General features: G+C 43.7%; 1 protein-coding gene across 1 annotated transcript; it reads right to left on the minus strand.

Annotated features, from left to right (window-relative positions):
- Nucleotides 1–53,987: 53,987 nt before the first annotated feature.
- PTCH1 (patched 1) lies at nt 53,988–117,141 on the minus strand. The gene is given in 33 exon segments (XM_030293404.1): nt 53,988–56,922; nt 57,454–58,009; nt 59,600–59,854; nt 60,406–60,505; nt 63,847–63,989; nt 67,735–67,872; nt 69,633–69,913; nt 71,326–71,534; nt 73,555–73,666; nt 73,669–73,687; nt 78,292–78,590; nt 78,593–78,605; nt 79,021–79,073; nt 79,076–79,133; nt 79,135–79,161; nt 79,163–79,251; nt 79,254–79,277; nt 79,280–79,373; nt 79,375–79,423; nt 80,098–80,194; nt 80,197–80,215; nt 86,473–86,598; nt 87,348–87,446; nt 88,098–88,253; nt 88,662–88,793; nt 89,622–89,769; nt 90,545–90,666; nt 90,958–91,156; nt 92,569–92,660; nt 92,759–92,828; nt 95,913–96,102; nt 115,105–115,297; nt 116,944–117,141. Coding segments are annotated over 32 exon segments (4,359 nt in total). The 3' UTR covers nt 53,988–56,922; nt 57,454.
- Nucleotides 117,142–144,179: the final 27,038 nt, after the last annotated feature.

Consider the following 144,179-nt stretch of genomic DNA (forward strand, 5'->3'; position numbering starts at 1 on the left):
TATAAAAGCTTTGATCAACCCAAAGTTTGAAAGATTTTATTCTAGAACGTTTATAGTTTTAGGATTTAAATTTCAGTGTGTGATCCATTTTGAGTTTATTTTTATATATTGTGTAAGATATAGATTGAATTTCCTTCTTTAACATATCCATAGCCAACTGTTACAGCACCATTTATTGACAAGACAATCCTTATCCATGGAATCACCTTTGTACTTTTGTTGAAAGTCATCTGATTATATCTATCTATCTATCTATCTATCTATCTATGTCTGGACTCTATTTTCTTCCATTAATATATTTGTCTATCTTAATGTTAATAAGACATTGTGTAAATTACTGTAGCTTTATGAAGTTAGGTAATATAAGTTCTCTATTTTGTTCTTTTTTACTGTTGTTTTGGCTATTCTAGGTCCTTAGCATTTCCATATGAATTTTATAATTCCCTTATCAATCTGAACAACAAAATTATGTTCTGGGATTTTGATTTGTATTGTATTGACTCTACAGATCAATTTGGGAATAACTGTCATTTTAACCATCTTCTGTCTTCCAATCTATGAACATAGTATATCTCTGTATTTTTTAAAGTTTTTCTTTAATTCTCTTAACCATGTTTCATAGTTCTCAGTGTATAAGTCTTGCACAATTTTGCTAAATGATATACCTATATTTTCAATATGCTTAGATGGTAAAAATATGATGATGAAAAAGAGACAAGGAGATACATGTGTGATGTTATGCCAGCCAATGAAGACCTTAGACCTAGCAGAGTGAGTCTTTTTTAACATTGAGGTTATAGAGAGCATCTGCCACCTTTTTCATTAATTGCTCTGCATCTTTTCTTTTTGGGGGAACCAGGCCAGAACCAGAACTGACCAGAGTTAGCTCCTGCCACACTGCTGGTAGATCCCTCATGCTCAATACATGCACTACAGATGGAATTTCCTGTGTGTACACCTCACCTCCACCCCATCATGGTGATTTGATTCATAGTTGCTTATTGGATCCAAGCCAGGCCAATGAGTCCCATCTTTGAAAGCCTGGCTAGAACGATTAGGAACCAATATTTTGCTTTTAGAGGATTACCAGCCATGAGAAAGATGTCATAATCTCAGATCTGTAGAAGGCCACTTTTGTCACCTGCCATCGAACCTACCTGTCTGAGAAATCTAGAGAACATCAGATTAGGTGTAGAGTGTAATTTGTGATAACCAGCCTCCAATCCAGCCTCCAAGAAAGTCTCTTAGATAGTCCCTGGATGATTATTCACCCTTGTGGAGGCTCTACTTTGAATAGAGCTGATCTGTGTAATGAATAAGATATTACAGAAATAATGGGAATTCGAATTCCAAAACTCAGTCATCAAAGATAATGCAGCTTCCACTTTGCCCTCTTGCTTGGGATACTTGCTTGGGGAGAAGCCAGCTTCATGCCCTAAGGACATCAGTAGCTTTGTGGAGACTCCCCTGAAGGGCGAAACTGAAGACTCCCACAAATACATGGCAGATTACTCTCTGGTCTCAGTAGAGCCTTCAGATGACATCAGCCCCAGCCAACACCTTCACTGCGACCTCATGGGAGACTTTGGGCCAGAACCACCAACTAAACTTCTTGATGAACAGAAGCTGTGTGAGGTAGTAAATGTTTATTTCTGTTTAAATCCACTAACTTTTGAGTTAATTTGTTATGCAGCAGCAGATAACTAATACACAGTCTAAGAAAGCACGCTCAGGTTTGCCTTGGCTTAAAGACAATCAATTTTCTCCTGACTCTTCTTATTTTTATTTTCCTATGGGTCAGCTCCTTCTGGACCATGATTGTTAGGTTTTGCCTTTTCTTAATTATGTACTTCTATTCCTTTTCAGAGTCCTGTTGCCTGAAAGCTCTTTTGACTAGTGATATACAATCGTTAAGTTCATTTCTCACAACAACCAGACCTCTGGTTCTGTAGTACCTGAACTATTCCCATGCTCTCATTTAAAAAATTTCTTTTCTCCCTGTCCAATTCCTCTCTTTCCAAGAAGCTCTGCTCTTTGCATTATGCTTTTCTTGTATCCTCCATTATTTTTGTTCTAACCACCTGTCTTCTTTCTCTCTTCTGTGATTATATAATTTTCCAAATATACCATTCCCTAAATATGCTGACTTTTTTACAATACTGGTGACTTTGTCTATGCTATTTGTTACATTCATCAATTCATTCATTCACTCATGCGTTCTTTCGATAAATACTTCTTGTGTTCCTACCATGTGCCTGGTCCTAAGCTAGTTACTGAAGGTACTTCTGCCTGAAACCTTCTCCACTTGCCTCCAAATGCCTGTTCTCCACTTGAACTTCCACTTAATCAAACTATCTTTGCTTATAAGCTCATTCAAAGTCAGACACTGTGTATGTGCTTTAAGTCTCAATTCAAATCACCATCTTTTATAAAACTTCCCTTTTCCTCCAGCCAGTTAATTGCTTCTACCACATTCTGTGTTGGTAACATGAATAATGTTTTGCTTGTTCATTTGTTTATTCATTCATTATTTCATCAGGTACTTCTGAGAGCCTATGTGGCTGACACTGTTAGAAGCTGGAGAAGCCATGGTGTGAGGTAAGTGCCAACAGACGTTTGTGCCTAGTGCAGTGGAAACTAGAAGGTGGAGCAACTAATTGTGTGTTCTAATTGTTTCCGTTAGTCACTGTGTTCTTCGTAGAACTTGAGCCACCTGACGGCATGGATTACATCTTCTTGTTGTCCCCAGTACCTAGCAGAGCCTCCAGAACAGGGCAGATGCCTATTAAAGACTTCTTGTGCGTTGGAAGAACACCACCACGCTGTTTGACAATTGGGAATCAGCCACATTGGATCATATAGCCACCAAATCAATGATCTCTCCAGGCCCCACACATGTTGCTTTGTGCCTTTTCTCAAAGCTGATTTAAAACAAAAGCTCACTGGGGTGCCTGGGTGGCTCAATCAGTTAAGTGTCCTGACTCTTGATCTCAGCGCAGGTCTTGTTCTCAGGGTCTTGAGTTCAGAGGTTAGGGGGCGTGAAGCCTACTTGAAGTAAATAAATACGTAAAAAATAAGAATAAAACAAAAGGCCATCTACAACTCAACTGTATTGCAGATGCTCTGCCTTGGTCAGGCTGGTGACACTCCAAATCCATATTTCCAGGAGATCTCTAGGAGAAGGCAGGTGGATTGGGAGGGGTGTCCCAGAGCGTGGGGAGTTTAAAGAAAGGTGAAGGGAAAAAAATAACCAGTTGGAAGAGGGGATGGAGGCCAAACACGAGGCTTGTGTCTCTCTCTCCATTTTCCTAGGGCCGGTCAGCCCTGATAAACCTCAACAAGTTAGTTTCAGTCTGGGGTCTGATAATAAATGAAGCATTCTAGATGACCGAAAACCAAAAAAATAACTGAATAACATTTAAAAGGTGCCCCCAGCCCTGGGTAAAGTATTGCAGTTGCCGGTCTGCTGAGGTCTGCATCCTTGCCAGGTTCGGATTGCTGGCATTGCTTTGCTCATGGATGTATTAAGAGCTGATGAAATAACTTGCAGATTTTCCACCTAACAATGCAAATATTTCCTTTATTCGTAGATAATCGGATATGCTCAGAGGAGTCTCATGAACTAGTTTTGGAGTGTCATCAGATTTTGTGGTTTAAAATCTATCTCCAGTTACGTGGTAGTCAGGGAGGCTCTTCTCTAGGCCGATTAATTCATGAGATGATGAGATCACAGTAAGCAGAGAAATATTCCACTGTTTGGAAGACTTGCATTCCAAAGTGGATATTAAGGTAATTTGTCTATCTTAATCCCATCTTTGTATTAACCTGTGTTTCAAAATGATGATGTGTTTTGGAATCTCAGACCTCCCTATGGAGAGTTCAGGCAGAACAGAGGGGCAAGACGCCCTCAAAGGCATTGCTACTTTGCTAAAAATAAATAAAATACCCCTATAATAAATACATTATTATAGAAATCTCTTGTGTCACAGAGTCTCAAATGAAAGCATTGACCCATTTATTTCTCCTAATTATATTTGAGGAAAAATGATTTCGGGGTGCCTGGGTGGCTCAGTCAGTTAAGCGTCTGGCTCTTGGTTTCGGTTCAGGTCATGATCTCACAGTTTTGAGTTGGAGCCCTGCATTGGGCTCTGCTCTGACAGTGTACAGCGTGCTTGGGATTCTGTCTTTCTCCCTTTTTCTCTGCCCCTCCCCTGCTTGTGCAAGCTTGTGTACTCATTCTCTCTCTCTCTTTCAAAATAAATAAACTTAAAAAAATAATTCAATCAACACAATAATTACATTGATCATAACTCAGAAGTTACCTCCAAATTTCGAATTCTTTATCAGCAAGTTAATTTATTTTACTAAAATGGATTAGAAGAGACACAGTTTCATTTAAGCTAAATTGACCTGATTACTTCTGTTCTTGGATGATTTCTTTTGGAGGATTTTATGCATCCCTGGAAATACCAATTAAAAAAATAATACAAAGGTACCTGGGTGGCTCAGTTGGTTAAGCATCCTACTCTTGACTTCAGCTCAGGTCATGATCTCAGTTTTGTGAGTTTGAGATCCACAGTGAGCTCTGTGCTAACAGTGTGGAGCCTGCTTAGAATTCTCTCTCTCCATTCTCTGCCTCTTTCTCAAAATAAATAAATAAACTAAAAAAAAAGGGGGGGGGAATACATCATGAAATATTTTTTCCCCCACAGTGGACAAATTTGTCTACCCATCTGGGAGGAATACTTCCTCTGATTCAATGCTCTTTCTCTCTTTCTTTGTCCATCTGGAGAACATTCACTCACCTTGCCAGAATCAGGCCAAAGGCCATATTATCCATGAAAACTTTCCTAATTCCCTGCTTAACACTGGAAGAATTACATTCCTTCCTCTATGTACATTTCTGTCTCCTATTACCATGTGTGCACAAATATTTTTAAATTTAATTAAGCTTTTAAATTTTGAGATAATTATAGATTTGCATATACTTATAAGAAATAATACAGGGAGATCTGTATAGTGTTTATCCAGTTTCCCTCAATGGTAACATCTTTAGAAACTATGTACAGTGTCACAACCAAGATACTGATGTTGATACAGTCAAGATACAGAACAGTTCTACCACCACAAGGACCTCCTCTGTTGCCTTTTCGTAGCACACCACGTGACCTCTCCACCCTCCTTGACCATTGGGGATTGTTGTAGGGTTTTTTTTTCACTCAGCATAATTCCCTGGGCATTCATCCAACTTGTTGCATGTTGCCTGTATCAATAGTTCCTTCCTGTTGCTGAGCAGTTTTTCATGATATAGATGCAGCAAAGTTTGTTTAACCATCCACACCCTGGCTCTTACAAATATAGGGGCTACGTACGTTTATGTATAAGTTGTGTGTAAATATAAGTTTTCATTTCTCTGTGATAAATGTCCAACAGTGCAATTGTTGGGTCATACAGTGATAGCATGTTCAATTTTGTAAGAAACTACCAATTTGTTTTCTAAAGCAGCTGTAAAATTTTACCTTCCTACCGGAAATGTATGGGTGATTCCGTTTCTCCACATCCTTACTAGTATTTGGTATTCTCATTATTTTTTATTTTAGCCAATCTCATAGGTGTATAATAATATTTCATTGTATTTAAAATGTTTGCATTTCCTTGATGACTAAAGATGTTGAGCATCTTTTCATATGCTTATTTCATGTGCTACCTGTATATCCTTTTTGGGCAAAATATCTGCATCTTTTGCTTATTTTCAATTGGATTTATTTATTTGTTTATTTTTTCATTTATTTATTTTATTGTTGAGTTTTGAGACTTCTATATACTCTAGGTACTTGTCCTTTGTCAGATAGGTGATTTGCAAATATTTTCGCCCAGTCTGTAACTTGTCTTTTCATGTTCTTCACAAGGACTTTCACAGAAAAAAAGGTTTTGATTTTGATAATGTCCAAATGATCAAATTGTCCTTTAGTGTACTGTGCTTTTACAATCAAATCTAAGAGTTCTATGTCTACCTCTAGATCCTAAAGATTTTCTATATTTTTCCCCAAAGTTTTATTGTTTTACATTTTTCATTTAATTCCATGATCCATTTTGGGTTGGCTTTCGCATCAGTTATAAAGTTTATGTCTATGCACAAGGGCTTCAGCACCTTGTTGAAAAAGCTATCCTCCCTCCATTGAATTGCTTCTGTACCTTTGTCAAAAATCAATTGAGCATATTTGTGTGGGTCTAGCTCTCTATTCTGTTCTATTCATCTCTGTGTTTATGCCTCTGCCAATATCACATGGTCTTACCATAGTTACTATGGTAAGCCTCAAATAGAGTAAATCTACCCACTTTATTCTTTTGTCAAGACTGTTTTAGTTATTCTAGGGCTTGTGCCTTTCCATATAATTTTTATGACAAACTTGTCTGTGTCTACAAAAAGTCTCATGAAGATTTTAATAGTATTTCATTAAGCCTATAGATTAATTCAAGGAGAAATGACATCTTTACTATATTTTTCAATTGGGAACAATTCATGAATATAGTATGTATCTACATATATTTAGGTTTGTTTTGATTTCTTTCATCAGCATTTTGTAATTTCCAACATACAAATTCTGCACATGCTTTATGAAGCATATACCTAAGTATTTTGTTTTATTTTCAATGATTATAAATGATACTGTGCTTTATTTGCAGTGATTATAATTGATACTGCATAATATCATTTTTCATAGGTTCATTGTTAACCTATGATTGATATTTATATATTGCTCTTGCATTTTACAACTTTGCTGAACTCACTTATCGGTTTTAGGAAATTTGTATAGATACCTTGGGATACATAGCCAGTTATATCATCTGCAAACAGAAACAGTTTATTTCTTCCTTTCCATTCTGTACACCTTTTATTTCATTTTCTTGTCTTATTGCAGTGGCTAGCACTTATGGTACTATGCTGAATAAGATGGGTATGAACTGTCATCTTTGTCTTGTTTGTGACCTTAGAGGGAAACTGTTATGAACTTCACTATAGAATATGATGTTATTTGTTGCTTTTTTTGTAGATATTTTTACCAAATCATTGAAGTTCCCTGTATTCCTAACATGCTGCAGGTTTGTTATTACTGTTTTTTTTCCCTTTAAACTCCATGCCCAATGTGGGGCTTAAACTCACAACCCTGAGACCAAGAGTTACATGATCTACTGACTGAGCCAGCCAAGCATTCCTAAGTTGCTGAGAGTTAAACCTGAAGCCAAGAATTTCGTTCAAAGTGAACCAAATGCACAGATGCATGGCAGATGCAAACTAAAATTCTCTCTGGAAGAATGTACCTTAAATTCAGTCCTCAAATAATTTTTTAGATAAAATTATAGAGAATGTGAATCAATTTCTTTTCAGATTTTTATATTAATTCCAGTTAGTTAACATAGAGTACAGTATTAGTTTCAGGAGCAGAATATAGTGATTCATCCCTTACATATAACACCCAGTTCTCATCATAAAATGTACCCATTTTAATACCCATCACCCATCTAGCTCATCCTCCACCTCCCTCCCTCCATCAATGCTGTTTGTTCTCTATTGTTGAGTCTCTTATGTTTGTTTTCTTCTCTCTCTCTTTCTCTTTTTTTCCCCTTCCCATATGTTCATTTGTTTTGTTTCTTAAATTCCACATATGGGTGAAATCATATGGTATTTGTCTTTCTCTGACTGACTTATTTCACTTAGCATAATACACTCTAGCTCCATCCACATTGTTGCAAATGGCAAGATTTCAGTCTTTCTGATGGCTAAGTAATATTCCAGTGTGTGTGTGTGTGTGTATGTGTATCACATCTTCTTTACCCACTCATCAGTCAATGGACATTTGGGCTCTTTCCATAGTTTGGTTATTATTGATAATGCTTCGTTTTTTTTTTAAATCAGAAAACATGTAAGTAAACAAGGTACCATGAATGAGAGTCTGCAAAACAGCAAACAGTAGAACCAGACCAGAGAAGACATCAAACATTAGAATGATCACACACAGAATATACAATAACTATGTTGGATTATATTTGAAGAAATAAAAAGGGCTATTAAAAGTATGAGTAAGGAACAAAAGGCTTAAAAATGACCAGACAGGCTTAGAAAGGAAGTGATGGGAGGTGAGCCTGTGATGCACATACTGGCATATGTGGGAGCCTCAAATGCCAGGTGAAGAATATGGTCCTTTGTATAGAGACCCAATTGAATCGCTGAAATCTGCAGAAGTGAGACTGATGTATGCTGAGTGGGGTTTAACTAGGACTAATCTGATAGCTATGTGCAGAAGAGACTAGAGGGAGAAGGTGGCACAAAAATCAATCAGCAAGTCCATGGCAGGAATGCCAGTGTGTGATCCTAAGAAAGATGAAAATGGAAAGAATGTGTGGAAGGGAGAGAGGCATTTTGATGGAGAAACCAACAGTATTTGGTGCCTGGATGTTGAAGGAGTGGAGAGGATTCTAGTCTAAACTTCAGAGTCTCTAATTAACATCTTGTATTTCCTTTTTCTAGAACTTCCTCCAAACTCAGCTTCCACTCAGTCCCTAAGAGTGCCCATCACTGGGCATGAGCAATGTGTGAGCAGAGGAGAGCTGAGGGACCATGACCCTTCTGGAGGCAGTAAGCCTCCTACTAACCAAACACATATGGACTTCAGACAACTCTGCTGACACTGGGGTAACAATAATCGTGCGTTAAATATTACAAAGCCCTTGTATACACCTTGTCTCATTTGATCCTTGAAGCAATCCTTGACATGGACTGACAAGACCTTTTATTACTTACCTCTGTTTTATGAATGGTGAAACTGAGGCCCAGTACTATGAAGGAACATCCCCCAAGACCCACAAGTGGCTTCGTAGTAAAGCCAGGACTAGATTCTGCCAGGCTAGAACTCTTTTAATTCTTCCGTATCTTGGAAGGAGAGATCTCAAGATGGACCGTTGGTTTTCGTTATGTTCCATTGTATTTGAGTCTTTGCATGGATACCAGGCATACAAAGAAGAGAAGTTGCTGGAAACTTTAGTTCTAGCTGGTTCACAGCTATAAAGAGGGAATTGTGTAATGCAATGCATTTTGCAATTTCTCTGACGCTTTTGATCATAAGCAAGTAGGATATGGGGGAGGGGTTCTGTTGTTGGGGGAGGGTTGAAAGAGAGGAATGGAGTTGCTTAGAGAGATACAGTTGTAAAGGGGGATAGCAGCTGAGTTTCTGACACTAAATTTTTTGGTGCCCTATGGTGTTAATTAGACATTTCTTTTCAACCTGATTGACAGTGCATTTTAATGAAGAAATAACAGAGCCCAGCAGAGCCTGGCAATATATTCTTTTCTTACAATTTACAAGCTGAACTTCCCTTGGCAACCTACATCTGGTTTGCTCTGCTAGTAAGTCTGTCAGTAGAACAATGTATAGGCTCTTTCATTTCAATAGGTTTGCTGTTATTAAAGCCTTCTGCATTTTCCTCAGCTTAATTCATTAGGGCTGTTAAATTTCATCAAATTACTTTCTTTAAATTATAAAAAAAAAGCAGCACAGTTTTGACTGTGCTGAATAAAAATAGGATAGTATGGAAATGTGCAAGTTTTTAAAGGAAGAGGCTGTATGTTAAGGCTTGTATAATGGAGGCTTCATGGGATTATTTTTTTAGTATTTTTTTCTCCCTTTAAGTGGGATATTTCCTGGAAAATTAGAATAAATCCTAAAGGATCCCCTAATCCTCCTGTGACCAATTGGAAGCAGAAGGTCCCCATGCACTAAACGCCTTGACCACCTAGGAGGGCTGATACTTGCCAATTGTTTGGGAGTACTTATTTTTCTAAGATTTCACCTTTGTTTTAGATTTACAAACAGACATTTAAAAATAAATACATCTTTTGTTTTTCATTCCTAGCCAGGAGTAAATGCCCGTCTCTGCCAGAGACTAACAGGGATCCTTGCTCTTCATAGATGAGCTGGTGACCAGTAAAAACAGGCAGGAGAGGCTGGGTGGACATACCTTCCCTCCGCCTGAGGACAGGGTTGGGAGCAGGGCTGAATCTACAAATTGGGGGTTAAGTGACTCCAGTAGAGGGCTGTTAAAGGCAGAGAGCCAAGCAGATCATTACAAGCTACTCCTCCAGGAAAATGGAAGCCATTTAAAAAATTCCAGGAATTGCTTGGAACACACAGTGTTCTGAAACAAAGGACCTTTGTGACATTCAGAATTACCAAATTTAGGAGAGGAAAAGACTCACACCTCACCTGCCTCCTTTACCTTGGTTTCTACCACCGCTTTGTCTAGATCAATTGAAAAGACCCCCAAAATGGTGGAGTCTAACCGCAGTTCTACATTTTTGCAATGAAGGCAAAGGGGGGTTGTACCTTATTAAGGATTCTGTCCAATATGCTATTTCCAGGTGTTTGCCCACCTGGCTTTCACGATCTTTAGTTCTGTCTTAGTTTTCTTAGGTAGGAAAAATGCATGAATTCATATTTCATACAAACTCTTCCTATTGCTACAGGCGAATAAAGTTAAAACCCACCCAGTGACTTCTGCTCACATCTTATCTATTAGAAGTGGGTTGTGTGACCAGCCCAGGATGCAAAGGAAAGTGAGTGATTTCTGGGCCCAGTGCTGACCCATGTAAAGTCTCAGGCTGATGGTAAGGGACAAGGAGAGAATGGATATTGGATGGACACTCGTAGGCTCTGTCAACTCGCCATCTTTTGGAAATTGGGGCATTTCTAGTTTCTGTGAATCAGTATAGCCAAGACCGTCATGAAAGTCTTACTTGTCTTTATTATTCAGTAAGACAAATTCGTTGTAAAAAAAAATAAAAATTGGAAAGTGCAGTTGAGATCAAACAGAAAAAATACTTTTAATCTATTAAGTAGAGAGAACCAATATTAACCCTAAAATATTTTTCCTTTCAAACATGAACACACACACTCACATACACAATACTTTTTAAAAATTTTTTTTTCAACGTTTTTTATTTATTTTTGGGACAGAGAGAGACAGAGCATGAATGGGGGAGGGGCAGAGAGAGAGGGAGACACAAAATCGGAAACAGGCTCCAGGCTCTGAGCCATCAGCCTAGAGCCTGACGCGGGGCTCGAACTCACGGACCGCGAGATCGTGACCTGGCTGAAGTCGGACGCTTAACCGACTGCGCCACCCAGGCGCCCCCACAATACTTTTTTAAAAAACAGTTGGTTAACTCTCAATGCCTCTATTTTTATTCCTGGCATTGCCATACTGTTTGCTTGATTTTATTTTATTTTTTTAAGTTTATTTATTTATTTTGAGAGAGAGAGAGAGAGAGAGCAAGCAGGGGAGGAGCAAAGAGAAAGAGAGAGAGAGAGAGAGGGAGAGAGAGAGAATCCTAAGCAGGCTTCACACTGTCAGTGTGAGCCTGACTCAGGGCTAGAACTCACAAACCGTGAGATCATGACCTGAGCCAAAATCAAGAGTCGGACGTTTAACCAACTGAGCCACCCCAGTGCTCCTATTTGTTCTATTTTAAGGCAGAGTGTTGATATGACCTCGGTCAACCTAAAAGGATGCTGGTATAATTTGAACTGATACATCAGTTCATCTCTCTCTTTCTCTTTCTGTCATATGTGCACGGGTGCACACACACATACACACACATATCACTTTAAGAAGTTGCCTTTTCTTGCTGGCTAGACCTCTCCCTCTCTCTCTCTCTATTTTTTGTGGTAAGAATATTTAAGATGAGATGGACCCTCTTAACCTGTTTTTTTTAAGTGTACCATACAGCATTGTTACCTATAGGCACAATTATTGTATGGTACATCTCTAGAACTCATTCATCTTACATAACTGAAATTTTATACCTATTTTTGGCAACTCCATTTTCACCCCCCTCTCAGCACCTGGCAACCACAGTTCTATTCTTTGCTTCCATGAGTTTGATTAATTTAGGTAATCATGCATATTTGTCTGTGACTGGCTTATTTCTCTTAGCATTATGTTCTAGGTTCATCCAATGTTGTCACATATTACAGGATTTCCTTAAATTTTAAGGCTGAATAATATTCCACTGTACGTATATACCACATTTGTTTTGTCCACTCATCCATCAGTGGACATTTAGGACCAGGTTGACTAGAGGCTCTGTGATCACAGTGACTCTCCATCTGGGGCTGTCCACAGCCCCTCCTCAGACTTACGGTGGCTTCACTTTGTCAGCTGCTGGTGCCGGCTGTGAGGACTTTAAGGCAGCGGCATAGGAGATTGGTGCTTGGCAGCTGAGCATAAAAGAAAGGATCCTTGGGGCCAAGGAGGTTCTCTACTTCTGAAAATGAGAACAGCAGTGCCCAACTCATATTACATGTGTATGTTAGAAAACATGATAATACAAAGTCAATTTATGTGTTACATATAAATTGTTACACAACTAGAAAGTAATAGCATAATGATGATTTTTGTTGTCAGTGTTAACCATAATACTAATACTTATTGAGCACATGTTATATGCCAGGCACCGGGCATCAGGTATACATGAATGATCTTATTCCTGGGTATTATTATACCCATTTTTATAGATGATAATACAGAGGCAAGGTTAAGTGAGTTGTCCAAGGTCACAACTAGTAATTTATAGAGCTGGTCCTGTAACCCAATTCTGTTTAACTCTGAACCTTGTTCTCCTAGCTAATCTAGGAATGATTATTTTGTATGGTTTCTAGATCTTTCATTTTTCAGGCTGTCCTCTTTGGCTGCTTTCTGGTTTATTGATATCTATTTTAAAATTCATCACCTATAACTGAAAAAATACCCCAAATATGGCCTGACCATTAAAGAGTACAATGGGATCATCACCTCTGTTGTTTGAGACATTCGTTATGCTTTTATTAATGCATCCCAACATCTTATTGGCTGTTTGAATAACTAGGTTGCCCTAATGGCTCAGCTGGATTTGAAGTCTCCTAAATTCCCTAAGTCCTTTTCTCTTGAATTGTTGGTAAACCTGGTCTCCTCTTCTCCAAATTTTTACAAATGAAAATTAATGTCAGGCTTTAATACGCTGCCTTGATTGAAGCTCCAGGGAGTGTGTGAACTCTTAAGAAATCATAAACTATTCTTCTTCTGAGTGTTCTAAACAAGATTCTCCAATGCTAATTATTATTGTTAAATGGGTGAGTCATCTGAAAGGGTTTCCTTTTCAAGTTGCATTGCATCATATGGGAACTGTTTTAAATAGACCACCCTGTACACAAACATTTTCATCTTAAAGCATTCAGGCACCACTTCCATGTAGGAAGAGATTAATTGTCCTCTCCACCCAACAGAGGGGACGACTTCCCAGACAGCACAACGTGAGGGCTGCAGTGAGGCCAGGAGCCCCTGCTTCTCCTCCTGCTTCATTTCCAGAGGGTTAGATTGTATCTTTCATAAAAGGGAACATCTAACAGGAGAGAGAAAAGGGACTGTGCAATGCAACCAGTTTTCCACCGAATTAAAAGCAGGCTGTTCGTAGAGTAAAGGGGATTCTTTAAAATGGGGTTAAAAAAGGAAGACAGATGGGATAAGAAATCAAATTAAAATATTTTAAATGTTACTTTTAACACGGCAGGGCAAAACCAGAATGAATTCCAAACAGTCCTGGAGGGGAGAAAGACGGTGATCCTAGAATAAGTGTGACTAGGAGGTGGAGAGAAAAAAGGGCCTTGGCTTGCAAAAATGAGTGAATGTAGGGATTCTAGTTAACTGGTTAATTTGCAGACAAATAAGAACAATATGAATTTCACTGTTTGGATGAGGGGGAAGTCTCTTCTTAGGAAAACAAAACAAGACAAAACAAAAGCAAATCTTCACCTCCCCGTGCATATTTTCCTTCTCTGCAGTGATGAAAGTGTTTGCACTAATTTTCCAGGGAGACCAGAAAATATGTATGGTCTGTTTTGTCTCCGGTGGCATCCTGGGTCACTGAGCACCGTCATTCAATGCGATTTGTTGATGGATAGATGGAAGAATCAAACCTTTCAGCATTTGGGGAAAAAAAAATAACCAGAAGCTAGCATCTATAGGAGCCCCCATTAAAAATAATTTGAAATGTTAAATCTAAAAGTTACAGAAAATGCCATGCCATGGGAGGAAACACACTGTCACTGGGAGAAGACAAGCCAGTTCCATTTTGCCTGGGTTGGATAAGATCACGTTTCTAGAAGCTCAGTGACAAAAACGGAGTGTTCTATGTGATGTTTGAATGGACCAGATTCGGGAGCTCCATGTCAATTGTGTGCAGGAAGAAAGGCCCAAACTGCTAACTGGGGTTGCCCAGAGAACCAGTGAGCTACGAGTGGATGGGGCAGGAGGTGGGGGAGGGGTGGGGGAGGAACAGATAATTCTCTGCTTGGAGGGGAAAATACTCCACCAGCTCATTCCCAGCTGAATGCAGAAAGGGGACACATCCGGACACCCCCTCCAGTTCCCAAGGGAACCAGAGGCAGCCTAAGCTCTCTCCTCAATGCCTCTTGGGTCATTGAATGCAGTGGCCTTTTCCCTGGGGCTGGGGTGAGACCCCAGGCAGCACCCTCCGTGGCCTGCTGCACCTTGGAAGGCTTGTCCAGTTGATTCTATCCCTAACTGAAGGCCCCAAGTGGCATCCTCTCTGAGCCAGGCTGAGCCCATTTCCCTGACCTTATGTAGGATGTTGAGAGCAAATTGCCCTCATGGGTGAGGGCGGATGACTGGGAATGGGAAAGAATGCTCTGTGAGCCCTTGCCACACACTAGGCCTGTGCTAAATGCTTTCCAGCAATTCTTTCTTTTACCCTCAGTTTACACAAAAGGACATGAAGGCTCAGGGACAGTAATTTTCAGAAGTCAGATTCTGTCACTTCAGTGGTACAGCAGGATGGTAGCCTGCCTCTGAGTCACATCTTCAGGAACTTAAGAGAATGGCTTTGGCCCAGAAAAGCACCAGCCCTGGGCCTTAGGAAGTAAATCAAGGCTTCAGGTATGATGCTTTCATTTTCACACTGAGACGGATGATGTCCTCAGGCGTAAAAACCTTACATGCCAAGAGAATCTTACCTTCGGCATGAAAGGAGGCCAAAATCTGAAATTAGACTTCGACTTTGTTCCAGGTTGGCTTCCCAGGAAGCTGTTTCTGAGGGATTTGCATACTGGTGCTCTGTTGGGGAGTGTTCTCGGGATTTACATGCATGGAGGGGATCCTCCAGGCAGGATTGGGCAGAGGGAGAAGCTGAGGTGCCCGGCAGTCTCAACAAAGGCCTCAGCCAACTCCCAGGCAGCTCTGGGGCTCAAAGGCCTTTCACACCCCTCCCCCACCATTCTGTGATGCAAGCTGTTCTGGGGAGGGGGCATGAACTTGGGGAAAATGTCTCTTCTGAGCCAAAGGCAAATCATAGGAAAGGACTCTGTCAAGAGCTGTTGGCAGCTGACAGTACAGCTGAGGGAGCAAGGTCCTCAGTTAGACCCTGGAGACTGCTTCCAGTAAAACAGCTGTATAAAAATACTGAAACCAGGGGCGCCTGGCTGGCTCAGTTGGTTGAACGTCTGACTTTTGATTTTGGCTCAGGTCATGATCCCAGGGTCGTGGGATGGAACCTTGCATTCGGCTCCATGCTGAGCATGGTGCCTGCTTGGGACTCTCTCTCTCCCCCTGCCCCTCTTCCCTGCTCATACATGCTCTCTCTCTCTCGCTCTCTCTCTCTCAAATAAAATTTGAAAAATATGTACATATTGAAACCAATAGGCCCCAGATGGGACATGTGGAAAATCAAGAAACAAGGTATTTAAAGTTTCCCTCAGTTGAAAGATGCACAGTCTTCATATATTAATATTTCTGAACCTGGCATGCATCTTGCAGTTCATGCCAAAGTAGGCTTGCCAGTCACCCCTCCTCTGCCTGACTCAAAGTTGTTATTAAATTAATATTGGGTATCAGAATGGATGATCTTAGAATTGAGGAAGTACCCTATTTAATTGACTGGTTGATGGTGGTAAAGGGATTTTCCAGTCTGCAAATTGCCTAAGGAGAGAGCGTCCTTACTCCCACTCACAGCAGGGAGGTTAAGTGTTCCCATTTCTTCCTTCCTGCTGAGCTGCTTTCAATGTTTTTGTTTGTTTGTTTGTGTATATGGTTTCAGTTTGAATCTCTGAAACAAGTAAACAAATAAATGAGTGAAGATAAATTGCAGTGTCTGTTGTGTGTGTCTCCAGAGCCTCTTGAATTAATAAACTACCTTACTTAATAAATGGCTTCAGATTTGTTTTCAAGTTGCTCTAGAAACATCCCTAGAAGGTTGAACTCTATAGTTGGAAAAGGCTAATGTTACCTTGTAAATACAATTTAAAGTCCACAACAGTTTTTAGGTAATTATTATTTTATCAATGTGGCATGTGTATAATATTCATAAAGAGAAATAATAGTCAATAGTTTGTGCCAAAGCACGGTGTTTCCTGCTTTCTTCATGCTCCATTCCTTTCCTCTGAGCAACTACTTTCAACTTTTTAAGCTATTTTTTCCTGGCATTTACATGTATGTAATTCTAATGTGTGTACCCTACTTTTCATTCATCCATTTTATCTACTCACCTCATATTACTGTAGCGGATCCATCCCTTCAACCTTCCCTCCTCTGCCCCCCAATATAATTATGTTACAAATTTTAGGATTGGTTAATATGTTGTATTTACATTATTATGATTATGTAAATATTATCCTCAGCTGAGTATTTTTAAAAAATTTTTTTAATGTTTATTTTTTGAGAGACAGAGACAGAGCATTAGCAGGGGAGGGGCAGAGAGAGAGGGAGTCACAGATTCCAAAGCGGGCTCCAGGCTCCAAGCTGTCAGCACAGAGCCCAATGCGGGGCTTGAACTCACAAACCGCAAGATCATGACCTGAGCCAAAGTCGGACGCTTAACCGAGTCACCCAGGTGCCCCATACCCTCAGCTGAGTATTATAGAGTACTCTGATCATGGTAGTTTCCTTACTTTTCCTTTTTGAAGTTAATGATTGCCTTTCATTTTCTTTTCCTTAGTTTTCTTTCCCACACCTGCCTCTCAGTACAACTTTCCACAAGAAGTCCTAAGGCTTCTTTGTGAAGGGATCTATCTGTTCCATTATTTAGCGAATTCCCTCCTGCAGACCTCTATTCTCCATCTGGGCCTTGGAATTTCCTTTCTCTGGGATTGTATTATCTAGATCCTAGATCTTATATCTTCTCAAAGGAGGAATGGAAAGGAGTGGGACAAAGAACAGATATACGTATACACATACACACATATATTTGTATACATACACATACATATATCATGTGTTAAGTTTATTGAGATGTCACTTACATCCAGTAAAAAGCACAGATCTTAACTTTATTTCTCCACAGGACTTAACAAATTAATATCTCTGAGTAAGATATAGAAAGTATTCCCGGGGCGCCTGGGTGGCTCAGTCAGTTAAGTGTCTAAATTCGGCTCAGGTCATGATCTCACATTTGTGAGTTCGAGCCCCACATCAGGATCCACACTGACAATGGGGGGCCTGCTTGGGATTCTCTCTCCCTCTCTCTCTTCCCCTGCCTCACTTGTGCTTTCTCTCTCTCAAAATAAATAAACTTAAAATAAATATAAATAGGGGCACCTGGGTGGCGCAGTCGGTTAAGCGTCCGACTTCAGCCAGGTCACGATCTCGCGTTCCCTGAGTTCGAGCCCCGCGTCGGGCTCTGGGCTGATGGCTCAGAGCCTGGAGCCTGTTTCCGATTCTGTGTCTCCCTCTCTCTCTGCCCCTCCCCTGTTCATGCTCTGTCTCTCTCTGTCCCAAAAATAAATAAACGTTGAAAATAAATATAAATAAATAAATAAATAAATTTCTATCCACCAGAAAGCTCCCTTGTTCTGCTACCTAGTTTATCCCACCCCACACTCTCAAAGTAACCACTGATTTAATTTCAATCACAATAAATTGAGTATGTTTTGCCAGTTCTAGAATTTTATATAAAAAGTGTTTTTGGAAATCTGGCTTCTTTCACTGAGCATAATATTTTTAAGATTCATCCATGTTGCATTCCTTTTGATTTCCAGAAAATGTAACTACTAATAGCCTGCTGATGACTAGAAGCCTTCCCAATAACAAACAGTCAATTATGCCTGGGAGGACAAGCCAGCCTGACCCATGGCAAGTTGGTTACAGAGAAGGGGGCATGATCATGAAGTAGATACCTTTTTTTTTTTTTTAAATAGACTTTATTTTTTAGCTCAGTTTCAGGATCACAGCAAAATTGAGCAGAAGATACAGCTATTTCTCAGGTATTCCTTGCCTCCACAGAAGCATAGCTCCCCCATAAATAGCATTCCCCATCACAGGAGTACATTTGTTACAATTGATGAGTCTAAATAGATACATACTTTGGGTTTGGATTTGCTTCCCAACTACCATGTTTCTTCTAGCAATTGCATTCATGGTCTTACTGAATTCCTTATGATCTTTGTGCTTTTGACAAAGAAGCTCACTCCATAAAGAAGTAAGGCAATGGAAAAATGAAATAGGTTTCACTTCCCACATATTCAAAAGCATTTCACTTTACAACAAAATAGCCAATTAAAGATTGAGTGTGTGGCCAACATCTTATGAGGTTGACATGTTATCTTAAGGGATACATTATATACTCGGAATCAATGACCAATAGTGTGGTTTCTCCCATTGCCAGAATTAATGAGTTGAAGAAGGCATGACACCTCTCACTATTATATTTATCACCCACTTCAATTTTTTTCCCTTATTGTCACTTGCAAAGTTTGTTTTTTGGCTCTGCTACTTTAGGGCCTCTTGATTTAGAATCTTAATATTGAAGAAAGGAATGCTTCCAATGGGTACACAACCACTTAATTGTTAGCTACGACTTTCATCTTGATCATTTAAGGTTTCTATAACCACTAAGTAATCAAGAAAAAGATTAAGCATTGGATGGGTTGATTTATTCTGATTTTCCAGGGGAATAGGGTTTATGTCACACAACAGGAATAGGGAAGAGTGTGAGTGAAAGTCAGAAGACCCATCTACTGGTTTGACCATGTTCAATGGTAAAAAAATTAGCGGAAGACCACAGAAACCCTGTGCAGTGAGACAAAAGGCTTACATTTCTGTTAATAAAGATTTGGGTCAGTCCATTGGATAAATAACCCTGGAAAGTAAGCTCTCCATTAAAAGGAAACATAGACTGAATAGTGGAATTGGTGTGGGGAGAGGACCATCAGTACCAGTTAAAATCTTACAACCTATTATGAAAATGAGGATCATAACATCAATCTCCACTTTTAGTCTGAGCTGGCATCACTTTAACCAATATGAATTTAAAAGCACTATAGATTTCTATGTATTTCATTCCACTCCGTGGCAAAAGTCACAACACAGTTCTTTTTGAGGTACATCTTTCTCTCTGGAGTTATTGTTAATTAGGCGCATCAAACTGTTGTGGAACCATGCACCCTTTGGGCTCCTAGGAACTCTGTTATCTAGCTTAAAGGGTCTTCTAGATGCCAACTTATTTGTCTGCATGGAACAGGAAGTTATAAAACATGGGAAACATGTTACACATACAAAAATGAGTTGGGGCACCTGGGTAGCTCTATTGGTTAAACTGCCCAACTTTGACTCAGGTCATGATCTCATGGTTGGTGAGTTCAAGCCACAGATCAGGCTCTCTGCTGTCAGCATGGAGCCTGCTTCAAATCCTCTGTCTCCCTCTCTCTCTGCCCCTCCTTCCCTCTCTCTCTCTGTCAAAAATAAATATTGAGGTAAAAAATGAGTCTAACAAAACTCGTTGAAGTAAAAAATGCTTTAATAAAATCAGTAAATAAAATACTAGCTTTAGAAGACAGAATCCATGAACTGCAGTACAGAACAGAACAAATTATCCAAAATGTAGCATAAAGAGGGGCGCCTGGGTGGCTCAGTTGGTTGAGCGGCCGACTTCGGCTCAGGTCATGATCTCGCGGTCTGTGAGTTCGAGCCCCGCGTCAGTCTCTGTGCTGACAGCTCGGAGCCTGGAGCCTGTTTTGGATTCTGTGTCTCCCTCTCTCTGACCTTCCCCCATTCGTGCTCTGTCTCTCTCTGTCTCAAAAATAAATAAACGTTAAAAAAATTAAAAAACAAAAACAAAATGTAGCATAAAGAAAAAATATGAAAATGGAAAATACAGAAAAGAAGGTAAGAGCTTAATGTACTGAGAAAAATCTGACATATATTTAATTTCCAAAAGAGGAAGAAAGAAATAGCAAAGGCAATATTTGAAAAGATAACGGATAAGAATTTTCTAGAACTGACTAAAGACATGTATTCACATATTTAAGAGGCACACTGAACCTCAAACATGCTGTATTCATTTTCTGTGGCTGCTGTAAGAAATTATCACTAATATAGTGGCTTAAAACAATAACAAAGGAGGGAGATCCAACATGGCAGAGTAGTAGGGGGACCCAAAGTTCCCTTTCTCTCAAACATAGCAGTGTTGAGGCCAAAGGACTTTGAATTCCAAGAGTGACAGAGATGCCTCCAGGGACTCACCGGGACAAGCTGGCAGGCCTTGGGTGAGTGCGAACTGGGAGAGATAAAATGGGCCAGGTAAGAATGGAGGGGAGGGATCCCCTTCTGCGGAGAGACAAAGGGAAGAGAAAGAGAGGCTGGGGAAGTTTAGGACTGTATTTGGACAAGAGAAAAGCCACGGACCAGGATGGAGTAAGATCCAGTCTCTGTGGGGTTTCCTCTGGACTGGGGCCAGCTGCCCAGTTTGCACACCTGGGGAGTAGGGGATCCAGCCCTGGGCTCAGTAGTTCAGAGACACAGTCCACAGTGGGAGAAAGCGATCCCCTCACTGGAGTGCTGTGGGAAGAGGTATGTAACTGTTCAAAAGACAAAGACTGCTGTGCCCACCAGCTGGAGACCATTTATGGACGAGGAGTGGCACTTCCCCCAACCAGGGCACATGGAGCAGGACCCTTAAAGACATCGGGGTTTAAATCCCAGCCAAACACTAAGGAGGTGTGGGAGTCAGTGGAGCGGGGAAAAACTCATTTGAGCCTGCGGCACAGTGAGGACAGCCTGAACAGAGTGGTTTGGGACACCTGGTTAGTGGAGGAGAGACTGGGATGTCGCCAGGTGGGGCCTCAGGGGATGGACAGCAGGCCCACAGGGAAGGCAGGACCTGCCTACACCAAACCATGCCCCTCTGTGCCTGGTATCTACTGGAGAGGAATTGATGCTAATGAACCAGACAGCCTCTCCTCCCAAACAGCTTTGTCACTAGTTCCAAGGCACCCAGTGGTTTTGCATTTTCTGGATTTAATTCCTGGACAATTCTTATTATATTATGTATATACATATATATGTGTGTATATATGTATATATATATATATTTTTTTTTCCCCTTCCTTTTCTCTTTCATATTTCTTTCCTCCTCTAGTCTGGTTATTCTGGTTGTTGGTTTGTTTAAGCAGACATATTTAATCTATTCCCTTTATACCTGTTCTATATCTCCTTCTTTATTTTCCTCTCTCTCTTTCTCTGGATTAAGCCATTAACTCTCTGGATAGAGTTTCTTTGCCTGCTCAATTTTCTTTTCTTTTCTTTTTCCCTGCCCCTGTCATTTCTCTTTTTGTATCATATAAGGCCTCTTCCATCAACAACACCTCCACCCTGTTGTTTTGCTACAGCTGGTGTTTCTGGTTTTTTGTTTTTGGGTTTTTTTGTTTGTGTGTTTGCTTTTGTTTTTGTTTGCTTGTTTGTTTTCCTTTCCAGGGTTACTTCAATGAACAAATCAAAGCACATCTGGTGGAGGGTCCAAAACATCACTACAAGTAGGGAGATAAAGCAACCAACCAAAGACACAACAACAGAGAGCAAGTAACACACTGCAAAAAACACATCCTGAAGGGCCAGGCCCTGGACAGTGTATGACCCCCCTTTATATGGTAGTGCTCACAGTTGCAGGACACATAACAAGCTTTTAAAACACTAAGGGACAGAAAACTAGCCAAAGTGATGAAATAGAAGAATTCTCCTTAAAAGAAATTCCAGGAATAAATGACAGCTAGAGAATTGATCAAAACAGATAAAAAATATATAACTGAACAAGAATTTAGAATAATAGTCATAAGATTAATCGCTGGGCTTGAAAAAAGCATAGAAGACAGAAAAGAATCAATTGCTGCAGAGATCAAGGAACTAAAAAATAGTCATATGAATTTTAAAATGTTGTAAATAAGGTTCAAAATAAACTAGAGGCAGTGACAGTGAGGATTGAAGAGGCAGAGAGGAGAATAAGTGAAATAGAAGATAAAATTATGGAAAAAGATAACGCTGAGAAAAAGAGAGATAAAAAAATTCTGGACCACAAGGGGAGAATTAGAGAACTGACTCAATGAAATGAAATAATATCTGTATCATAGGAGTTCCAGAAGAAGAAGAGAGAGGGAAAGAGGCTGAAGGTGTACTTGAACAAATCATAGCTGAGAACTTCCCCAATCTGGGCAAGGAAACAGACATTGAAATCTAGGAAGCACAGAGAACTCCCTTCAGACATAACTTGAATTGATCTACATGACATATCATAGTGAAACTGGCAGAATGAGTGTATTATGAAAGCAGCTAGGGGCAAACGGGGCCTTAACCTACAAGTGTAGACACATAAGGGTAGTAGCAGACCTATCTACTGACTCTCTTGGCAGGCCAGAAAGGAGTGGCAGGAAAGTTTCAGTGTGCTGAATAAGAAAAACATGCAGCCAAGAATCCTTTATCCAGCAAGCCTATCATTCAGAATAGAAGAGATAAAGGTTTTCCCAAACAAAATCTGAAGAAGTTCATCACCACTAAAGCAGACCTACAAGAGATCCTAAAGGAGACTCTGTGAGTGGAATGTTGCAAAGAGACCACAAAGGACCAGAGACATCACTACAAGCATGAAGCCTACAGATAACACAATGACTCTAAATCCATATCTTTCAATAATAACACTGAATATAAATAGACTAAATGCTCCAATCAAAAGACATAGGGTATCAAAATGGATATATATATAAAAAAAAAGACCCATCTATTTGCTCTCTACAAGAGACCCATTTTAGACCTGAGGACACCTTCAGATTGAAATTGAGGGGATGGAGAACTATCATGCTACTGGAAGTCAAAAGAAAGCTGGAGTAGCCATACTTACATCAGACAAACTAGATTTTAAACTAAAGGCTGTAGCAAGAGATGAAGAAGGGCATTATATCATAATTATTGGGTCTATCCATCAAGAAGAGCTAACGATTATAATGTTTATGCACCAAATTCAGGAGTACCTAAATATATAAAGCAAGGAATCATAAACATAAGCAATTTATTGGTAAGAATGTGGTAACTGCAGGGGACTTTAATACTCCACTTACAACAATCGACAGATCATCTAGACAGAGAATCAATAAAGAACAATGGCCCTGAATGATATACTGGACCAGATGGACTTGACAGATGTATTTAGAACTTTTCATCCTAAAGCAGCAGAATACACATTCTTCTCAAGAGCACATGGAACATTCTACAAGGTAGATCACATACTGGGTCACAAAACATCCCTCAATAAATATAAAAGAATTGAGAGCATACCATGCACACTTTCAGATCACAATGCCATGAAACTTAAAATCAACCACAATAAAAAGTTTGGAAAACCTCCAAATTCATGGAGGTTTAAAGAACATCTTACTAAAGAACGAATGGGTCAACCAGGCAATTAAAGAAATTAAAAATATATGGAAACAAATGAAAATGAAAACACAACAGTCTAAACCTTTGGGATGCAGCAAATGCAGTCCTAAGAGGAAAATACGTTGCAATTCAGGTTTATTTCAAAGAACAAGAAAAATCCCAAATATAAAATCTAACAGCACACCTAAAGCAACTAGAAGCAGAACAGCAAAGAAACTCCAAACCCAGCAGAAGGAATAATAAAGAGAAATAATAAAGATCAGAGCAGAAATAAACAATATAGAATCCAAAAAAAAAAAAAAAAGAAAAAGAAAACAAAACAGTAGAGCAGATCAATGAAATTCAGAGTTGGTTTTTTGAAAAAATAAAATTGATAAACCTCTAGCCAGGCTTCTCAAAAAGAAAGAGAGGACCCAAATAGATAAAATCATGAATGAAACTGTATTTAATACAACCAAGCCCTCAGAAATACAAGCAATTATCAGGGAATACTATGAAAAATTATATGCCAACAAACTGGACAACCTGGAAGAAATGGACAAATTCCTAAACATCCACACACTACCAAAACTCAGACGAGAAGGAATGGAAAATTTGAACATACCCATAATTAGTAAAGAAATTGAATCAGTTATCAAAAATCTCCCAACAAATAAGAGTCCTGGACCAGATGGCTTCCTTGGGGAATTCTATCAGACATTTAAAGCAGAGTTCAGGGGCGCCTGGGTGGCACAGTCGGTTAAGCGTCCGACTTCAGCCAGGTCACGATCTCGCGGTCCGTGAGTTCGAGCCCCGCGTCAGGCTCTGGGCTGATGGCTCGGAGCCTGGAGCCTGTTTCCGATTCTGTGTCTCCCTCTCTCTCTGCCCCTCCCCCGTTCATGCTCTGTCTCTCTCTGTCCCAAAAATAAATAAACATTGAAAAAAAAATTTAAAAAAAATAAAGCAGAGTTCATACCTATCCTTCTCAAGCTGTCCCCAAAAAATAGAAATGGAAGGGAAACTTCTGGACTCATTCTATGAATCCAGCATTACCTTGATTCCCAAACCAGACAGAGACCCACAAAAAAGGAGAACTACAGGCCAAAAACTCTGATGAACATGGATGCAAATATTCTGAACAAGATACTAGCAAATCAAATTCAACAGCATATAAAAAGAATTATTCCCCATGATCAAGCAGGATTCATTCCTGGGCTGCAAGGCTGGTTCAATATTCACAAATCAATCAATGTGATACAACACATTAGTAAAAGAAAGGATAAGAACTGTATGATTCTGTCAATAGATGCAGAAAAATCATTTGACAAAGTACAACATCCTTTCTTAATAAAAACCCTCAAGAAAGCTGGGGTAGAAGGAACATACTTAAACATCATAAAAGCCATATATAAAGAGCCCACAGCTAATATTATCCTCAATGGGGAAAAACAGAGCTTTCCCCCTGAGATCACGAACATGACAGGGATGTCCAGTCTCACCACTGTTGTTTAACATAGTGTTGGAAGTCCTAGAATCAGCAATCAGACAACAAAATGAAGTAAAAGACATAAAAAATGTCAAAGAAGAAGTCAAACTTTCATTTTTGGCAGATGACATGATACTCTACATGGAAAACCCAAAAAGACTCCACTGAAGGGCTGCTAGAACTGATACATGAATTCAGCAAAGTCACAGGGTACAAAATCAATGTTCAGAAATTGGTTGCATTTTTATATACCAATAATGAAACAACAGAAAGAAAATAAACAGATCCCACTTACAATTGCACCAAGAACCATAAAATACCTAGGAATAGATATAAAATATCTGTATGCTAAAAACTATAGAAAACTTATGAAGGAAATTGAAGAAGTCACAAAGAAATGGAAAAACATCCCATGCTCATGGATTGGGAGAATAAATATTGTTAAAATGTCAATACTACCCAAAGCAATCTACATATTCAATGCAATCCCAATCAAAATTGCACTGGCATTCTTCTCAAAGCTAGAACAAACAATCCTAAAATTTGTATGGAACCACAAAAGACCTTAAATAACCAAAGTAATATTGAAGAAGAAAATCGCAGTGGGAGGCATCACAATCCCAGACTTTAGCCTCTACTACAAAGCTGTAATCATCAAGACAGCATGGTATTGGCACAAAAAACAGACACATAGACCAATGGAATAGAATAGAAACCCCAGAATTAAACCCACAAAAGTATGGCCAACTAATCTTTTACAAAGCAGAAAAGAGTGTTCAATGGAAGAAGACAGCTTCTTTAGCAAATGGTTCTGGGAGAACTGGACAGCAACATGCAGAAGAATGAAACTAGACCACTTTCTTACACCATTCACAAAAATAAACTCAAAATGGATAAAGGACCTGAATGTGAGACAGGAAACCATCAAAACCCTAGAGGAGAAAGCAGGAAAAGACCTCTCTGACCTCAGCCGTAGCAATCTCTTACTCGACACATCCCCAAAGGCAAGGGAATTAAAAGCAAAAGTGAACTATTGGGACCTATCAAGATAAAAAGCTTCTTCACTGCAAAGGAAACAATCAACAAAACTAAAAGGCAACTGACGGGTTGGGAAGAGATATTTGCAAATGACATATTGGATAAAGGGTTAGTATCCAAAATCCCTAAAGAACTTACCGAACTCAATACCTGAAAAACAAATAATCCAGTGAAGATGAGCAGAAGACATGAATAGACACTTTTCCAAGGAAGACATCCAGATGGCCAACAGGCACATGAAAAGATGCTCAATGTCACTCATCATCATGGAAATACAAATCAAAACCACACTGAGATACCACCTCACATTGATCAGAGTGGCTAAAATGAACAAATCAGGAAGCAACAGGTGCTGGCGAGGATGTGGAGAAACGGGAAATTTTTGCATTGTTGGTGGGAATGCAAATGGTGCAACCGCTCTGGAAAGCAGTGTGGAGGTTCCTCAAAAAATTAAAAATAGAACTACTCTATGACCTGGCAATAGAACTATTAGGAATTTATCCAAAGGATACAAGATTACTGAAGTATAGGGCCACAGGTACCCCAATGTTTATAGCAGCACTTTCAACAATAGCCAAATTAATGAAAGAGCCTAAATCTCCATCAACTGATGAATGCATAAAGAAGATGTGGTTTATATATACAATGGAATACTACTTGGCAATGAGAAAGAATAAAATCATGCCATTTGCAGCAACATGGATGGAACTGGAAGGTATTATGCTGAGTGAAATAAGTTAGAGAAAGATAGATATATATTTTCATTCATATGTGGATCTTGAGAAACTTAACAGAAGACCATGGGGGAAGAGAAGGGGGGAAAATAGCTACAAACAGAGAGGGAGGGAGGCAAAGTATAAAAACTCTTAAAAACAGAATAAACTGAGGGTTGATGCGGGATGGCGGAGAGGGGAAAATGGGTGATGGGCATTGAGGAGGGCACTTGTTGGGATGAGCACTGGGTATTGTAAGCGATGAACCATGGGAATTGACCCCAAAAACCAAGAGCACACTTTACACACTGTATATTAGTCAATTTGACAATAAATTATAATTAAAAATAATAAAACAACAAAAATTTATTATCTCACAATTCTGGAGACCAAAAGTTTGAAATGAAGATGTCAGTGGGGCTGCTCCCTCTTGAGGCTATGGGGGAGAAGCTATTTCTTGAGTTTTCTAGCTTTTGATGGCTACCACCACTCGTTGTTCTTTGACTGATAGACAAATCAGTTCAATCTCTGTCTCCATAGTCAGATTGCCTCCTCTCCTGTGTGTATGTCAAGTCTCCCTTTGCCATTCTCTTATGAGAAAATTTGTGGTGGCATTTAGGGCCCACCCAATAATCCAGGACAATCTTCTCATCTCAAGATCCTTCATTTAACTACATATGCAAATATTCTTTTTCCAAATAAAGTAACAGGGCACATTCCAGAGATTAAGACATGGACATGTTTTTGGGGGTGATTTTCCATCTACCACACATACTAAATAATCAAGACAATTTCTTTCAATGGATTAATAGTTAGACTGAGAGCTCATCTGCAATAATGAAAGTCAGAAGTCAGAGAAATGACGCTTTTGATGTGCTGAAAGAAGGTAACTATTACCTAGGGAAAAAAAAACAATTTTAGAGAAAAGAATTGAGAAATCTTATAACAAGCACACACTTATTAACTTTAATTCTAAGGGATATATTTCAGGCATAAGGAAATTGATCATAGATGGTAGGTGTAAAATGCAAGAGAGAATGAAGAGCAAAGAAAGTGGTAAAAATATAGGCAAATTTAAATGGATTCTGATGGTAAAGAAACAACAATAATGTCTACTTTTTAAAAAGAATAAATAGAATAAAATATAAGGCAACAATAATATATTGGAGTAATTCATGAAGTCAGAGTGTTCAAATTTGGTCTTATCATTCATTCATTCATTCATTTGTTCAACAAAAGTTTTTGAGCTTCTTGGGGCGCCTGGGTGGCGCAGTCGGTTAAGCGTACGACTTCAGCCAGGTCACGATCTCGCGGTCCGTGAGTTCGAGCCCCGCGTCAGGCTCTGGGCTGATGGCTCGGAGCCTGGAGCCTGTTTCCGATTCTGTGTCTCCCTCTCTCTCTGCCCCTCCCCCGTTCATGCTCTGTCTCTCTCTGTCCCAAAAATAAATAAACGTTGAAAAAAAAAAAGTTTTTGAGCTTCTTTTATGTATCTGGCAGTGTTCTCAGCACTGGGAATGTAATGATCAACAGACAAATCCCTTACCTTTGTAGAGCTTACTTACACTCTAGTTAGAACAAAGAAAATGAAAAAGAAATAAAAGCAAAAAATTCATCTTGTAAAGTGATATGCATAGGAGTAACTAAAGCAGAACAGAGGAATGTAAAATATTGGGTCTTGGCTTTTAAATTACAGATGGGATAACTAGGTAAATTTGCACAAAGGAGGTGACTGCTGAGTCAATCTGAAAGAATTGAGAAGCAAGCTATGTGGATATCTGGGGTGTGGGGTGGGGTGAGTACATGAGGATGGTGGATAGAGGAATAGAGCATTCCATGTAGAAAGAAGAAAAGCTGCAAAAGCTCTGAATTGGGAACATGCCTAGAGTGCTCAAAGATCAAGAAGGATGCTAGCATGGCTGGATCTGAATAGAGAGGGAGAGTAGTAGGAAATGAAGTGAGAAAAGAAATAGGAAATCAGATCCTGTAGGGCCTTTTATGTCATGATAAAGACTTGGTAAGGTTTACCCTGAGTAAGAAGGAGGCTTCAGAGAGTTTGACGTGATCTGACTTGAGTTTGAGGAGGACTACTTAGTTGCTTAGGATTACTTAGTTCAGTCAAAAGGTGATTGTGACTTGGACTAGGATGGTGGTAGTGGGAAGGAGGGTGGAGAGAAACTGTCAAGTTGTGGATATATTTGGGTGGTGAAGCCAATAGGAATTGATAATGGAATAGATGTAAAGCATGAAGAAAAAGAAGAGTCAAGTACATATTAAAGTCATGACTAGTTACACAATCTTCAGGGCTCAGGGAAAAATAAAAATTCAGGGCTCCCTCTTCAAAATTTATAAAGAATTTCAAGACAGCCACAGCAGGCACTAAACCAATCTCACTGCTCTTTTATTGTGGGGCCCTGTGTGACTGCATAGGTCACAAACCTGTGAAGCCAACCCTGATCAAGGTTTTAGGCCTGAACAATTGGAAAATGGAAGTTATCATTAACCGAGACCAGGAACACTGGAGAAAGCTTGGAATAGTATTTATTAACTTTATCTTTCATCAATTAAATACGCTCATTGTAATTTTTTATATAACTATAAAATAGAAACATCTATAACGTCTAAGCTAGCAAAAGAAGAAAAATGAGAGGGATGTAAAAATAGTCCATGAGAAAAACATGGAAGAAATTTCAGTAAAATATGTAGGAAAAAGTGGGATAAACAGAACACACATGATAAGGTTGTATATTTAAGTGAAAATATGCCAATAATTATAATAAATATAAATGAACTAAATTCTTCAGATAAGAGAAAAAAATTATCAGTCTGTCATATATTAAAACAAACACTCAACTATATGCTGTTTAAGAGAGACACATATAAAGGATGGAAAAACATATACCATACAAGTATTAACCAAAGAAAGCTGGTGTAGCTTTATGAATATTAGATAAAATGGACTTTGAGGCAAAGGGCACTCTGAGAGATGAGGAGCCAGTTCCTAATGATACAGACTAGACTTACAAGAATAATTTTATATTTATAAATGCTTAATAGTATAGACTCAATATATTTAACTAAAATTTAGCAACTGAAATAAGAAATGTACACACTCATAATCATGGGAGGAAATTTAAAAACATATCTCTCAGCAGATGAAAAAAATCACGCTATAGAATATTTGAGCAAAGGGCTGTCTCAGTCAGTAGAACATGCAACTCTTGATTCCAGCATTGTAAGTTTGAGCCCCAAGATGGGTGTAAAGATTACTTAAAAGTAAAATCTTAAAAAAATAAGATTTGAGCATGATCAACAAACTCAACCTAAATTATATATGGAATCTGTCCCCAGCAACTGCAGAGTACACTGTCTTTTTCAAGCAAATTGGAGACATACAAAAATTGACAATCTAGTAAGGCATAAAAACAAGTCTCAATAAATTTTACAGAGGAATATTCTTTGACCACAATGAAATTATGTTGTAGATTTGTCACTAAAAGTTAAATCAATAATTAAAAGAAATAATTTCTAGGGGTGCCTGGGTGGCTCAGTTGGTTTAGTGTCCGACTTCGGCTCAGGTCATGATCTTGCAGTCTGTGAGTTCGAGCCCCGAGTTGGGCTCTGTGCTGACAACTCAGAGCCTGGAGCCTGCTTGGGATTCTGTGTCTCCCTCTCTCTCTGCCCCTCCCCCACTCATGCTCTGTCTCACTCTGTCAAAAATAAATAAACATTAAAAAAATTTAAAAAAAAGAAAGAATTTCTCTTTGGTTGGAAATGATGATAAAGACTCCTAAATGTATTGAGTCAAATAAGAAACAACAGTGGAAATTAGGAAATATGTAAGCTGAACAAAATAATACATATTAAAACATAGGGAATGTAAAACATATTAAAATAGAAAAAAGTCTAAAAATAAGCAACTGAAGTATACGTTCTCAAGAAGTTGAAAAAGAACAGTGAAGTAAACATGAAGAGGCTTGCATGAAGAAAGACATAAATATAGGAGCAGAAGTTAGTGAAATGCAAAACAGACATATAAAATGAGGATCAATAAGATCAAAAGTTGGTTTTTTTAAAGGATTGATAATTTACAAATCCCTGGCATGACTGCTCAAGAAAAAAAGACAGAAGGCACAAATAACAAAAATCAGGAATTTTATGAAGAAACATCTCTACAGATGCTGTAGACATGAAAAAGATTATAGGGGTGCCAGGGGGCCCAGGTGGTTAAGCATCAACTCTTGACTTCAGCTCAGATTGTGATCTCACAGTGATGTGATCGAGCCTCATGTGGAGCCCTGTGTTAGGCTCTGTGTTGGGAGCCTAGTTAAGATTCTCTCTCTCCCTCTCCCTCTGCCCCTCCCCTGCTCTTGTGTGTATGTGCTCTCTCTCTCTCTCATTCTCAAAAATAAATAAATAAATAATAAATAAATAAATAAATAAATAAGATTATAAAAGAATATTATGAACAGCTCTACATTAATACATTTGAAAACTACAAGGTAGAAATGTTTCTAGAAAATGTATAACATTAATTTTGATATTAAAAATATAGAAAAAATTGACTGTTCTAGAATAGTGCTGTCCAAGAGAAATATAACATGAGCCAGAGAATGTGAGCTATCTGTGTAATTTGAAATTTTCTAGTAGTCACACTTAAAAAAGTAAAAAGAAACAGGTATGATTAATTTTAATAATGTAATTTATTTAATCCATATATTCAAAATATTACCATTTCAACATGTAATCAATATAACAATTATTAACAAATGTTTTTCATTCTTCTTTGGTACCAAGTCTTTTGTATTTAAGTGTATTTTAGACTTAAAGCACATCTCAATTTGAACTAGCCACGTTTCAAAGGCTACCGTTCTTTTTTTAAATGTTTATTATTTTTGAGAGAGAGAGAGACAGAGAGAGAGAGAGACAGAGAGCAAGCAGGGAAGGGGCAGAGAGAGGGAGACACAGAATCCGAAGCAGGCTCCAGGCTCTGAGCTGTCAGCACAAAGCCCGACGCGGGCTGAACTCACAGACCACGAGATCATGACCTGAGCTGTAGTAGGTCGCCTAACCCACTAAGCCACCAAGGTGCCCCAAGGGCTACTGTATTTAAGTGCAGATTTAGATCAAGGTTAGATACGCTACTATACCATATATCATAAATTTATTTTTTTAGTGGTGTAATTATGACAGTGTAAACTTTGTGCAGAGCTAGACAAATATACCTATGGTTGTTTTATTAATAATCAGGAAAAGCAAATTAATATCACTCTGGGTAATACTACTTACCCACCAGATTTCTAGAAATGGAAACTTCTGATACTATTAATGGTAAGAAAATGGAGCAATGTTTTATTTAATTGCCTGGGAGGCAGTTATTTACATGATCAATTTATTTTTTTAACTGTTTATTAATATGGAAGCAACACTGAAGAAAATAGAAAATAGAGATAAACAAAAACCAAAAACAAACCAAAATCTTATTTCTACTACCTAGAGATCACCACTGTGGCCTGTGTGTGTGTGTGTGTGTGTGTGTGCATGTCCGTGTATGTGTTGGAGGGAAGGGGAGATAGGCTTGCTTTTCAAAAGCCTCAGGGATGCAGTGAATAGTCTGGTGTATTGAAAATACTAAAACTGTCAATAAGGCTGGGAAGGTTTTAAATTAAATCTTTACATTCATCAAGAAGGGTTATCTGAAATAGAGTATGTAAACAATGGGAACCTAAATGCTAGATTGTATGCTTTATAATGCTCATTGACTTTCATAAAGAAAAATTTTTAAAGTAGTTCATGGGCTCCTTTTTGTATATAATTGTTCTATTTTTAAAAATAATATTTAGGGGCGCCTGGGTGGCGAAGTCGGTTAAGCGTCCGACTTCAGCCAGGTCACGATCTCGCGGTCCGGGAGTTCGAGCCCCGCGTCAGGCTCTGGGCTGATGGCTCAGAGCCTGGAGCCTGTTTCCGATTCTGTGTCTCCCTCTCTCTCTCTGCCCCTCCCCCGTTCATGCTCTGTCTCTCTCTGTCTCAAAAATAAATAAACGTTGAAAAAAAATAATATTTAAAAAATACTAAAAGCATGCAGAATATAAACATTTCTCCAACTGTATAATTTTGGTATATTTCCTTGCAATTTTTAGTGTGTGTGCATTTAAAATAAATTTGTGCAGTTTTGAACAAAGCAATACACAGGCACTAAAAAAAAATTAGAAAATATGGAGAAGTATAAAAAAATCATCCATAATCTCAAAAGCCAGTGGACCCCTTCCAGCTTTCATCATTTTGCTTCTTTATAAACTTTTTAATACAACTCAAGCAAGGGAGCTTTGTAGCTGTACATTTAAGATGAGGGGTAGTGAAGCATTTCTCCACTTCAATGAAACTAGGAAATCGAGTGGGGTCTCCCTCACCCAGTCAGTGAAGGAAGCTGGAGCTGCATAATAAGACCCTGCAGTGGCATGTATAATTAAGGGGCTCTGTTGGTAAATGTATCATGAGCAAGAAAAATTACAAGATTGAAGGAGTTGAGCATGATGGATTGCTTCAGAGCAAGCTGCTTACTGAGAGTGGCTTATATCATGTGCAAGACAATCTCTGCAAAGAAAATCACATTGTTGAAGATCCAAAGGAGATGTATATATACATTTAAAAATCCCTTGGATGGACATCTGATTTGTGTTGCCCTCTTTCATTTTCAGAATTTCCATCTTTTTATTCAAGTCCTTGAATGCTATATAGACACAGTAAGTGCCCACAGTTGAAATCGAAATTGGAGGCAGAAAGGCAGCAAGGAACTGAGTGTCCAGCTATCTCGGGTTAGAGCCTATGTCAGAGTCACTTCCTCTTCCTATAGTCCTTAGAACCGTTCCTGAGCTTGTGCTCAGAATATGTTTGTTGATGGACTGAATGAATGAATGAGTGAATTAGTGTGCGAGCACATTGAGTTGTAGGCTGTGCTATAGATTGTTTGGTGTAGCCTATCTGTTTTGCTGAGTCACTGATTTTATGACTGTGTGGCACTCACTCAAAAACAAAAAAACTTTTTAAAATATAAAGTCAACAAATCAACAAATTTACTCATGGATCCGTGCACACAGACTTTTTTTTTTTTTACAGAGATTGTAAACACAAAGATGGATAAATTTTCATGTGTGGAACACGTTGCGATGAGATTAAATAACAAATGAACATTAAATGCATTTGTGAATACTGAGAGCCATGGGAACATTGAACAGCTTGTAACTGAAGACTTACCTTACTCCATTTTACACCAAAATTAAAAATAGTGCTTTTTAAAAAATGTTTATTTTTGTTTGTGAGAGAGAGAGAGTGCATGCATGTGCACGTACATGTGGGGGGAGGAGGAGAGAGAGAATCTGAAGCAGGCTCTGTACTGTCAGCGCAGAGCCCCATGTGGAGCTTGAACCCATGAACCTTGAGATCGTGACCTGAGCCGAAATCAAGAGTCTGACGCTCAACTGAGTGAACCACCCAGGCACCCCCAAAATAGCTTTAAATTACTATTATTTTGACATATTTCACTCTCTCCCCCTCTATTAGTGCCATCAAAGGTCAAGTATTTCTGCCTACTTGGTACACATTGGGGTCAGGCTGACATGAGCAGCTGGGTGAGACTTGATCTGAAGTTTTGGTTGGATCAATTTTCAAGTCCCACTGACCCAGAATTGTAGGGATGATTCCACCACTCACATTCTGCCTGATTATTAAAATCATGGTTTACTTACTGGGACACACAGACTTAGTCTAAGGGGCTAAACTCATCTGAAGTGAGGTAAAGTGAAAAACCCACATTTTATATCAACATGACTTTGAAAGAGTCAATGAATTTGGTAATGAAAAGTCAAGCCCAAAGAGTCTTCATGTCTGAGAGGTAATGATGGCTGCCTGAATCCAAATCTCTCTTTCTATCCTTATACATCTATTTCCCAACACATAAAATTACTAAGAAGTGCAAATAAAACCATGCATGACCCACTCTCTCAGCATTACTAACACACAGAGAATTCCTTGACCTTCAAATTACATGTAAACAAAGAAATAAATACCAAGTTCCAGGATACTCCCACCACTGCTGTGGTGGTTAGAAAGAAGACTTAAGTGACCCATAAAAAATAAGAAAGGGAAAAAATGCAGTTGAAGCATAGGCAAAATCACTCCTGAGGAGTCCAACAATAAGTGTCAAAATACTGAACACATGTCTGGGACTTCATAATTCAAAGCACCAGCTATAGCAGAGAAACTTAAGCAGCACCAGAAGTGGCATCATTGAAGATACATTGCTGCTTCCATGGAAAAAATCAAACAGAAAAATGAGAATTGTGCCTGAAGATGTTGCCAGGACGGACAAGAAGGAAATGAGAGGGGAGGTTAAAGATCACGCAAAAATAAAAGAGAAACAAGATGTTCAGGAGATATAATGGCTCACAAAGAGTGACAGCATCTCTTCCCAAGTCTGTGTTCAGCAACATCACTTTGGTAGTTTGAAATCCACCATGGAGGGAGGACATGCACCACAGAAACTGGCAACTGTTAGAATTCAGACTATTTCTTCCACTGGAGATCTGGTTGTTAAACATTTATCACTACACTATTTCACCAATCAGTTCTCCACCCCACCCCGCCACCACCACAACTGTCAATATCATCTGTTAAAGAAGATACACTTTAGTAAACTGGAATAAAATAACTGCCCCCAAGTAGTTAGAAATTGAAAAAAATCAAGCAGACTTCCTATGAGACAGTTAGTTATAAAAAGAAAACAGAGCATGTTAATCATGACATTTGAGCTAATGAAAATTCTCCTCACAAAAACTATTCACAAAGCAGAAGAAAACTTAACGCTACTCTCTAAACTGAATTAAGCATCCTAAAGCAAATACACGTACATGGAGATAGATTTTTAAATTTTATTTATTTATTTATTTATTTATTTATTTATTTATTTGAGGGAGAGAAAGACAGAATGTGAACAGGGGAGGGGCAGAGGGAAGAGGGAGGGAGAGAGAATCCCAAGCAGGCTCCACACCCAGAGTAGAGCCCAACATGAGGCTCAGTCTCACAACTGTGAGATCATGACCTGAGCTAAAGTGAAGAGTCAGAAGCTTAACCGACTGAGCCACCCAGGTGCCCCAGAGATAGATTTTTTTAAATCCTCGAATCATAAAATTAAAGAAATTAAACCCCTAAGAATAGAAATGGTTGTAAAACAAGAAGGGCAACATGAATTAATTGAAAGATACTGAAGAAAAAAATGCAATTATTAAGAAATTAAGAACAAATTACAAAAAAAAGAGAATAAATTACAATCCCAGTGGAAAATAAATTTCAGTGGAAACTTATTAAGGAATATCAAAAAGGAATAGACAATCAAGAGAATTAAAATGAGATAAAGAGGTTAAAAAGACCTGAGACAAAGTGGCTAAAATGGAAGGCAAATAACAAAGGTCCAATGCATGGATAATGTGATCTTTGAAGAAACAAACAAAACATTGTAATGGAACTAGTATTTAAATTTATCATCCAAGACAATTTTCTGGAAATAAAAGAACATTTCAGTCTACATATACAACCACAGTGTAACTTTGAAAACTGATATGAGATAATTATCTCCAAGACATATCCTAGTAAAACCATTAGACTTTAAGACAACAAAAGAAAGAAACAAACAAAAACAAAAACAGAAGACATCCTCAGAGCCTCCGGGCAAAAAGATCCAATTACTTACAGGTTAGAAAATCAGGCAGGGTATTGGCTTCTCATGAGCCACATACGAAGTAAGGCAATAGTGAAACAGCATTTTCATGATGCTCAAGGACAGAAAATGCTAGTCAAAGATTTTATACTCACCTAGACTATCCAAACTGTGGAATAAATACTGTTGGATATGCCCTTCCTGAAGAATATAGCAGAGAATGAACTTCATCCAACTAAGTGGTAACAGAGAAAACTTAAGCCAAATAACCAATGATGAACACAATATAGTTAATTGCAGATCTGGGAGTAAATTAGAGAGCAAATATGGGTGGAAAGCATAAATATTATATGTTCTGACAAAGTAGAAAGAAAACAACTAAAAATGCAAGGAGACAGGTCAAAGAGGGGGAAAGCAGCATAAAATCGTTATGTATGGTGGTGAGTGGGAGTAAGAAGATACCACTGAGGAGTCAGATAATAAGAAAATAAGCAAAAAAAAAAAAAATGGAGTTAGGGAAACTATAAAATGTATAACTACAAAGGTAATAACTAGAATAAAAAATTCTTTGGGGCACCTGGCTGGATCTGTCAGTAGAGCATGGAACTCTCAGTCGTGAGTTCAAGCCCCACATTGCGCATAGAGCTGACTTAAAAAGAAAGGTTAGAACAAAAATTCTTAAATACCAAAAAACCTTTAAAATTAATATAGATCATAGACTTAATAGAGAAAGAAGCATAGCAAATACAACTTTAAAAATACAACTTTAAGAATATGACAAAGTTGAGACCAAACATAGGTCATCTTGTTAAATGTGAATAGGTTTAACTTGTCTATATATGAAAATATCTTCAAATTGGCTTATATAACAAAACCCAACTCCATGCTGTGATCAAAAGACACACCTAGGGGTGCCTGGGTGGCTCAGTTGGGTGTCTGACTCTTGATTTTGGCTCAGGTCACGATCTTGTGGTTCATGGGTTTGAGCCCCACACAGGGCTCTGCCCTGACGGAGGGGAGCCTACTTGGGATTCTCTTTCTCTCCCTCTCTCTCTGCCCCTCTCCTGGTTGTTCTCTCTTTCTCTCAAAATAAGCAAATAAACTTAAAAAATTATTTAAAAAACAAAAGACACACCTAAAACACAGTGAATCAAAAAGAGTAAAAATACAGAGATGGACAAAGATTTACCAGGCTAATGGAAACAATAAGAATTCAAGGATCATCACTATGATTTAAAACAAAGTAGAGGGGCGCCTGGGTGGCGCAGTCGGTTAAGCGTCCGACTTCAGCCAGGTCACGATCTCGCGGTCCGTGAGTTCGAGCCCCGCGTCGGGCTCTGGGCTGATGGCTCAGAGCCTGGAGCCTGTTTCCGATTCTGTGTCTCCCTCTCTCTCTGCCCCTCCCCCGTTCATGCTCTGTCTCTCTCTGTCCCAAAAATAAATAAACGTTGAAAAAAAAATAAATAAATAAAATAAAACAAAGTAGAATTTAGGCCAAAAAACATTAAGCAAGATAAAGAAAGGCACAATAAATTTAAAACCATAATTCACAGAGGAATGGAACCTGTATTAGAGGGGAAAATGCTAGGAAGAATTGGGATCACTGTCAAAATTGGAATATGGACTGTAGTTTAGATTAAAAGTGTAATATCAAAGTCAAACTTCCTAAATAAAAGAATAGACTTGCTCTTAGGAAATGTACACAAAATTATTAAGTAAGGGTACATGACATATGCAACTTACTCGTGACTAGTTAAAAAATAAGTAGTGAATTTGGGAAAAGGGCAAATGAGAGGTCTTTGTATTATTCTTGCAACTTTTTTTTAAAATTTGAAATCACTTTTTTAAAAAAGACAAATTGTATGCGTTGGTTAAAATTCATCAAGAGGTCCACTTAAGATATATTCATTCCTCCGTATGTAAATTTTATCTAAAAAATTCCACAAACCATAAACAAATATTGAATTCTAATTAATAGGTGCACACTGAAGTGCTTACAGGTAAAGAATACCAATGTCAGCAACTTCAGAATCTTATAGAATAAGATGGCCTGATGGACATGTGAGAGGGATGGATGGGTGATTTCATACATGATAAAAACAGATGGAACAGAGGCATTTGGGTGGCTCAGTTGATTAAGTGTCTGACTCTTGATTTTGGCTCAGGTCATGATCTCACCATGTCACTGTGGGTTGTGAGATCGAGCCCTGTGTGGAGCCCCGCGTCTGACTCCGCACTGGGCTTGGAGCCTCCTTGAGATTCTCTTTTCCTCTCCCTCTCTCTCTTATAAAAAAAAAAAAAGCAAATAGAGCAAAATTTTCATTATAGAATATAGATCATGAGTATCTGATTCTTTCAACTTTGTTTTTCTATATGTTTGAACATGTTCATAATAAAAGGAAGGAAGAAAAGTCAGTAGTTTGATGTTGTGTAGACTTTATTAATAACTAGACGGCTGACTAGATCTTCCACTTTCCAGCACTTTCTCTTTTTACTTGGCCCCTGTTAGCTTCTACCATCCCATTCTGTCACATAAAATCTTGGAAACACTAAGAATGAAACCACCACCAGTCTCTCACCTGAGTCCTGCCACTTTGTGGATGGGCAAGTTATTCACCTACAGAACTGGCCTTCACAAATCTAGCTCTGTTTTCCTTTTTCTCTAGCTTGAAATAAATTAGGCCAAAGTTCTTCATACTTTGAAATTGCTTCCTTTAACACACACACACACACACACACACATGCACACACACACACACACACACACACACCTGTCTTCGCCTGGGTGAGGCAAAGCTAGTTCTTACTGCATGGAAGTCTGGTTCTGGTTTATTTTTTAGGGAAAGAAAAAAGGCCATTAAAATTCTCTCTGATGGTTGAGTCAGTCCTTGCAGGGGGAGGGGAGAGACGGAGCCAAGGGTAGAAATTTCCTGGTAAGTAAAACCCCACTTAAAAATTTTCCCTTTCTTTCTTTTTGTTTTTCCTTTTTTCTCTCTTGAAGCGGCTCTCCCTGGAGTCAAAGCATTTTGCAAAAACAAACCACTCCAAAGCTTTCAAGTCCAGGGAAAGCTCAAGCAAAGTTAATTAACATGAAAGTTCTCACAAAAGTTAATTAACATGAAGGGACTCACAAAAGCTGTCTGTTGGCATCTGCTCGCCTCCCATGTGCTGCGGTCCCTTTGTCTGATGGCAGACCCCAGCCCGGCCCTGCCTCACAGCATCTCCCAGGGGCCAGCCTGCCTTCGTTTCTCCCAGAGCATGTCTGTGGTCATCACGAAGTTCTAGGAGGCTCCTTGCTTCCATGATGATCCATGGGTTCTTGTGAGCAATCCCTGAAGAAAGCTAGTTTTCAAAATGCTAGTTTGAAAGGGGAAAAGAGGAAAGATGGGTGGGTGGGGGAGACGGACAGAAGAGGGAAAGCAAGGGAGGAAGGAAAATAATAAAGTCTCTCTTCATAACATGAAAGCTGTTTTTTGCAGAGTGATTAAGACATACAGATTCACACGAAACATAAAATCACCTGAAACAATGATACACTGAAGTGACATAACAGAAGAAACAATGAATAAGGCAACACATTAAGTAATGACATAATAATTATTAAATAATATTACATTAATGTCAATAAATAATATTGAAAACTATTTGTAAGAATCACATCATGAAAACGTACTCTCTCTCTGACTTTGCCTCTGCTGTCAAGATACTTTTTTTCAGAAAAAGGGTTATAATGTATATACTTTTTTGTAATCTTTTTTATTTAAAATTTTTTTTAATGTTTATTTTATTATTTTTGAGAGAGAGAGACAGAGAGAGAGAGCGGGGGAGGGGCAACGTGCAAGAGGGACACCCAGAATCTGAAACAGGCTCCAGGCTCTGAGCTGTCAGCACAGAGTGCGACGCAAGGCTTGAACTCAGGAATGGTGAGATCATGACCTGAGCTGAAGTCCGGCGCTTAACCGACTGAGTCACCCAGGCGCCCCTGTAATCTCCTTTTTTTTTTTTAAAGTTTATTTGTTGTTTATTTTGAGAGAGCGGAGGGGGGTGGGGGGCAGGTGGCAGGGACAGGGAGAAAGGGAGAGAGAGAGAATCCCAAGCAGACTCCACACTGTCAGCACAGAGTCCGATGAGGGGCTCAAACTCAGGATCATGACCTGAGCCAAAGTCAGGTCTTAACCAACCGAGTCACTCAGGCACCCCAGTAATCTGCTTTTTAACAGACCACGAACTTTTTTCAGTGTCAGTAAACATATAATCTCTTCAGACCCACAAAGATTTTTCTGATCTTACAGAAAATCAACTTGTTCCAAATAAATATGTACATAGGTCTTGCTGTGTGACTTATCAGTCCTCATATGTATACAGCCAAATTATATACGTGTGGTATTTACTGAACAAGCCACATGAAGCAAGGTTATTTCCCTTAAACAAAGACTTACTGTGGAGATTCCTCCCCAGAAAGAAGTTGTACAATTGTGCCAGAAAAATCTCTTTGCTTAGATTTATGGAGTTATGTATCATTTACCTAGAACTTTGATATTGGGGATATTTGCCAGGAATGCTGATTTGGTTCTCTCTAGAGACCTTAAAATGTCTATTTCTGAATTCCTCATGGCTACAAAGGAACTAAATTTCATACTGACCCATGTGTAAATCTTTCCTCATTGATGAACTGCCCACCTAGCTAGCCTAGGTGTGTTCACTGGGATTTATTCAAGAGTTTTGGGGTGATATGACCAGGACACAAAAAGGACACAACTAGAAGATCCAAGAAGACCTGATTCTCCTTACACTGTTGCCAGAAGGGTTTTTGTTTGTTTGTTTATTTGTTTCCCAAATGCTTCTTCTCATTCAAGTATCACTAAGACCACTAGGTTTAATTGCCCAGTGACCCCTTTGCTAGCTTCCATAAACAGAAGATTTTGGAGTGACTGGCTCAGGAAGAGAGGGTTCCACATAATCGCAGCCTCACCCAGTGCCTGAGGCCATGTGAGCAGGTAGAAACACAGTGGGTTGTTTTTATTTGCTCCTGGATAGGTGGTTTCAGAGAAGTCTGCAGCCAATGACAACAATGAAAACTGTCTATAATAGGTGAATGCAAATTTAGATAGTAAAGACCAGGAATATCTCTAGACAAGGCCCAGAAAAAAAGTCCCAAATCTGAAAAGGGAGGAAAGACCATTCTGGATCATGGGAAGTGTACTGTGGGGGTTAAGAGCCTGTCATGGATACTGGCTTTGCTCTCTAATGGCTGGAGGACCTTGTATATTATTGTGGTGGATTGATGCCTAACATCCATCTTACATCTCAGAGGTGAGGAACTGAAAGCATTTCCCAGGCCCCCTCGCAGCCAGGAGTTAGGATCTGATTTAGTCTCACCCATCTGGTGCAAAGAAGACAGAAAGCAGAAGTGAGTCTGGGGACATATTTGTGTTGCTTCTGGTGTTTTTCCTGGGCAGCATGGTTGTGGTGGCTTCAGTCAAGAGCTGTCAAGAACTGGCCGGTTTCACTGGTGGCTTCTTGATCTTATTTAAAACTTTTTTTTTTTTTTTTTAAGTTTATGTGTTTATTTTGTGAGAGAGATCATGTGCAGGAGGGGCAGAGAGAGAGGGTGAGAGAATTCCAAGCAGGCTCTGCACAGTCATATGTGGGGAGGAGCCAGATGCGGGCTCAAACTCATGAACCTGTGAGAACATGACCTGAGCAGAAATCAAGAATTGGATGCTTGCCAACTGAGCCACCCAGGTGCCCCAGCTTCTTGATCCTAAAAGAGGCAGAAACCCTCTTGGTAGTCTGCCTCTGTGGCTTTGGCAGTGCTTCTCAGAACACAGCTCCCAGTTTTTTTCTCCAGCCTTTTAAGTAATTGTTACTATTTTCAATCATTTGTTACCTTGTAGGAAATCTCTTTTGGCTTAAACCAGTAAGAATGGATTCTGTTCTTCATAATGGAGACAAGAGAGTTCCTTAACCTTTCTGTGGTGACTTCTGATGTGTCTCCTTGTAAAGGCTCAACTACAGTCCCCAGCATTCTCTTTCATGAATTTCTGCTTGGGTTATTCTCCTTTGAGAATTGGGGGGTTGGAAAGGAAGCAGTGGCCTTTTTGTAACATGCACGCACCTTCTCTTAGTATTTAATGAAACACTAACGTGGGTGCGGCTGTGAAGGAATATTACAGCTGTGATTACAATGCCTAATTGATCACCTTTAAGTTGATTAAAAAGGAGATTATCATGAGTGGGCCTGACCCATCAGTTGTAAGGCCTTCCACAGAGGGTACAGGCTTTCCTTGAGTTTAGAGATTCTCTTCAGCTCGTGCCTCTGGGGTTCCAGCCTGATCACTATCTTCCCTTCCTGTCCTCCCTAAGGAGGACCTTGGACTTGCTTAGCCAGTCCCCACAACTGCATAAGCCAATTTCTTGTAATAAATCCGCCTGTGTCTCTACCTATCTAACTACCCATCTATCTATCATCTATCTGTCATGTCTTTTATTGGCTCTGCCTCTCTTGTTGGACCCTAACTGACAGACTCTCTGAGCCTTAGTATAATTAATTTCGTGATTGGACTTACGGTTTCATACTAGGCTGGCTCTAAGGGTTACCTAAGAGAGGGAATGTAAAGCCCAGCACCTGGCAAATATGTCAGCTCTATTTTGGACACTCTCTCTACTCCCATCTGATCCGAACATTTATTCATAGGGTGCCAATAGCTCTGCCAGATCGGTGACCTCAAAAACCAGTCCTGCCTCCCACAGAAATACCAAAATGACCCTGCCAGTTCACAATGACCCTTCATGCTTCTGAATTTCTAGGTTCTGCTTACCTCTTCCTGAAGTTTAACCTGACCTGCCATTTAGTATCCTTTCTCATCTGATACACAGTATCATGCATCATTTACTCCCTCCCAGCTCCCACAGAGGAATTTAAAGAGATTAGGGCATCTACTGGATAGATTGACTCCAACTCCAGACTCTATCATAAGCAGCAAAATACTCTTTGCAAGTAAAATATGTACATTATTAGGATCAAAGGACCTGTTCTATTCTTCTTTTACTCGTCCCACCCCTAAGAACAGGTGGTGACAGGAAAGGGTGGGGAAACAGCTAAATTCATGGCTACCCTGTGACCAAATGGGGTTATCTCTTTAGGACTGAAGATTTGGAATCTCAGAGGTTGTCATTCCTTAGGATGGTCATTTGTTTGGTTTTATTATTATCATGCATTTTTGGATGGGAAACACTCTCAATCTTCCTATAAATGTCTCCTCAAATGATTAAACAAACAGATATCCCGCATGACCCAGCAGTACCCAGGAGAAATGAAAAAAGATGTCCATACAAAAATTGGTACATGAATATTTTTAGGAGCTAATGAACAGGACGCAAATGTCCATCAGCTGGCTGATGATAAAAACAAACAAACAAACAAACAAACAAACAAACAAACAAACATGGTATAGCCATGCAGTGGAATCTTATTTGACCATAAAAAGGAGTGAAGATTACTAATACCCAGAGGAACCTTGAAAACACTACGCTAAGTGAAAAGAGCCAGCCACAAAAGACCACATGCTATATGATTCCATTCATACGAAATGTTCAAAACAGAGCAGACAATACGTTAATGGTTACTCAGGGCTGAGGGGGATGGGAAGGCTCTAGAGGAGTCACAGCTAAAAGGAGGCAAAATGTGCTAAAGTTGGCCATGGTGATGGTTGTGCAACTCTGTGAATACACTAAAAACCATTGACTTGTACACTTTAAATGAGTGAATTGTATGGTATGTGAATTCTATCCCAATAAAGCTATTAAATGAAAACAGAGTAGAGAGAAAATTTATGCAGAAAACATATTCTTGTTTCTGACGACTTTAGTCAGCCAATACACATACTTCAAGTACACTTGTCCTATGCCCAGATTCCAGATTCTTTCCTTAACTTAACTGCTCATCAACTGATTAACCCCCACCCAACTCGTCTGCCACCACCTTAAGTTCCTTGCCCACAAATGATCACAGCCTGGCACGGAGGGAATATTTGTATTTGCTATTAGTATGACTATCTTGGAATTTGCAGCACTGCCTGAATCTGCTACCTCTTTAACTGCTCCTCATTTCTCCCTTCATAGTTTCCTTTTCTTCTCCTTTCTCCCTAAATGGGGAGCTCCTCAGTCTCCATCTTCCTCCCTTTCAACCTCCAATCTCTCTTGGCAGGTGCTTGTCAACTCTGCTTTCTATTCCAGTGCTCCCCAGATGGATGTCAGTCTGGACCTCTGGGAACATCTCCTTAAATGTTTAAACAGAGGTTTAAACCAGTTCAAAACTGCCTCCACCCTCTCCCAGATGCATCAACTCCTCCTCCCTCCCTCATTTCAACTGCAGGCATTCCTGTCCTCACAGCTGCACACTAGGGCAGGAAACCTGGATGTCATGAATGCTGGGCTGCTCTTTCCGCACCCAGATTCAGCACTCTTCCCCAGCTGTGGGGTTGTTGGTGGCTGATGGCTCAGCTCAGTCTCTCTTTGGGAGTTGCACTTGGTGGAAGAAAGACACCTGGCCCAATATTATGCCCCTTTTCTGGAGGCAGCCTATATCCAGTGACTGGTCAATGTGAGAGTGTAGAGCTCTGGCCTCCTTGCTATAATTTGATCCAACTCTGAAGGGCCATCTCAGTCCCCATAGGACCAGCTGTGTGGCAGTTCAACTTCTCCCTCTGCTCAGTGTTTGCTTCTTTCACTGTCTCCAGTGAACATTCCCCCCCACCCCCCGCCCCCCACACATGTCCTTCTCAGAGTCTGCTTCTCATGGAATCCAACCTGCAACAATGTCAATCACGTTTGGCTTCCTCAATCTCTTCTCTTCGTGACAATCCCAAGTCAGTGTCCTGTGAATCTGTGGCTCCCTTCATCAAGCCCAATGCCATGCTAAGTTTAGGTCATTCAGGACAAAAAACCCCGCCTCCAGTTGGCCAGACCACAAAGCCTTTCAGAACTGAAAATGTTGAGCTTTAGGTAGAGCTTGATCCAGGGTTCAAATGATGGAAGCAGTTTTGACTTCATCGTCTTATTTCCTTGACTGTGCCTCCTTCCACTGTACTGGCTCCTTTCTCAGAAACGCGGTCTTCCACACCACTCACAAGATGGGTGCATGTTTCCCATTGGGTAGCACATCTTCTCAAAGCACATCTACTCTTACAAGTTTCAGATGAAGTCTCACAACATCTAACAGATCCTAATTGGTTCCTGCTCCCGTCCTTGAACCAACCACTGTGGCCAAGTAATTATGCACTTATTGGATGGTCTGAGTCAATGATAAACCCTGGACCCTGGACAACTGTACCTGCAGTGAGTAGGCTGAGGGTCAGGAAAGGGATGGTTCCTCCAGATGAAAATTGGGTTATGGGAACCCAACAAGTAAATGGATGTTGGGAGACACAAACAATGGATTGCTGCTATAATTCCATTTTACAGCCACTGCAATAGCTTCCTATGCTTTTCCTGCTTCAAGGTTCTATTTCTGTACCTCTCACCCATCCTTCAGAGCTTTGAAACAGGCACAATCAGGTAACTGTTTAACACTTTTCCAGAGGGCAAACAGATAAGGCCATTATCTGTAGGCTAGCTTTTAAGGTCACTTTCTTCCCATGTGTCCTACATGTGCCCTTCCTAAACCTTTGGGAGCTTAAGAATCACCTGGAAAGGGGTGCCTGTCTGGCTTAGTTGAAAGAGCACAACCATTGATCTCAGAGTTGTGAGTTCAAGCCCCAGGTTGGGTATAGAGATTACTTAAACAAATACAACTTTAAAATAAAAAAGAAAGAAAGAAGAAAGAGAGAAAAAGAAAAAAAGAAAGAAAAAGAAAGAAAGAAAAGGATCACCTGGACAGCTTCTTAAAACAGATTCCTGGGTCTCCAACCCAAAGATTATGATTTAGTGGAGCTTGGGGTGGGGGTGGGGGTTTGCCGTGAGTTTACATTTCCAGCAATTTCCCAGGTCATGTTGAAGCCACTAGTCCTAGGACAACACTCTGAGAACCACTGCTCATGGATGACATCTGCTCCAACAAAATGGACCTCTCATTTTTCAGACACACCCTCAATTTCTTATCTTCTGGGACTTAGCTCAGCCTGTTTCTTTTATTGATAATGTCATTCCCGCCATCTCTACCTACTGAAATCCTATCTCTCAAGGGCAAATTTGAATGCCATCTCCTTCATGACATCTTTCCTGATCTATTCATCCCTTGGGTCCCATTTTGCTTGATTTATTCCTTTTTTAAAAATGATGTATCATATTATACATTATATTTGGTTGTATATCTATCTTCATTTATCTAACATATTTCATTCTAAAATTGAAAAAAACCATTTGTTTCCTTTTTTTTGTTTTTGTTTTTTTTAAAGTTTATTTATTTAAGTAATCTCTACACCCAGCATGGAGCTCAAACTTGTGACCCCAAGATCAAGAGCCATATGCATGCTCTACTGACTGAGCCAGCCAGGCACTCCACCTTTTTTTGTTTTATTTTGAATAATTATGGGAAGGTTTGCATGAAAACATACGAGAAAATAAATACACACACACACACACATGCACAAGTCAACTTTGGGACAATCAGGGGGTTCTAGTATGAATTGGGTATTCTGTGACTTAAAGGAATTATTGGCAATTCTGTTTGGTGTAATAATAGCAGGGTGGTTAGTTTGCCGGAGAAGGAGAGAGGGAGGGAGTTGGGTAAAACTGGTGGGGTGGGAGGTATGGGCTTTCAGTTATGAAATGAATAAGTCACATGGATGAAAGGTATAGCATAGGGAATAGAGTCAATGGTATTGTAATATAGTTGTATGGTGACAGACGGTAGCTAGCAAGTAGTGAGCATAGCATAATATATACAGTTGTCAAATCACTGTTTTGTACACCTGAAATTGATGTAACGTTGCATGTCAACTACACTTCAATAATAAAAAAAATCCTTCTTGGTTAGAGATACTTAATGAAGTATCTGTAGGTGAAATGGGATGATGTCTGGGATTTGTGTTAAAGTACTCCAGTAAACAATGAGAAATTGGAGGAGGACAGACAAAACAGAACTGGGGAAATGTTGCCAGTTGTTGGAACTGGATACATGGGGGTTCATTATCCTATGCTATATTTGTGTACTTGACATTTCCTGTAATAAAAAGTACAGTAAAACAAAACAAAAATGCACGTATATGTGTCATTATATTTATATATATTTGCAGGGAAATAGAAATAGAGTCTAAGGTTCTTTGTATCAGGGACTGTGGCCCTGTTACTCTTTTTATCCTACCCAGAATCTGGAATGGTGCCTGGATCTAGGTAGGGTACTAGGCTCAGTCACTAGCCGTGGAAAGAATGCACAGTAGAGGCAAAAAGTAGCAATGGAAAGAGTTCCCACTGGTCATACTTAAGCCTGGAGGCTCAGAAATCCATTACTTGCATTACAATTTCTAGCAAGTCTTGTAACCCCATAGGGACTTAGTTTTCTCATCCATAAAATGGGAGTAATTACAGTAGGTACTTTGTAGGGTTCATTCTCTTAACAAATACTGTACTTACATGGTTCTAGCCTTCAGGGATACAGTAGGAAACACCAGAGCCAAACATCCCTGTCCTCAAAGAGCTAACATTCTATTAGGGTAAGAAAGACAATAAACAGTTAAGTCGGCAAAATATAGAAGATATTAGGAAATACTAAATGGTGTGGAGAAAATTAGGCACAAGAGGGAGAGAGGTGTGCTGGGGGGGAAGGTGTGGAGTGTATTTGCAGTTTTAAAGTGGATGGCAGGGACCCCCTGAGAAGGTGACGTTTCCACAAAGACTGAATTCGATGAGGGACTGAGCCTGTGTCTGTCTGGGAGACAAAATATCCAGTCCTGGTGGGGTGAAGAGTAAGTGCAAATGTCCTGAAGCAAAATAGTGCCTGGCCTGTTTGAGGAATAGCAAGGATTGACATCGTTGTCTGTACAGTGGTCAGAGTGGACACCTGATTTGATATGGAGGCTTTATATTCTAAATCAGGAGTGGCAAGCTTTTTCTAAATGGCCACATAGGAAATATTTTAGGCTTCATAGGCTCTGTGGTCTCCGTGACAACTGCTTAGCTCTGCCGCTGTGGCATGAAAGTAGCCATAGACAATAGAAAAGTGAATGAACATGTCTGTGTTCCAATAAAACTTTACTTACAAAGACAAGTGACAGTCTGCATTTGGCCTATAGGCTGTAGTTGGCCTACACTACATCTCTCACTCTAAGATTTTGGAAAGTAAAAGGAAGAGGAAACAACGAACACAAACAACAAAGGAACTGTTCTTTTTTTCTCTGTCTTCTCTCTTGGTTTCAGATTCACCACTATTCTCAGGAAATTACTTTGGTGTGGGTGAGGGACTCCTATCATGGCCTCGACTCCTCAGATGACACTTCTGACTCAGGCTTTGCCTCTGTCTTCTCTTTCTTTTTTTAAAAAAATGTTTATTTATTTTTTTTTTTTTAATTTTTTTTTCAACGTTTATTTATTTTTGGGACAGAGAGAGACAGAGCATGAACGGGGGAGGGGCAGAGAGAGAGGGAGACACAGAATCCGAAACAGGCTCCAGGCTCTGAGCTGTCAGCCCAGAGCCTGACGCGGGGCTCGAACTCACGGACCGCGAGATCGTGACCTGGCTGAAGTCGGACGCTTAACCGACTGCGCCACCCAGGCGCCCCAAAAAATGTTTATTTTTGAGAGAGAGAGAGAGAGAGTACAAGCTAGGGAGGGGAGGAGAGAGAGGGAGACATGGAATCCGAAGCAGGCTCCAGGCTCCGTCAGCACGGAGCCCGATGCAGGGCTCAAACTCAGGAACCGTGAGATGATGACTGAACCACCCAGGCGCCCCTCTGTCTTCTCTTTCTTAACTCACCACAGTCATTCCTCATGTCTCTGTGGCTCCATTCCCTCCTCAGCTCCCTGCTTTATCTCTTCCTTCTCTATTTCCCCTATTTCGCTGTGCACTCGGAGTCTCTGTCAATGTCATATGTATCGGGTTTGTTCGGTGAAATAACCAATGGCCTGACACATGCCGAGCAAGAATACCAGTATTACTGCTCCCCAGGCTGGGCCTCCATCAGTAGCATCTATCTGTATTCTATCCAGACTTGTCTTGGCGTTGCTGTTGAGAGTCTGACTTGACCAAGTAAGGGAGAGAAGACAAGCCTTCTCAGGGGAGAGAGGACAAGAGAGAGGGGAGGAAATTCGGAAGGGGTCAAAGTTGGCAGGTCGAGACTTGTTACATGTGTGGGTGTGTTTGGGCTAGCGTGTGCAGGCATGATGTATGTTTTGTAGTCCCAGGTGGATGCGGGCTATGTCCTGAGCAGTGGAAGAATAGGTCATAAATCCAGCCATCCTCCCTTACACTTTGAAAATCCCACCCTAATTGTGTGTGCCTTATGATTACGAGCCATTAGAGACCATTAGTAAATGAACTATGAGATTTCAATCATGAAATGCAAACTCTCTTGTGAAATGCAAACCTAGCTTCACATATTAATTGCTTCTAATTAAAGAGGAACATTTTAGCCAATTAGCTTTTGGAATTTAAGTGTAATCAGAAGGATAATTCAGAGATTTGCTAATTGCTTCGTCCATTGCAGCTGTTTGCTTTCAGTGCAGACATATACTCTCTGTGCACAGGATCGGGCACACACATGGGAGCCGAGGTGTCCAGAAGCTCTTCTGCTGTAGTAGTTGTGTAGTTGTGTAGCAGTCACCCATACCTTTGAAAATAACACGTAAAACAAATGGCTGGGAAATGAAGGCAATAGGAGAGAATAAGAACATCAGACCGCACCAGATCCAGGGCCGAAGCCTGACTTGACTACTGAAGGCATTGGCTAATGTTAAGAATGTCATATCACTTCTCCAGACTTTTCCAGTCCCAGAGGGTAAGGACTCCTATGGCTTTAGCCTTCCATGATCCATGACAAATTCCCATGATTCATGATAACCTTCCATGATTCCACGTAAGGTGGGAGCTGAATAAAAAAAGAAAAAGCATCCATCGGATGGAAGGGCCAGGTGTGTTCATTGACGCTTTGGTCACAATGGAAGTATTATGAGCTGGCAAGTGCCCTTGCAGCCCGTGGACGTTTTGAAGAAGATCTTCGTATCTCGGTGTTCTATTCCTCTCTTTTGTCATGCCCCTTCCTCATTTTGACGGTCTTTTCCTAGTTTGGGCGGCACTTTGGCCTTTTCCACGGTATTGGCCTCACTCTGGACATCTGGCCGCGTGCCCTCTGATAGATAGCTGTTTTCTCTCCCAGTGCGAAGCAGAGGGCCTCCTGCCTTTCTCCATTCCTGCCTCATCTTGCTTCTCCTCTTGCTGCAAAAGAGGCTCTCACCAGGAGTCTACCCACTGCTGCTGCTGATTGAAATTTGTAATTACAAAGATTATTCTTTTGGCATCTTAGTGTGGGCTTCAGGCTGCAATCCTCCTATAATAACTCACCAGTCAGAACTTGCTCATCAATTTCTCCTCCATCTACGTGATTTTTCTCTTTATAAAAATAAAACCGGTTCTTACCCCCCACCCCCTTTTCCACGAGAACACAAGCTGTTGTCCACTGTGTACAAAGATGGCACTATTGACAGAGGTATTTTCTGGGCTTGCTTTAGTGTGAACTCTTATTTTGCCTTTTTTTTTTTTTTTTCCTTTTTGCCTCATTGATAACTTACATCACACTCCTATGTCCTCAGTCTTGAGTCCTGTAAATAGGAAGCAGATGAATGAAGAGAACACACTCCAGGAAAAAGGAATGTAAAGGGGTTGGTCGACTTTGAGAAAGATATGGCTGTGGTTGCCTCTTCCAGATTACACTGCTTCCTGGGCAGGGGGCGGGGGGTCTCATTGTCAGGGCACAGGCTCCCTCTCAGTTGAAAGGCTTGTTCTCTTTGCCCCAAGAAAAGAAATTCCTAAAGAGTTGGTGGGAATCGATGAAAAACACCCTGCCATGTAGAACGCCCATGCTTTGGCCAGGCCAAACTTAATTTGGGTCATCTCTACTGATCACTTCTTCATGGAACAGAGACCCCTGGGTCCCTCCGTTTTCCTGAGGTCTACTGAGTTCCTAACACACCGGAATGTCCCTTCAAGACCCCTGTAATGGCAGTTGTAATTTCCTGGCAGGGAACTGAGGCAGAAAATGGCGTCCAACAGGCTCTAATGTGAACGATTAAACAGATTCATGTTCTAGGCGTGTTCTCATTAGGTGCAACCTTCATTAAAAGTAATTAAAACTTGGCAAATATTCTTTTTGGATGATTAATAGGCCATCTCCTCTTCTCCTTTTGGGAGGTCAGATGCCAGTTACTAAAAATGAAACACCTGCCTTTACATCAACGTGGCTGCTGCCCGAAATTTAGCAGCATGCAGCATTCCCAAAGCTGTTAAATATGCCCATCGTGCCAAAAATAATGGGGCCTTATGTTTACCTAAGTCCTGAATAAATATGGTGGATTTTGGGACACAAATCTGATTAAAAACTTCTCCCTAGGCCAACATGAAAAACTAAATTAGCTTACTTAGTTAGGTATATGTAATTTTAAAAGAATATAAAATTGGATGGTAATGAATGGGCATTTGGTGGTATAAAACATGTCTAAAAGAAAGCGTCTCTCAATTTGAATTCCAATTAATGCAATTAATATTTTCCATGCCAGTTTTAGGGAGTACCAACTCCTCATGACTTTTGAATGAACCAAATGAGCATTATGTATGAAATTTACCACTGAAGGGCTTTAGGAACAGATTGCTGATTAGACCCATGGTAGGAAGATGAGGTTATAAGATAGAAAATCCTGCTTAACACTTTGACTTTTTTTTTTTTTTTTAAGATAAAGCATCTATCAAGGAAGACATTGTATTACCCAAGCATCTTATTCAGTGTAGGGTCCACAGAGGTTCCAATTCTTTCAGTTGACTCTTACTGTCCCCTCTGGGCCAGACCTCATCACAACCATCACAGCTTTTGACCTTCAGATGTCTGTAAAGGATATGCATTATCTTTAGTTTATATACGGATGAGGAAAAAGAAGCTCCAGGGTTTCCAGAGAATTGCCCAAGTCAGAGTTGGTCACCCATAACCCTCTCAGCAGGAAGGGTGGATGAGGGTCTGAGGCCTACACCCTCCACTGAGGTCCGTCCTGCCCCACAGCAGTAGAGCACCAAAAAGGAATTCCTCTCTCTGGCCTCCCAGACACAAATGCAGTTGACAGGTCTCCTCCACTGTTTCCCGGGGATGAACATGCGTTTTTGTGGAAAGACCACCCAGAGGAGTTGGGATGTCTATGCTGTTTTCAGATCTGGCCTGCATTGGTTGTGTAGCCTGAGTTGAATAATAGAACCATGGTCACATTCAGCTGGAAGGAATTTAGGGATTGCCTCTGCTCATTCATCAGAACTATGGACAGCTGGTTAAAGCACAATTCCTGGCCTCACTCCCAGGACTCAGTAGGTCTGGGGTGGCAGTGAAAGTTCTGCTTTTCTAGAAAACTTCCAAGACACTCCAATGCTGCCGATCCATGAGCCCCTCTTGAGTATCATCGGCCTAGGACGACCCTATCTTAAAATGGATCGGCAAACTCTTTCCCAAGGGCCACTCGGTAAATTATTTTAGGCTTTGTAGGCTGTACACTGTGTCACAACTACTCAACTCTGCTACTGTAGCTGGAAAGAGGCCATAGGCAGATAATCTGTACGTCAATGGGTGTGTCTGTCTTCTAATAAATTTTTACAAAAACAGGAGGAGGCCCATGGACTGCAGTTTGCTGACCTCTCACCATGTGTAACAGTTTGGGTCTTGAGTTCTTCCCCACCGCTCTTTGCTTTCAGATCGCTATGATATTCCTGGTCTTATTTTTCTCCATGGCTCTAGTAAAGATGGGATGTAATCATATAAACATTCAGAAGAAAACATTCTAGATCAGGTTCAATCAGCCCCGTATCGTCAGCCCTCCTATTTAAGTATCGCATCTCCATTTATTTTAATAGTCATCAAATTTATCTTTATAAATGTTCCCTCTAATTATTAGGCATCACATACAAAGATGTTAAGTGATGAGGAGGGGATCCCTTTGAATGGTAATTGAGGAACTTTCTCGGTGTCAGAAAATAAAAACCTAGAACTTTTCATATATCAACAATGCCTCCATGAGGTAGAACAAGAAAGGATTCTTTAGCAATGTTACTAAGACAAATCAACAAAGTTTATGATGGCCTGACGTGCTGCCTACATAAAACACTGTAATAAAAAACATTCCATGAACAAAGACATAACCAACAAGTTATATTATTTTTTATTCATGTTAGAATTTCTATCAGTGTTTGAACATTAATATTTAGAGAGTTTGTACATTTTTGCCTTCCAAGGTTTAAAATGAGAACCACACTAGGTCACAAATGGTAACTAATACACATTTCACAATCACATGAATATTTACTCCATCTCACTCTCTTAACACTGTTAAGCATTTTCTTTTCCTTGCTGTACTTTACAATGAAAAGCGTGCCCCACTCATGTCTCAGCAAAGTTCCAGACATCATGGATTCATCACATATAAATTCTTTAAAAATATACTTCTGTCAAAAGACTTGATGACTACTATGTACACTACAAAAATAAATTTTCATATAAATAAATTATATGGCATACTTTTATCTTTGTAATTGAAATGACACAAACCCATTTCTGCCAAAATTGGCAGACAATGAGACCCAGTTTGAATATTTATTTCCTTTAAACTCCTTACACTAAAACCTACCATGAGTCTTTAATGAAGATGTTATATACTCTGAACTATTTAACATTAGTAAGCACTCTATACAAATAAAAATTCTGTTCAAAAGTAAAACATAGCTGTAATAGTGTTTCCAATAGAAATAAAATCCCTGCATTTTTTGTTATAAACTGGCATGACAAATACTGTAGGAAAACATTCTTATGATACAAAATTATAAATATCAGCAAAGATTTAAAAAAAATTAAAACATCCAAATGAACAAACAAGACAGACAAAATAAAACTATTTTAAAGAGAGAGAGAGAGAGAGAGAGAGAGAGAGAGAGAGAAATTCTAGTTGCCTGCCAGCCCCCGAGTTCTCCCTTTGCCAATGTGACTACGGGAGAAAGTTCTACACTGTGCAGAAAGCAGGGCTGTGCAAACTGTCATGCGCCACACAAGCTGGGCTCAGGAAAGGAGCGAGGAGGGCATGCCACGAGCCAGAGGGAAGCAGACCTCAGAATTTTGCATCATCTCTCTCCTGAACGCAGGACATAAGTTTTCTGAGCAGAGCTGGCTATTAGGTGGACAGACAGTGTGGCTGACAGAGGCACCAAACAGTAGACGTGGGCCCGTCGGGGCCCCTGGCACATTAACACACACACCTGGCGGCCACAGGTGGCTTACAATTAGTATCTTACAGTTTTGTGGCAAGTTTTAGGGTCTGAGGTCACTATACTGCTCGGAGCACTATCCCACTATACTACTGGGAGCCCATTGACTTTTGACTGAGATTTTCTGTGTAAAACAGGAGGGCACAATGGAAGCTGCCATTTTTGTGCTCCTACAGTAGCTTAGTCCGGGTATCCACTGCTTCCCCGACAGTTGCTGGTCTCTGGCTAAGAGCTGAGGAGGACCAAACCTCAAAGCAAGACAACAGAATCAATACAGAAGCAAATCTTTAAAAATAATGCCTGGTTGACAGATCTGCCTCTGTATACATTCTTCAGTGGGGTGTATGCAATTAACATCTCCCTGCTCTTCGATCAATGTCACATTGAAAGAACACTAATAAGGTTGAGAGGAGGGACACAGTTTATTTAGGAAGCGTGTACTCATAATGTTAACATTAACGCACTGAGAAGGATCCTTCTGAAGCTCTCATCCTGTAGAACTTCCGACTCCATACCACCACACTGGATGCTCACTACTTATTTTTAAAGAAGATACAAAGAGATCTAGAAAGCCCCACCAACTGTGCAATTTAGGAAGAGGGGAGTTTAAATTGTAGGAACTCAAAACATCACCTCCAGGTTTATTGTGGACCCAGAATCAACAGGTTTTTCCACTCATAGCAGGATCATTGTCTCCAAAAGATTTCCAATCTGCTCTTGAACGTTTGAGGGTGTGTGGGTGTGTGGGCGTGTGTGTGTGTGTGTGTGTGTGTCACAAGAGGTACAATGATGCTGCCTACTCTAGAGTAACATTCATGGCTCAGGTGAGGCTCACCACTAAGCACGTTCTAGAACTCTTTAACACCAATGAAGATGAACAGATGTTAGCTCTAAACCCTGAGGTTCCAACGTCCACCACAATGACCCACACAGCGGAGCCCATCTCCTCTGAGGCATGAACTAGGAGTGTCTGGATAGCAGCCAATGATCATAAGAGACGCCCTGTACCTGAAGCAAGTCGGGCAGAGGGATAAGGCGACATTCAGGGCTAGCTTTCCACCAGCACCAAGCAATAAAGATATCCTGACTCTTCCAGCCTAACTAGGGCAGAGCCCACGAAGGGTTACAGACAGTAAAAAGAAACAAAAAAAGAAAAAAAAAATCACAGTACAGTACATCGGGAAACCACACACGTGTTCACACGCACAGCCAAACAGAATCGCATCCAACTACACCTGGAGAAGCCACCGGGGTTAACGTACTTTCTTCATATCTGCTCATTAAACAACAAAATTATCACGCATAGCGTGTTTGAAAGTTAACAGTAACATTTCATACTACCACAGGGTTGTGATATGCAAATTTAAAATATTTTAAACAGAAACCTTTACAAAATAATCCTATTTCATAAGCAATATTTGCATAGAATTATACAGGTAAATTATACAATATTTAAGCAGCAGCAACATATGCTGAAATTTAAGACTAAGTTAAGCTTGGTTGTGGCACAGAGACCAATGTACAAATCAGGAGGGGCCCCGCTGTGGCCTCCCCACCGCCCACTCGGGGGGTAGGAGTGGAGAGAGCCCAGATCGCACTACTTTACATCGGTTCCTTCGTATATTACATATGTGTACACCTCTTAAATATTTATAGAACTATTTCACAAAATAATACAGTCGGTTACAGTAACACTGAACTGCTCTCCCGGTGCGCACATCCGTATAACTCTTAGCAGTTTTCTTCAAGCAGTTCGGGGGGGGGGGGGGGGGGGGGCTTCCAATCTTTGGCCTCTTTGCTTCAGATTTTACTCACCCTTTGAAAGAAAAAAAAGGAAGTCAAACTAAGCAATGGGTATACGAGTCTGTATATTCAGAAAGCACAGAAGTAGGCAAACTGCTCAGTGGTATTAGAACTCAGGCTGGGGGTGCTGGGTGGAGGGCATGAGAGGCTGATCTGGGGCCTGGCGACACGGATGTGTTCACTGTGTAACCGACGCATCGAGCTGTATGTGTGGCATACATACCTGTGGTGGGGCTTTATAAAGCCTGAAAACCAGGTGAAAGGTGCAGCTGTTAGCGTCTTTGTTAACTTGCACTAACCCTCAACAGGTGAGCAGCGAGGTGAGACACCCAGGTGGGGGCTCCATGGGCTCCCCGAGGATGTCAAAGCTTGGACATGGCATCCTTGCCAGGGAGATGAGAGGTCACTGGGGCTCAGTGTGGGACATACCAATGCCCAGGGGCTCCCCAAGGATGCAGCCTAAAGAACTCCCAGGGAGCTCTGCCCTCCGTTCCCCTGGGTGCCCCTCCATTGCTGCCGAGGCCCACCCACCAGCCGCACATACCTCAGTTGGAGCTCCTGCCCCGGGGCCTCTCCTCACATTCCACGTCCTGCAGCTCTATGACTTCCACCTTGGAATCCCTCCTCTCGCACCGGACGTTAAAAGGCACGTGGGGGTCCTCAAACAGCCCGTGGTCAGTCTCAGAGTAGTCCCCGTAGCCTGGGCAGAGACCCCCTCGGGGGTTCCGACCGGACCCGGGCCCGGGGGCAGGTGGCGGGTGCACGGCAACAGTCACGGACGCCGAGGCCGTCACAGTGGTGATGGGCTGGCAGTAGCTGGGCGCAGAGCTGCCCATGGCAGTGAATGCTGGGTGCCGAGGGTTGTTAGAACGGGCTCCCCGGGGGCCCGCACGGTCCCTATTGCTAGGGCCAGAATGCCCATCAGTAGAAATTTCAAAAGCGTCTCTGCGCGGTCTGTAGGGGGGTGGCCGTGAGCCTTCTCTGGGGGGTTCTCTCCGGGGCTGCTGGCCTGGCCGTCCTGGAGGCAGGGACTCTGAGTCCAGGTGGGGCTGCTGTCGAGGGTTTGAGGGTGGGTGATGTCTCGCTTCGGGATGGACCACCTGCAGAGGGCGAGGGCAGGTTAAAACAGGCGGGGTGCTAACCCCAGGCGGGGCATCGCCCCCCGCCGCTCCCAGCCTTCCCTTCTTGGCTCCGGTTCCCGCCGGCCACCCACACACAGCTCTTCACCAAGTGCTCAATCAGCCCCACAAATGGCTGGGAGAGGCCCCCGGGAGCCAACTGGGCCTTCCACCCACAAAAGAAAAACTTGTTCTTTTAGAACCTCCACGACGTGGCAGAGGCCTTATTTGGACCCTATGTCTAGGCTTTCTGTAGCACAGCTGGCCAGACACATACAGCTGCTGCCCATAAATGCAGGGCTGTGGTCGGAGAGCACCCGGGCTGCCCCCCTGTCGGTTTGCCACTCCACCCTGTGCCGCACAGTCAGATCCCAAGCTCGTCCTCTTTGTGAACTGCTGAGCATCTGGCTCCGGCTCGCACAAATGCAGCACGTCGGCAGGACTGTCTATACCTATGCTGTTGAGGGCGGTAGCCATTAGGAGCATATGCCTATTTGCATTTAAATTAACAACAATTCCAAATTCAGTCCCTTCGTGGCACTAGCCACATCTCAAGTGCTCAACAGCCACATGTGGTGAGTGGCTACTATACTGGCAAGCACAGAGGGAGCGTTTCCATCATCGCAGAAAGTTCCATGGGGCAGTGCTGCTCTGTCCGGTTGTTAGGAATCTGGTTTCTGGGTCTCTATACAAAGCATGGAGCAACACAGTGGCCACATCAATCAAAAGGACCGTGACCAACTTCAAAGTCGTTCAGCTTGTACCTATTTTTAGGCTCCCGCTGAACAAAACCAGATTCACACTGCAGCTCAGCAGGCATCGTCACGGGGGGTAAGAGGAGGAAAATTTAGGTTATTTGGTTGGCCTCTCTCTCTTTCATGGAAGGGCTGCTCTGGCCTGGGACTGGAATACCCATTTCCTGGAGGGACAGCAGGAGGCCCTGAGTTGGAGCAGCACGCGCCTTAGAACCTTCCTCGGGTTTTGTGTGCTGTGCTCTAGGCCTGGGGGGCTAAGGACATCCTAGGGAGCATGGCTGCGGCTCTTAGAGCCTCCGAGAAGGGGCTCCCAGGCTGCTTATGGCTGTCCTGAATTACTGAAGGCTAAGCTTCTCTGCTCCCTCCAGCTCCTTCTGGTAAAATCTTGGACATTAATAATTGAAATAATTTTGTACCAAGGGCAATTAAAGGTAACAGAAGTGAGAGGAAAAAAAAATCATTCTGTTGGCAATAAAAATACCACTACATTAAAAACAAAAAGTATTATTCTAAAATGATATACAGCTTAAAAAAAAAAAAGAAAAAAAGCAAAGCATGCTTTACCTCTGGCCCTTAAACTCAAATTATACTTAGCCCAAACAAGACACATACCAATGCTTTTTGTAGCTACTGTTACTGGCCCCTGCCCTTTTCAATCTATATGAGATAGAACCACACGCAACTCATGTTTTTATAGTTGGAGTCAAAGATTGGCAATTTCATAGGATTCTACCTAACCTATACTTTATTTTTAAATCCTATCTGTCTGGGATTTGCTGCATAGAGGAGGCAGGGGCTGGCCTCTAGGGTGACTTACTGTAGAGCGGGCAAACACAGGGTTTTCTGTGGCTTCCACGATCACTTGGTGGGCAGGGCCCCTGGTGCCCTGCTGGGCCTCGTAGTGCCGAAGCTCTTCGCTGATGCCCGACACTGTCGTCTGAGAACTGTACTCTGAGTCAGAGGAATCGGACCCATTGTTTGCATGACCAGGGGGCACGGCAAACCGGACCACGCTGGGGGGCGGCTCAGGGGAAGGGGTGGGCAGTCGGTTCAGCCCATTGGCTGGAGACACCTATTGAAGGAGATTCCATGTTAAAAGTGTGATCATCCATTTACCTGCTGGTCACAGTTAAAGTGCAAAGCACAGTATTTGTTCAGGGGTCTCTGCACCCATCCCCCGACTGCCCCAGCCTCTCCTGCTATCCCCTCCCCCACTCTGCCACCTCGAGGACCATCAGGCCTGACAGCTGGAGCAAAAGAGCTGCCCTCTGCTTTTACACTTTGGAAAGGCAGGCTGTGCCCCTCTTCCTTTGATTCAAGCCCAGATATTCATCTTGAGTGGAAAATGGTTCACTGATACCGAACTACACGACTCAGGCCGCCAATCAGTTGGTTTAAAAAACCCAAACAAAACTAGTCCTGCATCTCCCAAACTATTAAATTGAGGAGGAAAAAAGCCATAGTTTTTCTATGAAAAACATTTCATAATTACTGAAATATTTTGAAAAAGTAAACAATCAGCAATGTGGGTCTGCCTAAAGATCTAAATGAACAGTGACACAAGGAAAAACAGCATTCAGGTGGCCTGGGGACTGTCCATTACAGCCCGGCATAATTACTGACCTCAGGATATGGTCCAAAGAAGGACAGCAGGACTGGAAGCAAAACCAGTCCATTGAGAACACCCAGGATTGTTAGGATTGCCAGGACAGCAAAGAAATACCTTGAAGATAAAAGGGACACAGGAACATTCACTGTGGCAAAAGTAAGAGCAGCAAGCCTTCACGTGCCCAAATATTACACAGCGCATCAAAACCCCAAATTAACAAAACCCACACAGTTTAAAAGACTGTGGTTCAGCACGACATTAGTTTTTTTTCTCTTTTTACCTTGTGACTCTCGAGGACTACATTCCACAACCCAAAGTGTTAGTTCGTGAAGGGAAGAGAGAAAAATTAGTTTGTTAATTTGCTGAAATCTCCTGGCATGTAATGTTATTTATGAATGTGTTACACAAACACAAAAATATGGAATGTGAGCTGAATGGCTGAGCAGATTGGAAGCACAAATACAATGCAGAGGGGCCCCGTCCGTGAAAACCCAGCAGAAGCAAACAAATGAAGTGAAGGGTGTAGAATTTAAACAATTTAGCTCAGGAGGAAAAGCAGCCCACTTCTGCAGGCAGCTAATCCACTGTGAAATGCTTCAGCATCTTAGAGCAGAATCTCTAATTAAGTCTCTAGCGTATCAGGTAAGGCTTTCCCTGGGCTTTCATTAATCACAACTTTCTGCCTAGAATTCTGTGAGTTCCAGTTTTACCAAACAGCTCCAATTGCAACCTTTTTAGAACACAAGAACCAGCTTTCTGCAGAGAAAACGCTGCCCATTCTGTGTGGGGGAGGGCGGTCCACAATGAGGGGGCTGCTCTGCGGGCCAAGCTTTTGTTGAACAATTTAGCATCTCTGAATACTCTTGTTTTGCGTCAGCCAATTCAAACATAAAGGCCGCAGCACCATGAAGAAGGGGAGAGTGCGCAAGTGGCCCTGCTTTCCCACCATTGAGGGCTAAGGTCTGGGATCCTTCATGAATACCAAGGTAAACCTGTCAGCCCGGGAGAGCTGCTGGAGGACACTCCACACAGCTGGAGGGAGTGGGCTCCACGCAAACGTGCATTTCTGGAACTGAGTGTAGGGCGATTTTGCTGCAAGGAGGGGCTGCGGTGGGGGGCGGAGAGCTCAGGATGTTCTGGGAAGAGGGAGGGCAAGATATCTATCTGTTAAGGGTCCTCTTGATCATAAAACAGAACAGGCACCAAACTTTGCCATGACTATATATGTTTCGACATTAGATGAAAGGAGAGAGATTCCCTATAAAAACACAAATACCTTGCAGCTATTGTAAACACTAGAAACTTCTGAACTGCATTAGTAAAAACCAAGCCGCCAATGTCTTGCTCTAATGTAAACTGCTGGAACTTTAGGCTGAAGCATATATCAGCAGCAGGCATTAAGACATTTGCATCCCATCCATCTAACTGTAGAATAAACAGACCAATTAGATTTCTGACGGCTTAGCGTATACAATGTCTGCTCATTTAGTTGACCTCAGTGAGGGCTTTATCAGGTTAATCCATCCAGTTCTAGAAAATGGGAAGCCCTTTTAAGTGCTTGAAACAAGAACCCTGATATCTCTGGGAGAGAACAGGAAGCTATGGGTTGGATGAGAGCTGGGATTCTGCCCTCCATCGTGGTTCCCAGCTGGTTGCTCTAATTCTGGCTACGCTTGCCCTCTGTGTCTCACTTAGTGTCCCCACAGAGCTGAGTTATATTCTCTGAGACCCCATCACACTCAGTGTTTCCCATGGTTCTGAAGTGCCATGAACTCTCTCTCCCCCCAGAGACTGTAAGCTACATGGAGGCCGTTGGGGTCCACATTATTCGTTGTGTAAAATGGCACTGAGGTGCTTGTAACTGCATTGTGTCGAGTGAGGAAAAACACAGAAGAAACTCTGCTTGACACAGGGGTTTTATACCATAAAGAAACATCTACTAATGCCTGAATATGTGTGTGCTAAGGAAATAAAGGAAAAGCCAAAGTGAAGTTAAGAGCTGAAAATAAAACTCAGGCCAAAACCTTGATCTAATTTAGGCATACATCTATCTACCTGGTATTGGCAAACAAGAATGTACTAATTGGCTTGTTAGGTGATTAACAGTGTGTGCAGAGAAGACTGGCAGCCTGGGTTGTCACCTGGGAGCTGGCTGGAAATGCCAATCCCACTCTACACGCTCCCTGCACCCAGTGCAATCCGACCTGCATTTGCAGAGAGCCTTGGATGATTCATAAGCACTCTGTGGTGTGAGAAGTACTGGTCCACGATGCAAGAGCTATTTTACCTCTTCATTTACCCTGTACTAAACTACACACAGTAAACTCCGGCACTCCTTCAAGGAAGGCTAACTCTCTGTTGCCGAACTGCCCAACGGGTTATGGAGTATGCCACAGACCAATGGATAGATCTTTTTTCTGTAATAAGGGAACTTGGGCTGAAACTTTAAACCCTCTTCTTTTTACTTGAAAATCGAAGACCTATTACAGGCATGCACACCAAGAAAGCCTTTTTCTATTCTCTCTCCAGATTATTTGAAGCATCCCAAACAATGCAGTCATATTTGGTTCTGCTTTACCACGGTTCTAATTCTGGCCTTTCACTTATTGATGATTCTGGCCTTGTCCCTCCACAGAGCAGCACTGTCACATCCAAGAGTAAGCTACTTTACGATGCTGTGGAGGCTCTTCAGACAAGAAAATGGTCTTTCCCTGCAGTTGTCAAGTTTTTTTCAGAAGGAAACCTTGGCTCTCCTTTTCTACCTCACAAACTCGCATTCTTCATACATCTACCAGAAACTGCCTGCCTTGGGTTCCAAGAAGAAGTATCCAAACTAGGCCTGGATTTCAAACACATGGCACCAGAGTCACATACCCAAGACTCCCTAAATCTTAGTGAGAACTTGAATGTGAAATCTGGGCATGCCACCTTTGCTTCCTGAAAGAATAAAATGTAGGTGACAATTTCAGGTATTTTTAAGTTTTCTATAGTTTCGGAAGAGAAGTCAAGGTCAAAATTGGGCAGTTGAGGGGAACCCAGGTCAACGCCGGGGTGCTGGGTGGCCCTCTGGTTTCAAGCTGTGGAGCTGTCTTTGCTGCTGGCCACAGACTCTCCGTCTCTTCTCCCCAAGATGTTCCCTAAAAGGCCTCTAAAAAAGACCTTTTCCTTATACCTCTCAGCATATCTCTGAGTTAATAAACGCAAGAGAAAGTGGAGTCACAGACTGTGGTAATCATTTCACAATGTACTGGTTGGCATATCAAAACATCATGCTGTATACCTTAGACACTACGATTCTGATTTGTCAGTTATACCTCCATCAGTCTAGGGGGAAGGAGAGTAGAGCCACAATGAAGACATGCTGCTGTCTACCGGACACACAAGGAAGTAAGCAACAGAGATCCTAACAGTGGTAACAATTCTTAAAAATAAGGATTCTCTCCCCTTCTGCTTACCTGACAATGAAATCAAACTCAGATCCTGCCAGCATAAGCACTCCCAGCAGAGTGGAGACAGCGCCGTCCAGGACAGGTGCAAACATGTGCTCCAGGGCAAGCACGGCCCTGCGGTTCTTATCACCAATGGCTGTTAGGAAGGCCTGTGCAAGGAGAAGACGTGGGGTGAGCAGATGCCCGGAATGGGCCTGGTCCATGGTCAGCTTGGTCCAACATGCTACATACAAGCTGTTTTAATTGGTCTGTATGGACCTGTACGGACCTCCTCACAGCTTCCCATTTAGCTCCTGGGCTATTTAATCCGGGCTGCTCAGGTACCTAAATCTAGGCTTACGCTTAAATAACCTGTTCATGATATTGTATCATATTTGATATTGACGCAAATCTTGAACAACGACAAAAAAAGACAGAAAGCATATTTACTTTAAATTAAAAACCAAACCAAAACTATACAAAAAGGAGCAAAATGTCCCTTTATTCACTGCTACTCCCCTTGGTTCCCACCCCCCCCAACCTGAATGAGCACACAGCATTCACATGGGAGAGCTGTGGTGTGAGAATGACAGCATTCTTTCTGATTTTGTGGCAGGTCAAGATCTTACTTCCGAGTAGGCTTAGTTGAGGGTTGCATGCAACTGGGTGCTAAGTACATATTTCCTCGTGGATGACGTGGCATTTCTGTTGCTGTGTTCTCTAAACACCTTGGAAGTATCACAAGAAAAATACAGGACTTGAAATTCAAGCCAATTTTGGGGCGCCTGTGTGGCTCAGTCGGTTGAGCATCTGACTTCAACTCAGGTCATGATCTCGCGGTTCGTGGGTTTGAGCCCCGTGTCGGGTTCTGTGCTGACAGCTCAGAGCCTGGAGCCTTCTTCAAGTTCTGTGTCTCCCTCTCTCTCTCTGCCCCTCACCCACTCATACTCTCTCTCTCTCTCTCTCTCAAAAATGAATAAACATTAAAAAAATAAAAAAATAAAAAAGAAATTCAAGCTTATTTTAACTCCATGTGGTTATATCCCCACCTCCTTTACCTTCCTAAAGCTCTGCTAGGTCAAGAATGCTGTTGACACCAATTAGACTATTGGCTGGACAGTGTGACCCAGGACCATTTTAACGTGAGTCAGTTACTGTTATACCCTGCCTGGCCTTTCAGCGGGGCCCCAACAGAGAGGACTGAGGCTGGCACAAGTCCTTTCTTTGCCTGAAAGTTAAGGGCTGCCCTGGGACATGCTGAGATAAGACAGCTCGGGCACACTGCAGGTCACAGCCCCTTAAAAATCAAGGTCTAGGGGCGCCTGGGTGGCTCAGTTGATTAAGCGTCCGACTTCAGTTCAGGTCACGATCTCGCAGTCCGTGAGTTCGAGCCCCGCGTCGGGCTCTGTGCTGACGGCTCAGAGCCTGGAGCCGGCTTCCGATTCTGTGTCTCCCTCTCTCTCTGCCCCTCCCCCGTTCATGCTCTGTCTCTCTGTCTCAAAAATAAATACACGTTAAAAAAAAATAAAAAAAATAAATCAAGGTCTATAACACACTGGGGGCATTCCCATCCCTTGGGTAGCCTGTGGAAGAACACTAAGGTTGTTCTTCTGAGCAGATGGAGAAAGAAACGTTTACAAAAATGTGCTATGAGTGTCCATACTTTCTCTAAAGTGTATCTGCTCTTTTAGAGTGGGGCTGACTTTAGGGTCAACACAATTACCTTTCTTCTTTTGGGAGAAAAGCAACAAGATGGTTTGGAACCATGTTATTTTGTGCCATACTTGGGCCATGAGGCCACAGGGGTCAAGCAGGGTTTTATCATCTCATGTACAACTTAGGCTGTGGGAATAGCTAACTGACAGGAACCACTGATTCCCTGAAGAGTGCTCCTCACCAACCTTATTCCATCATTTTACACACCTTGGAAGAGCAGTAACTGCCTGCTTTAAATAGATCTTCACATACAGGATCAGGTAGGAACACCATATCCTAAGTGTAGAGAGTGTCTCAATGAAAGTGTGGGCTACCAGCACTGAGTGGGGGGTTACTGCTCGCAAAGCTGAGTTGGCTCTTGAGAGTCCTTAAATTCTTGGAATTAAACCTATACAACTGGTAGAAGCATTCCTCAATTGCTTACCCAGCACCGGTATGGACATTTATGTTCACACTACCTCACGTGTGAGGCCCAGGGTGCCACAACAGTTTGAAGGCTGCAGTTTTCATTTTTACTGTAACAACCTGTTCTAGAATGCTCTTATTTGCATTGCTAGCTACCAAAGTTTTTTTAAAAAGGTGATTTTCATTCACATCAGAATAAAATGACTGGTGGATTCTTAACTCTCAAGGTTTTCTCCTTTTTGAAGAAATGATACTAAGAATTATTTACATTCTAAGCTCTAGGTTAGTGGGCTCTTCTTTTTAAAAAAAATCCCCTCTCAGGGGTGCCTGGGTGGCTCAGTCTGTTAAGCATCGGACTTCAGCTCAGGTCATGATCTCATGGTTTGTGGGTTCAAGCCCTGTGTCAGGCTCTGTGCTAACAGCTCAGAGCCTGGAGCCTGCTTCCGATTCTGTGTCTCCCTCTCTCTCTCTCTGCCCCTTCCCTGTTCATTCTCTATCACTGTCTCTCTCTCTCTCAAAAATAAATAAATAAACATTATATAAAAAAAAATACCCTCTCCCTCCTCTCAGATCAACGGAGGAAAAAAATTTGGGTAGGCTCCAAATTTAGAGACTATTGCTTCTGTATTATCAGCTGTTCCTTATACACTGAGGAAAAACAGGACAACCTCAACAAAACATTTTTTTTGAAACACAAAAGTTTACAGTCTCCAAAGTGCATAAAAATGGCCCTGAAAGACTCCTGTGGAGAAACTAAGAAGGTACAAGACACAGCATATGTGCAGATGTGCACACATATACGCATGTATATGCCACGTGTTGAGCCCAAAGAAAATCAATGCTAGTGACTGAGAAAGCAAGGCCAAAAGGACTTTGACCCAAGCTCAATGCTAGGTTTCCTAGGTAGGGCATTCCAAACATGAGTATTTACTCAGTCAGCAACTATTTATCGAGCACCTATCAATAACCCCAAGGATGAGGGTGTAATAAGTGCAAGTGTGCACAGAACTCACACACTGCTAGGAGGCTTTTGAACCATTTTCTGAGAAATATACACAATTGGTTTGCCTCTTGGATTAAAGACCCTGATGTTTAACTTCCTCCAACAAACCAGTCACGGGACTAGGCACAGAATGAAGAGAGTGGGGAGAAATGCCATTGAGAACAACCCCAGTTCTCTTACTTTCTGCTTTCATGAATTTGGAGGCCGGGAGGTTGAAGGAACTGGATGGGCTTAGCTGGGAGAAGGAGTTCCTCTGCCTTATCGGCCCCAGGGTATCTCCTTGGCTGCTGACCTGCCTCACCCTCAGTCACACCATCCCTGCCAGGCCTATGAGTGTGGTCTCACTTTACCCATGTATATTCGTGTGTGTGCGTGCGCGCGCGCACACACGCACACACGCGCGCACACACACACACACACACACACACACACACACACACTCACAGCATGGAACTTAGGAACCAAGGTGACAACTTATGGACCTGACACTAAGGGCACCAAGTAAGCAGAATCCTTCCTGGCCCACGCTGACCTGGCCCAGTATTCTTTCACCTTCCGTGCCCTTCTCCTTAGTGGGCCTCCCTCCTTCCCAGTGGGGAAGGACACCGCCTAGATTTCAGCCTGTCCCAGCACAGGACTGCCTGTGCTCTGAGCCTCTTCACTAGGACATGTCATTATGTGTGTTCCTTGACACTGGAGAAAATGGAAAGGTTTCCAACTTGGGAGACTACGAGAGCGAGAGGAAACACGCTGCCTCTTCATAAAGTTCTCAGTGAAGAGGTCAACCATACCAGAGCAACGTGAACGGTGAACTCCACTCCGATGCCCACGGAAGCGATCAGGATGACCACAGGCACAGCACTCAGCTTGATTCCAATGAGGCCCATCATTCCAAAGAGCTCGACCGTCATCAAAGCCAGGACCGTCACCTTCAGGAAGATGCACAGCATGAGTGGATGGGCACACACACACACACACTGGAGGTGCTGAAGACAAAGGAGGGAGGGGCCCGCTGCAGGTGGGGCATGGACAAACACCTGGGACCCAGACAGAAGGCAGGTGCTGACTTGCTTTAACTTGAACACCTGCCTTTACTTTCTAATTCACCGTGTCCCTGCTGACAAGGGAGATTTTGGGACAGTTTTGGGACAGCTGCTTTGGGACATCAGCTTGTACAAGGAGTACATAGAGGCAACGCTTAGTATTCTACCATGAATTGTTTTTCCAACACACCTGCTCTAGAAAGCGAAAAAAAATGACAATTATTCCATTTGAGGCATATAAGAATTACACAAACATGGACTCGTCACTAGCTACAAATCTAATACAGTTTAAAACAAGGTATTTCCTTCTGTTTTGATCTTAATCATCAGAAAGTATCCTTCCAAACTTACAACAGAGTTGAAACGTTAGTGTTTTGGGTTTCTGTACCCTGCATCCTAAAGAAAGCAGACAGGACGGGTGAATAAAAGTTCTTTTACGCAAAGGCAGCCTTGCTTTTGTTTGGAGAGCCCATGGGTTAAGAGAGGATGGCTAGGGAAAAAGAGGACCTTCTGGTCAGCTGACATGGGTCAGGTTACAGGCGCCTTCACTTTGAAGAAATGAGGAGAGAGGCGGGTGGACACAGCAGACAGTTAAATCCAAGGAAAAGCTTTTATTTGCCTTCCATCTGCCTTGTAAAAATTTGCGCAGAGATGGAAAGAAAATCTGTGAGGTAGACACTGGAGTTTCTTGAGTCAAAGGGGAGAAAATCCAAATAAAATGGTAAACTTTCCCCGGGCGGAAGACAAGGAGTGAATGATCTTTCCTTGTTGGGGGTGGGGCAGTGGACAGTGGTGGCGGGGGTGGGGAGCAAGTACGATAAAAGTTTCCTTTGCTTTCTTTTAGTAAGCTAATGAAAGATGGACAACATCAATTGCTTAAGTACCATGAAAACCCCTGCAGACTAAACATTTACCTTTTAACATACCTGCTGCACAGACTTATGGTACAGAAACCAGCCCTGGTCTCTGTTTTTATAATTTTGGCATTTTGAAGTCTATACCACAGTTCATGGAATTTAAACACTGCCATGATTTTATTAGACTCTCTATGAAACTTACTTCAAATCTGAGAGTATTACACTTGGAAGAAGGATGCCAAAAAATCGGTCAGCAATACTACTTCATCATTATCCTTCAATGTTTGAAACACATACCACCCACAAAACCATCTCAAAACCCATTTTACCTCTGTACCCCTGGTCCTAATTTCTCTAATTACTCCCCCTCCCCTGTTTTAGAAGAATCTTCTCTATGTTAGGTCTGGGATATAGTCACAAAAAGGCCCTTTAAGTAAAAAAAAAAAAAAAAAAAAAATTAAAAAAAATTAATTACATTTGTATTTAATAAATGCTCAGAGTGTTTGTGTTTAATAAATGCTAGGAGCTGTTATAGAACATGTGTTTAAAAACTCCCCTATCTTTACATGGAAAGTTTAAAGTTGTAGGAGAAGGGACACAAGATGAAGGCCATTAAAGGCTCTACTACCTAACTACGAACCTCGCCACCTCCAGCAGAATAAATATAGTAAGAATGATGCAATCTATACCCTCCTCCAGAGGCCCAGACATAAACACAACTTCCCGGCTGCAGCAAGAGCTAGGCTGAAAGGAATCCGACTTCCCCAAAAACCCTCTGAATGAACTCACAATGATCCCGGCCGTCCAGGGGTTCAGGAGGAAGACGGCGCACACGAGGAACGTGCAGGCCAGCACCACGCTGATGGATAGCAGGAGCCAGTGGCGGAGGCCGATGTACTGCTCCCAGAAGAGGAAGGGATAGCCGTTGGGGTAGCTGGAGAGCCCCAGGCTCGTGTAGTTGTTGCAGATGGTTCTGACCTTTTCGATTGCTTCCACGAAGTCTGAGGTGTCCCGCAAGCCGTTGAGGTAGAAAGGGAACTGAGCATATTCAATGGGCTCCGCTGCTGGGACTGGACAGACAAGACAGGGGGAAGGGGCTGTGGCTGAAGGCTCTGGTCAACAGGCATGCCCCAGGCATGGAAGAGACGTGGCAAACCCTGCTGGCGGCCATCCCCAGATCTGTATCCCGCATTCTCCGCCACGACAACGAACAGACAGGGAACTGTGCAACAGAGTCCCTCACTGCACTTCTCCCCTAACGAGCTACTGAGGGCAGTCTTCGGGCCTTTACAGTTTTAATCTTTGGTTCAAAAAGGTTTTAATAATCAACATTTGATTTTTTTTTTTTTTTTAATTTGCTTGGGGAGAGGAGGAGCCCAGGATCTGTGTATTTATTTAACCTTTGATTTTAATCTTCTAGAAGCAGTCACTTTTGTAAGAATTCAATGGCGGGAGCATTTTTTTTGTTCAACTGACACAAGAGAAAATACGAAGTTCAAACTGTTTTACTCAATCACTTATGAGAACAAAATAACTTGAAAGTCATGCTTTACTGAGAAAAACGCTTAACTTTCTTATCCTTTTAGTGATCTAACACACTTAAACCTTCCATGCTTCTTTTTTAATGCAATGCTAAGTCTTCAGCAGCAGGGGAAGAAATCCTCACACAACAAGCATTTAGTTACTGCCGTTGTGTGTTCCAGACCCTTTGGGGTCATTCAGTTGACTTGCTAAACATGATTTGCCCTATTATAATCTCAACTATAAATTTTCATTAACACAAGCCTTGGCTGCTTGCCACAAGGCTCTGGGGTTTAGATACAGAGAAGCACAACCCGCTTCCTCTCCAGCCATGTCTGCAAAGGGACCGGTCTTCTTTGTCACATCCTCCCTCGGCCTCATATCCAAGGTATAAGCTACTAACGCCTCTAAACATAAATGCAAATTAAATCCGTATGGGACCACCTCTCCAGGTCGCGGCTGAGAGAGGAAAGGAAGAGGATGCTGCTGTGTACAGAGCTATTCTGCTCCAGTTTCAACAGATTTGACAGAATACAGGTGCTTGGTGGCTTATAGGAATGACCCAACTTGCCAAAAATCCCTTCAACGCCAGAGTTGACAAAGTAAAGATAAACATATAATCCCCAGCGATAAAACTCTGCAATAGTAAAATACCACTCAACCTGGAGGCGTCCCCAGCTTTCACATGGAACAGCTGGCATTAAAGAGAGCTGCCTGGTGGACATCCTAGAGTGCAAGCTACAAACGGAGGTTAGGGGCTCTCACTTCCCAACGTGACAGAGCACGGGTTGTATCCCATTACACATCCTCATGTGTCTCCCAGAGTTTTAAACTCAAAGAAATATATTGTTCTGTTTACACTTTTGAACCCTGGGTAGTGTCAGCAGATGAGGGCCATGACAGAGCTTGGGAGAGCAGGGTAAGGCCCTTTGCCGGCGGGCCCCACTGGAGGGCTACTTACTTCTGAGCCTGGTTTCCGGCATGTAGTCAGCTTTGTCGTGCACCCACTCAGGACGGTGAGGCCGGATGTTGGCCTGGGAGGCGGCATAAGCCACGGGGTCATTGCTGACCCAGGCGGTCAGATAGATGTAGAAAGCACTGGGGTTGATGATGCCGTCTGCATCCACCAGGCGCCGTTTGGTCAACTGCGAAACGGGAAGAACAGGGGTCCTTCAGAATGGGGCTGGAGGTAAACATACTCCTCCCTGGAGGGGTGGGGGGAGCAGAACCCTGCCCCAGCATTTGTAATAATGACTAGAATGCCCCTTCTTTGAACATGTAGAAAATCCCATCAGAGCACCTTTGCTTTCTTTCAAAACGCACTTATCAGAGGGTGCAGTAATCGGTGTGTTTATAACACACACACAGTTCTGCAGATGGTCCAGGAATTGACTGAACCAATTAAATCTGAATGCTAAAAGACTGTCTGCAGCCAAGGCAGAGAATGAACAATCTGGAGAAACATATTTATAGGAGGGGAAGGGGAAAAAAAACCTGGCAAGAATCCCCATACACGTCTGTGTGCAGTTAACCTCCGCTGTTAACACTGAAGGAAATGCCACCCAGTAAATGGAGGAGAGCTATAAAAATAAAACAACATCTGTATAAATTTTGCTACACTAGCCTCCTATGACCTGTGTATTCACAAAATGCCCATCGCCAGAGAGTGGAAGGGTTTGTGCATGGCTCCGCTCTTTCTGGGTAACCTGATTTCTGAGGGATGTGGTCACGCTTAGCATGCCCCATCCCGGGCATGGCAATACTAGGTCCTGTGGGCTTTGCTTAGGTGAAAACACTGTGAGAGAGACACACATACACAAACACACAAATATATTGTTCCTGTTTACTTTAGGTGCAGGCCTGATTCCAATGCTTTGGGCCTTCTTAACAAAATGAAAAACACCAGTGACAGCAGTTAATAGAGAAAGAGTGAAGGAAGAAAGAGTAGAGCGAGAAAAACGAAATTCAGGGGTCTGGATTCAATTAATCCCGGGATATGTAACAACTACATGTCTTCAAGCCGTCTCTGGAATTACATAGCACAGCTCGTGGCCTCCGTGCACGCAGCACGCTTTTCTCCCTCCCAGGCAGAGGAAGTGATATCCGGGGGCCTGTCCCAAGCAAGTTTGCTCCTCCCTGTCCCTGGTCCCTAAAGCCTGGCCCAGCCCCTGGGCATCCCCCTGCTATCTCTCCGACAGGCTCCTTTGCCCACATCCTTGTCAAACCTGACAGCCTGCTGCATGCGGCCATAAAGCACCAAGTTCACACTCCATAATAACTCTGAACAATGTACTTTGTAAATCTGTCACCTTTAATGCCAGCAAAAAAGGGGAGACAATAAACAGAGCTGCTGGGAAGATCATTAGCATGACGTTTTCTGCCTGAGGGAAGCAAGTAAGCTGCAAGGAGCAGAGGAATGGGATCCGGGAGAGCCGGTAGTAAATGCTGGACTCTTGTGAAATCTGAAGGGTCCGAACACACTCCCAACACGCCCGAGGAATCAAAAGGGATATGCAGGGATGCAGGCATCACCGAAGGTGCAGATGCAGTTGCAGAATACGATCACCAAATTGAAACAGCTCCTATTAGCTAGCGGGGTGATCAGAGCAGTGGGTGCGCTCAGGGTCCAACAGCCGTCATTTCTGTTTGCCTCACCATAGAGCCACATGCCTAGCCTCCTCCTCTACCTGCTGGGCCAGGGTGACCCCAGGAGTTGAATGCAACCAATCCTCCCCTCTAGTAACCTCTCTGGTCTCCTAACTTACACATCCGCCCCAAATCGTGCTCATTCAAATGACTGCTACCAGCCCTCCAAGTCGGAATATAAAGACCAACATGGTAACAAGTACTATTTTCAAAAGAGAACAGTACAACACAGCTTTTCTAGGATCCGAAAGAGCCTGCACTGCCTTGAGGGTTAGAACAACTGCCCCCGAGGGAGGGTAACACACTTGTCCCCACTTGACAGAGGAGCAGAGCGAGGCACTCTGCCTGCGGTCACACAGTTAGCTGATGGGATGAAGTGAATTAGAGCCAATTCAGTATTCTCTCAGCCCCTGATGCCTCAGGTCTCCAGACAGTGCAGGCTGGGATGGTAGGCTGTCGAACAGTTTTCAGTATAGCAGCTTCCCCAAAGCTCTTGCTCAACGATGCCCTCTGAAACCCCCAGGGTGTCAGGCCATGAGAGTACCTGACTGATGTCGATGGGTTATCACGGCTGCCGGTTTGCACCAGGAGTTTGTAGGCAAGGACTCCATCATCGGATCCATTTTTGTAATTGTTTGGCATGATTTTCCCAGTTCCCAGTCACTGTCAAATGCATCCTGAGTCCTAGAAAAGGCAAACGTGTATAACACATTACACTTCTTAACCAAAACGATCCATGGGATGGGCTGAGGACGCTGAGCAGGACAGGAAGTACTTGACGTCAACCTCAAAGACTCTCTGTTCTACTTGTTTTCCTATATCAAGTTCAAGTGACACTATTAGACTTTCATGAGTGAACTTCAGGTTGCTAACAATCCCTGCTGCAAAGGCGGAAGAGGGGAATAGTCATTTCTGGGAATCAAATATACGTGTTTTACCTTTACATAAAAAAAGAAACCCCTGCTTCTCCCCCATGGCTATTTGGAAAGAAAGCGAGAGAGAGAGCTTGGGAGAGCCGGCTGGCTGGGTGAGGACGACACATGGGCTCATTGGCCACTTCATGCCACGGTCAGGTGCTGAAGCCGTGGGTTCTTCAGTACACTCAGAGAAGGAAAAACGCATTCAAACTCCCAACTTCAAACAGCAACCTCAGCTGCTTCTCGAGCCCAGGGTTGAGGTGAACACGATTCTGTCAATTTGTTCCATCTGTTCGGACTTGTGGAGCTAATACAAGCTGTGGGATCGGCTGCCAGGTTGTGTAAAGATCACAGCCAACACCTATTCACTCTCGACTGTTCCTCTTTGCCACCTTCCTCAGAAGGGGGTGTGGAGGAGGGGGAGGGGAGGGATCTCGGGTGCGCCTGTGTGCGCAGGGAAATGCCTCACGGGGTAAATTTGGATCAGATTGAGAACAGGAAGCCACAGGCCAATACAAGGGGGCTCTGTGAGAACAGATGACAACCCGCAAGCACAGGGAGGGGAAGGAAAGGGCTTTCTGGGGGTGGGGGATGGGCGAGCCACCAGCCCACCACACACAGCTGTGCTTGGCCTCTGTAATCAAAACCATCATTACAGACCTGATGGTTGGCTACAGCTGTAAAGAGATAAGCGTGCTGGAAGAGAAAACAGGGCCCTGGTGACCCGGCCTTAGGGGCTGAGTGATCCTGTGTGCACACACTCTCCCCCCACCACCACCCCCCCTGACACCCCACCTCCTTCCCACTGCCCTGCTTCCCCCAAATCCCCTCCCAAGTAGAACTCCCCAGCCCCAGCAGCTCAGGAAACCACATCTTTGAACAAGCTGCGTATGCACGGGGTTAGACATGGCCAGTAAGAAGGGAGAAGGGTTCCTTTCATTTCACGACATGCCTCGAGTGACTCAAAGACACCACCCCCCAAAATACCGGTTCCCTTAGTGCTCAAAATAATTAAGCTCTTGGGGGATGAAGTAGGGTGAGAGGGCGGCACAGGACCCTGTCTCCCTGTCTCTCTCTTTAAAACCTTCCTGCTGACATTGCTGTGGGCATTGTTTTTACGTGAACAATGTGGGGATGAGGCCCGTGGGCTCGGTGGTGAAAGAAGGCCCAGTGTGGAGGAGCGGTGGGCGGGGGGGACCACCGGAGCAGCCGCGCTCCCAACTCTCACACAGACTGTTTTTCACAGTGAGGCATGCACACAACAAGCCGTATGGAACAGATGTTATTTTATTACCTAAAGCCTTTTTTTGTTTTTGAAAAAAAATAAACAGGAGAGGAAAAACAACCCCTCCCTCTCCCCAGAAAAGAGACCTGGTCTGTTTTCCTCGCCTTAATAGAAACTTCATCACTTCATGGCCTGTGTGGTACTTTAACCCTTTCCCTCTTGATCCTTTAATCCTAGGGAGCCACTCGTGCTCAGTGAGCACTGAGCTGTCTCGCATTTTACACTGACCACTGCTCATGTAATTCTTACAACCACCTCATGAGACAGCCCTGTTAGCATTATGGTTCCACTCAGTTCCTCATCTGAGGCTTGGAAAGCAACTTGATGAAGGCTACCTAGCAGGCCAGGGCTGGAGCTAAGCTTTGGATCCAGGCAGCAGGATCCAGAGTTCCAGGGTTGGCTTGAACCGTGGATGCTCTAAATTGCCCTGAACACAGTAAGGTGCTCAGGAAGTTATTAGCTGAAGGCAGGAATAAGATCAGCAGAGTTCTCGTGGGCACCGATGATGTCTAGTGGCAAACAGGGCGTTCCAAAAATCTGAGTGTAAGTTTAAGATACGTAGGCACTAAGGATCTGGGGACACCCCTACAGTGAACCAAAGTAAGAGAGATTGGATTTGGGGAGGTCAACCCTGTCGGCAACTCAGCTCAACTCATCATCCATGCTGCCGGCCTCCCCATGCCATTCACTCTATTGGGAGTACAAACACCAATGAGAACTAGTCACTGACCTCATAGAAAGTTAAGTCCGTATACTCAGATTATTTTATTTCTGACTAATTACTAAAAAGCTTGAGTAACAATGAGTTGGCCTAAGATGCATGTATAACATATGATTCTATACACAAAACGAGGCACACGGATTTTGCCTCCACTGCCATCTTTAGCAAAACGTAAAAGTTTCAGCTAGAACCTGTCTCATTTAAATTTTATACTAAATTTCATTTTCTAGTGAGAGTTTTGAGCTAATTATCCCAATTGGTCAATTTCTCCTTGATATGGAACCTTAAAAAGAAAACATTAATTTAAATTTTATCTGCATAATTCAGTGTGAATATAAACGAACACCACTTGGACATGAGTACAGTGTGGTTTTTACCTGCAACTTAGCCTTCCTTGCACGTGCATTTAAAGATAACATTGTGGCATTACCATTATGTATTTTGTATGAGTTAACTACTCCTCCCAAACTACTGGAATGTCGATAAAGATTAACAGCACGACATGGTTTTTAGTGATAATTCCACTAAAAACCAACAAGGTTCCCACACTTAACAATCGCACAGTAGTTCTGAACGATTCAAGGAGATCTGATTCCTTGCAGGAAGTGTCCCAAAGACCCAATCAACCACTTGACAGGCCTGAAAAGTATCTAGGGCAACCCAAGTGTCCCATTATCTGGCCATTCTGTGTCCAGTGCTCTCTGCGGGACCTCCTAAGAGTCACAAGCAGAGTTCTAGAGCTGGCTGGGACCCTGACTTGGGAGCATGAACAGGTCTCACTTGGTTTAGGTGGGTGCTGTTCACTTAGCAATCAGAACATGATTCAATGGCACCTTTAAAAAAGTGTGATTATCAAGTCCAACTGCTTTAGGTCTTTAAATGGATGAAGCATAGGGATAATTTACAATACGCTATAAAAAGGTTAGCCCTCAGCGCTGCCTGCAGACAATACCCCTCTGCCCTCTTCCCAAGCTCCGCCTAACATGCCATATTGAGCTTCCAAAGGAATGGCTGAAGACACTGAAATCAATTCTACAACAAGCCTCCTTTGCTCAGATACTGCAGTGCACTCTTTTGTCATCGTGGCAAGCTATTTGCATGTCTTTGGCCAACGGAGGAAAAATGAAAAGCAGGGAATCTCTCAACTGTCTGGTCCTGTTTTTGACCCATTATCTGAAAAACACTACCCTCCCAAACTACTGTCAAAAATAAGACTTGGAACAAATTTGATTAATCTCAGAGCATGTTAAAAAATAGTATTAAGATCATGTGGTCTCTTTGCCTTCCTCAAAAAAAGAGGTCAAATCTGGTATACATGTATGAACAAAACTGTAAGAACAGAAGTCAAGGCCAGAAAAACTGTACTGAAGAATTTTCAATCAAACTCAAGTTTGTTTACCATTCCATGCAAACTCACAGGGAAATTGGCTGCTTAATCTTTACATACAAGTGTATTGACTTAAGACCAAAAAAGGCACTCAAATCTGTGTTTAAACAAGCCTAATTAAGTGGGAAAATTAAGACAGGTCATTTGGATACTTAAGCCAAAAAATGTTGGGGGGCCATAATTATTTGGGTATTTCAGTAAAAGCATTTTTGCTTGAATTGTGTGGATAATTATCTTGATTCCCCACTTCACTTTGCATGTGTCAACACGGAATAAATGAACAGATGTCCTTTGAATCACTGAATACATTCATATTCAGGTCAGCAGTTAGGAGCATATTTAAGCCATTTTTTTCTTCAGCTGACTACCGGTTTCCTAGAAATGTTTCTAAGACAAGGTAAGAAGTAAGAAAGGCATTTTACAGCAGAATTTGACTCATTATTACAGTATGAAGTACTGTGAGATGTGGTTAAGCAACTGATAAGTTTATTTCATACGCCAAATCAACAGACGGTCAAAATATGGAATTTTACATTATATTCACCAATGATGCAAAATCCGCTGGTATAGTAAGCCATAATCTGACAAGAAGTCAGTCTAGGAAATTCCATCACTCTGATTTCACTTGGTCATCCAACTGACCACCATCCAAAAAGAGCACTAGAAGCCCCCAGCTCCCTATTTATAACATACTTTCCCCATTTTCTAATGTGCACCCATAAATTCTTACGGAAGTTCCTGAGTCCCCCGTGTGAACTGTTTGCATCATTTAATAGGTGAAAGCCAGATTTGGGAGGCTGCCCCAGAAACAGTCTATATAAGAATTTTAGCAACACTTAGGAGTCAATGAACACGTCAGTGTTACATTATATCTAACACTTTAATTAAGCGAACAAAGGGAACTTGTGGACGCTGAACACACCAAGGGCCAAAGGGTGAGTTTACAAAGGGCGAACGCCCTCTAGCAGTACCTTACCTTGAAGCCAGTCTCTGAAGTAGTGCAGCCACATTTTGGGAAGCTGTTTATTTTCTTCCAACATGACATACTTCACGCTGCTGAAACTCTTGTGAAGGTCGTAGAGTAAGTGCTGGATATTTGGGTAGTCTGCTTTCTGGGTGACTATATACATGTTGTAGAAAGAAAAGTATTTGAACTGTGCAGCAATAAAGTCATATTCTCTGGTTTCCCGAGGCACAATGTCTGTAAGGTCCAGCCCATCGCGCACTCGGGTGGTCCCATAAAGGCTGACCCCCAGTAAGCCCAGGAAAGGAAGATCACCACGACCTGTAACACAGTAAAAGGCACAAGATCAGAGTCAGAGGATGGGATCGACTCTCCCTCACAAAAGCAAGCTGTTTGGTTTAGACCTCACTTTTATCACCACAATGGCCTGGATGCAGCATGTAGGGGTCATTCTCCCGCAGGGAAAAACAAGTAATCATAGTAAGCACATTTTAAAAATAAGCTCATGAAGAATGAAATGTTTATATGTAAGAAGTTGAACTAAATTCACAGAAGCACTTGCTGCATAGAGATTCACTGCTGTAGAAGATGAGCTCATTAAAATGGCCTCACATGCTAAATGGATGGACTCTTTAGAAGGCCTGAAAGAAGCGACACCCAAAGAAGCAACCTGATGATTCAAAGGAGACTGTTTGGGCCATTTCTTGAAGACAAGAATCTTGTTTTGGTAGATTACCTTGGCTTTTGGTTTCAAGAGAAAAGGAGCATAGTGTTTCTCGGCAAAAGAGAAAGTGTCCACTTGGTGCAGGGGGGCTCAAGGCAGTGAAGGCTGGAGTCCGAGAACTGGGAAAAGCAGATCCCTCGTGGAGCTGGTGCCTCTCGGGGCTCTGGCAACTGAGGGTATCCTGGGTCATGGTGACGGGCTGCACGGAGATCTCAGAGCGTGGTTCAGCAGTGGTATAGTACCATGTGTGTGGGGGTCGTACTCTGTGCAAGCTGTACTGTGGACTGCATGGTGATCTGGGTTTCGTGGGTGAAGCTGTGGCTGCTGTAGGGGGGCGGGGGGCTGTAGCGGGTGTTATCGTGAGTCCTCCGTGTAGGCCTGAGGTTCAACCTGAATCACTCTGCTGACGCAGGGGCTGAGAGGGAAAAATATGTTGCAGTGGTATAACTGAAACAGGGAAACAAAGTGCTTTCATTTTTGCCAATAACTGACAAGATCCATTTTACATAGCTCTGATTTAGGAGGAAAATATCGTACTGCTCAACTTCACACATGTCACCTGATTTAACCATCTGGACATAGACACTAGTAAGTCAAAGGAAGCCAAATGGATGGCTGAACCTGAATTTGGCTGACAAAATCAAGTTACACGCTGATGAACCCCTTCAAAGCATAATTCCTAAAAACTGCCCCAAAACACCCCCCCCAATCCCACAACACCCAAAGGGCTGTATTTTTTCTGGATGGTTGGTTTTCAAACCTTTGTTCTGCCTGAATCCATACAGATATGACACACTCCTGATAATCAGCAAAACTGATCCACAGGAGAAATAATGGCCATGCACATCATAACCCTGGGGCTGTGATTGCGTCTTCTGTTGGCAGGGGCGGGGCAGAGGGGGCGGGGAGAGCCCCAGTCTTTCAATATCCCTAAAAAAGAATCCTCCGTCCATTATCCTCCTCTGCCTCCATCACGCTGGTACAAGCCCTGTTGATTACATTTTCTTCCAAGTCCACAGACTAAAGACCTCTCTAAACCCTACCACTTTGTACCCAACAAATAAAAGTCACAGCAGCCAGAAATTGTACCTTGTAAAACAGCAGAAAATATCCAATCTCCTGTCTTCCCGTCGATACAAATCCATGCTGAGAATTGCAGGAAAAATTAGCAGAACCATAGCAAATTGAATACCACTACTACAGCCGCCTAGAAGCAGGGAAAAAAAAAAAAAAAAAAAAAAAAGCAGAGGTCACCAATATGCCAGAGGACTGCTCTGAAAATAAAGATGTTTTAAACAACATCTTTCTGGGCGACCTGTGTGGCTCAGTCAGTTAAGCATTCGACCTCGGCTGAGGTCATGATCTCACGGTTTGTGAGTTCGAGCCCCACATTGGGCTCTGTGCTGACAGCTCAGAGCCTGGAGCCTGCTTCGGATTCTGTGTCTCCCTTGCTCTCTGCCCCTCCCCCGCTCATGCTCTGTCCTCTCTCTCCCAAAAATAAACAAACATAAAAAAAATTTAAAAAAATTAAACATCATCTTTTTTTTTAAATTTTTTTTTTCAACGTTTATTTATTTTTGGGACAGAGAGAGACAGAGCATGAACAGGGGAGGGGCAGAGAGAGAGGGAGACACAGAATCGGAAACAGGCTCCAGGCTCTGAGCCATCAGCCCAGAGCCTGACGCGGGGCTCGAACTCACGGACCGCGAGATCGTGACCTGGCTGAAGTCGGACGCTTAACCGACTGCGCCACCCAGGCGCCCCAAACATCATCTTTATAAACACTTCAGTAAGGAAATGAAAGAAAGGTGAAATAGATGTTGGAGTTTCTCATCATTTTGCTTCTCTTCCATCATTAAGAGACCATCTGACTAGAACAGGCCCCATCGTTCTGATCCTTTCCATCTCTTAGAATTTCACGAACCCATGATGTACAAACACAGGAATGAAAGGAGTGTCTTGGTAGCAACCTAATCAAACCAAATTTACAAAGGCAGAATACAGAATATACTTGACATGTTTTAATTTAAAACAAACATTCCCCTTTCAGAACATTTCTAAGAGTTTCACGCAACTCTGATTTTATACTTAGAATATTTATATGTAAAGTGGATTGGGTATATCAAAATGTCACCTTTAAAACATGAAATAAAATTTCAAACACATCCCCTGAGGTTTTTAATAGGCACATTCCAAATAGCCTCTGGAGCAGCCTGTGGGGTATGTGAGCACAGTAACATAAAAGGTCAAGGAGAGTAAGGCAGAAAGAAATTCCTGCGTGTGATTATAGTATGCAGAATAAATAAGTACAGATTCAAAAGTCACTCCATAACCTAGAATAAACATGGGGCTAGATTCTGTAGTGCTTTGGCAAATCTCCTGCTGACCTAGTAAAAATTACACAATTGGGCTGTTAATAGGGGAAAGTCAACAGAGGACAGTTGAAAGGGCTCTCCCCTTCAGAAAAGCGTGGAAAGAAGCGGCACAATAAAGAAAAAAAGCAACTGGAATGCTAAGTAACCAAGAATCATCAGAAAATTTTTTGCAAATTAAAAATTCTTAGGAAGCTTTCTGAAGAACTACTTAGTTCTAAAACGTTCTCCAACTGGGTAAATCTCCAGGTGAGAAAAGAAAACCTGACTGATTATAACTGATACCTAACAGAATTAGAAGAGAACTTTGCAAAAAACTTTTCATAGTAATTGTGAATTTATGCTCAAGGTGAGAGAGCAAGTGTAAGTTCTGGAAAGGGACCTTCAATAATTTATTCCCTGTCAAGTCTACAAAACCAAAAAATTATCAAGTCTTCTGCTAAAAATTACATAACTTCTCTCTTCTTAGTCTGCTTTGAGATTCCTCATCAACTCAAAACATATGAAACCTGTGGACTTAACCACTCTAATGTATGGAAGGTCAGACTTGTTTTAATAAGCAAATTACTATTTTGCCTGGAGGATTCATCCAAGAAGCAAATACTTTAAAAAGAAAAGGCAAGGTACTGAGCTGGGTACTAAAGACAAAAAGAGAAATAAGACAAAATCCCGGTGCTCTCCAAGGACCGACACAGCCAGACCCTTAAACAAATTATGATTCAGGCTGATATATACAGTAGTAAAAGCTTGCACAGGGTTTCAGAGCAGCTCAGAGGAGGAAAGAACGTGCAGGTGCGGGTGCGTGTGGGGATGGCGGGCAGAGGGTGGTCAAGGCAGGTACTTGGGAGGTGTAGAAGACAAAAATAGGACTCTGGGGGGCAAGGAGGAAGGATGTACCACGTGGAGGAAACTGACAAGCGGTGTCTGAGGGGGACATGTAAAATTCTGTGGAGGGAAAGAGAAAGGAGTAAAAGGGGGAGTAATGAGAGACCAGGGAATTAACACATGATTCATCCGGTCTTCACAGCAACCAGGTCAGCCATTATTACTGCTGTTGACACTATTACCTAACAGAGAGTCCGAGGTGCAGAGGATGGTCACCTGCCTCAGGTTATGGAGTAAACAGAATTTAAATACAGGCTTGATGTCAAAGCCCTCAGCCTGAGACCTGGGAGTTCTTGTCACCCTGGTCACCTCCTGAGGGATGGATGCAGGCGGGGTTAGGACTCCTGACCAATCTGACCACAGGGATGCTGGGAAGAACGGATTTGATTCTCAAGGAGATTTTTCAGGAAAATTCAGTCCCAGAGGTGGAATCCCTTCAGCTTTTCTTTCTATGATAGGCATGTTCAGAATTCAGGGGTGGAATGCAGATTGAACACTCTGGGCCTCACTCTGGACAGAAGTTCCTGAGGATGAGGAACGCAAGTGGCCCAGGTGCTCTGGGCCGAATGACACCGATGCTTCCACAGTGACTGTGGAACACATCTGGTAACAGCCATATCCACTGGAGGAGTCTGTGGGGGAAATGAAGAACCCCAGAACTCCAAAGTGTAGCATCTTGCCCATGCTTACTGTCAAGTGGCATATTACATACACAGGTAGCACGTATTCTGACAAGAAAACGACACAGTTTCAGTGCCCTGTTCAAGTGCACTAAAATAGTAAAAATAAATAATAAATAAATAAATAAATAAATAAATAACTGCAAGGTCTCTCAGCAAGGGACACGTGTCATCGCTGGAGCAAAGGGGAGTTTAAGAAATTGTAGAAAATCTGAAAAGATGATGGGGATGATTTGCACTGTCAATCAATTCTAATTCCGGTGCTTAAGGGAAATGTCTCCATCCTCCGTGTTCCACCCTGCCCCCTGCAACACACCCATGGTGGCCCTGCTGCGACACGGAGACAACTGGGCCCAGCCTAGGGGGGCCCTCATTGAAACCCTCATACTGTCTGGAACAATAAGACATTCTGTTCTGGAGTTTTCACTGAAGAACAAACACCACTCAGTTACCAGCAAGCCCAGTGCGGGGCACTGGTTACCAAAGCCACTGCTTTCTGGCACAGAGGTGGTATTTGGACAGATGGATGGACATTGACAAGGAAGTCTAAGATGGTTTCTTTGGGGAAAATTTTTCTATTTATTTTTGTAAAGTTAGACAATTGGAAAATTTCCATAGGGAAAAATCCTAAGTTAACATGGACTTATTATTAGACCGAACCACTGTAGAGCTCTCTCTTTTGAGGCTTAATCTGTAGTATCCTGAAAATATAAACACAAATGAATACCCAGAGGCACAACTTAATGTTATTCACTAAAAGAAAGAGAAGAAGCTACCTAATGGTTGATTTTGAATGTCAGTGTATTTAAAAGGAAACCAATGTAAATTTCTGATGGCTACTGCAAAACACATTCTCTCTCTCTTCTTTTTACATTATCTTCTTTTTTCTTTCCTTTTCTTTGCTTTTGTTAGTTTTTTGACAGAGCATGAGCCAGTGCTATGGCGGAGCCAGTCTTTAATAAATGAAGACTCCTGGAAGTCTTCAATTTTCTAAAGTGGTACCCCAGTGGCTCAGAATAGAAATACAAAACTCACAGTACTCCTCTCTTCTTGGTAAGGTGCTTACCTTGGGAGAATTTAGCGCACTGGATTTTCTAAAAGATGTAAGGACAACTCATGTAGCTTTTCAGCACCACACCATAGGATATCATTAAAGGAGAGTATGTCTTGATGAATCATCAGTGTATACTGAGAGAGGAGAGGAGAAAATGAGAGACACACACAAGAAGAAAAGAAGGAGTGTGAGGCAGAGCGGAAATAAAGAACAGTGAGAAAAAGGCAAGCAGAAAAGGAGAGAGGTTGGAGACAGGGTCCCACTGTCCAAGGAGTATAACAATTTTTCAATACTAGAATCTGCTCTATATGTAATAAGAATGGGAGACAAAATGCAGGGGCGCAGATGCCCATGCAAAAAGGCATTCTAGAACTTTGGTTGCACCCATAATTTAGTGGCAATGTTCACTCATCTTCCACATTACTGAGCACTTATATTTTCATTTTCCTGTGCTTTGGTCATTAAAGGCTTACCTTTATTCATTAATTCACTTACTGCTTCTATTTTATATATATTTTGTAATAAACCCTTTTTCTTTTGGGGGTGGTGGTCATAGTGACTGGTATAAAAATCTTTTTTCATGTCTTGTCTTACACTAAATATTAAGTAAGTCTAGCATCCCAAATGCAGTAGCATCATTACTTGCTTAGGTCTTTATTAGCCATTAGTGAAGTGAAATTCAAATATGAAGACTATAGAAGAGCGAAGCGTGTTGACAAAGTATAAAGAGAAGCATAATCTATCATCTGTCCGTTTCTCTTCCTGGTCACAATCACCTTTTGGTGATTTACAAGAGTAAAGCAACATGAAGACGATGGACGTAATAAGGCTTAAAAAGTGACACCAAAGGTAGTTTCCTTTAAAAACCTGGCCATCTCATAAATTACGTATCACACTGTAAGAGAAAAAGAAAGATAAAATTTGAATTTAATTCACAAAACTGCAATAACGTCTTTGAGACATCAAAACCCAAAACCATCTTGGGCTCAGGAAGGCCACATCTCAAACTGGGCGGTGAGCTTTCACCTGCTGTGCTGATCGATTTCCGGATCCCTGGGGGCTTCAAGCAGCTGAAGGGCGACACCGGCACTGCAGGCCAAGCACAGAATGGACCATTGCTGTGGCCCCAGCCCAGGGAGCTCTCCATTCCTACCGTTCACATAAGCTGGCTCTTTGTTCAAAAAATATCTTGGTGCTTTGAAAGGGCCTAGTTTGGAAGGAGAACAATGCAGGAGCCAAACTGCTCCACATAAGGAAGGGAAAGGAATTCTGAGTCTTTTTGTGCATCCTGAGAGGGGACGAGGAGACCAAAAGAAGGCAGAGGAGAGGACAGAAGAGACTGTGGGGGAACTAGGAGAGAGGTGGCAAGCAAGGGCCCACCAATGAACTCCCCTGCAGGCAGAGGGTGGCCAATACATCTGCACAGTGGAAGCTAATACAGCCGGCCCTTGAACAACTAAAGTTGGAACTACACAGGACCACTTGGAGGCTATTTTCAATAAACAGACTACAGCACTGTAAAAGTACTTTCTCTTCCTTAGGATTTTAATAACATTTCCTTCCCTAGTTTACTTTACTGTAAGAATACGGTATATAACACACGGAACATAAAATATGTGTTAATTGACTGTTTATGTTATCAGTAAGGCTTCCAGTCAACAGCCACTATTAGTTAAGTTTGGGGAGAGTCAAAAATTATATGCAGGGGCGCCTGGGTGGCTCAGTAGGTTAAGCATCAGACTCTTGATTTTGACTCAGGTCATGATTGCATGGTTGTGAGATTGAGCCCCATGAAGGGTTCTGCACTGGACGTGCAGCTTGCTTAACATTCTCTCCCCCTCTCCTTCTGCCTCTCTCTCTCTCAGAAAAAAAAAAAAAAAATGTTATATGTAGATTGGACTGCAGGAGTGGGGGAGGATCTGCACCCATTATAACCCCCATGTGTTCAATTCTAAGTGATCGCCTAGCCTGGTCTATACTGCAAGCTCGTCTTCATAGTCAATGAAGTGTGTTCTGTACAACTGCCTTGTGTTGAGGCTGCTTTAGGGAAATAGACAGAGGGTGGCATGTTAGGGTAAGCACAGAAACCGAGTGGGATTTCGAAGCAGGGATGGCCAGAAGCTGGCCGCACTGTGGATGAGACCAGAGGACTTCTGGATATCTGGAGCAGGGGCTTCCTGGCATCCTATATGGAGCAGCTCTGGTGTCATTTTAGTTTAACTGTAAAGGAAAGAGCCGCTCCCTAAGGCACCAGGTCTTGAGGACACCCAGGCCACAGGCATCTGGGCTACAGGACTAAAAGGAAGGGAAGAACCCTGGGCTGTATTTCAGGGGGACTGTGAGGGTTATGGCTTAAAGAAGCACCCACCCACACGAGCTCCATATGGTACATGCTACAGTAGTACTGGAAGCGTGTTAATGGAGAAAAGTCAACGTGGGGTGCTCACCATAGGTTTCATCACTGGAGACTCACCTGTAGAGAGAACGCCCGCAGAGCGGGAATCGGGATCAATGCGGCCATGAAGAAGGCAGTGACGTTGCTGATGGATGTGAGGGCCACGCTGGCTCCCGTGCGCTTGAGGCACTCCCCAGTCCTGTCCTGAGCACGAGAAACCACAGTGCTGAAAACTGCACAGGACAGGGTGCCCTCAGAGCACAGACCGTGTGAACAATTCACATACATGACAAAGTAAGACAGCAGAGAGTCGATAATGCTGACATTGGGGTATAAGAAAGAAAGGGCGATCTCTGCCTTACCCCCTAACACTGGCATTGAGAAAGTTCTCAGGATTATCTACATGGTTATGTGTTGTTCACGGCTCTGACATCCAAAGCACAGAGCTGCAAGATAATGATTTAAGTAAAATTTTCAGATTTAAAAGGTGTGGGGGAGGGGCACCTGGGTGGGTCAGTCAGTTAAATGTCCTCACTTGATTTCAGCTCAGGTCATGATCTCAAGGTTAATGAGTTCGAGCCCCACACTGGGCCGTGTGCTGAAGGTGTGGAGCCTGCTTGGGATTCTTTCTCTCTTTCTCTCCCTCTGCCCTCCCTTGATTGCTCTCTCTCAAAATAATACACTTGAAAAAAAAAAAGGTGTGGGGGAGGGTGTGATGGGGACAAAGTGAGACACACACACACACACACAAAACAGAATAGCAAATTTGGGCCTTAGAATAAGTGTTCTGAGATTCTTCTAACTTGTTTTACTTATTTAGAGCCAGTACCACGTCACTGACTTGGGACTGAAATATTTATTGGGCCAGATTACAGAAAATTAGAGGACAAAAACTCAAGAACAGAGGGGAGTTTGGCTGTCCCCAAAGCTTTCTTCTTTTTCTTTTCTATTACCTCAAAAGGGATTCTTTTATTCTGTCCTGTTTCACTAAATGCATGTGCCAGAAGGAAAACATCATCCACACCAACACCAAGAGCAAGAAATGGCAAAACCTGCGGCAAAAACAAAGGGCAGCAGATTAGATGTGTGAAGCCCAATTCTGACCACTCCCGAGCCCTTGAAAACATTACCCCCAGAGCCCCCCCCACCAAGCTCCCCAAAGGACAGCTCACACCATTGAATCTAGTTTTCTCTGAGGCTTAAATCCCCCAGATCGATCTGTTTTAGCGCACAGGAGATCTTGTGCATTTCTATTTCTAAGCTCTGTTATATTTTTTAAAATTAATAAATGAGAAAGAATCTGACTCATGGAAAGCAGCAGATCTCAGAGCATGAGCCCTGGACCGGCATCACTGAGAAGTGATGACTGGAAACTCTGGGGGTGGAGCCGGGCAGTCTGAGTTGTCCAAGCCCTCCAGGTGACTCTAGCAAACACCTAAGTTTGGGAACCACGGCTCTAATAAATGGTCTTAATTTCACTGATAAGTGAAGTGCCTCAACCAAGCAACAAGCCCACTCAGACCCACCCCCCCCCCCACTGCCAAGAGCTCCACTTTGAGGCAGCAGCCCCCTCCCCCGAAGTGTGGCATCTTGGTGGCAAAGGACGGAAGACTCTAGGTGACAGGGACACATAGGAGGCCGCAGGGCTAAGCCTGGGGAGGGGTGTTTGTCAATAAATAGTGGATGGATGTCTCCTTTAGTACCTGAGTTGTTGCAGCGTTAAAGGAAATCCCGATCAATGAGCACAGGCCCAATCCTGCAGCCACTGACAGTGCAACCAACAGGACGCCAGCCAGCCCCACGGCACCCTGGGACTTGGAGCAGTCCCAGCGCAGCATGGTTAAACAGGCATAGGCAAGCTGCGAGCAGAACCACAGGGTGGGGGGCAGGTGAAGGAACAAGGGGGGATGGGGGGCGGTGGGGGGAGACACAAAACAAAAGCCAAACATTAGAATGTGTAAGGATTCTAATGTTTTCCCCCACCCATCACCCCAAATCAAAAAGTAGAACTTATTGAATCCAACAACAACAAAAAATTTACATTACAGACATCACATGAAATGATATGAGTCAGAGATGGGCAAACTACAAATGGGAGAAAACGCTTTACACGACCACTTTTGAAACCGTTATGAAGCAGAGCTCTCTCTGTCTTGGATGCACGTGTGTGTTAAGAGCAGTTAAAAAGCAGGAGCGGTCATGGAAAGATAAAAACTAAAAACCAAACCAACCACCCCATCCCCCAGGAGAACTGAATTTACTGTTACCATCAGTAAGTAGCCACTGGCCACTCGGATGACACTGACATCAGAGAAGGACTTGAGGATGTCGTCCAGGGTCGTCGTGGTAAAGGAAAGCACCTTCTGTGTGGAGTTCGGGGCGACACTTTGATGAACTACCTGTGGTCACAACATAAGGATAAAGTCCGACATGGAATTAAAGCTTCAATGGGCTTTGACAGCACAGATCTTGGGGGACATGCCCCCTCCACTCAACCCTCACTTTTTTCTAATGCATTGAAGAGTTCTACATGATCCAGGTTTGAACTTGGACCAACATGAAATGACCCTGGGCCTGGAACAATGAAGGCCATTACTAATCAGGTGAGAATCTGGTGCTGCGGTGAGCCAGAATCCTTGAAGCCCACTCCAAGCTTTATTTACTCCACCTATTCACCTCTCTGCCACTGTACAACTGATCTGTGGGTCCCCTCGGCTCCCCACTAATCTAAAACAACTTATTCCTGTGGTGACTCCTCCCCACTTTGTTTGCTGGCCATTTTTAAAAGGTCACATGCAGCTCAGCAGAGGTCACTGCTTGGGAAACAAAGGCCAGCTCCTGTCATATGACCTAACCAAGGGGACTGCAGCTGTGAATAGATTCTATGCCTTGCTAATGTTTTCCAGACACCTTTTCTTGCTAACCAAGTGTTGTTGTTGTTGTTTTAAACACTGTTATGCCTTAGTTCTGGAGTTCACAACTGGTTACTCAGAATATTTCAGGCATCCCAATTAGAATTAGCATCACCCAGACATTAAGATTTTCAATGTCTATCTAGGAAAGGAAGAAAAGTTTCCATCCCACCAAGTACCCAAAATGACAATTTGCTTTGAAAATAAATTCTAATGAAAAAAAAATCTTTTAAAACATTGCTACAATGAAGTATTTAGTAACTAAGGGGTTTGTACCCAGATTCAAAGGTAGGCGTCGGAATGCTGGCGATTTACCTCCACGTACGTCCTCTGCCAAGCCTCCAGGATGGCTGCTGCCTTGTCCTCGTTCCAGTTGATGTGTGACACATACTCGTACCCCTTGAAGTGTTCGTACATTTGCTTGGGAGTCATTAACTGAAACATGGTCTGCAAGGCATGGGCACTGTGATGGGTGGTAAAGACACAACATCAGCATTTCCAGGAAGTAGTTCTCACAGCTTAGAATCACAAACAAGCACCCCCAACTCACTTGTGGCCATTCTCTCCTTCTATGTGAGCACATGTTTCCATTAAACAGGACCTGATGGTTATTTTATTTAATAGATTGATGTACCATATTAAAGGTGTAACCTTACAAACCTTTTACAGATATACCCCGAAATTAAATTAATAGGCAATTTCCTTTCTCAGTTTCTATTCAGTGAAACAGGAAGGGTCGGGGAGTAGATAGCTTGACCAGATATGCTGGGCTCAGCGCTGCGTGCTTGCCTGTGCAGAAATCCCAGACGACGGCTCTCCCAAGGGACAGATCTCAGACGGAGAGCCTGACGCTTGCCGGAGCAGAGTCCGCGAGTGCACAGAGGATCATTCTTGTTTAGCTGTCACAGCATTTCACCCCACTGGCTATGACCAATGTTTTCTGCCCACTTTACACTTGTCCTGATCTTCTACCTGACAGGTCTTCTAAAAACCTGTAGTCACTAACTAGAGTCTCAATGAAAACAACAATCTCCTCTTGAAAAATCCCCCACAAGGTGGTTCTTTCAAGCTGGTCTGGGTCCAGTAATATTTCCTAAGATTCTATTACACCAGGCGGCTAGCTAGGATAACAGTTAGGTATTAATGCAAATACACTTGCAGATGTCAGAAGGGAAGTGGTTTCTGAGGAAAGGACAAAAAATAGACGGCTTGGATTTTTCCTCCATATGTTGGATTACCTGACAAGCTTCCCAGTGCTATTCTTGACTGTGCCACCCACAATCAGTTCCTCCTGCCAGTGCATATACTTTCTGGATAATCCATGACATCCACCGTTCAAAACAAGGGCCACATCAAGAGGCTAAAATAAAAAGACAGCCACATAATTACGGGAATCAGTAGGCAGGTCACATGCCTTGTTAAAATCCAGTGCTTTAAGGGCTTGTTTGTTTCAGAGAGAACATTAATAACAAGGCTAATGAGAGGCGTATGGCAAATCTTACAGCAAAATTTAGCTCTATAAACAAACTTAGCTCCATAGACAAAAAAAGTCGTTGAGAATCAAATCTTAAAAATGAAAATAATAGAACTCCAAATGGGGGAAAGACATCAAGTTTTTCTCTCTCAGGGAAGAATCGAGGACTGTACTCACTTTGGTTGCATTTTTGTTGGGAGCTGTGGCAGGGCAGTCTGGATCAGCCGGGTTGAGGCAGGGCCGGTCCATGTAACCATGACCAACTTGGGCCTTATTCAGCATTTCCTCCCAGCTGTCCACTTGATAGTTTATTTTCTTTAACTCTTCTAGGAATTCCAAAGGGTCAAAGTTTGTCCACTGCAAAGGAGGCTTACCTCTGTGAAAGAAATTAGGAGGCGAGACCATGAAAGGAGGCTTCCAAGCCTCTTTTCCAAGCCTCCAAGACGGCGTATATGCGTATATTGTATATATTGTGTCTGGATTGCATGAGGCTTTCTGGTTGTGCTGCAATTCTGGGACCCTGGCATACAAAATAAATGCCCCTTTCCAGTGTATCTGTATGCAAACCTGAGTCAGGAAAGTAATTCATGAACAAAAATGCCAAGCAGAGAGCTTGTAAATTAATGAAGCGATCAAAGAATCTTTACTGGCTGATATGTCATATTTAATACCTACTACAGAATTAGCCAAAGGGCACTTCCTAGCAAAAGACTGAGATCCAAAATTAGGGGGGGTGGGGGGTGGGTGGGAGAAGGAATCACAATGTCAAATTAGCACTTGCCAGCCTAATAAATGCTTTGTAAATGTCATCAATCAAAATATTTGATCTCCATTACCTTTAATAATCCCATACTTATGAGCTCTCTCTGACAGCCTGGCAGTCGACCCCGAAAGCCCCCCGCTGCCTCTGCCATCACCACCATCAAGGCCACTTCCCCCCACACTCACTTTTGAATTTGTGCTGTTGACAGACCAGAAAGGCTTTTGGCTGCCTGTTATGTGGTTCAAACCACACTGTAGCTGCTTAACCAGGCTGAAGTCATTATTCAGAATCTCCCAACCAGAAAACACAAAACCCCTTATTTCCCATCTAAAACTGTACACTGAAGGTCAGGGTATGGCCACTGCAAATTGCTTTTGCAGATATGTGCAAGCTAGGACAGAAACAATAACCCAAGCACGAACTCTTGCATAATTAACTGAAAATGTCTACACTGATTAACAATTATTCCTTAAATGACGTGGTATGTATAATATCCAACTGCTAAACTGTGAAGCATCCCCTGCCACGGCCTTCAAAGATAGCGGATTTCCCCCTTAAATGCCATTAATGTGATCCAAAGAAAGGTTAGTATTTTACTTCACAGGAAGATCTTGAACTTTAACTCAATATGTTTAATTCTGACATGCACGCACTAATAAATTCTCTGCTTAAAAAATAAACTAAACCTATGGAAGGGCTTGGTCAGCAAAACTGCAAATATCTTATTAAAGAGTTAAAAATCATACATACTCTGAAATAATTTGCATTTTATTTGCATATAAATAGGTTGGTAAAAGTGAATGAAATTTAATGATGCCTTCAGAACTTTTTTTTTTTTGAAAAGAGGAAAAACATTCTGCTAAAGTCCCCTCTCCCCCAACTATTCACTCAAAACATGCCCATGGAATCTCAATGTTTTTATTTCTTGTTCAAAACTGAAACAGAATAAACAATGATGAAGTAACATCACAGAAACCTTCTAAAGTTCAGAAATCAGACATCAGAAAATGATATCACACACTTACAGTAGGTACGCTGTCCCAGATTGTAACTTTGCCCCTTCCCAGAAGCAATCCAAAGGTGTAATAATTAAACAAGGGTAAAGATATTCTATTATCTGTCAAAGTTAAAAAAAAAAAAAAATAGGCCACACATTAGGCTAATGCATAGCATTGAGGAATTTTTGAGAATTGTATGCAAAAAAAGAAAATATACCTGATCCATGTAACCTGTTTCTGTGATAAGTTCTCCAGATTTGTAACACAAATGTTCCAATTTCCACTGCCTGTTAAAATAGAAAGGAGAGACAAACATTTCTCACTGTAATAAAGTATGGAAATCCATGCAAAATCAGGACAACAGAACATATAGAAAGAACTGCAATTTTGATCACTTTTAGGTATCTGTCAAAACGAACACAACTTTTGGCAAGTAAAGACTCAACAAGCTTAATTTAATGAATAGATAATACTCAATTGTAATTAACATGTGGGTGTTTATGTAAATGAATGCTACCAAAGTACTTGAAAAGTCCTGTTTTCTTAAGTGTTCTCCCAATAATCTTGTTTACGCCATTATCTGCTTTTCTACATACACTGAACAACTTCAGGGCAGATAATTCAGTTGAATTATCACAAATTCAAAATACGTGGAGACTAATTAGTAAGGTTTATAATGTATTAACATATATTTAGGTGGGAAAACGTAACTGACTTATTTTTACTGGCAGTTAACGTCCTTATTAACAGACAGTGTTCCAAACGAATTCTGCTCTGAACCATGAATGCTGTAAACAGCATTGCCAGGTAGACAGATTACCTACTTTACAGTTTTTTATTCTTGTTCTATAGAAATGTTATTAAATATACTGATCACCAATTATCTCTATTATCTATCATCTATCTATAGAATACTAAAGAACTCTGACATCTCTAGAAAAATGCACATGCCTTTCCAAGTGTATCAGGGAGTTTAACTTGAAAAAAGAAGAAATTTGGAAAGTATAGGGATGGGAAATCCAAGAGAAAAAAATTTTTTGAGTCTCTCTAAATTGCTCTAATTTATTTATTCATCTCCTTTTTCTTTTTTTTTATTGGTCACCCAAAGGAATGTTCTGGACTTAGCCCTCTTCCCTGTGGAACCTTCGCATCTATCCCTCAGGGTCCTCACTGAAATGCCACACCTTCCCACTAGGCTTTTTTTTTTTTTTTTTTTTTTGCCCAGGGCTATTGAAAATGACCCCTTTCTCATGAACCACAGAACACTGCTGGTCTGATCTGTTTGATAAGTGGAGCACCTGGACTTGGGAGTATCTGTGTTTGGCTTCGTACATGCCCATCTATGGTGTGATACTTTCCTCTTTCTAGCTAGACCATCGGCTCCTAATGCAGGGCCCAGGTTATCCATCCATCCTTCCATCCACTCACCCACCCATCCACCCACCCACCTACTCATGTATCTATGTGTATGTTTATATTGAACTCCACATAGCATCAACACAGACCATCTAGCCTGAGTAGGTTGTCAATATCACTTGATCAGTGAACTCATTTACACTTGCTTGAGAGGTCATGGCTGTGCCTTAAAAAAGCCCCTGGGCTTGGAGCCAGAAGAAAGGGTTTGAAAACTGGCTCTAGTGTTTAAAAATTGTATGAACTTGGACAAATGGTCCAGTTAATCTAATTCCTGGTTTTCTCATCTAAAAAATGAGATGGGTTTAACTAGGTGTTCTTTAAAGCTCATTCCAACACATAAAAGTTCTCTGGTTCCATCTCAGATTAAGAATATAATTTCATTGTACAGACACGCACATCTTCTCCTTAAGTGTCTAAGTGACAAGTCCTTCAAGGTAGGGTCCCATTGTGTTAAGAATGGGTCACAGCATGCTTTCAGTGGCCCTGGAACTTATTTATTTCCAAATTCCCAGCAGGGCCTCTACTTGAAAGTTCTGCAAAACTGCCCTGGGGAGTTGCTTCCACTGCAGAATGGGAGGGATGTGCTGATAAGATCGGGGATGTGCTCACTAGCCAAGTTTGCTTGACAAGAGTGCTAGAATACCTCCTTTTCATACATTATATATCTCGTTCTCAGAACCTCCTGAGGATAATAGACCACACTTAATCAGTAACTGACTTTACAGATGAGGAAACAAGAGCATGTCAAAGATATGTGACTCATGCTGGACCTTAGGGTGCTGCCTCCAGCTAGATGGGTCTTAGAGACAATCCAGTGAAGACCATGGGTAGTGGAGGTTACCGTAGCAGGGACAAGTACAGATTTTCCTTTTATTTTCTCCCTTCACTCTCCCTGGCCTCTGAATAGGTGTACAGTGGCACTTCCTCACCTCCCCTGTGAATAACTGTGTCATCAACCAGTCAGTTAAGAGGTGAGGGACAGGTTGGGGTTAGGCAAATGCCAACTGAGTAAGCAGTCCCCTGAAAAGAGGGTTTAGTGACAGTCATCCCAATAGTTCAGGGAGAAGATCCAGTTCAAATGTATCAATCTAGGCAGTTAGTCAATCAACAAATTCTGATCTAAATGCTGGGGGTGGAAGAATGGACACGATGTGGTCCCTGCCCTGAATAACGCACTGTTTAAATAGAGAAGAAGGACTGTCAATTTTGTTCCAAAACTCTTCATATGCTTTTATTATACCCACAGCACTGTTAAGTTAGTTTTGAAGCTAAAGGGAAATATTTTGTGAGGCTGTATTATAATTCCACCATATCTGCCTACCCGTCAGTAAGAATTCACCATAGTGACTCAACCGCTATATGCTTTGTGACACATGCTGTCAATATCTGTAGTGAATACAAAGTAACCATACGTAAAGTCTTTCATTTTTCTCATTCTTTTCAATTTTTTTTCATGTTTATTTATTTTTGAGAGAGAGAGCATGAGTGGAATAGGGGCAGAGAGAGAGGAAGACAGAATCCGAAGCAGGCTCCAGGCTCTGAGCTGTCAGCATAGAGCCTGATGCAGGGCTTGAACCCACGAACCACGAGATCATGACCTGAGCCGAAGTCGGGCGCTTAACCAACTGAGCCCCACCCAGATGCCCCTCTTTTCTCAGTCTTTTTGACTAAAGGCAATTCAAAATGTAACTGCTCCAAAAATATCTTAAGCAGGAAAGATCCTCAGAATGGCTGTATAGCCACCCAAATGGCTGCTTGAAAACTCATACTCATTTGGGTATATAGTGCCAAGATACTTAGTGAAAATACATTATAACATATTTGATCTGTTACCAAACTCTAGAAATGAAATTCAAGATTTAATCCCACTTATCAGAAAACTACTTGAACACTGGAAGCATATTTCCAGCACAACCTTATTTAGTAAAACCAACCGCTTCTTCCCGCCACCTTACCTGTTGTACATATATACATGGACTCTGCTGGCCTGGAGGGCGGAGTCCAGGTGTTGTCGGAGAGCTTCCGTGGTCAGGACGTTAGCACCTTCTTCTTTCGGGGTCTGAATCATGAGCTGAGGATTAAACATAGCCTCCTCTCCAATCTTCTGGCGAGTATAGTTTAATTCGCGACTTACTCGTCCACCAACTGACAAACATGTACAGGTTTCAATTAGAACAGAAATATCCCCGTGAATTCATGTTCTGTTATCTCACTAACAGGTACAGGATACAGGATAAATTATCTCTGGTCATGAAAATGCAGGGCTGATGTTTGGGGGATAACGTTCACTTTATTATTACTGGCAATGTTCATTTCACCAATTAAAAAAAAAAAAACACACACGGAAAAAATACTAAGGCCATGAACAACTGTCCTGTCTGTTGCATATGCAAACCTAATGCATACGTGCTTTGTGCACCTTCTAACTAATGTGCCATATGTATAAAGGGGGAAGGGGAAGGAAAACTTGAGACACCTTTTCCTTGCAGACCAGACCAAATACCCCTGTTACAATTTCTTTCACTTGTGTAAACAATGTGCCCCGGCAGCACATTTCAAGATAAATGGCTTCAATTTACACTCTTCTCCTAAATAATCTAGTAAAGGTAACAAGGAAATGTTTCTCCCTGTTGAAAAAGAAACAAAGAAAGGTGGCAAATGTGTGCTCCGCAGAAAACTTGCCAGGAGAAGATAAATAATGTGATTTACATCAGATGTACTTGAGAGGAACCAAATGTCTCAGCTGTGGCCAGGACAGCCAGTCTCTGGATCCTGGCTCTATCAGACTCACCTGGTCAGCATCCGGAAACAAAGGTACCAGGTTCTGAGTTGCCTGTGAGCAGGCAGCCTGTGTTCCAGAAGCTCCCCAGGGATCCTGAACCTGCTGCAAGCCCAGAAGCCTTGCCCCAGTAGCACCGGGCTCTCCAGGAGGCTGGCCACAGTGGGGCATGCTACAGGTGAGGGCAACAAGGTACGCTTTTTATTTTTTTTCTCAGGTCTTAGGTTATATTTCAACTATGGCTTTAGAATAAGCCAAGCTCAGAATGCTGGACCTGGCTGGGAGGTATGGGGGGGGGGGGGGGGGGGGGGGGGGGGTCCCTTCCCAACAGGGTAGGTGTGGGGGGATGCAGTTGGGAGTGCTCTGGAGAGCATGCTTTGATCCAATACAGTCACAGGGAAGGGGCTGTTCCAGAAGGGCCTGGGAGGGCAGGAGAGAGACAATCCTAGAGCAAGCAGCACCCCCTACCCTTCTCCCCCTCCCTACACACACACACACTCCAAGGCCAGCTGATGAGTCTGAACAGTGAGTCTGAAGAGTTCCTAAAGTCACTGGTAAGTTTCATGTTTACTGGAAAACAGGCCTTCAGCTACAGTGTAGAAAGAGCCTTCAGCAATCATGGTAAGCTTTCCCACGAGGAGGAATCCTTTTTCTTCAAGTTTAGCATTCATGGACATAAACATTTGGTTTGGGCAAGTAAGGAAGTACTGGGAACAGCGGGCTGTTTAGTTCTCTTGGCATATTTTATAAACAAGGGGGCCGGCTAAAAAAGCAAATAATGCCCTCATTAGGAAAGCTAGTCCAGATTCACAGACTGGCAGGATCATGTGTGTGGGTCCACGCAGATGGCCAAGGCCACTGCGGAATACTGTGAGGTGAGGCCCAACATACTGTTGGGTGTGTCCAAGAGGAGAGAGGAGGGGGAGGATGAGGAAGAAGGAGCGGGGAGGGGCAAGGAGAAATGGGGAGGGGCAGAGGGAAGGATATTATCAGTCAGTTACAGAAAGTATTAAGATTCCTTGTGCAGAAAACTTTGACAAATGCCCTGGGGAATTGCCCAGGATACTGCAATCAATTTGAAGTTAAAGAAAGACCACAGGAAAACATAGGAAACTTGCAACAAAGGATAAATTTACATCAAGTCCTAGGCCTTTTCAGGATGCTCTTCTAAAGCTGCCTGCAGGCAGGGTCTGGCTCCTTCTGGCAGGAATCACAATGTATTATTTCAAGCAATTAACTAGAGAACTGAATTAGACCCAATCCACATTCTCTGGAGATAAAAAGGCTGTTTGAGGCTAAAAAGCCAATTATTAGTCCAGAGGTCACTTCTGAAAAGCTACAGACTGCCATGCCAAGATCTCCAAATAGCCTTTTTGAAAAAAAGCTCAACTCCTTCCTTTTTCCTGGCTATATGACATCAATACCCCACACCTATAAATCATTTAGATTTCTACCAGCTCCTGAAGCATTGGCACAGCACACGATCCCTCATTCTGCTTACAAAGTCCTACTTCCTTTATTTTTCCTGACGCTTAGAGCTTCAGGTGAATTCAACCATGAGGTAAAAACAAACATCAACAGAGTGGGACCACAGACACTCCCTCCCACCTCTCCTGCTTTATAGCAGCTGCCTCTAACTATAACCGATAAGGTGAGGATCCAAGAGACGAGTGCACACAAAAATAGAGATCAAATGCAAGGTTCATGCTCCTGAAAAGAACTGTCTACATCTTCCAGACCAACCTCACATTCGAGCAATTATTTGATTACAGGGGTTTTCAAAAATGATGCTATTTCCTACAAGATATAAAACGTACCTCAAGGGCTTTATAGTGTCACTTTTTAGATGTTTTAAAATGTATATTTAAAGATGTATATTTTTTAATAAAGGTGTCTATCATGTCTCTGGAACTGAAAATATTTTTTTCTTCCTTCATTTCTTTGCTCTAGTGATAAATGTAATATTTTGCTAATGTGACAATCATTTTCAACCAAGACAAGACTCTCATCATAGGTAGACTGAGCAACTGGAGTTCAAAAACCCTGAATGGCCTCCAGCACCTATGCTGTATCCTACTTTTCAGTAGCATTCAATTCGGTTTTACATACGACATGGCCATATTTTATTTAACATTCCATCTATTATTTTTGCAAAACTATTTGGTAACTTTTTAAAAAGTTTCGTCGACATCCGCTTTACTTGACAAAGAGTCCTAACACTCACCCAGGGAGCATATGAAGGTGCCTGCTGTGTGCTACACAGCGGGGTGCTATGCGGGGTGAGACCGGTGCGTTCTCTGCTCCAAAAGGCTTGCTGGCCAGTGAAGCACACAAGCAGTAGACAAACAAATCAATAGGATAATCTCATGGGATGACAAGTGCCTTGGAGGAAACACAGATGGTAATGCCAGGATAGTTACCGGGTGGTGGGGAAGGGGGAAGCCCCCTTCAAATGGAGTAGCCCAGGGAGACCTAAATGGAAGTAACATTTTAAGCTGACTTTGATGAGCTGGGGGGGGGGACAGTGTCTGGGCAGAGGAACCAGCAACTGTTAAGCCCTCATGTCTGGCTTGCTGCAGGAAGAGAAAGGAGGCCAGTGTGGCTGGAGCTTGGTGAGACCATAATTATGTCATTCATTTGGTTGCACTAGTAGACTTAGCTCCTTCTCGGGTGTACCTGTGTCATAAGCTGCTCAGCGTTCGTATGGTCTTACATCAGTATTCACCCAAGGTGCTCTGGAACAAGCTACCAGAAACAGAAACCTCTCTGGACAGAGCAACTTTATGGACTCCCCTGATTTTTGCTACCCTAGCAAATGCCTATCCTAAATCACAACGGGGTGACAGCCCAAAGCTGTTCCTTTTCTTGTGAGTCTTCCTCATCACACATCAGCGCGATGCTCCATCAGCAGGAAGCCCCACAGACCTCATTTCAAGCGACTGAAGTTACAGGTGCAGTCTGGGGGAGATGGTTTTTCTCCCTTCTCTGTCCCATGTTCAAGGTCAAGGTCCTTTCTATTTAAAAAACAATCCGTTCATGAAATACTGCATAATTATTTCCGACTACTGAGCAGAATGAACCATATGATCCAGTATTTGTGATGTAGATGTATGAATGCTGACAGCCATGTGAACAGCCACTACTGCTGTGTGGTGGTTTATGGATAATATTTTACCCATTTCCCTTTTTGAGGGTTATCACTACTACTTAATTTTTCTGCAAAGAACCCATATAATTAAAGACTTCCATGTGACAAAAAGAGAAAAATAAGAAAGCTACTTGGTAGGGATCTGAATTAAAAAGCTCAACACAAACAAAACAAAACATGCATATTCATTAAATTCTAAAGTCCTCTTATATTCTTTTCCTTCTTCCAAATGCAATAACTTTTAACAATAAAATAACAATCAAACTCTTTGAACAAGACTCATGAAAAATGTTATCTCAGGATCCTGGGACACGAAATAGCCTTTTACATTTGTGTATGTTTTTCATCTGCAAACCCATTTCCCACTCATTCTTTACCTATTTATAAATATTTTGCTCAGTGAGGTGCTGTTCCCTCATCAAGCTGGGGCAAGCTGACTGGACAGTCAGGTGGTGGGAACCAGGACCAGAAAGGCAGCACTGAGATTTGGGACGAGTCCCTGTGACATAATTGGGTTTCAGTAACCTTCTCTATGAAATGGGATGAAAATGATACTACTAACCTTATAAACTGGTGTGAGTGTTAACAATGTGTTGTGAAATTTCCCAAACCCTGAACTCATCCCCTCATTCGGTTGCTTATTCATCACAGGGCATGTATCATCACCCTTATTTTACAGAAGAGGAAAAGTAGCTGCAATTGCCCAAGGTCCCCCAGCTGAGAGGAGGTGGAACCGACCCTCAACCCTAGTCCAACTGCCTGGAGAGAGCCTTGTGGCTTCTGAGTACTAGTTGAGGATAGGAGTTTAGAAGTCCTGAATTCCATATACCAGACTGTGTCAAGCTCATAGCTAGAGCTTTTAGAATGCACCTGCACCAGAGTATTACACAGGACAACGGTTGGCATTTTTGCTTAAAGGACAACATTGCTTCCCACAATGTTTACTGCCACTGTGAGGAGATAGTTTTTTCAGTAGAACCTCATGGGTGGCAGTAACAGCCCCCCATTTTCCTTGGGGTCCCCAGAGGGGCCTGATTTGGAGGAGGGGGTTAGAGAGACTAGGGTACACAGCTTTAGGCCTCTTTACCTGCAAATTCTCCAGAAATCTGAGGCTTAAACCAATTCTTTGAAAGAGCTGGGGTAAAAAGCATCACTTCCCCAAAGAAGTTCTTGCTCAAGCTCTGCTGATCCTTTCCTCCCTAAATCAAACCATTATGGTTTTCCAAGGTGAAGAAGGGCCAGCACAGGTGAGAAACCATTCCACCCAGGGGTCCATACCTCTGGGCCAGTGCTGTTCCATTCCATGGTAGACAAGAGATGTTCCCCTCATGATGCTCTCCCACCTTGTACCATTCTTCAGCATGGCCCTTGCACAGAGCTTAATAAACGGCTGCAGCATTCATGCACAAAACTTTTAGCAAAAGCTTATTGTGATCCACATAAAGGTGATCTGAGGGACCAAACGAAGTATTTTTCCCAGTAAATTCCAAGTCCTTTCAGGGAGGCACCGCCCGCTGCCCACTTATCTCGGCACACCAGGCGCATGCGCACACTCAGTGTGTCAGAGGAATAAATGAATGAACAGCCTCAATACAGAGCCTTGGGAACAGGCAGTCATCTGTATAAGATATTAATTCTCCCCAAAGCCTCAAAAAGTCAATCAGTCAAAACAAATGACCCTTTCAGCCTGAAAAGTACCCACTCAGAGTCCAATTAGGAAAATGGGGTCTGTGTATATGCAAGCGGAGCATTTGCATTTGATTAATCCCATGAATTATCTAACAGCCTCTAGAGAGATTTTTTTTTTCTTCCCCTTTAGTTACTTCAGGTCCTTCTTTCAATGTTGCGATTAGTTATTGTGAGGGTGAAAAACTACAAATCTCCAAAGGGTGTAACTGCAAAATTATTAGCACCAGCTCGTTTTCTAAATTGAAAAAAATGAAGATTCCGTAATTTGGGCAATTGGCTGAAAACTCCTGAGCTGTGAGTTTTAGTCAGTCTTCCAGCCATCTCTTTTATTCATGACTAGCCAACTGCTGCTTAAGCTTCAGGGCTGTTTTTCTCCTCGTGGGATTGTGCCCTTGGGTGTTGCCATGGGAAAATGCTAGAATCAGATAGCCCAAAGAGAATTTGCCTTCATGAAGTGAGCCCAGTGAGTGAAAACCACAAAAACAAGACAAGAGCAGGACACATCCCCACACCTCCCCAGGGACAGCTTGAGGGGGGTGGTGGTGGTGAGGAGGGCGGAACGTGGTAGAAGGGGTAGCAGGCCTGAGCATGTGCCCACCACAAGCCCCCACACCAGCTGTTTGTGGTGCCATCTGTTACCGCCCAGGCTGCTTCTCTGAATGGCTTTCCCTGGAGCTGCCCGCTCACCCTGTCGGACACGATCAGGTCAGCCCAGCACTGTGCCCACACCGGACCTGCTGCCTGCCGCAGCTCCCCCCACCTGGTATTCTCTCCAGGGCCAGCAGCTCCCAAGATCACACTGCATCTGTTAGGAGACCCATTCTTCTTTGGTCACTTGCTGCTGTGGCAAATGAGGGCTGCGGTCAACCCCCCCCCCCGGCCCCGCCCCCTCAAAGACAGGCCGAGTGAAGCCACAGCCTGTGGACTCAAGAATGTTCCTGGCTTCCGGCAGGCTGGAACGGGATGGAGATCTGCTCTGTCCCTAACTGCACACTTGCCCCACTGGGAACTGTACCAGGCGCTACCAAGATTCACCTGAGTGCTCCAGTCTATAAGCAAGTAGATGCAAACTCAAGTCCTGTCCTTTTGCAGGAGCTGAGCAAGCCTGGGAGGGTTTGACACAGAGCAGCATGCTCAGAGGCAAACCTGGACCAAGAAGCAGAACCCAGGGACCAAAGACAGTGTTGTTATCAAGTTTTAAGTCCTTAGTTAAGGCCTCCTAAATTCTTCACTCAAAAAATAAAAACAGAACACAACACAACCACGACAAAAGCCAAGTGCCTGCCCGGGCTGCGGGCTCTCTACCCCAGCATTCGGGCTGCTGCATAACATTAACCCCAGCTCCCTTCTCTCAGCTTCTGTGGGGCTGACATCACCTCTCTGCTCTCAACAGTCTTCTTGCCATTATCCAGCCTGGGCCTCTTGGCACCGGCCTCCTACTTGAGCACGCACAGGGGAGAAGACAATGTGAGTCCCCACCTCCACAGGCAGGCTCCCAGGGCCCTGAGGAACATCACGCTGGCCTGCTTTATCTCCCACACCCTCCCTGGGGGCCACTTTCATGATTTTGTTGCCATCAGGATTAGCTGGATTAGGGACTGATGCATAAGGACCCCCTGGTGCCTCGAGGAAGTTTCATCACCAGGTCAGCATGGTGTGAACTATATTCTGTCACCACCACTGCTCCTTATAGCCACCAACTGAAAAAAAGGGGAGGGGACAGCAGAGAAAATGCATGAACTCGTCACAGCCATAAATTCCCCCATCATGCATTCCCAAGGGTGTGAACCATTCAAGACTGTCCTCCTTTCCAGCAAGAGCCCTACTGATTCTTTTCTTATCTATAAAGGATGTCATGGGTCTGATAGTGGCAGTGAAGTGGTGAGCAGAGCTGCCTCAGAAAAACAACACAAAGGAACTTCTAGTCCTTTGCTAAAACCAGTCAAGCAATTTGGGAAGAGAGTCTTGCTGTTGGAACCTTATATTACAGTCCTATCCCATGGGGTGGGGGTGGGGGAGGTAGGGGTGTTCCCATTTAATTTGAAGGAAAACAATGTGGGCAGGAGTGGGGGGGGGGGGCGGTCAGCAAGAGGATGGAAAGAAACAGAACAACTCTTAACGCCTTGTAAAAATTCAGTGACTAAAACTTTTCCTCCCAGAAAAATCACTTGGTACTTGTACCTCCCCAAACCCGCATCCTGGCTGCCGCTTACGTGCACCCTGCATGAAGTAAACACGATTTGTAGAGAAAGCAACGGGATTTCTGCAAGTGTGTGCAAGGGTGTGTGTATGTGTGTGTTTTATAGAACAGTCCTTCTTGCACAGAACTGGGCTGTTCCATCAAAGCCGTATCTGTTATATTTCTGTCTTTCTCTTCTGTTTGGCGTATTCACCAACAAGAGAAAAGGAGGTAAGCTTTGGCGGCCCTGACCTGCAGCTGGAACACAATACTTTCGCACAGCCCTGCCGACCCCTGACATAAATTTTACACCGCAGCTGGCATTTACACACTCAGCATTACCATATGTATAGCTGCTCGGTGCTAATTATGCTAATCACCTGTCTAACTCGCTGCTGCGAAAAATGGTTGTATTTAGCAGTCCAGTGCCTACCAATGCAGCTTACTGTGTGGCTGAAATGTACATTCAGACGGCCCTGAATGGCAAGATTTTTCCACGTTGCTGGCTACATTCAGGCCTCAGAAAAATTTATTCAAGTCAACTGGTTTCGGTCCGCAACAAAAAAGTTACGAGAAAAAAGTGAGTGTGTTCTTGCCCTAACATTCTGGATCTGCTTGCAAGCAAAATGATAAATCAATTGGTGTGGGAAACAAAAAGGGAGAGAGATTTCTTTTGGGAGCCATGTGAAACTGTAGCCTATTTAAAAAAAAAAAAAAAAAAGAAAAAAAAAGGGTCATCCTATTCCCCAAATCTCTAGAAAGAGCAGTTAATAGATATTTAGCCCTAATCCCAATTCTCTCAAATTGCAAGCTTTGTTTGCAATTAAGCAACATATTAAACGTGCAATTTTTTTTCCTGGATCATGTGTAGCCTAAAATGATGGCATCATATTTATCATTTTTAAACTTAGTGCAACAATGTATGAACCTCATGGAGAAAAGTCAGGTAAGAGAAGAAATAATTTCGTAGGCAGCTAGGGAAAATTCTTTTGTTATTCTCTTAGAATGCTTTTATTTCAAAAGACACTGTGTGATATTTATGTCTATTTTGTGAAATTTCCTGGTTTCCCCACTAAAGGAGCAAAGGAAATCAGGGAATGGGGGTGGGGAGATGGGAGAGTTCAAAACAGAAAAAAAAAAAGTGCTGGAGGGAGGTGGGGGGAGAGCCAGAGTCAAGAAGCCTACATTTTCCTGAATCTCAAAACGCCTGTTTCCCATCCCTGTTTCTAAAAGCAATTTTCTCAGATCACTCTACAGAATGGATTTCTAAAATCAGGATAATATTATCGCAGGTTGCAAGTTGTTTTAACAACTCCCCAAATTCAAACTGAAACCCCATTTCCTCCTAACTCCCAAAATACCTTCATATTAATGTTTAAACATCCTAAAGTTAGTAAGTCTAAGGACTGCTTAGTATTAGATTATTTGGATGTACAGCTAATGCCTAGGTGTTCCAATTTCCTTGGGTTGCCCGCAGCACTGTAAAACAAGTTCTACTTGGAGGGGTGGCTCAAAGTGTCCAGTTACTTTCTTACCTCCAAATGAACATCATTAGTAGCTGCTTTACTGAAATCTAGGAACTGGGAGCAAACTGGAAGGCCATTTATTCTGCAACATAGATCTTGGGCTACCCCTCCCCCCGCCCCCCCCCCCCCAGTGCTACAAAACACCAGAGAAGCTTTGTGATACCTCTTAGGTTTACACACAGAAGGTGCACCAAGCCAGGAGGCTTTCTTATACACGGGAGAGGGGGGTGAAAGAAGCTGGTCTCTCCCTGCCTTACTTCACTCACCTTTCAACTGAGCTCACAGCAGATGAAAAGGGTGATGCTCACAGATGCTGCTATGAAAACAACAGCTTCGTTCCTATCAGCCCCTCCCCATTCGGTCCAACATTTTATAAACTTATCTGACCCAATGAAGCAACATTATCCAAGCCACATCGTGCTCTCTTTGGCATCCCAATTCAAGCTGCTTTTCTTTGCCAGTAAAAAGTATTAATTCATCTAGGTTTTTGTACTTCCAAATCTTGACTCTGCAGCCAAAAACACAAACAACACGACCACAACTGTGCCACTGCAGAGGGCTTACCTCTCTTTCCCTCTCAATCTCTCGTTCTTCTTTAATAGGAGATGGACCACCCTGCCTCATGGCACAGAGCACTGTTTACATTGCAGTACTTGACTGTGTAATACATCTGGCATTTTTGGGCAGGATTCCTGAGCTAGGGGCCAGAAGCCCTTAAGCAATGATTTAAGGGGAAAAAAATCATGCACACTGACTTAACAAAGCCTACTTCCAGTTCCTTTTGCTTGCTTTTGTACGTGTTTCATCAATAACTGAAAACTATGTTGGCTGATAAATTGGGGAAATCTACTGCTTCTTTTCATTTATCCTAACGAGAATAAATCAGGCTTGTGCTGTGGTACGGAGACTTGCTTCTCACTAGCCTCACCTTCATAGCCAGTGGTGTTCTGGGACCCACATGCAGTGTGGACTATCTGGGTCAACTCACAACTGGGTTTCTAGAAATAGGGCCCTACATCCACATTATAAATCTCCCCAACAACTAACTTGTCACTCATGAGCAGGTGCCTGACTGCCCACAAACGACACAGTTTCCCTAACACATGACAGCTGTTTTTCCAGCTATGCTCTGAACCCAAATACAACAAAATAGTCAGAGTCTTGAAAGGTTGTGGACAGGATGCATCTTTCCTAAAAATCTCTATGACAGTCAAGCAGTTTCCCAATGCAGCATTCTACTATTTTGGAAGATGAAATTATTTGTGTCAAACCTAAAGATACATACATGTAGGGAAACAAACTGCCATTTAAAGAAAAACACAATCCTAAATCCAGTTTAAGAGAAACAAATGCAATAAATAGGTCTTATGATGAAGGGCCCAAACTCAAAGTTCTAAAGCAAAGAACAAGTAATAAAAGTGCTTATATCCTGATGACCCTGATGGTACCTGTGTAGTCAGGGAAGCTTCCCACTAAGAAAATCCCAGGGAGCTTTCTCTGTATGAACTGCTGGAAGTGCCTTCATAAGCAAAACCCTCTGCTCTCTGGGACCTCTCATGTGGGATGGACCATCTAATGCTGCAGAGTTGGCCAAAGTTTGGATAAGGAAATCTGTCCTCTTCCATCTATGCCCAAGCACCATGTTCCTTTTGCCTTTGGTGAGAGTTCCATCCATGCAAAGCCTGAAGTATGGTGCCTGGGTTGGAATGTATTGGCTTACATTTCACTTACCATCTCAAGAAATGCTAAGGGGCCCAATTCTTCATACTCCATACAACACATTAAACACATGGGACCAAGACTTATTTAACACTCCATTTGTCAATGAATTCTAAGGCACTTCAAAAGTCCATAGGATGCCATGACTCTTCAACAGGGGAAGTACATCTTCTGCTGACAAGACCCAATCAGAGAGTGAGGTCCGGGTACCACCCGTTACCAAGACAAGAACCTCAAGGATGCAAATGGCAGCTTGGGATTTGGTATCTCCCACAGCTGGTTTGAAATAATACATGTTCTAATTCCCTCCTGTCAGTTTGTGATTAACCAGATTTACTACCATTTCAGATTTCACACTAGTAACTCCAGAGATCTACTGGGAAGAAATGATTAGGGCAGTTTAGGAGTCTGTGGGGGGAAAGAAGAGTGGGAGGGAGCAAAGGGGGGTTGGGAGAAGAGGTTCTGGGAGCCAGTGAGGGGCAAAGGAAATAGTGTTATAATAACAGAATCACACAGGTATGGCGATTATTTAGGGATGTCTTTTTTTCAAAATAGTATCACACTAGTGCTGAGTCAAATACTATACTTGTGCAAAACGGCCCCTATTAGATATGGTGTCCTTTAAAGTAAGTTTAGGGGCACCTGGGTGGCTCAGTCAGTTAAGCGGCCAACTTCAGCTCAGGTCATGATGTCACGGTTTGTGAGTTCGAGCCCCATGTCAGGCTCTTTGCTGACAGCTTGGAGACCGCTAAGGATTGTCTCCCTCCCTCTCTCTGCCCCTCCCCCACTTGCACTTGGTCTCTCTCTCTCTCTCTCTCTCAAAAATAAACAAAACATTTAAAAAATTTTTTAAGTATTTTAAAAACATTTCCATATTTGTTTTAAAAGCCAAAAAGACTTTTAAAATCAAACCCCCCTCCACTCCCCACCTCCCACCCTCATAAAATAAGAGTACTTTTCTGGGGCTAAATCTGGGTGAACAGCTGGCATGGAGCTGGGTGGGGGGTGGTAAACCATGAAAGCAGCCCCTTCCGCTGCACAATTGTGACCCCCCAACACGAGAAGAAGGGCAGACAAGTTACAGCTTGGCCTGAGTGGACAGAGCTCTGGGGGTCATGGGGAGGTCAGCTTTGAAGGAGAAATCCCAATGAAATATAAACACAGCATTGTGGAAACCAGACAAATCTCCCATAGCTTGTCCAGCCAGCGTTAATCTCGCCATCAGCTGTGGTGCATAATCCAAACAAACGGATCCGGCGGTTCGTACATCTGGAAGCTGTCATCTTCTGGAGCCTCCAAGCGGCGGTCCGTGGATCTGAAACACCCCATTGCCCAACCTGGCTTCTACACTCCTTGGCAGGGTCAAGAGTGGCAGGCAGTAAAGAGACACGGAAGATTCCCAGGGTCAGCTGCCCTGGGGAGAAGGCACCTGAGGCTATTTGGTATTTTAAAGCAATTATTGTTGGATGTAAATTTTCCAGCTATTTTTCTCCTGATGTAAAAGAAAAACCACAATTCCTTGCACCTGTATGTGTGCGCCTGCTATTGCAATCTAATCAATACCTAGCTAACAAACATATTCTTAATTTTTCAAAGTGCTTAGTGCACCAAGGAGAATACGCTGCATTTCATTAGGTCTTGTGTCCCTTGTTGCTTGTGAAATGCACCCAAACTGACAGCCCTGCAGAGCAGAAACTGGCAGTAAAATCAGAGCTCATATTGCCCATATGGGCTCAAGGTCTCAGCCCCTCACTATCCCTTTGGTTCTGCTGCAAAAGGGCACCCGGGGAAAAGCGGTTTGTCATAGGAACATCTGGAGGAGAGCTAGACCACCGAAGAGCTAATGTACTGAGCGGGCTTCCAAAAGGAGCTCTTATTTCAATATGAACTAAGTTTAGTGGTGTCTTTTCCTGCTTTTTACAAAGTCACCTTCATGCTAAATAAAACCTTCATCCTACGCTTCTTGAAATGCAACAAGGTCTGTCTTCAAAATTAAGTTACCTGAAGAAAATCTATTCTAATATAAAGCTTTCTCTTCCTTGCATAGCTGGCCCCACACAGTGGGTCTTCCCACAGTAGTGTCTTCCCCGCCTCCCTCCCTCTGTCAACTTGTCATGCATTTTATTTGATATTTAATGTAATTCTAAGAAAAACAAAAAACTTAAATTATTAGCATAAAAAATTAGTTACCTAGATCAGTAAATATGGAGATGGGGAGGGGACATTATCTTAAAGAAAAAAAAATTCCTTTGCATGTAAGGCAATGTATTTGCAGCCACAATGTCATCATAATAAAAGCCCTCCATTTGCACAGCATGAGTCTTCCAATTGGAATCTATTATCTAAACCAGTGCTTCTCAATTGGGGTGATTTTGTGCACCCCCCCCCCCCCCCCGCCGCCACATTTGGCAACGACTGGAAACATCTTTGGTTGTCACAACTGGGAGGCTGCTACTGGCATCTAGTGGGTAGAGTTCAGAGATGCTGCTAAACATCCTGGGGTGCTTAGGGCAGCCCCCATAACACAGAATTATCCAGAAAAATGTCAAGGGTGAGAAAACTTGCTCTCAACTTAAAGAAAGGATGGTGAAGCTCATTTATCTCGTACAACTGCCTGAGTTCAAGCCAAGAACAATGAAACCATCATACCAGCAAGAAACAAACTTGAGAGCACTTATAAGCATCAAGCAGGCATTAAGAACATCTTTTAAATTTTCCTTAACAACAAAAAAAAAAAAAATCAGAGTCACAACTTGTGCCTTCTTCCTTTGATGTTAATAACCAAACACAACGAAATATGGATTCATTTCAAGGCTGTTATAACCCTTTGCAGTAAAGGACGCCAGGGGCTGGGCAAAGCTTGAGGGGAAAAACAAATCTCAAAGAGATAAATGAATGTTCTGCCACTGGAGAGTTGTGACAACAAACTTGCATCTGAGAGAGGGTTGGAGTGGGGGGTAGTAGCTATTAAGGGAGACAGGAAGATATGGGTGCTAAGCAAAAAAGGAAAAGCCAACAGAGAAATGGGCAAGATTAAAAATAAAGTATTTCCCTTCTGTGCCCAGAGAGAAATCCAGCTGAAGCACTCCAGTCCCGGGGAGGGCACTAGAGGCCAAATATGCTAGTACAGATAATGAGACAGGCAAAGAATGACTAAAAGGAAGAGCTGGTAGCCCCTCAGCCGAATGCCCTGCACACAGCATAAACCATTCTGCCATGCAGCTGGGCCTTCCAGGCCCCAAGGCTCCCCGCCTCAGACAGGATGTCCCAACTGGAGTCAAGCACTGGGAGTTCTCCTGGAGGCCACACCCCCAAACTCTGAGCCTTTGCAGGAGCTGTTCCTCTGTTCTGGAATGCCCCAGCAGCACCCCCACCTCTCCAGCCCCTGTGCCTGGCTCAGACCCCTGTCAGGGCTGTCCTGGGAGGCGTCCCTGCCCTAGTGCTAGTGGTCTATGTGCCTGCTGGGTGGAGGTCCTGAGGGCAGGGACTGTGGCCTTTCACTAACATCTCTCTGGAGCTTCATGCAATGCATGGCACAGAGCAGGCATGGAGAACATGTGCTGAATATTTTTATTTATTTAAAAAGTTAAAAAAATTTTTTTAAAAATAAATATTGACAGAGAGAGACAGAGCATGTGCGGGGGAGAGGCAGAGAGAGAGGGAGACACAGAATCCGAAACAGGCTCCAGGCTCTGAGTTGTCAGCACAGAGCCTGATTCGGAGCTCAAACTCACAGACTGTGAGATCATGACCTGAGCCGAAGTCGGGCACTCAACCGAATGAGCCACCCAGGCACCCCTAAAAATTTTTTTTAAAATGTTTGTTTATTTGGGGGGGGGCAGAGGAGCGACAGAGAGACGGAGACACAAAATCTGAGGCAGGCTCCAGGCTCTGAGCTGTCAGCACAGAGTCCAATGCAGGGCTCAAACTCAAAAGCGGTGAGATCGTGACCTGAGCCAAAGTTAGACTCTCAACTGTCTGAGCCACCCAGGTGCCCCGAATATTTTTATTTTTAAATAACAATTAGTCTCTCCTGGACCTTGCCACCACTGGCATGTGCTTCAGTAACAGCAGATGTCCACAACATCATTCCACATATTCTTTTACTAAACCTCATGACTCTATTCACAAGTGAGCTAAATTTGGTATTTCTGACTTGCAAATACTCTAACCCTGACACCTAAGCTAACATCTAATGTATGTTGAGTTTCTTAAAAGAAACTGGTTGCTGTTACAATGATGACAGCAATCGTTGTACGAACATTTTAACAAGAGAATCAAAAAATTCTTATCACCAATGAGATAAAAATAGGACAGAATCTTACTTATCTAGCTTATATTGGTCTGCACATTGTGGCCAATGTATTCAAACTGTCCTTATAAAGCCACATTTCCCCAGCATGTTGAAAGCATGAAAGTCAAATCAGTGATGTAGCCTATCAAGTGGATCCCTTTAATTTGCCGGCAATATTAAAAAGATAACAATTATCTTGGCAGATACAAAGATAGATGTAGTAAGTCTATGTGTACACACAAATACAAATATAAGTGGAGATATATGAACAACACAGGTTTGAACTGTGCAGGTCTACTTATATGCAGATTTTTGGGGGATATAAATACTCTACCATATCTATTTATTTTCTTCCTCTTGACTTTTGTAATAACATTTTCTTTTCTCTAACTTATTTTATTGTAAGAATACAGTAAATGATGTGTGTAACATTCAAAATATGTGTTGATTGACTATTTATGTTATTAGTAAGGCTTCCAGTCAACACAGGCTGTTAGTAGTTAAGTTTTTGGAGAGTCAAAGTTATACACGGATTTTTAATTGTGGAGGGGTTGGCGCACCTAACCCCACATATTGTGCAGGAATCACCTGGTATATAATATGTATTCGTGTGTAGGTATGTAGATATATGTATCTCTAGTTGCCTTTGTATATTTATCTATGTAGTGTGTGTGGTAGGTCATATTTTTAAATATCACAAGGGAAATAGCATTTTTCCAAGCTGTCCCTCAGCATTCCCCTCCCCTTAAAATCTCTTATGCTTTCTCAGTCTGTTGCTTTTTAACTAGGGAAATACGCAATTTCTATTCATTTGGTTTATTTAGAGTAGTAAGCACCCATGTTTATGTTCAGAACATTTACAGTCTCCATTAAGAAAACAACCATCTAACAGACTTCTTGTGCTGATAGTGATGAAGAATTTATCAAAGAGATTAAAGTACAAATTAACCTAAATTCTGAGTTGCTGCTCATTTTAATCTGCTACACGGTAGGACAGCAGGAAATTCCAACTCCTGAAAACAAATGCTTACACTATTTATTGCTGATATGAACACCAAGCTCACTACATCATAAACAAGACCTCCTCACTGTTACCTCTTCTTTGAATTTATGTTAAAATTATAAGATGGTATGGTGGCCTCATGGGATCCCTGGTGGGGTTTACTCGCATTTATGAAACTATTGCTTCTTCTACCGGGAAGAATCTAATACCCAATGAATGAATGAATGAATGAGTGATGACAAATCAACAAATCAAGAGGCCAAGTTGACTTAAATCATTAGTAGGCAAAGTGGACATTTTGCCATTGTAAAATGGAACAAGAATTCAGCTATTACATGCAGAAATACCACATACACTATCATGTTATAAAAATAAATATAATAGATGGCTACTTTATTGAGTTGTAAGGCATGTGATAATAGATAATAAATAGTAATGGCAGTTGCTCAACAAGTGATAGCATTAAGTAAAATAACATTTGCTTAAAGAACTTGTGAGCCACGCTGAAAATACCAAAACTCAGAGGCCCAAAGTTGGCAAACTGAGTCCTGAGTGTCTGAGGTATCACTCCTTAATACTCTCTCACTAAGTGGCAGCTCAGGGAGACTGCCCCTAATCATGTTCCTCCTTCTTTCAGGACTTGAAATGAAGTGTGTAATGCAGAAACACAGTTGCTTCCAGAAATATACAATGTTAAGAAAATAAATTGCATCACTTCTCTTTACATGTATTAAAGGTCTACCTAAAAGTCTTGCTCAAAACAGCAAAAAATTATCTTTTGTCATCATCACTGATACTTAGCAAATTCATTGGTCTTAGTGGTGCAGTGTGAACATATGGACAGAGCTGGGAGGCCCCTCTGCTCATCCCTTGTTTCGTCCAGCTCCCCACAGCCTAGCCAATCACATCATTTCTGAACTACAGCCCTGCGCTCCAGGGCACACATGAGCCATGGCACCCTATTCCCACTACACTAGGGGCCTCCACTCACTTGGGCTTTGCTTGACCCCCTTTCTGAGCTCTTGTGCAGAACTCCCTCTCTCCTTCTCTCTCTCTCCAGGTCACCCTAATTTGCCTCACTTCCGCAGAAGCTTTTTTTCCCCATTTGACTTTCATGGCCCACTTCAACCGTGAGCTCAAATTTACTGCAAGCCCATTCAACTCTAGTATTTTGTAAGTGAGTGGATTTGTGCACAGAGAGTGTCTCACAGACTTCAGTGACCCTTACAGTACCTAACACGTGCTGGGGACATTATTGGTGCTCAGTAAGCTTGGTGTTAAGATATCATAGGTGTTCAATAAAACCCTTCTTTTATCTACCAATGATGCTGAAGTGCTCAACTGAGTAAATTACCCCATGGATTCAATCCAAAGAATACTTTTGTATTAATTATCAAGCTACTTAAAGCAAGAATGTTTTCTGGCCTTAATTATTTGGACTATTATTTTAATTGTCACTTCTCAATTAAAGACTCCACCATATGCTTGCAACACAGAGAGCTGAATCTTCATAAACAAGGCATAGTTAACAAAATATTCTCCAAGGTTAGTTCTCAGCATCCTAAAAGGAATCATTCACGTAATTACACATATAACTCTTAGGCTTCCAAATTTTGGGTTAGGTAGCTCTCCTTAGGAATGCTCAAGATATTGTTTTGAAAAATCTGCATAATTACCTCAATCCTTCCTTCCCATCCTATTGTCAGAGATATCCAAGGCAGTGTTTAGGGGTTAAATGTTTCCAAATAGCAAATCTGTTACTTTCCAGAAAATAATTAAAAAACAACCACCAATAACATCCCCCCCCGAAACAAAAAAGCCGTGCGACCAAAAGAATGTAAAATGTTTCGGGGGGGGGGGGGGAAGATCTATTTTAAATTTACAACTGCTTAAAAAAAAACACTTCGAGAACCCCCAAATTGAGGAATGTGTATAAAACACTGGCAGAAAGCCTTGGAGAGCTCCCGCGTGGCCCCGCCCTCCAAACCCGCGTTCTTAAAACTCATTTCTTTCAGCCTGCAAAACGCAGCCTTGCCCCCAAATCATACCATTTAAAAAGCCCCCACCCGCGAGGAAACATTAATCTACTTTGCAAACATGCGTTCCAGTCTATGCTTTACTGTTTTTTTTCAACTCCTTTCCTCCCCACCCCCACTTTTTTTTTTTTGTACCTTGAGACAAATGTTTTTTTCCCCCAGAGTTGAAAGCTGTCCAAAAACAGGACCACACACGCCGCCGCCTCCGCAGGCCCGCGCTGCGCCCGCCCCCCGCCCTCCGCGGCGCGGCGGCCACAGCCGCCGGGGGCGCGCGCACTCCCTCCAGCCGGAGGGGTGGCCTCTCTCTGCCCCCCCCTTCTTTCTCTTTGGACGTAGTGGGTGGGGGTGGGGGAGGGAAGGACGCCGAGGAAGAGAGCCAGGAGCCGAGAGGCCTTCCTCCGACCGCGTCTCCGGCGCGGCGGAGGCGAGCAGCGGCGGCGGCAGGCCCCAGGGGTCCCCGGCCGCGCGGAGTGGTCCGTCCCGCGGAGGGGCCTGGCGCCCCCGCCGGCCCGCCCTCGCCACTCTCTCCCACAACACCTAGCAAAGCGCAGCGCCCCGAGTAGATTACAGCGCGGCCTTTGTCGGGCGGGCCTGGCTCCCAGCCAGGCGCCCAAACAATAAACAATTCCCCCTGGTGCGGGCAGGGGGTTCTCGCTCGCCACAGAAAGGCTCTAGGTGTACGCTGGCAAATATCTTTATCAGTTGGAAGGAGGACGGGAAGGGGGCCTGGGCTGGGGGACGAGAGGGCGCTGCGGCGGGCGCTAGGTCTCTTACCTTCCACCCACAGCTCTTCCACGTTGGTCTCGAGATTAGCTGCCTTTAATCCCACAGCGAAGGCCCCAAATATGAGGAGGCCCACAACCAAGAACTTGCCGCAGTTTTTTTGAATGTAACAACCCAGTTTAAACAAGAGTCTCTGAAACTTCGCTCTCAGCCACAGCGGCGCTTTCCGGCCAGTAGCTTTCCCCTGAGGATGAAGCAGAAGGGAGGAGTGAGCGCCGGGGAGTCGCGGCCCGCGCGCCCACGCCCGCTTGCGCGCACCCGCCCGCGGATCCCGCGACATCCGTGGGTGGGGGGTGCCCTCGGGACTGGAACCCAGGCTGGCCCCGGGTAAGGCGAGCAGCGTGGGGGGGCGCCTGGACATAAATCAAAGTGGGGCTGCAGCGTGGGAGCTGCACCTTGGCGACAGCAGGGGCAACCCCCCGCTCGACCCGCGCAACATCCCCGAAGGTGTCTTGGGGGCGTTGGGGAGAAGGGCTGCAAGAACAGGGGGAAGGGAAGCCGAGGCAGAGAGGAGAGGAATCACTCATCACAGGCAATATTCGCCCCGGAGCCGGGAAGGGAGGGGCTGCTCAATGTCTGCGATGGAGCCCACCATTTAAGAACCAGCAAACCAAGGGTCCCTTCCCCGCAAGTCAAGCCCCATCTTTTACCCCTCTCGGGGTACCCCGGCAGGGATGGGGGCTGGGGGACGAGCGCGCTCTGGGAACAATGTATTGCGGGCTCCCCGAGCCTGACCCCCGCCCCGCGTGGTAGTAAGTGGGGATCCACGTGGTGAGCGCGGCCGCCGGAGCTCACTCGCGACGCATTTCCATAGCGTTGGGAGACGCTGTGTGAGCTGAATTAGGAAGTGGGGCAGCCATCTGCAACTTACGACAACATTTGTGATCGGAAGAGGGCAGCCACATGGATCTTTCCCTCCTCTCCCTTCCCATCTGGTTAAACGTAAAAAGTAGCCAAGTGCACAGGGTAAGGGCCCAGGCCGGCGCAGGCGGGGGTCCTGGCTGGGCGCTGGCTGCTCCCGGCGGCGGCGTTTCCCCGGCGCTGGCCGCTGCCCCGGCGGGCCCCCGTCTGGGTGCTCGCCTTCCCTGGATTCCACACATTTCAGCGAGCCTCGTAAACACAATGAACCCGGCCGCTTGGCAGACAAGTACCGCGGATTTAAGGTGGCAATTTGTTTACAACTTTCCCTTTCCCCTCAGGCTCTGAGAAGAGGTGGCTCAAAAACTAAAAAGGAAGAGGGGAGATGCCCTCTTCCAAGGATAATTTTTAAGGGGGTAGAGATCTCATGTTCAACAAAAGCAAAACCGGCTGCCAAAAGAGGAAACCACCTTTATTTCGGCTCCCTCCCCCCCTTCCTCTCTCCGCCTCTCTCCACTCCGCCTCCCCCTCCAAGATGTTAAGAAATGTGGCAGCATTACAGGGGTTTAGGTTGCAAATAGGGGCAGGGGCGCGGGAGCAGTGGGCTACGGGGCTGGGGGCACTGGGCTGTGCCGCGCTGAGGCCGCCCTCGAGGTGGTCCTCTGTGGACCGCTTTCCAGTGCTCCGGAAAAGGCTTGCCGGGGAGGGCGCGTGCACACACACACACACACACACACACACACACACACACACCCTCCACCCCCTGCGGACCTCAGACAGCCCTTTCCTCCTAGGACCGGAGGGAGGGTTTGAATTTTTCAATCCCCACTTGTCTGCTTCTTTTCCTGGAGAGGTGTGTGTGTGTGTGTGTGTGTGTGTGTGTGTGTGTGTGTGTGTGTGTGTCGGGGGCGATCCCAAAGAGGAAGAGGAGGGAAGAGAGAGTGGGAGGAGAGGAGAGAGTCTGAAATGCACCTTGGAAATCTGCTCCAGAGCGAAGGCGGCGTCGCAGTAGCTGGGCCGGTGCAGATAGTCCCGGTCCAGCGCGGCGTTGCGGCGCAGCCCCCCGGTCCGTCTGCGCCTCCCGCCGCCGGCCGGCCGGCCCGGGGCCCCGCTGCAGCTGCCGCCGCCGCCGCGGTCCTGGGGCTCCGCGGCGTTACCAGCCGAGGCCATGTTGCCGCCGCCGCCGCCGCCGCCGCCGCCGCCGCCGCCGCCGCGGGAACCGAGGCTTCCCGGGCGGCCCGGCGCGCTGCTGCCGCCGCCGCTGCGGGCTCCCGGCGCGCCCGGGCGCTCGGCTGGCGAGGACGCTGCTGGCCGCCGGCTGTTCGGGCTGGGGTTGACAGACCTGCTGCTGCTGCTGCTGCTGTTGCCGCTGCTGCTCACACGGCGGGCGCTGCTGCCGCTGCGGCCGCAGCCGCTGCCGGGGAGTCAGACCCTGCGCCATCCATTGCCACATTGCGCGGGGGTCCCGAGGTCCCTGCGGCCGCCGCTGCCCACATCCAGTTCTCGGGAAGGCGAGAGCCGGCGCGCGGAGCCAGCCTGTCCTTCGGGCGCTCGCGCGGAGCTCCTCGCGGTCCCCAACTCCCCCTACCCGCCCCCCGCCCCGCGCCGCGACCCCTTCACTGCAGAAAGCGCCAGCAAATCCCCGCCGCTCCCGCCGGCCTCGCAGTCTCCCTCGGCGCCTCCCGGGTCGCCCGAGCGGCCGCGGAGGGTAAGCGCAGAGCCACTGCCGCAGGGTCCGTAGGTGCCCGGCGGGTCTCAGCGCTGCCGGGCCGGGGCAGCCGCCGTCGCCGCTGCTCCCGCGGCGGCTGCTGCTGGCGGTGGCGGCTCCTGAAGCTGCTGCTCGGGCTGCTCGGGCTCTGGCTGTTGGGTTCGCGGTGGCTGTTCGGTCCCGGACTCTGCTTTCTTGTGCTCCTCGCCGACCCGCTGGACCATTCTGCCCCAGTGCAGCGCGCCTCTCTCGCTCCCGGGACCTGGGGACTCCGCTCTGTGTGTGTGCAGCGGGCAGCGGCCGCAGCAGCTCCTTGATTCAATAGATGAGATGGAAGAAGAAAAAAAAGAACTCTCTCCATTTGGAGAAAGAGGAGGAGGAGGGGAGGGGGTGGAGGGGGAGAGACCGAGCGAAAGAGAAAAAGGCTGGAGCTCCCGCCCCCGGGGCTGTCAGATGGCTTGGGTTTCTGCGACGCGATTGGCTCGCGGAGGGCAGAAATTACTCAGCAAACATGACTATTATTAGCTGCTTAGCAACAGCTCACCAAAGTAGAGAGACCACCCAGGTAGGCAACCCCAGTGTGTGCATCCCCGGCTTCGGGGGGAGCCTCCGAGAGCGCCAACCTTCTCGCATGCAATACTTCCATTAAGGAATGCTCCCCCCTCCCTTTTCTTTCTTATTTCTTTTCTTTTCAACAGTGTCTTCTTTTTGTAAGACGCCTTTTGCGCGCGCACACACACTCTCTCACACACACACATCCACGAGCATTTGCCTCGCGATAGACACGGGGGGAAATGTAATATTTTTTTAAGCGCTTAAACAATTTCTGAAATTCCTCAAAGAAAACCCTTTCAGAGGCACCTTGGCCTCAAGCTGCAGCAAATACTGGGAGGTCCGGCTTGAATTCCCAGGCCTGCACCAATAATGACAGGGTGGTGGATAGTGCGCCAGTGTGTGCCAGATTTTTTTTTTTTTCTCCTCTCTTTTCTTTTCTAACTAAAGAGAAGACTTAGGCTCTCGCAGGGAACAACGCCTCGCATTAAGATAAACAAAATGGAAAGTTAAAGAGGAAAGTAAGGACGTTGGGGAAAGCCACCCTTTCTTAAAATCCTCCCCCTCACCCCACACCAAAACCCACGGCAGCACAGTCGCCGTTTGAAGGAGTCAGTGTTTTAAAAACGTGGAATCCAGACACCGAAGTAGTCTTGTGGAGGCAGAGGCGTTTTTATTTGAATCTTTAATATGACATATGCAAAAGAGAAACAACAGAATCTTTTTAACAATCCGGAGCAACGGAACTGTTTCCTTAAGAGAAAAAAGTTTTCCTGACTATTTGGGGTTCGTTTGGACGCCCCCCTTTTATTACTCATGTGCCTTTGTTTACTTAAAGTCTGTTTTTAAAGTTTTATTATTTTTTTCAAAAATTGGTACGCATCCTGTTATATTTAATAATAGCGTGACGTTGGGGAGAATAAAGGCTTTCATGTTGGATTCATTCGAAACAAATTGTGCGCTGATTGCGAGGACTTGTCAGGACACTGCGGCCAGTGTCACCGAGACATCCCGGGGATTCGCTTCCCGTTGGGGAGGAAAACACGCGACCCTCTGAAGTAGATCCTGGGGCCATGGACAAATTAAACTATCTACACAGTTCCGCTTTTTATTGAAAAATAGAATTTTTGAAGAGTGTAATTTGCTTTTCTTAAGTTTGCAAGTTATTAAATTCCTCCCTGAGATAGGGACCAGACCCCGCAAATTCGATTCTGCTTCCTTTTAGTATTTTTCTTTTTTAAAAACGTGGTTGAACTGCAGAGGGGGACCCCGCGGCAGCTAGAAGTCGACCGCAGCAGTGAATTGGAGCAGTGTGGCTTTAAGATGCACACGGTGTGTGTTCATTGAAAAAAAAAGAAGAAAGAAAGGAGAGGAAAGGAAAGAAAGAAACCCAGATGGAGGGAAAGGGGGAGGAGCAGGGAGAAGGCGGAGCCCATGCGGCCACGTGACTCAGGGCCGGGCCAGCACGGCGCGCACTCGGCTGCCGGGAGGCCTAGGCGCGCGCGTGCCTCCGCCTGCGCGCGCACCCGAGCTCCGGGACTCCCCGCGCGGCCCAGGCGGAGCAGGTAGGGAAGTCGGTGCGCTTGGCTCGAGCCGGGCGGACTCCAAGTCTCCAGCGCGGCCTCCCGGGAGCCCAGACGAGGCTCACACCCCGCCGGCGCGGACGGACGTGCCGAACGCGCCGTAGTACATTCCTGAAGGCGGTCCGGCCCCCTTACGTTGCCCAATGTCCGCGCGGCCTCCCTGCAGCCGGCCAATGGCCGAGCGCACGGGTTCCCTTCCCATTCAGCTGCCGGGCGTCCGCGGCCCCTGCCCGAAGTGGACTGCAGCGGGGCGCGCCGGCCACCCGGGAGGCCCACGCGGTTCCTGCGGGGGGCTTGTCGGCAGCCCTCCCCGCTCTCTTCCTTCCTCTTTGGCGGTTTCCCCCTCCCTCCTTTCCCTTTTCCTTTCTTTTTCCTCTTTCACGTGAACCCTTTCTCCTCCCTACCCAGCCTCACCACCTTCCTTCTAGCTTTTTCTCCGTCCTGGTGTCAGTGGGAGGCCCTGTCTCCTGAATCCCAAACCGGCGGAACGTGTGGGGGACCCTGGGCGGAATAGGGTGGCTCGTAGAATAGAGACAAAGACAGTAAAAGTGTCTTGAGGATGTTTTCGAGATCAACAGGAGGACCGGAGCACTCGGCTAGCGCGCAAATTCAAAACTCAAAACTCTGAAGGAGCACGTGATTTTGTGCGCAGCTCTGGGAGGGCTGCTAAAATCCAGAAGGGAAGGCAAGCACCGTGCAATTAAAATGACACTACCTTAAAATATAATATCGCAGGGAGATTGGGCTCGACACATAGCAAGTTTAATCTTGAAGCGATATCCTGATCTTTGTTTGATAAAGAACATAAAGCAGGAAAGGTGATTCATTCTAACTTTTTTTTACTGACTGGTTCTGCAGACGTTTCAAGTCAAACTCTTAAGTGCTTGCCGCTGGAAATTATTTTTCAGAGAGTTGGGGGTTGTGCCCCTAGTTTTACATGTCAGTCTTTTCATATTTGAGTCGTGCTGTATGTATGTAGCAAGGTAATCATGTAGCCATAGGTTGCTATTGCTATGTTTGTCTTTTCAAATTCCTTTACAGCGTTTGAGACCAGAACATTAGTTGTGCCTCTAATCTTTGATTTATAGCAATTTTAGTATAGCCACTTGGATTATGGAATTCTAAACTGAAATTATAGGCTATGTACACATCATGGTTACTTATTACTCTCTGCACGCAGCTGCATATCCTCTCGCTCTGACTGCTTCTACATGTGCACCATTTCAATGGTAAAGCCTCTTCCACTCGGGCTCATTTCCCTCAGTTTGACTTAATTCCTAAACGTTTTGAACATTGATCTCCCGGGTTTTCAGCGCCCTCAGCCTCCTCACCCGCTGTTTGATAGGTTAACTTTTCAGCATCTCAGACAATAGTCCAGGCCTGTAAATTCTACCCATCGGTTCCAGGACGCAGTCCCCAGCCTGGGCTCTAACAAGCGCTATCTTAATCTCCCCACCCCCACCCGCCGCTTCCCCTGTGGTCTGCTTTTTTCATACACAGAGATGAATTACTTTGAGGATCTAATTGGCCTTGTTTCTGTAACGTTTTAAGAAAGGGAAGAGGAGCCAGTGTAAAAGCCTGCTCGACTTGGGTGGTCAGGGCTGAGGCTGCCCCCAATTTGCCTCATTGCTGATGCATGCGAGTGCGACATTCCCAGCGATAATGTTGTTCCTAATCAATCTGCCCTTATTTACATTTGTAAGCGTTGTCGGCTTTAATATGCATGCCCTGTGCAGGGGACTGCTGTGCCACACCGGGTTTGTTAACTTCAACTAGCCATAAGGATTCTCCAGACCTGAAATGAGGCTGGCTGAAGCAGCCAGGCCTGGGAAGGTGTCTGCTAGGGAGACAGTCCCTTTTGGCCTTTCTGCAGGGTGGCTCCCCTCCTGAGAGTTACCAGATAAGTGAGAGCTTGGGGGGCCTTTTCAACCAGCAGGAGTTGCTGGCCCTCTTTGGAGCAACAGTTGAGTGCTGTCTTTCTCCTTTCCAAGTAAAGGGGAATGTATCGTCTCAATCTATCAATTGTCATTTGGGTCTCCCCATCATTATCCAAGACTTCATAGGAGTCTGTAGTTTTCAAACAGATATTCTCCAATACTTCAAATATCCATGGCCACACCACACATCTCAAAATTGACATCCAATTATCCAAGTGATAACACTGGGAAATGAAATATCTGCCCTTTGTATCTGGACATTGCAATGATAAGCAATTGTGGACTTGGCTGAGTAATGAGAAACCATAGTGAGATTTGACTTTTCACTGGTTACTCAGATGCAACTAAATGGGTCTTTAAAATCTAGTGTGATTTAGCTGGTTTTTGCAGAGTAGAAATGAATAAAGGGGTAAATGTATTCCAGTCAATTGATCTCTGGGCCATGTTATAATTTTGCCTGAGTTTAATATTCTTTTCAAATGCAAAGAAGTGCAAGTATTATATTAAGTCCCACAGTATGCCTGTTGAGAGGCTGGGATGGGGAGAGGAACTGGGGATTTGATGTAATGTCTGTTTCTGGGTGGGGAGCCCAGGGTGCAAGATGTGAGTGATGGGCCAGAGCCTGAACAGTTCAAAGCAGGTACCTTGGATAACTAGTCTATTCTATTTGAGCAAGTATGCCACCATCCACCACATTTTCTTGGCTCCCTAAGAATGCCTTATTATTTTCTCATTGGCAGTTTTTGTATTTATTTAAAAGGTGATGGTAGAAAATGAGTCTAAAAGGTTTCAGGGGTGGGAGTGAAAAAAAAGACTCAGCAGCCACAGAATGTGAAACCCCTAAGTATGACTCCCCTCCCCTTCCCCTTCTACCTTCTGTTTCCTCCCCTATTCCCCCCTCCCCAGGACTGGAGGAAAGGGAACAGCTCTAGCCAACTTGTCAAAATAATGCTGCTAATTACCCCTGATCTCCTTTAATGGGAAGCTGCTCCCAATTCCACAAAGGAGTAAATGAGGGGTCTACAGCACAAACCCAGGAACACTGGCATTTTTTGAGTCTGTAGTGAGCCTGGGGTGGGGTGGCAGAGGGGAGATGTCCTGAGAAGATCCCAGAAATATCCACATTTATTACTCCAGGTTCAAATACTAGTTTGAAAAGGGGAATTAGACTTTATGCAGCAGAGAAAATGTCCAGAGCCTACAATGAACTTGAAAGAAAACACAGCATTGATCCTTGTATTGATTCCCCCCTTCTCAAGTATCTTCTTACCCACATTGCTCCAGTGGATAGAGATGTATTCTGGAAAGACCCAGACTTTGAACATTTTTTTCTCCATCTCTCTCTTGCCTCATCTCTATCTCCCCATCTAATATATCTGTATCAAGCTTTGCATTTGGCAGAAGGCACACCATTCATTTCAGTGATCTCTGCCATTGGATCTTGCATGAAAAAGAAGCTGAGCAACATGATCCCTTTGACCCACTGCTGGAGCAACAAATTTATTAGAGATATAGGCATGAGAAATGAAAGGGAAGTAAAACAATTCCAGCTTATTGTGTGTCTTTCTTTCATACTGCTAATCCGGTTTACACATCACGCCTACATGTCTCAATAGGGCTTTATACACTGTGGCAGAGGCGGGAGAAAATAAAAGGTGTGTGTGTGTGTGTGTGTGTGTGTGTGTGTGTGTGTGAGAGAGAGAGAGAGAGAGAGAGAGAGAGAGGAATGAGGATAAAAACAGGGAAGACAGATATTTTAATCCATATTGTTTTGCTATCTGTAGAAAGTTGAAGACAATTTGTAAAAACCCCCCCCCCCCCCCCCCACAAAATCATTCCAAATGGTGTGAACTCCTATTCAAATAGTTTGTTAGATTAGGACTAGATTATAACCAGAAATTAGATACACTTCTTACAGTGAGTTTGAAATGAAGCTAATACCCCAAATTGAGAATGGGTCTATTGGTGTCCACCTTGATTCAACATTTTAATATAAAAAGGTCTTGGACTCAAAGGCATTTTACAGCCTTGTGGAAGGAAGCTGGGTGACAACTGAACACACACAAACTTGCAATTGAAAGCCCCTTGTTTTACAACATGGGTGCACAATGCACCTGGGGCAACAATTTATCCTGAGGTACCACCCAGAAATAATAAGTTACAGTAACAAAGGATGACACCAAAAAGCATTGTCTTTCTTTGTGGAGGCAATTAATTGCATGTTGAACTACTGGAGGAAAAACAAAACAAAAACGGAACACACACAGAATGCAATAGTCCTGAAAAAGCACTATTGTAGTTCAAGACCTCAGTTACACAATTATTAAAATTTAGAGCCACCCATTGTGGGTCTTTATTTCTGTCTAGTCCTTTTAGATTTCCCCTCCCCGGGGAGGATAAAAGCGGAAGAAAGTAGTCTTCTCTCCCAGGTCTAGGAAAAGATTGGTCTCTGGGTGTCTTCCATAGACAACAATCCATATGGTTCTTCTTAGGTGTTGTAAATTGACACCTGAAAACTTTGGACTGATTGCTCATCCACACACTAGGAGTCGTTTTTAGCATGAACTTAAATACATGGAGGCATAGCACATGTCATCCCAGAGGTACAGTCTCTGGAGGTCCTGTGGGCCCAGTGTGGCATCGGGTCTAAAGGGGTTTGAATCAGCCCACCCCACTTCAGGACTCCCCTGAGGCCACACTCAGCACCCGGCTAGCCGGCGACCTCTCTAATGGGTGGCAGGCACCAGAACGCCCGATTCCGTGGGCGCAAGAGTCAACACGTACCTCTCTCCCACCCGTGCCCCCTTCCTGAACTCAGAAAAGCACCTCTGGCCCTTTTTCCCACCTACGGCGGAAGGAGGGGGGAATGTGTGAGCTCCGGGATTTTAAGGTGCTTCTCTCCTAGCCCAGGGTGTCGCACTCCAGGCGTCCGGGTGTGGGTGCGGGAGCGTGCGCCCGTGCCCTCCAGCAGGTCTCCACCAGCGCCTCCGAGACGAGAGGACTAGGTCCGGTGCGCGCGCGCTCCCGGCCCGCACCCTCCCCCCAGCGCTGTCACTCTCCGCACCAGCCCTTCCGACCCAGCTCTGCCTCCGCTGGCGAGTCGGGAGCCACCAGCAGGCTGCGGAGCGGAAGCCAAGGTGGCGACCCTTTCAAGCGTGAAAATGGGATCCCAGGCGACCCCCTCCGTGAGAACTCCCCCCGGAGCCGTTCCCCGGCCGGGCCCGCCGCCGCCGTCGGCCCCCGCCCCGCTCCGCGGGGCCGGCCTCGGGGGGCGGGGGCCCGGAGCGAGCGAGCGAGCGTGGAGACGCGGACCGGCGCTCCCGCGCCCCGGCGGCGCAGCCCACCCAGCCCCGCGGCCCCGGCGCGCCGCCCCCCACCCTGCCGCCCGGCGCCCGGCCCTCTGTCCGCCGCGCGGGGCGCCCGGCCCCGCAACCCCGCGGCCCCGGGGGCGCACGCGGCGCGAGGGCAAGGCGGCGGTGGCGGCGGCGGCGGCCGCGCCGGCTGCACTCACCATAGCCGGCCGTCAAGCCCTGCCCGGAGCGCGGGTGCCGATGGCGCGGACGCTGGGCTTGGATTTCACATCAATTCCTTTTTTTCCCCTCGCCCCCCTTTCCTGGTCCTCCGCTCCTCCGTCTTCTCCCCGTCTTCCCTCGTCTCCCCCTAGCCTTGTCGCTGCGGGTCTCTTTGTCTTCCCTGTCGTCGTCTTTTTCTTCGTCTTCGTCTTCGTCTTCTCCTCCTCCTCCTCCGTCTTTACAAAAGGAACGGAAAGTGTAAAAACCCCGGCGCGCTGGGCCGCCGGAGGCTTTCGGCGGAGTGCAGCGCGGACTCACAATTACAAGCCTGTTTCTATTAAGCAGTTCCATGGCCCTCGGCGTGGGTGGTCTGCCGCGCCATAGGCAGGACCTGTCAGGGTCACGTGACAGATCCGAAAACTTTACCCCTTTACAATAAACTCAAGGAAAGCAAAGTAAACTCGAGGAACGTGCTATCAGCACAGCCCTCCTGGGTAAACAGGCGCTCCCCTCCCCGCCTTCCTGGGAGGCGCCCAGCCGCGCGAGCTCCTGCGAGCCCCGGCCGCCCCCTCCCCGCCCCCCGCGGCCCTGTCTGCGGGGGGCCGCTGGGCGGGGGGTCTCGGCTCGCCACCTCGCCTTCCCCACCTTGTGCTCTGCCCCCACCCCCACCTTATTTGCTAACTTTTAGCCACTTGCCCGAACCCGGGGGCGGGGGTTGCTAGGGGAGCAGGGAAGCTCACTGCAGCATCCCCAGCGCTCCGGGAAATGCGGGGTGCCCAGAGCGCGGCCGAACACCACCACCTTGCCTGTCCTCAATTCTCAAAGCCCTTTCCTGCTCGCATTCCCACGGAAGCCCTGAGAAGCTGGGATCATTCTGGTTGACAGGCCCACAGGCTGACAGGGAGGCAGAGAGCCAGGGAAGCCGGGCAGATAACAAGAGCCTCCCTTGGGGAAATGTTCAGCGCACCAAGATGTACGTAGATTCGCGTCGTTTCTGTCCGAGGTCCCTGGGAAGCTGCTGCTTCTGAAGAGCCCAAGGTGGAGTCCCTTGGAAACCAAGATTGGTAGCTGGCTGAGGAATTACTAATTGATATTTGCTTTTTTTCCCTTCCAATTACTGTGGTTTTTGGGGTATGCCACCCAAATGCTCCCACCCACGCTGCTTTCCCAAACGAGGCAAGCTTGGGTGATGGGGTTAGACGGAAGTGCCTCCATGCGGAAGGGCTCTCAGCCTCTTGCCCTAAATGGAAAGTCCTATTCCGGAGAGACCCTGCTACACTGTTTAACATTTCATCTGCTCAAACCTGCAGGCTACACTTGTGTTTCACACACAGATGAAAGGTGCTATTTTAAATGGTCCACATTATGAATATAGATGAATTACAGATGAGGGGGAGGGTAAGATAATTTCTTGAAAATATAGAGAGTTAACTAGCTGCCCTTTAGGTAAAACCAGCCTTTTCTCACTTCATTCTGGGCTGACAGTGTGATTAGGGAGGGGTGTGTGTTCGTGTGTGTGTGTGTGTGTGTGTGTGTGTGTGGTGTTATTAAAAAAAAAAAAGCATACAACCAACCTAGGAGTCACAGTTGTCTCCTAGGTCCCTAGGTCCCTAGGACAAGTCTCCTTGTCCCAAAGATGATATTCCATTCTTTAACAGGGTTATTTGAGTTTCCAGAGTGCTTATGTTTGAGACGCACTAGGTAATTAAGCATTGGAATGCTGGGCAGCCCTGTGAATTAGGCTGGTCCAGAAAGTCACTTCATACCAATTGACTTAAGTAAAAAATGGTCTTAAATAGATATTATCCATTTATCCAAGCTGAGCAGGAATCCTAAGAGTCATAATAATTGGAAAAACAAACCCACCAACGTTTCACTCGGAAACACTACATTTTGGTGTCATATCAAAAGACTCTATTCAGAACCTCCTATAAACTTGGGTGGGGTGAAGAAGAGGAAGATATAAATACGTCTCCAAATAGAGTAGTCTAGAATCTGAAAGAGAAAGGGGGTGGGGAATAAGAAAAAAGAGAAACAGCTTAGCAAAGGATATTTAAAAGGTCCACAATATCAAGTCACTAGGTATGCTAATTTTGCAGAGAAATTCCAGCAGACCTTGTGAAGTTTGCCTTTCCTCATTAAAATGAGCCCCTCTCCCCACCCTCAGCAAGCACACTTGGCCACATGATCCTTGAGCATGTGGCCAAGGCTGATAATCAGGGGTGGGTCCACGTTTGGTGGGGCCTGAGCTTATGCAGTTTGGGATGGGGGTGCTTCTTTAGGGACTCAAAATTACAAACACAAAATAACAGTCCTTGGCTTTGGACGGGGTCTGTGCAGGGAAGAGCCCTGAAGCTGTGTGAGCCTCCTGTCCCCCTTTATAGTGCAGAACAGGGAGATTACAGAGCTACCCAGATTTTGTGGTCTTACATCCATTAGTTCATACTGAATGTGTTCATATTATGTTCTATTTCAGTCAAATGCTTTATAATTGGAGCAAAGACAGTTTGAGTGTAAATAGTTCGAATTGGCCAGTGGTGATGTAAAGAAACAGGGAGAGAAAGCCTGTGGTGTTGGAACCTAAAAGGTCAGCAAGGAGGGAACTCACTGGAAATCCTTTCTCCCAAGAGCAGGAGAACTCCCTGCCCGTCTTTTCCTTCCTCTGAAATCAGCCTTTGAAAATAATCTCGGTGCTGTCCCCCTCTTCCCTCTACTCCTAGATGCTAGAAATGTTAAATCATCAAGTCTGAAATATGTGTGTTCTGCAGGGCCCAGAGCCCCATATGTTGTTACCTTCTGGCATTTCTCTGAGACTCCCCACCAGGGCAGGCTCTTTGTCACCAAACAGCTGCCTCCACCCTTCTAAAGTTGTTTGTGCCCCATTCCTTCCTGCAAAACCAGCTCTAGCACTGTCCAGTCTGATAACCCACTTGGTATGGAGGTGTCAATGACTGACAAGGCTTCCAGGCAACAGAGTTCAGCTCTAGCCTGTGAGTCTGATAAGCCAATTGGCATCAAGGTGTTAATGGTTGACAAGGCTACTAGGCAATATTTTTGCAAGTCAACTTGGACTTGTGGTCCTATATCCAGAGAAGTAATTCTAAAGTTGGAGATTTGAGGGCATTAAGGCAGGACCAGAGGGAACATTAAGGACACATCAAAAGAGGAGATAACAGAGGGACTTCTTGAAACAGGTCTGAAACAAATCACATGGGTGTAATCAAATCTGTTGATGGGCAAGGTCATCCCTGGCTCTGCCTTTGTGACTATCTGTCGCTACTTGAGATTAAGTTGTTAACCTTGTTACTTACACACACACACACACACACACACACACACACACACACACATATGTATGCACACAGACATATTCTTTAGTTTTTAATGCTTGCATTGTAACTTTTTAAAAATTTATTTATTTTGAGAGAGAGAGAGAAGGAGAGGGGCAGGGTGAGAGGGAGAGAGAGAATCTCAAGCAGGCTCCACGCTGTCAGTGCAGAGCCCAACACAGGGCTTGATCACACAAACTGAGATCATGACCTGAGCCCACATCAAGAGTCGGACATTTAACTGACTGAGCCACCCAGGTGCTCCCAGACACATTCTTCACTGTGTGTTCCCCTCTTTCCTGGCTCCCGCTAAAAGTGGGTGCCAAACATGTTCACTCAATCCCTCCCTCAGAGCAACCTCCAGCGACTGGAATGCTTCAGATGACTGATTGAGGGTTCAGAAGAAACATTTGTCCACATCTAAGAAGCTATCCACCACTCTTGCACACAGTCACCTCAGGTGCAGCCATTCTTTGATCCTGGATAGACAGATCAAGCTCTCATAAAAAGCAATTTTGTTCAGTTTAGGGATCCCAATTCTGAAATGAGCCACCCCCGCCTTCTGCCTCCTTCCTGTCAGGAAGATACCCACAGCCAAGCCAACTTGAAGAGCGGGGGCTTTGAAGCCTGGAGGGGTAAGGAATATTTAAAGGTGGTTGGTTAGAATTAGGAAACCGAGTGAGCAATTGAATAGCAGTGCTGAGTATGCTGAAATAGTAAAAGGAGAATTGTTTAAACAGCAACAAGAAGTAAAACGGGATTGCAGAATAGAAGAATCCAAACAAACAGTTTAGAAACAAAAGGGGTGGGGTGAGATCTGCAAAGTGTGAACCAAAGGCTCCAGGGGACCCCATTACTGAGTGGAGAGGCTCATGTAGGGCTCGTGTAGAGAGTCCACTTAGGACTCCTGATGACAATCCCCTATGTACAAGACCTGCAGGGGACAAGCCTTGCCAAGGGAGAATGTGGTAAGAAATGAACTGCCAAAGGAGATTTTTAAACTGTGGGAGGCAGGTGTGGCCAGGCTGGCTGGTGGGGAGGGTGACGGTGGTGGCTGGTGGGTCAGGGCCAGGAGAAACAGCTGATTGCAATCAAGCAGGTCCGAAAAGTTACCATGAGGTTCTAATTGTACCTAGGAAGACTAAAAGAGATATTAAATGTGGTATATACAAAACAAACAAACAAACAAACAGCCTCTGTCTGACACAAAGGGCTGTTTTACACAATTGGCATTATTGCTACTCAGAATTCATCATTTGTCATGATTGAGACCGGTGGGAAGAGGCACAGAACCGAAATGCATTTACCTAAGCTACGTGCTTCAAAATCTGGGGGCATGAGCCACAGTTCATTTTTCACGCTGTGAGTGAGAGAGTTTGTGTGAATCAAGGCTCCGTGTGGGTGAGCTTTTAGGGGGAAGGGTTGAGGTGTAAGGGGTGAAACGTTCTTGAGCCCTGTCACGGTGCTGTGCTCTGGGGGGCCAGTCAGCCGCAGGCGGGACTGTTGGTAGCTCTGAAGACCCCTCCTATGTATAGACAGTTCTCCTCCTTGTGTTTGTGGGGTAGACCCCGCTGAGGAACAAGGGCCTGGAGTGAAGGTACGTTCTGTTTCCCAGCAGCCCCGTGGGGAGGGCCCTGGGGCCAGTGGCACCTTCTCCTGCAACCATGGCCAGTTGTTGATGGAGGCCTGTTTTGTGGGAGAAGGGAGTGGGAGCCTGGGTCTGCCTGCCCTGCCATCTGACCCCACACTTGGAGCCTTTCCATCTACACCTGTATCAGATTGCTAGGGCTGCCATAACAAAGTACCACAGACTGGGTGGCTTAAACAACAGATTTATCTTCTCGCAGTCCCAGAAGCTGGAAGTCCAATATCAAGGTCTTGTCCAGGTTGGTTTCTTTGGGGCCTTTCTCTTTGGCATCTTCTTAGGTCATCACGTAGTCTTCCCTCTGTGCGTGTCTGTGCCCAAATTTCCTCTTCTTGTGAAGACATCAGTCATATTGGATTGGGACCCATCATATGGGACCTCATTTTAATTTAATTACCTCTTTAAAGACCTTAACTCCAAACACAGTCGCATTCTGGGGTACTGGTTAGAGCTTCAACACAGGAATTTGGGGGGTATATATAGTTCAGCCCCTAAAAACACCCAAACGTTGAAAGGAGCTGGCTTGGATCTGAAGGGCAAGTTCCTGCAACTATCAGAGTGGGGAACAGGGTGGACAGGACCTGGGTGCTTCTTGGCTTCCGGGGCGAGGAGGACCTGACCCACCACTTCCCAGGAACCTGCGCACACCTCCGCCAATCTGACATGGGGTGACACATTTCCGAGGAATGCTGGTGGTCTAGGAAAATGGCTTTAGGCACGCAGCAGAACTCTAATCCCCCCACAAAGAATGAGCCCTGTTAGGCTAATTATAAATCTGTCTTCTTTATTTATTGCTGCAAGTTCCTTCAGGCAGTGGTTTCTAAGGCTGGCTGCTCATCAGAATCACCTGGGGAGTTTAAAAACAGAAACGAAGAAACAAAACGAGATTCTTTGCTCCCATCCCAGAGCTATAGAATCAGAGTCTCAGCCCTGGGGAACTGACATTCTTCAAAAGAAACTCCTTAGAGAAAGTGTGGTAAAATGCTAATGGTAGGATCCAGGTTGGGTATTCACTGTAAAATCCTTCCAATTTTGCTGTACGTTTGAAGTTTTTCATATAAAATGTCAATGAGAAAATAAAAGGATACCTGGGTGATCCTGATACTCAGAAAGATTTACAAATATGTTCTTAACATTCTCGTTTCTACTGGCACTTGTCACCTTGCATTGTTGCTGTTGATTCATCAGATAACAGATTTGTGAGCTCCTGCTGCAGAGTCTTCTGTTGGGTGCTGGGAATTGGGGAATGAAAAAGCCATCTTCCTTAAAAACGCCATGAAATACTATCTCATATCCATCAGATTGGCCAAAAAATTAAAAGTCTGACCATATCAAGTTTAACCAAGACTGTGAGTAGTGGGAACTTTGGGGCACCACTGGTTGGAGTGCAGGCTGGAAAATTGCTTTTGGAAAATAATTTGGCATCCCCTAGAAAGGTTGAATCCCATTCCTAGATATATCTCTACGAGAAAGATGAAGCCCTGGAGGTGCATTCAGGAACGTTCATAGCATCATCGTTTGTAATAGCATAAAATGGACATGACTAAAATGTCCATCAAAGTAGAAAAGGTAAACTATGGAGAAATCACACAATGGAATTCTACCAAGAGGTGAAAATAAACGAGACCTAGCTACCTTAGAGCAACAAGGATGAATCTTACAAACGTTATCTTGGGTGAAATACCTAGGTCAGATGCAATTCTCATAAAAATGCATACATAAATTCCGTTTATACAAAGGTCAAAACCAGGTAGTACCTAGAAAAGCAAGAGCTTGACAAACCCTCTCAGAGAAGTGGTTACCTCTAGGGGTGCAGGAGGCAAAGGGATTGGGAAGCTTCAAAAGTGATTCACTTTGGGGTGCTTACCTGCCTCAGTCAGTAGAGCACATGACTCTTGATCTCAGGGTCGTGAGTTCAAGTCCCACCTTGGGCATGGAGCCTACTGAAAGAAATTGTAAAAAAATTTCATTTTATTATTGTTCTTTAAAATGTACATACAGGTGACAAATATACTTTCGAATGCATGGTCTATTTCATAATAAAAACATTAAAAAAAGACATTATCCTGGTCCTAGACAAACTCATAGCAGAACAGGGTATGAAGAAGAACAATTAACTGTAGAATAACATGACTGGTGTAGGACCCAGGAGCACAGGGAATGTGAGTCTGAGCCCTGTCTCCTGAGAGGGCAGGGTCTAGGGAGGGGGATGCTGAGAAAAGGAAGAGGGTTATTGACCGGGTCAAAGGAAGAGAAAAAGGGCATTCTTGGGGGGTGGGGGAGGGGGAGAGCCAGAGGCACCTGAAAGAAAACCCTATTCTTAGAAGTCCTTATTTCTGGACCCCGACTTGGCTAAGCTCTGAGCTACCACCTTCATGCTTTTCCTGTATCAACATGATACCCTAGGTAAAGACTAGAAACCCGAGCAATCTTTTCCAGGGGAATGAGGCTATACAAGCTGAAAGTCAGGAAATGTGTGTAGTTGATGGCACTTTATGGGCTCAAACCTGGATAAAAAAAAAAAAAACACGCTGCATTATATAAGTCAACCAACTCTTTGATGCGATCATCTTACAATGACATTTCAGTTATTCTTTCTATGTAAGGCAATGCTATTAATTTACTATAAACACTATGAGGGGTTCTAAATGTGAGTAATAGTAAAAATCCATAAAATGGCGACCTCAACTCTCTTCCCTTGTGAATTTGCATGTTGATAGGATGTTTTATTAAGAAGTGACTTAGCTATGGGTAAAATGACAGACAGACTGCTTAAGAAATATTCAGTTACAAACAAGCATTGGCCTGGAGGAAGCCAAGGAGAAAGCAGCTTATGGATTGCAGTTCATTATTTGCTTATACAGGTGAACACTTCTGTTTAACCTTCATGATTTGAAACAGGCTACCAGCCCACCCACCACTGAGTGTTCCACTCATATCCCTGCCCCCCACCTCTTCTGCAGACATACAATTCTATCTGGCCCCACCAATCACTTCTTGATACTCTCTCTTCTGGTGTTTCTAGTGCTTTTCAACGTTTTTATGCCATGATGCACATAGAAAGAATTGGTACAACACAATGGAATAAACTGGCGGAGATGTGAAGGCACCTATCTGTGGGGGGCTTGGAATTTTTACATCTTTTTATGTTATGCAATTATAACAAAGATAAGTAACTAGATAAATAAATAAAAATTTAGGGAAAACATTATATATGAAATTTGTATAAAACTTCCAAATGAAACCTTTTCAAGTGTTTGACTGAGAAACCTGGACTGCCTTCCACGAATACCACTTTTAATGTCAGCTTTTATGCCTAAAATGACTCTGAGTAAGGTTTAAATAATGGTCTCTTCAAGATGTTTAAATGATGATTTCTGAAAATTTTTCCTAGTTACCATGTTTTAAAACTTTGCATGAGCAAGTGGCAGAAATTTAAAACCATTAAAAATTTTTTTTTGTTAATGTTTATTTATTTTGGAGAAAGAGAGAGACAGAGTGCAAGTGGGGGAGGGACAGAGAGGGAGACACAGAATGTGAAGCAGGCTCCAGACCCTGAGCTGTCAGCACAGAGCCTGATGTGGGGCTCAAACTCACGATCTGCAAGATCATGACCTGAGCCGAAGTCGAATGTTCAACTGACTGAGCCACCCAGGCACCCCTAAAAACATTTTTTTAAGCATGCAAAATTTAGGGGCACCTAGGTAGCTCAGTCGGTTAAGTGTCCGACTCTTGATTTGGACTCAGGTCATGATCTCACAGTTCTTGAGTTTAAGCCCTACAATCGGGCTCGGCAGACAGTGCCGTGCATGCTTGGGGTCCTCTCTCCTTCTCTCTCTGCCCCCCCCCCTTGCTCACCTGTGTATGTGCACTCTCTTTCTCTCTCAAAATAAATAAAATAAACATTAAAAATTTGTTTAAGCATGTAAAATTTGTACCTGTTGAAATGAAAATCAGAACCACAATGAGATATCACCTATGTGTGAGGGGTTGGGATGGCTATTTTCAAAAAGGCAAGACATAACAAGTGCTGAAGAGGATGGGGAGAAAATGCAACCTTCGGGCACTGTTGGTGGGAATGCAAGCTAGTGCAGCCACTGTGGAAAGCAGTGTGGGGATTCCTCAAGGAATTAAAGGTAGAACTACCATATAATCCAGCAATCCTACTTCTAGGTATATGTCCAAAGGAAATGAAATCACTATCTTGAAGAGACATCTGTGCTATCCCCATGTTTGTTACAGCATAATTCACAATAGCCAAAGTATGGAAACAGCCTAAATATCTGTTAATGGATGAATGTATCAGGAAAATGTGGTATATATATAAGCAATGGAGTATTATTATTCAGCTTTTAAAAAGAAGGAAATCTCTCTCTACATAAAATAAAATAAAATAAAATAAAATAAAATAAAATAAAATAAAATAATAAAATAAAAGTGGTGCCTGGGTGTTTCAGTCCGTTGAGTGTCCAACTCTTGATTTCTGCTCAGGTCATGCATGATCCCAAGGTCGTGGGATTGAGCCCTGCATCTGGGTCTGCACAGAGCATGGAGCCTGCTTGAGATTCTGTCTGTCTGTCTGTCTCTCTATCCTTCTACCCCCAGCCCCACTGATGCTCTCTCTCTCTAAAAAAAAAAAAAAAAAAAAAAAAAAAAAAAAAAAATTAAGAAGAAAGAAATCTTGCTATGCGGGACATAGGCAGATCTTGAAGGCATTATGCTAAGTAAAATAGCCAAAGAAAGACAAAAACTGCATAGTAGCACTTATATGTGGAATCTAAAAAAATAAATAAATAAAAGTGGAACTCCTAGAAACAGAGCAGAACAGTGGTTACCAGGAGCTGGTGGGTAGGGACAGTAGCACAGAGCCCAACGCCGGGCTTCAACTCCTGAGCCATGAGACCACGACCTGAGCTCAAGTCCAGTGCTTAACCGACTGAGCCACCCAGGCGCCCCAAGGAAGCTCTTTTTTTTTTTTAATGTTTATTTTATTTTTGAGACAGGGAGAGACAGCATGAACAGGAGAGGGTCAGAGAGAGAGGGAGACACAGATTCTGAAACAGGCTCCAGGCTCTGAGCTGTCAGCACAGAGCCTGACACGGGGCTCGAACTCGCTGACCACGAGATCATGACCTGAGCCGAAGTCAGATGCCCAACCGACTGAGCCACCCAGGCGCCCCATCAAGGAAGCTCTTTTAAGAGAAGTAGGAAATTCAGTCAACAAGAGGGGGGAAGAAAGACATATTTTAACCCAAAAAATCAAATATTTTTGAGTGGTAAAAAATATAATAAATTAAGTGGCCAGAGAAACACAAGCTTCTCTAGGGGAAACACTAGGGAGTGATAGTGTTGCAAACTGCTGCGTCCTGTCCAGAAGGACCGGCAGCTACTGAGCTCCAGCAGACAGAGTTTGGTCACGCAGGGGTGTGGGTGCTGTATGGCCACACGTTCTGGTCCTTCAATTCCTTTATAACTCAGGACTTTTATAATCTCTATCTCAGTTGTCATGCTCTAGCCAAAATATCACTCCTCTCCCTCCCATCCCCCACCCAAAAGGCATCAATGTCCGTCCATGCCTGGCACTCTATGTACACTCCTGTTTTTATTCTTTTCTCTTGGCCGGCTTACTCCCTACCCCCATTCAAGCAGTCGCATGGCTCCCTCCACCCCACCACCCCTCCCGCTGTCCTTTAGTTCATGCTCATTCTCTTCCCTCATAGGTGCCTCTTGGCCCCCCGGCACTCAGGACTTCTCCAACGACTATTATAATAGTCTTCCAGCTGGTTCTCATGCATGATGACAAAATCCCATTCCTCAGGCACAGGTTTTTCAAGCAAGCCCTATGCCAAAAACCTTCAATCGGTCCCATCACTTTCTGAAGGAAGGCGAATGCCCAGCCTAGCTGCCAGCATCTTCCTATCAATGTCCATCCACAGCCTTGTCTAACTCAGTGCCTGCTCACTGACTGGAAGCCTTAACCCCAGGTGCTTCCCCTGGGTGACCTACTTTCTCACCTGTGCTCATGCCCAGACACCAATAATCGCTGCCTGGGTATTGCACCACAGAGCCTGTAGGTTAAAACAAAACAAAATAAAACAAAACTCTAGGACTTTCTGGGGCTTTGTAACTTCCTGTGCAAAGGACAAAGGAGTTGGTGGAGACAATGTGGTAATAGCTTTTCTCCAGACTGTTAAGCATTGGAAGTGTATGTAAATCTCACTCTCCAGTTTCTGCGTTGCTGAAAAGCGTCTGCTCGTAGGAAAGAACTTTCCTGTATTCTCATATTATCATGGGAAACCTTGCAACCGTTTTGTAAACAATTTTTTTTAAATTTTTTTTTCAACGTTTATTTATTTTTGGGACAGAGAGAGACAGAGCATGAACGGGCGAGGGGCAGAGAGAGAGGGAGACACAGAATCGGAAACAGGCTCCAGGCTCTGAGCCATCAGCCCAGAGTCTGACGCGGGGCTCGAACTCACGGACCGCGAGATCGTGACCTGGCTGAAGTCGGACGCTTAACCGACTGCGCCACCCAGGCGCCCCTGTAAACAATTTTTAAAACAATTAGGCTTACAGATATTTAAACACTTTTTAAAGATCTTCATTGTTAAAAGTGTGGTAAAGTACACATAACCTAAAACGTGCCATTTTAGCCTTTTTTAAGTATTTGGTTCAGTGGCATGAAGTACGTTCACGCTGATGCGTGACCATCACACCATCCATCCCCAGAGCTCTTTTCATCTTGTGAAACAGAAACTCTGTGCCCATGAAACACTAACTCCTTATCCCCTCTCCTCCAAGTCCCTAGGTACCACCATTTGACTTCTTGTCTCTACGAATTTGGCTCTTCTAGGTATCCCATCTAAGTGGAATCAAACGGTATTTGTTCTTTTGTGACTGGCTTATCTCACTTAACGTAATATCCTCAAGGTTCATCTGTGTTGTAACCTGTGATAATTTCATACCTTTCTAAGGCTGAATGGTATTCCGTTGTATGGATTTACATTTTGTTTATCCATGCATCCTTTGATGGACATTTGGGGTGCTTCTACCTTTGGGCTATTACTGATCACACTTACATGAACATGGGTGTGCGAATATCTCTTTGTACGCTCAAAGATATTTACATGTTCATCAATATGAGTTTTGGTCGAGCCAGTGTTTGCTGGTGTCAGTTCCTCCATAATAAAGCTAATTTTGTTTTTTATTTATTTTATTTTCTTTAAATTTTTTTTAACATTTATCTATTTTTGAGAGGTAGAGAGAGACAGAGCATGAGCAGGGGAGGGGCAGAGACACAGGGAGATACAGAATCTGAAGCAGCTGTAGTCTCCTAGCTGTCAGCCAGAGCCCAGCACGGGGCTCGAACTCACAAAACGCAAGATCGTGACCTGAGCTGAAGTCGGATGCTTAACCAACTGAGCCACCCAGGCGCCCCATAATAAAGCTGATTTTAGAAGATAGATTCTGATCCAATCTGCATTATTTGAGGGAGTTCTGTCTACTTCAAACACTTAGATGACTTTACGATTTGAATTAGTCTTCACAATGCATAGCTAACAAACCTTTAGAGTATTTCTGCCTACTCACCCAGAACAGCTTTGGTAAAAATTTTATGCCACTTTATGAATGTTAGAGTTCCAAAAATTATGAAGATTAGAAAGAATAAGTGAGATGGTATAGAATCTGGATTCATTTTAAGAAAACTTAAGACACTGATAAAACACCACTGGGGGGGAGGATTTTGTGGGAGAATATTGGTTCCCCGAAGAGGTCCATATACTAATTCTGTGAACTTGTGAATATGTTACATTCCCTGGAAAAAAGAGACATTGCTAATGTAATTAAGTTAGGGCCTTGAGATGGGGAGTTTATCCTGGATTTTTTGGATGGGTGGGTCCAAACTGGAGTCTTTAAAAGCAGAAGAGGGGGACAGAAAAGGTCAAGTGCCATTTGGGAAGGACCTCACCTGCCATTGCTGGCTTTGGAGGAAGGGGCCACAAGTCAAGGATTATGGGCAGCTTCCAAGAGCTGGAAAAGGCAGGTAAACAGATTTTCTCCAGAGTCTAGAGAAAGAAACACAACCCTGCTGACACTAAATTTTAGCCCCGTGAGACTTGAGTTAGACTTCTAATCTACAGACAATAAAATAATATGTGTGTGTTGTTTTAGGTAAGTTTGTAGCTAAAAATGTAAGAGCCAAATTTGATAGTCTGTGAGTGGCTTCCAATCATCTGATGTTGAAGAGTACTTTGAGTCAGTTCAGGTCAAAGAGAGAGTGACATAACTGATCAGTAGTGTTTTCTATGAGTGGGATGACAGCACAGGGACCTCGTGTTTGCCACTGCTGTTCTGGCCTCAACATTCACCCTTTTTTTAACTCTTTTATTTCCTGTGTTGCTTTCCACGGATCCCGCTGTCACAACTTGTAAAAGCATAAACAAAGCTCCTGGTCAGATGCAGCCCCAGAAATGTTAGGAACCATCCACAGGTATCTGCCAGAGACACCCAGTGATGGTTGGTAGGTCACTACATTGACCTCAGAAATGGATTCCAGGAGGGGAGGCTGGGTGGCTCAGTCCGTTAAGTGCTCAACTCTTGCTTTCGACTCAGGTCACGATCTCATGGTTTGTGGTTTCGAGCCCCGCATCCAGCTTTGTACTGACAATATGGAGCCTGCTTCGAATTCTCTGTCTCCCTTTCTCTCTGTTGCTCCCTGCTCGTGTGCAAAAGTGCACGCGTGCGCTCTCTCTCTCAAAAATAAATAAACATTAAAAAAAATTTTTTAAAGAGTGGTTGCCAGCAGTGCTCCGTCGTACCTCCATGACTCATCAGCGTGTTCTTCAGTTTCCAGCTGCTAGAATCTGCATCTCTGCGTGTGATATTGTGCTGGAGCATATTTGGACTTTGCACAAGAGCTTTTAGAACGCTTGGAATTTTCTGAGTGACAGTGGTGAGAAGAATGTCTTATAATAAGCCCCTTTCAGTCACACCTGAGTTTATGCTAATGAGCTGACTCTCCGTGGGCCCCAGGAGGGCATTAGGGAGGGGGCTGGTTGCCAGAGGAACCAACCCTGTGATCAGAAGGCTGGAAGTTTTGGACCACCCGCCTCCCTGCCTTCATTTGTATCAGTAGCTTTTTACAGCCTGCGAGGAGAGGAGAGGGACTGGGGACTGAGTTCACTCACCAAGGGTCAATGATGTAATCAAATGTGCCTATGTGATGGAAGCTCTACAAAACCCCTAAGTGTGGGGGTTTGGGGAGCTTCTGAGTTGGTGAGCATATCCATGTGCCAACTCCATGGGAATAGAAACGCCCGTACTCCAGACCCTTCTGGACCTTTCCATATGTACCTCTTCACCTGCCTGTTCATTTTTATTCTTTATAATAAATTGGAAACAGTAAGTAAAACAGTTTCCTGGGTCCTGAGAGTCATTATAACAAATTGAGGATAGGGCTGTAGGAACCCCTCACAAAGGTGTGCATGACCTGGGGACCCACTACTTGTGGTTGGCTTCTGAAGTGGGGGGCAATCCTGTGGGGCTGAGCCCTTAACCTGTGGGATCTGTGCTAATTCTGGGTAGTTAGGGTCAAAACTGAATCAACTTGTAGGACACCCAGTTAGTGTCCACGGAGAATGAGAGACTTGCTTGGCGGGGAAACCGTACACATTTTGTGTCAGAAGTGTTGTGAGTAGAAACAGATCATAGTACTGTGCCTGAAGATTCTTCTCCCTCCCAGGAACCAAACCCACACTGCCCCACAGTGCCCAGGAATCAAACCCCACCCTCACCCCCACCCACGTAGCAGATCAAAGCAGCGTCTGTTTCAGACAGAACGCTGGAGGATGGTGCATCAACACCCCGCTATTTCAGCTTGGGTTGGATAATTCCGAGGCTTGTGTTTTGTGCCCAGATTTTCCCTGCAGGGTTAAGCTTCATTCTCCCATCACTCACCCACCCAAGAGATAAACTCGCCATCTCCAGACCCTTAACTTAATTACATTGGCAATGTCTCTTTTTTCCAGGTACCGTAACATATGAATCAATTATTAATCTCAGGATTAGGATGTGGGGAACCAGTATTCTGCCTCTCACCAACCCCCCCAAATTAGTGTCTTATCAAGGTCTTAATTTTCCCTAAAATGAATACTAATTCCATGCCACTTATTCTTTCTAATCTGTGTAATTTTTGGAACTCTAACATGTGTGAGGTTGGATTTTCTGCTTCTCTGCTCCTGCTTTCTTTTTTTTTTTATAATAAGGAATTTTTTTTTAAGTTTATCTATTTTGGGGCGGGGGAGGAGGGGCAGAGAGATTCCCAAGCAGTCTCCATGATGTCATCAGAGAGCCCGACTCGGTGCTCGAGCTCAAGAACCGAACCATGAGATCATGACCTGAGCCAACATCAAGAGTTGGATGCTTAACCAACTGATGCTCCCAGACACCCCTCTGCTCCTGCTTTCTAAACAGGCTGTGCATTTCCAAATATTCAGTATTTAAAAAGAAGAGATATATGGACACGATAAAAAGCTCTCTATAGAGAGAATGAAAAGTGTCCTTGTTCTACTCTTGACTTCAAATTCTCCAAATTACCTGCAGAGGCAGACGTCATTTTAGGATTTTATCTCTTAAAAATTTTTTATTTTTATTATTATTATTAATGCTTACTTTTTAGAGAGAGAGAGAGAGAGACAGAGCGCAAGCGGGGGAGGGGCACAGAGAAAGGGAGGCACAGAATCTGAAGCAGGCTCCAGTCTCTGAGCTGTCAGCACAGAGCCCAATGTGGGGCTTGAACCCATGAACTGTGAGATCACGACCTGAGCTGAAGTCAGGTGACTGACTGAGCCACCCAGGGGCTCTGGATTTTTTTAAATATAATTAAGCCTGTATACATATATGCCCCTTTTTTATACAAAAGGTAATGTATCAAACTGCTGCTCTATCTTGTACATTAAAAAAATTTTAAATATTCCTTTCCATATCAATGTACATAGTTTCTAATTTTTTGCGTTATCTTTTATCTGCTGAGCTTGAAGATAGGGAGTTGCTTTTCTTTAGGTATGAGATAAACTGCAGCTTTACCCTCACTCATTTTTAAAAAAATGAGTCTCTTATTTCTTAGCATCTTTTTTAGCACAGCCTAGTGCTTTTACGGCCACATCTGTGCTGATATGCACAGGTGATGTATTTGGCTGGCACAAGTCACAATCAAGACGACAACATTGATGATGGCAATGCCAATACCTCACAATTTTCCCCATACCACAAACTCTTCATCCACATTTTTTTTTCTGATTGAGTTTTTATGAGTTAGGAGTTATTATTTCATGTGAAGCCTAGCCAGTTCATCTCAAAATTAGAGCTATTCCACTGCTTTATGGAGGAGAACATTTTAGTAGAGAAAGGGCATCCTTTACATATGAGCATGAACCACAGTGTGTTTGAATTAGTATTCAGAAGAGTGTGTCTCTAAAGGAAGCCTGCTGTGGCTGGGAGAAAAGGAGATGGTCGTTGGTTAAATGGGAGAGGACATCACAGAGACCTCAGGAGTCCCCACCACTGCATTTATGAAACAGTCATTCCTAAGGCCACGTTTTGGTGGTTTCCTCCCAAGGGTAGCTAAAATGTTCTTTCATGCTACTACACACTAGCCTTTTTACAACGTCTATGTTAAAAGAACAAACCAAATTCCCTCTAGAAGAGGTGATCTCAGGGGACTCCTTATCAGCTGGAATTCAGAAGACCCTAATGTTTCATGATCTAATTTGATTTTCAAGTTGTTCCAGATGCCTTTCTGCAGTAACACTTCTAGTAATTAATTGTCGAAGACAGTGGGGTCCGTTCACACTTTTTTTTTTTTTTGGCCTCCGGAGAATGCAAACCATGGTAGAAACTTTGCATGACAGAGAAAGTTAACAGCATCAGGCAGAACCTGGAAGATTCCTTGTGTCAGCTGAGCTCCTAGCTCCTGCTTCTCCTAAACATTTGATCTTGTATTGGATGCGATTACCTTTTTAGTTGTTTTTTAATAGTTTTGTAGTTTTAAAAAGGATTATGGGACAGATTATTATTTTTTTCTTAGTAGTGGGCTTTCCATAGAGTCAAAGAATTTAGGGAGATTCTTTAAGCAATTATAGAAGAAAAAGTGAGGATTCTGAGAAGTTAGAAGTATAACTTCTGAATAATTCAACTTTTTTCCCAAAACAAAATAAAAATGCTATGACTTTAATGCATAAATGCATAGGAAGTTATTATCATACTTTCTCAGGAGGATGGAAATTTGGTTGGTTCAAATTCACTTTGAGTATACACAGCAAGTTCCATCAAATAAACCCCTTTATTACTGTAACAGTCTATTAAAGGGAGGCTATTTTAGGTACATGGATTTTTCTCTGTTGGAGGGAAAGCCTCTGAAAATAATTTCATGGTCTAGATCAATGCCCTAACTGGTCCAATTTTGTCGTCATGATCAGGGACTGGGGGATAGGAAGCATTTATGATGTGATTCATTGTACAATTACCAGCTATTTCAGGAAATTCCTTTCCAACTTCAGATAACAGTTACTTTGTGCCCTGAGCACTGGGACGACCCCCTTATAATTGTATTCAAGCTCGGGTGGTTCAGGCGCTGCTTTTAGTCATACGCCATGCAGATTCATTAGACCTTCTTTCTCGCTGAGCACTTGGCCACACGGAATGTTCATTTGGAAGTTTCAGTGAAAGGCCCATAGAGCTCCGCTACCCTGCACAAAGTTGTCCTGTATTTGGTCAACTGACTGTTGAATAATTGGCACAGCTCTCGATGCCAACGTGAAAGAACCAGTAAAGGCAAAGAGTGCAATGGCCCGACGGTTAGGAAGGATACTCTGGTCTTGCGTGAATTCCACGGTGTAGGAATGGGTGGTATGTGTATATTTGTTGAGGTGCAGGGATAATCCTTCCAGCATAGGGTAGTGGTTCGGAACTTAGACTTTGGAGCCGTACATTAGTGCATGACCTTGGAGACGTTCCTACCCTCTCCCTTTAGTTGTAAAATTATCATAATAATATCTACCTCCCAGGGCTGCTGTGCTTTGGAAAACGAAATCATAAATGTAAAGGACTCTGTCCAGAGCAAGTACTCAAGGCATAGGAATTATTTCTGTACCATTCAACAGCGTGGCAGATGCTATGAACAGGTGCCTCTGCTCTATCCTCTGTCCCTACCCCAGTAGCACATGCTAGCCCAATCCAACTGTTGGTAGCTGCATTATCTCTGCCAGAGGGCTTTCTCTGGCCACCAAACCTGCTCTGTTGCCCTCACAGCAGGCTGGAGAAGCTGAGGAATGAACAACTCTGGAGGTAGCCTTCTAGTAAGGTCAGACTGGTGTATACATACCCCAGATCTCCTGCCTTTTGACTGGAATAAATTAGAATCCCACGCTTCTGCCTGGCTCTGGAATTCCCCAGTGGGACTGAGTTCCAATAATACACAGGGATACTTTCTTGATAATGGACCTTTTGTTGGCTGTCTTCCCTTCTGTTTCTCTCTACTGCACTTCTCCACTTGCCACTCCTAAATAAGCTATTTGTACCCAAATCCTTCCTCAGAGTTGCTTCTGGGGAAACATACATTAAGACATTCACCTTGAACATGAGGAAAGACTTTCGTTGTCAATGTTGGACTCAGTCATGCCTATTTATACAGGTCCAGGTCCCAAAATTTCTACAAGAAAACTTCTTGCCAGCAGGATTTGAGGCCTTTTAACCAATTGAGTCATAAATTGTTTTTTTTTTCTTCTTCTTAATTAGCACAACTGATCTAAAGGGCAACTCTCCAGGGGCTGCTGCAGTGAAAAGACTACCCAACTCTTCCAGATTTGTTCTCTTGACATAGTAATTCTTGATGTTCGATTTGCCATCCTTCTTACCTTGCGACAGAGTTATCTGTTGTCAGGCA

Source organism: Lynx canadensis, chromosome D4, assembly GCF_007474595.2.
Source record: "Lynx canadensis isolate LIC74 chromosome D4, mLynCan4.pri.v2, whole genome shotgun sequence".
Classification (NCBI taxonomy): Eukaryota; Metazoa; Chordata; class Mammalia; order Carnivora; family Felidae; genus Lynx; species Lynx canadensis.